The 144179-nt window shown below is 36.2% G+C and overlaps 1 protein-coding gene and 1 non-coding gene across 3 annotated transcripts; one reads left to right on the forward strand and one right to left on the reverse strand.

Annotated features, from left to right (window-relative positions):
- Nucleotides 1–7476: 7476 nt before the first annotated feature.
- On the forward strand, nucleotides 7477–83192 carry BCHE (butyrylcholinesterase). Of its 2 annotated transcripts, XM_004003192.5 has the most exons (4): nucleotides 7477–7586; nucleotides 13974–15498; nucleotides 70746–70912; nucleotides 82587–83192. In XM_004003192.5, the coding sequence occupies exons 1-4, from the start codon at nucleotides 7538–7540 to the stop codon at nucleotides 82709–82711; spliced, it is 1866 nt and encodes a 621-aa protein (XP_004003241.2). In that variant the 5' UTR covers nucleotides 7477–7537; the 3' UTR covers nucleotides 82712–83192. The 2 variants fall into 2 exon arrangements, with proteins under 2 accessions (XP_004003241.2, XP_042090855.1); XM_042234921.2 differs by lacking the exons at nucleotides 70746–70912; nucleotides 82587–83192 and adding an exon at nucleotides 15736–19795.
- TRNAS-GGA (transfer RNA serine (anticodon GGA)) lies at nucleotides 48021–48093 on the reverse strand. The gene has a single exon. It is a non-coding gene; the product is annotated as a tRNA-Ser (tRNA).
- Nucleotides 83193–144179: the final 60987 nt, after the last annotated feature.

The following is a 144179-nucleotide window of genomic DNA, read 5'->3' on the forward strand; positions in this document are numbered from 1 at the left end:
TTCAAATAGATATATTTCAAATAGTATTTATTGGAAAGTAGTATACAATTATTTGAAAGTATTATATGCAATATTGCATTTGATGCTTTTCCAAATTAGCTAAAGTAAAAGGTGTAATTACATACAAGTGGATAGTCCATTCTGAAGGAGATCAGCCCTGGGATTTCTTTGGAAGGAATGATGCTAAAGCTGAAACTCCAGTAGTCTGGCCACCTCATGCGAAGAGTTGACTCACTGGAAAAGACTGATGCTGGGAGGGATTGGGGGCAGGAGAAGAAGGGGACGACAGAGGATGAGATGGCTGGATGGCATCATTAACTCAATGGATGCGAGTCTGAGTGAACTCCGGGAGTTGGTGATGGACAGGGAGGCCTGGCGTGCTGCGATTCATGGGGTTGCAAAGAGTCGGACACAACTGAGTGACTGAACTAAACTGAACTAAACTGAGATAGAAAAAAAATAAACCATAAATATGAGACGATAACAATTTTCTAAGGAGTCAGGACCCCGGCCTCTGTCACTTGGTGTGGTCTTTGAACTTTCTGAGTCTGTCTCACATAAGAGGCTAGTTTAAAAATCTGAACCCAGGATTTTTAAAGAGCACCAAAATTGATCCAGTGACATGCTAATGTACATCTTTTTTTTTTGTCTGAGCATAGAACCAAGATTAATCAAGGGCTTGGTAAGACTAAATTTAGGCGTATACAATAAATAAGATTATAAGCCAAGAAAGGTACTGCTTCTCTCTCTTTTCATGTTAAAAAAAATTAATTTTTCCTTTCTTTGCTCAAGCCCTATGTAATTTAGTTTTAGAGCTTATTTCTTTACTTTGATCCTTTTTGTTTGCAAATTCCATGAAATTGGGCTTGGTATTTCCTCAGAAGCTGTGGCTTATTATTGATCTTAATTATCTTCTAAGAGTCTAGCCTTCTAGACTGTAATCAAATTGTTGGGAGCTTATAAGCCTCTTTCCATAACATTTTACACAAACTACCTGTATCCTGGTCTAAATAGCATAGAGCTAGTTCAGACTTCCCATTATTCACGCTCCCTTAATTCCAAGAGATCTTTGCTTTATCATGCAGGATAAAACAGGAATTGCCTGCAGGCACTTCCAATATTAGGTGTCACCAAACTCAAAGAATTATTTTGTTTGTAGGACGGGAAACTTTTAAAATCTGTCAAGAAATTTACCTTTAAATACCTCACCTTACCACATCCAGAGATGAATATCTAGTCTCCTAACTTCAGAGACTTGTTCAGATTTATTCCTATCAAGAATATTTCTCCTTTTGCCAGAATTGTTGAAAGGCTATTCTTCGTCAACAGTCTATTGAGGACCTCAGAAAATTCCAAAAACAAAATGAAACAAAAAACAAACAAACAAAATTCTAACTACATTATACTAATTATGCTCCCTTATTCCGCTTCTGGGAAAATAGATTAAGAAAATGAACAAAAGTTGCAAAAATGCCAACTGTGAGTGTTTACATTTAAAAAAATTAGATAATACTTTCATTACCTGTATGACATTTGGTAAGTTACTAAAACACTTTCTGACTAAATTTCTTTAACCAAAAAATAGGGATAATAATAGTACTTACTTAAAAGGTGGTTTTGAGTTTCGGATGACTTAATATATTCAAAGTCCTTAGAACAATGTCCGCAAGTAGTAGTGCTTGCAAATTATTTTACCATCATAAAAAAAAAAATGGTGTAAGAAACTGTAGTACAATCATTGATAATGTATCACTAAGCCATTAAAACATTTTAATAAAAATTAATAACATGAAATAAATTTTTAAAATAAGGAAAATTTTAATAACTTAATTGAGTATTGTTTTATATATGTCTGATGATAACTATGTACATAGTTTTTTTTTTAAAAGTAGAAACACTTCAGTTCAGTTCAGTCGATCAGTTGTGTCCGACTCTGCGATCCCATGAATCACAGCACGCCAGGCCTCCCTGTCCGTCACCAACTCCCGGAGTTCACTCAGACTCATGTCCATCAAGTCAGTGATGCCATCCAGCCATCTCATCCTCTGTCGTCCCCTTCTTCTCCTGCCTCCAATCCCTCCCAGCATCAGAGTCTTTTCCAATGAGTCAACTCGTCGCATGAGGTGGCCAAAGTACTGGAGTTTCAGCTTTAGCATCATTCCTTCCAAAGAAATCCCAGGGCTGATCTCCTTCAGAATGGACTGGTTGGATCTCCTTGCAGTCCAAGGGATTCTCAAGAGTCTTCTCCAACACCACAGTTCAAAAGCATCAATTCTTCGGTGCTCAGCTTTCTTCACAGTCCAGCTCTCACATCCATACATGACCACTGGAAAAATCATAGCCTTGACTAGACAGACCTTTGTTGGCAAAGTAATCTCTTTGCATTTCAATATGCTATCTAGGTTGGTCATAACTTTTCTTCCAGGGAGTAAGCTTCTTTTAATTTCATGGTAGCCATCTGCAGTGATTTTGGAGCCCCAAAAAATCAAGTCTGACATTGTTTCCATTGTTTCCCCATCTATTTCCCAAGAAGTGATGGGACCAGATGCCATAATCTTCATTTTCTGAATGTTGAGCTTTAAGCCAACTTTTTCACTCTCCACTTTCACTTTCATCAAGAGGCTTTTAGTTCCTCTTCACTTTCTGCCATAAGAGTGGTGTCATCTGCATATCTGACGTTATTGAGATTTCTCCCGGCAATCTTAATACCAGCTTGTGCTTCTTCCAGCCCAGTATTTCTCATGATGTACTCTGCATATAAGTTAAATAAGCAGGGTGACAATATACAGCCTTGACGTACTCCTTTTCCTGTTTGGAACCAGTCTGTTGTTCCCTGTCCAGTTCTAACTATTGCTTCCTGACCTGCATATAGGTTTCTCAAGAGGTAGGTTAGGTGGTCTGGTATTCTCATCTCTTGAGGAATTTTCCACAGTTTATTGTGATCCACACAGTCAAAGGCTTTGGCATAGTCAAGAAAGCAGAAATAGATGGTTTTTTTTTTTCTTGAACTCTCTTGCTTTTTCAATGATCAAGCAGATGTTGGCAATTTGATCTCTGGTTTCTCTGCCTTTTCTAAAACCAGCTACAACATCTGGAAGGTCATGGTTCATTTATTGCTGAAGCCTGGCTTGGAGAATTTCAAGCATTACTTTACTAGCATGTGAGATGAGTGCAATTGTGTGGTAGTTTGAACATTTTTTGGCATTGCCTTTCTTTGGGATTGGAATGAAAACAGACCTTTTCCAGTCCTGTGGCCACTGCTGAGTTTTCCAAATTTGCTGGCATATTCCATGCAGTACTTTCACAGCATCATCTTTCAGGATTTGAAATAGCTCAACTGGAATTCCATCACCTCCACCAGCTTTTTTTGTAGTGATGCTTCCTAAGGCCCACTTGACTTCACAATCCAGGATGTCTGGCTCTAGGTTAGTGATCACACCATCATGATTATCTTGGTCATGAAGATCTTTTTTGTACAGTTCTTCCATGTATTCTTGCCACCTCTTCTTAATATCTTCTGCTTCTGTTAGGTCCATACCATTTCTGTCCTTTATTGTGGCCGTCTTTGCATGAAATGTTCCCTTGGTATCTGTAATTTTCTTGAAGAGATCTCTAGTCTTTCTCTTTCTGTTGTTTCCCTCTATTTCTTTGCACTGATAGCTGAAGAAGGCTTTCTTATCTCTTCTTGCTATTCTTTGGAACTCTGCATTCAGATGCTTCTGTCTTTCCTTTTCTCCTTTGCTTTTTGCTTCTCTTCTTTTCACAGCTATTTGTAAGGCCTCCTCAGACAGCCATTTTTCTTTTTTCATTTATTTTCCATGGGGATGGTCTTGTTCCTAGTCTCCTGTAAAATGTCACGAACCTCATTCCATAGTTCATCAGGAACTCTGTCTATCAGATCTAGTCCCTTAAAACTATTTCTCACTTCTACTGTATAATCATAAGGGATTTGATTTAGGTCATACCTGAATGGTCTAGTGGTTTTCCCTACTTTCTTCAATTTCAGTCTGAATTTGGTAATAAGGCGTTCATGATCTCAGCCACAGTCAGGTCCTGGTCTTGTTTTTATTGACTGTATAGAGCTTTTCTATCTTTGGCTGCAAAGAATATAATCAATCTGATTTTGGTGTTGACCATCTGGTAATGTCCATGTGTAGAGTCTTTTCTTGTATTGTTGGAAGAAAAGACTCCACACATGGATATCACCCCATGGACAGTATGGAAAAAAGTAGAATGGAATACATCAAATGACTTTTTCCATCTCTGTGATACATAAACAGTTGGGTATTTTTTGGTAACCCGTATTTTTTTAGAGAAGGCATTGTTCTTTTAAAAAAGAAACTATTAATAAAAGATTAGGGCATTTTCATAGCATGAGTATATCTAATGATGGTATAATGTGGTATTACTATTTCCCACACTATGTTAAATCTCCTTCAGAGCTGCTATGTAGAAAACAAGCAGATCAGTGGTAATTAAGTAACAATAAAATCTTAAAAGTAAAAAGTCTGTGTGATAGACTAACTGAAATTGTTCAGTTAAGACCATAATGTTTGCCTTGCCAGACCTTCAGCGTACATGGTTGCAAACCCTGAGTGGTATTAGCACCATTTCAACACTCTTGTGGTATTTGAGCAGCATTACTTAGGAGGCAGTCTCAACATTTAATAGTATGATCATGAACCCTCAAGGGTTCTGTCAGGTAATAGAACAACCCTTGCCAAATAACCTTGAAACAAAATTCATTTTGTGTGACCAAGTCCTCTTGCTGTATAAGTGTGAAAAAATATTGGCATCGCAGAAGTAAAGTAGCTGCTATATGTTGAGCCACAAATGAATAAAACCTCCAATAAGACAGGAAAAAGAAATGCACTGAAATAATGCATTAAATAGGATGGCATGTCTGAGGAACGCTGAGGGTAAATGAAATAAAAAGAGAAAAAATTGCCAGATTTTGTTATCAGTTGACATTGCTAGTCAGCCAGTTTAAACACGTGTTAAAGATATAAGGATAAAAGATTTTTTTTGTTTACTTTCCTGTTTAAAGATGAAAATGAAATAGAGTAATATCTGATATATTTTCATTGTGATGTGTTAATATTACATGCAGAATGTTCTCCTTTATTTGCTAACATCAAAAATATCACTCAATAATTGCAGGAAAATAAGATCAACCACATGCTAACCCTGAACAATGGAGTGCAGCTGTGTTGGAGAGAAGAAATTTGGCATTTCAATGAAAAAAAAAAAAGGCACATATATCAAACTAATGAACTCTGTTCCACAGGGATTACTAGAATGACTATATTTTAAACAAAAATGCCATCACCGCACTATTCTCTGCGTTGTCAGTGTACTGTTTTTGAAAAAAACTTTATTCCTTTAGATAAACCATTTACTCTGTAACTTTTGTGTTACTAGATTGTCATTACATAAACTATATTCTAAATACAATATAAATCATTGTATTTATTGTGACTGTGAAATTCATTGTCTAAAAAATACCTCCTAAGGAGCAAATTTACCAGAAAAGACTATTTAAAAAGGCCAACTTGGTTAGTAATGGAAACAGTTGATATGGAATGACATCAGAAAAATCTAGGTTAAAATTCTGATGCCAATTCCTACTAGTGGTAAAAAATATATATAGCCAAGTTTCTGATATTTAAAAGCCTTAGTGTCCTCATCTGAAATGCAATTAGTAATATTTAACTTGTATATTTGTTGAAATAAAATAAAACAAGTTATGAAAGCTGTCAATTATAATGACTGATACAAGACAATATTAATAACAGATGACAGTTCTTACATTTGCATATTTGAAATCTTAAACATTATGTTTTAAAAACAAAAAGTAGGCTTATCCACAATTACATGCCTACTGGTTAGTCCATGACAAACCCCATAGCGAGATATTTAAAAGTGAAAGTGCTCTTTTGTGGGAGATAAAGAATATAACTACATTGAGAAGTCAGGCATTAAATGGTTCATAAAAAAAATTTTTTTATGTATTTTTTCATTTGCCCGAAAAGCCAAGTCAGGGAAGATAAGGTTGAAAGATGCATATACATCCTTGAGAATTCACACAGTTTCAGCTGACATGTGTGTTTTTCTATAAAGTATAGTGATGAATGTTCACTGTATTTCATTTTCCCTGTTTCAAGCAGAAAATTTGTGGCTTCTTATAACACTTGGGTGCCTGCAGGGTCCCCAATTAGGAAATTATTAAAGCTAAGATCTGTATGATTTACATGGATGTTGGGGTGTAGGGGCTGGAAGGACATACATATTGAAGGAGGAAACAGACAGACTAGGCTCCATCTTGAAAGCAGGAGTCCATCTTGGGCCGGACTGTGGACTTTGAGCTCTATGCCCAGTATCTATGGAAACGATGTACCAACTGAAACACCAGGCCCCCTGGATGGAACCCCAGGGCTCGTAGCTAGACTCTCTGTTGCCTAAAAGAATAATTATCTGTGTAACTGAATAGAATCATAAATTCTATTATGCTTATTGGGGTATGATCACAGGCCTGTTGATAATTGTCCACTGTTAACTACCTAGGCTTAAGGCATATGAATCATGGGTTAACTTTGATTGTATCTTTCTTTTCCTTTGTTCAGACTAGTTTCAGGGAATTTGAGGAGGTGGGTATGGGCACGTACACTTAGGGTATATAAAGTTCAGAAAAACTGGTCAGGGTGCTTGGCTAAGAGGAAACTCTGCTTTGGGCCCGCCGATGTAATAAACTGCACTCCACTATCTGCATTGTCCTTCTGAGTGAGTTTGTTTCCCGGAATGTGTGGCTACAACAATATCACATTCATTCACTGATAAAACTAGTCTTTTGATTTTTATAGTTTCATCTATAGAATAGTTTCCTATTTAATTTTTTACACTCCTTTATAACTTATATGTGAAGAAGGAAATGGCAACCAACCCCAGAACTCTTGCCTGGAGTATCCCATAGACAGAGGGGCTTGGCAGCCTACAGTCCATGGGGTGGCAAAAGTGAGTAGGACCCAACTGAGGGACTAAACAACAATAATAACATAGCTACGTTCTTGACACAGATTGAAGGTACAATTTCAACAACATTTCTTTAAAGCAACATATATATATTTAAATCAAAATCAGCATGAGAAAAATGTAGATTCCATAAAGGAGAATAAAACCTTAAAAGCTGTGGTAGTGTTTAAAAAAAAAATGAAAACAAACGATTAAAAAAAAAAAAAAAACCCTGTGTATTTTCTGTTCAATTTCAGCATCTGCTCTGTAGCTTTCTTTTTCTTCACTCTAGATGAGTGCCTGCAATCGTAAAGCACGACTCCGGTAATACTTTTGTAAATGAATCACTACAGCATTCATACAATTAGCCTCTGAACAGATGTCAGAAAGTAAAGATCCGCCGCTTCTAGATCAAGTTGCCGCTGCCAACTCTCGCGAGCTTTGTCAGTAACTGTTGATTGTAATGTCAGTGCAGTCCAATTTACAGGCTGGAGAAGCAGCTGCATACTGCATTTCCCTGAAGTGTTATATGATTTCCACTCCTTGCAAACTTTATCATCTTTGTTGCAGTGAGTCGGGTAAGTTGCTCTGAATTTACGTCTTCCTGTAGAGATGGAAGTTACCCTGAAGCTCATTCTGTAGGAGGAATGCGATCCCTTCACGTGTTTGTTGTGCCCCTTTGGTGCTCTGTGGGAGGCAGTCACTGGAAATGGGACAGATGAAGGGAGCAGCCACATACATCAAATCTTCTGATTATTCAGGGAACACAGACTGAGTTCATTTAACTGCTTACGGAAATAATGAATTTGTTCAACTTTGTATAAAGGACCGTAGCAGATAATAGTATCACTGTAATGTATGTTCCTAATGCACCCTCTAAGGGAAAACATTTTATGCTGTGTTTTACATTTAAATGCTCTGTTTGGTGAATGTCGCCTTAAAAGAGTAACAGAAGTGTTTCTTGACCAATCTTACTCTATTTTTCTTTTCTTTTCTCTATTTTTCTTTCTATTTTTCTGAAATGAATAGTTCTCTTATTGTCTGGTTTTACAGAGTACTTAACATTTTGCTATTTGAAACTTTAACAAAATCAGTTTGCAAAGGAAAGGTCTAAGTTTGTTTTGTATAAAAGGAAAGATCTATTTCTTGATTTGATTTACAAACTTTTGTCTAGTTTGCCCTGTTTATTCTCTTTTTTAATATGTGTATTTATAGAAAAGTCTTTTACATTTGTTATTTTTATTATTATAGAAATAATAGCAAATGCACACTTTCTGCTCATCCTACAATTTTTTAAATCTACCTTTATTTTGATATCAATTCTTATTTCACCAGAGGATTAAGCATTGAGTTTTTATAAAACCGTATGAATGATTAAAAGTGAACTGAAATGTGAACAGAATTATTTCACTATTTATGATTTCTATTTGTAATTAAAAAAAAACAAACTTGTCCCTTCCAACTTTTTATGAATATATTGCATGATAATAAACTCAGGAGTTACTGTTACTAGTCTGTATAATGCCTTCCATAATATGAGCTATCTCATAGCTATGATAAATATAATTATATGTCACTTATGTAGTTATTAAGGGTAAGCATGAGGTTTTAAAGAATGATTTTTACTTTAAATGACAACCTTTAGAATTCTCTGTGTGTTTGAAATGGAGTGGTCTTTTGGATGCAAATTATATTTCTAATTGAATTTTCAAAGTTCTGTTTTGTTCTTCTAGACATATTATTGTCCTTAGTTTTTTAATTATAAGAAAATATTTGGTGGAACTCCAAATGAAAATCTAAATATATTTATTTGAAACAAAAATTTGTAATATATAGTGGAACTATACATAACATTGTTCTGTAATTTCCAAGTCTCCTGTTAGCATATTTTCAGATTAAAAAAACAAAACAAAACAAAAAAAGAAAGCTAAAAAAAGAAAATATAGGGATCTACTCTATATTTCAGCTTTTAAAATATAAGCAAATGATATCTTATTTACAGATTTAATTTCTGCTTTGATTTATTCCTTGGTAACAATGAATAATGCATGCTTAAATTATATGTTGTCTTCATTTTAACGCTTTCTTGCCCAAATCTGCTCATTCTTATCAAAATTTAACTGTTCCAAATGAAGAATTATAAATGAATAGATGTCAACCTAAGAACAGATTGAACTTTGCAAGAAGACCCAAGATATCTAATATTAAATGTTCAAATTATTCACACAATAAAAAGTTTGTAAAATTTTTTCCTCATTGAGGAAAGTTATAGATCTGTGTTTCATACCTAATATAGTGTCTTCTATCTATACATCCTTTTAGTGTCTATTGGGTATCTGAAGGATCCCTGGAAGACAATGGCGTAGTTTATAAACAGACTTCCTCAATTTCCCGCTTCACTTAGCCTACAACAAAACAAGCTTTTTAGGTTTGATATAAAGGCTCAGTTGTTTTAATTGGACTATCTACATTTTAGTGGCCCTTGTTCTAGACCATATTATCTAGATGGCTCTTTTCTTACCATTTTAACAGTCTTTATTTTTATATAGAAGTATATATTCTACTAAAACTTTTTTAAAATGACAAGAAAACTACATTCAGTGGAAACTCTTAACAGGTTTTGCTTGACCATCCTTTAATAAGTCCTTGACTGCCCAATTATTTAGAAAATTTGGTTGATATCCAATTATGACAAATATATAGCAAATAAACAGCTTTTTGTACCAATAATTTTATTATACTCATACCTTATACCATTGCATACTTTTAAAACTAGTCAAGGAATTTTGATACTACTTTCAAAATTGAATTAAAAATACAAAAAGAAGAAAATAAAGTTTTACATTTTTAATTTTGAAAGGTTTTTTTTTGAGAATAATTTCCCAAATTGCCAGTAGATTTTGATATCCTGGAGCATTTGATAATCTTGGAACACTATAGTATTCATTATTTTCCAGGTTTGTCTCCTTCCCCACTCCCATCAATTTTCTTTTGCAATTCCAAACAAAACTTCTGCCTTTAATCAAGTATTAAGTATTGTTACAATAAATTAGTTGATCTAAACTGAGTATTTCTAAATTCATTTACTCAGGTGTCCGTGGTATGAAAATTTACCCTATTCTTTGTGATAAACATGCTATGTGTTCTCAGAATTTAAATTGTTTAATGTACCAGTAGTCAATTTGCAACAGAATTTATAGGATGAAATAAATGAAATTTTATTGAATACTTTAATTATTAACAAACACTTAGAGATACAGAGCAATAACATTTTTTAATCTCTTTTGTCTACTTTTTGATTGCTTAATCTTGTGATAATGTATATTAAACACATAAACATCTCTCAATGGTAAAACTACAGTGCAGCATTTAGGCTAGAGAATACTAGATTATGAAAAAAAAAATTATTCTTACTTAAATAAAGGACTTCAGTGGCTCAGCAGTAAAGAATCCTCCTGCAATGCAGGAGACCCAGAGTTCAATCCCTGGGTTGGGAAGATCCCCTGGAGGATGGCATGGCAACCCACTCTAGTATTCTTGCCTGGAGAACCCCATGGACTGAGGAGCCTGGCAGGCTACAATTCATAGGGTCACAAAGAGTTGGACATGACTGAAGTGACTTAGCATGCATGTAAATAAATATAAACATATTAGCCTACACTAATAATAAGTATGCAAATAGAAGCATATGTTCATGTTAAAACCTAGATTTAATAATATAGTGTTTAAAATGTACTCCAACAGGTTAACACCAAGGTGAATTAGAATTATATTGCCATTCTTGCTGCAAACACAGACTTATATGATTGAATGTTACTAATTACATTATTTACAATTACAAGGTGTAAGTACTTATATTACTAATACCAAGGTGATGACTCATAGATATCACTGTTGAAAAAGAAAGATTATTATTCATGTAAATCATATTATATAACATTAAGTTCTACTTAGCACAAAATATAAATAAAAGCATACAAGTACTTATATAAATCAATTAAGTGACCTGGAATGTTATAACAACCTTTTAGATGTTATAGCAGCCTTTCATAATACATGCAATGAAAATTATTATATTTATTAATTACATACAAAAACAAAATATGTTGGTAGTAATTTTATATTCACTATGGGATAAAATTAATAAACCACAGAATGAAAGTTTGAAAACTGTCAGAAACCAAAAATTATCCGGATTTGTTATATGGTTTATATAAACCAAACAAAAAGAATACAATCTTTATTAGACTCAGTAGAGACTGATTGAGCTAGGCCAAATGCCTACCTCCAATTTAGAAGAAATGTCTTAGGATTTATCAGAAGGGGAAAAATAAAATTGTAGTATGTGTTAGCAGTATCTCTAAAACTCCTAACTCTCTGAAATATAAAATTTTATTAGAGTCAAATTTGCTACCGCTGCTGATATTTAGTCACTAAGTTGTGTCCAACTCTTTGTGACCCAATGGACTGTAGCCTCCCAAGTTCCTCTGTCCATGGAATTTCACAGGTGAGAATATTGGAGTAGGTTGCCATTTCCTTCTACGGGGGATATTCTTGACCCAGGGATCGAACCAGGGCTCCTGAATTGGCAGGCAAATCCTTTACCACTGAGCCATCAGGGAAGCCTCAAGTGCCAAGTTTACAGGCATCTTTATATTACCATGTTGTTGCTGCTGCTGCTGCTAAGTCGCTTCAGTCATATCTGACTCTGTGTGACCCCATAGATGGAGCCCACCAGGCTTCCCCATCCCTAGGATTCTCCAGGCAAAAACACTGCAGTGGGTTGCCATTTCCTTCTCCAATGCATGAAAGTGAAAAGTGAAAGTGAAGTCACTCAGTTGTGTCCGACTCTTAGCGACCCCATGGACCGTAGCCTACCAAGCTCCTCTGTCCATGGGATTTTCCAGGCAAGAGTATATAGCATGACATTACATTTATTATTTTTATTTAAAAAATATATTTAATTTGACTATAATATCTAAATTTCATAATAGTATATATACAGTGTTAAAATATTGTATACTTTGATAGTATATTTTATTGGTAATAACACAGAGTCATTTATTTCAAAATTGAGAGCATAAAAAATCTCATGGCTTGATTTCTTAAAGCCTTACTATTATAGCAATCATTATGTATAAATATGTATATATATATGCATAAACATGCAGATATAAGTAGAATTAGAGATAAATATATATAAATATAGACATAGCCATAATCATAGACAGAGACAGAGATAGTAGTAGAAATGGATATACATCTATAAGTACTGTACACTGAACAAAATAGTGTATACAATGGATTAGTTTATTCATATATTTTGGGGGATCAAAAAATACTTGTTGGTTACTAACTGTCCTGTGAGCAGTGGTGAATGAGGCTCATTAACTATGAGGATCATAGTTCTAAGACAGTTATCTTAATAGGTAGTGCCTAAATCACTGCCTTCTAAGACATTCTAAAATTTAAGAAAAAAAATAAAAAATCTAATACAAATTCTCAGTGCTCACAGGATTAGTTTCTTGGACACATAGTTTGGATTTATTATTACACTCTCAAAACATAATGAAGAAAACATTTTGTACATGTATAGAACTTTGTTATTGTTTTATGGATGAGAATAAGTGTTTGTATTTGCCAATTTTAATCAGAAATTCTTTTTTTTCTCAGTTGTATAAAGATATTAATTCTTTCAGATGATATCTGCATTACATTTTTCTATCCTTTGTCACTTAGAGTTTCAGAATGTGATTTAAATTTTTTATTGAAAAGAAACTCAACTGTGCATTATGAATTTTTAATAAAACTTTGATTTCTCTGAATGTTCTTTTCATATTATTAAATAAATATTATTTCATGAAATGTCAAATAGTGATGATTTGGTAGGTATTAAAGATTACTGTTGCTTCCCCTGCTTTTCCCAGTAATTCCTCAATTTTAATCCTCTGATTTCACTGTCCAGTACCAAAATATAAGCAAATCTGACCATGCTAACACATTTAACCTCCCTAGTTGCATATGCTTTAATAAATTAACAGATTAAGACATGTATTGAGTCATCTCTAAGTGTAAAATTTCTTCTAAATTGATTTCTTCATCCACACAGTACATTATCAGTCAGTCTTTTCATTGACAATATAATTTAGGTTAAAAAATCCTTCATGGTTATTCGGTTCCAGAGGACTGGTATACATACAATCTTCTCTATCTAATTTTTCTGGTAGACCTTTATAGTGGTAGCAGATTTGTCTGTTTTCACAATTTGTAGGATTAATGGCAGCTATTGTATTTATTTTTTTACTTAACATTTTATGAATTGCTTGTCCAAATTATCTTCTAACCTTATACTATGCTTATAGTTGTACAGAGGAAAAAACCACTAAGGCAAAAAGGACCCCAGATGGGACTGTGGAAACAGAAAAAGACAGTAATAGAAGTCTGAAGATCCTTAGAGTTTCTTAACCTACTTCACAGCTCTGTCAAGAGCCAGTCAGCCATGATTAGAACTGTATATATTCCAGAGAATATGTGAGTTTGTATTTCTTCCTCTAACCAAGGTAGAAATTTAATCTACTATATCTGTCATAAATAGACTGCCACTAAATGCCTGGGTAAAGTCACACACACACACACACACACACACACACACACACACACACACACATGCCTTGGACAAATTTTCTCCTTAAAATACTAAATCTCTCTTTCTTACAGAGGTTTGTAAATGAATCTCTTCAAATTGAAATCATTTCTTTTTCCTTTTCCATTTCACTCATTTCTTTCTTAAATTGAAAACTGAAATATGTCCAACCATTTTCTTTTGTTTGTAGCAGCAAGAGATTAATTAGTTTTCATAATTTACAGGATTAATAAGAACTGCTAAATTTTAGTTAATTATCATCAATAAAATATAACATTAGATGCATGGAGCTGTTGAAACTTCCTGCTTACCTTTCTTGCAGAAACCAATATGCAGAGCCGGAGTACAGTCATATACCTCAGATTTGTCTTATGGTTCCTTCTGCTCTGGGTACTCTTTGAGAAGTCACACACTGAAGAAGACATCATAATTACCACCAAGAATGGAAAAGTCAGGGGGATGCGCTTGCCAGTACTTGGTGGCACAGTAACAGCCTTTCTTGGAATCCCATATGCACAGCCACCTCTTGGTAGACTACGATTCAAAAAGCCACAATCCTTGACCAAATGGCCTGATATTTGGAATGCCACAAAATATGCAAATTCTTGTTATCAGAACACAGATCAAAGTTTTCCAGGCTTCCTTGGATCAGAGATGTGGAACCCAAACACTGACCTCAGTGAAGACTGTTTATATCTGAATGTATGGATTCCAACACCTAAACCAAAAAATGCTACTGTAATGATATGGATCTATGGTGGTAGTTTTCAGACTGGAACATCATCTTTGCATGTTTATGATGGCAAGTTTCTGGCACGGGTTGAAAGAGTTATTGTGGTTTCAATGAACTATAGAGTAGGTGCCCTTGGATTCTTAGCTTTACCAGGAAATCCTGAGGCACCAGGGAATGTGGGTCTATTTGATCAACAGTTGGCTCTTCAGTGGGTCCAAAAAAACATAGCAGCCTTTGGTGGAAATCCTAAAAGTGTAACTCTCTTTGGAGAAAGTGCAGGAGCAGCTTCAGTTAGCCTTCATTTACTTTCTCCTAAAAGCCACCCGTTGTTTACCAGAGCTATTCTGCAAAGTGGATCTTCTAATGCTCCTTGGGCAGTGACATCTCTTTATGAAGCTAGGAACAGAACATTGACTTTAGCTAAATTTATTGGTTGCTCTAGAGAGAATGACACTGAGATAATCAAATGTCTTCGAAATAAAGAGCCCCAGGAGATTCTTCTTCATGAAGTGTTTGTTGTCCCCTATGGTACGCTCTTATCAGTAAATTTTGGTCCCACTGTGGATGGCGATTTTCTCACTGACATGCCAGACACACTACTACAACTTGGACAGTTCAAAAAAACCCAGATCTTGGTGGGTGTTAATAAAGATGAAGGGACAGCATTTTTAGTATATGGTGCTCCTGGTTTCAGCAAAGATAACAACAGTATTATAACTAGAAAGGAATTTCAAGAAGGTTTAAAAATATTTTTTCCAGGAGTGAGTGAGTTTGGAAGGGAATCGATCCTTTTCCACTACATGGACTGGTTAGATGATCAGAGAGCTGAAAATTACCGAGAGGCCTTGGATGATGTTGTTGGCGATTATAATATCATATGTCCTGCTTTGGAGTTCACCAAAAAGTTCTCAGATATGGGAAACAATGCATTTTTCTACTATTTTGAGCACCGATCCTCCAAACTCCCTTGGCCAGAATGGATGGGAGTGATGCATGGTTATGAGATCGAATTTGTCTTTGGTTTACCACTGGAAAGAAGAGTTAATTACACAAAAGCTGAGGAAATTTTTAGTAGATCCATTATGAAACGCTGGGCAAATTTTGCAAAATATGGGTAAGTGCCAATTTTTGTAATTGTTCTTGTTTGTTTTGTTTTGCTTAGCTTTGCATGGTCCCCTGTGTAGACTTCATTCAAGGTACAGAAACATTTTGATTATTTATTCTCTTCACACTTTAAGCTGGTTTTGTTTTTCATTATGTAGTACATTTCAGTTCCTTGCATCAGAGTGCTTAAAAGAAATAATCAAAGAACTTTTATGAAAAATATTTTCTGATTTCATTTCCATAACAGCATAAAGTGCTTTAACAACATTCGCCAAAGTTTGTATGGAACTAGATGTCCACCTTGCGAACAAGATATCCACCTTGTCAAGTATTTTTCAGCGTAAAGGTTCACAGCGTTCACATGTTTAAGAAGGAGCAGGAATATCTCTCTTTTGCTTGTGCTCTTAAGCAGTGGCACACTGTTTCCTGATGCACAAAGAAAGACATACCACCACAGGAAAATCAAAGGGCAGGATGGTGTTAGGGTTGGCCCTCACATTATTCAAAATACAGAATTTGACATTTTATCAATTTTTTTTATTCCTTAATATGTTTGTTCAGAGGTTTTAGGTAACCTTTGTTGAACAAGAGTTGCAAGGCTCATCTTGTTTAGCTAAGCGGTTTTATACTTGAGTAGTCACAAGGGTGACATTCATAATAAGAGATGCTACAAAAGAACATATTTTCCCTCATATGTTACAAATATTGTGATATTATCTCTGCAATAGTCAGATAAAATGCTCTTTTAATATCAATATATTTTCTATTTTTAAATACTTCATGTGTATAAAAAATAAGGATTCTGTAATAGTGTGTAACCTCAAATTGAATTTTATACACTGAAACAGTTTGTATCAGTGAGTTTAACCAAAGAAATAAAAATTGAGGCACCTCTTTTTTGAAACAGGCTTACAGAAACTCACAAATTGATTGATGCATTAATCCAATCTGTCATCCTATCTTTATAATCAAAAAGAATTTTGGGAGTGATTTTCTTTCTGATTTTCTTTTCCATCCTCCATTTAGAATTCATTATGTTGATCCTTCATGTTATTATTGGTATTTTTCTACAAAGTACCTGTATTTTATAATTCCTCTCAAAATGTTTTGACACTTATTCACTGTATATAAGGCTAAAACTCTTCCATCTGGCATTAAGATGCTTCTGTAACCTTGCTACAACCCGTTCTCCTCAGTAGCTGTTTCCTTGGTAGAGGAGATATCTCATGAATATCAAAGATTTCAAGTTTAACTACACCTTAGAGCCTGTTCTTGCTGTGTGCCCTGTTTAGAAAATTTACCTCTCTCCTTTGTAATGATACAAGTCCTACTATTGGGTTAAGTTTTGACCAATTACATGTTTCATGCAGAGTATCTTTAATTCTAAAAGTAGTAATTGCTTCAGACCTGTTTTACACTCTCAGAGAAACCATTGACAGTCATGTAAATTAGACTAAGAACTAACTTCTTGAAAGAGAAGTTATGGTTTTATTGTATACTTATTGAAGTACTGACATTGGTGTATGTTCCACTTAACAAATATTTAGATTCAGTAAGAACAAGTTAAACGTATTTTTTTTTAAGATATGTAAGCTATTATCTGTAGCTGTACGATATGTTACACCTTCTCAACATCAGCCTAAATTTCTGCTTAACAAGGAACATCTTATTTCTAGAGCTGCTTTAGAATTATGTATATTTCATTCTGTTCTCTCCCTCAAGGCTTTAATCCACATTGAATCACTTGAGTATGTTTTTAATTCTGTCTGACAATTCTAGAAATTATAAATATTTTAAGGGAACTATTAAGGGAATTTAAGGGAAACATCAATATTTCTTCAAATTATTGATGCCTATAATTTTTAAAAGACTTTATATCTTACATGTTTAAATCATCAAGAAATATATATTTTCTTATTTCACAATGGAGAACACTGAGAACCAGGTGAAGTAATGGTCATATCTATGGAAAATGAGTGCAACAGGTCAAAGAAGAGAATATTTGATACTTAATAGAATAAAAGATTGTATAATCCTAATTTACTTATATGATTAGCATATTTTAATAGGAAATAAATGAATGTTGACAAATTTTGATTATAATAGTAAATTCATATGAACAAGATTAAAACCATAAAGATTAAAGTGAACTTTTTAATGCAGTTCAGCTGTAGATACCACTCAGCAAGATACCATTTTAACCAGTGAGTTTCTTTATAGTCCATGCTTGCACAGTTAGACAGAGATAATAATATATCATATGTGTTGAGATTTGACTTGATGGCAAACATAATGTTAATCTCCTGGTGTGCACTATATTTTTTCAAAGTATACCTATGTAATAAATACAGCAGCTTAGAATGATTAAATAAACTCCATGATAACAAATTTGGTTTAAGTGTCAGGTTTGGAAATTCACTCACATTCATTTGCCCACAAACATGATGTTTGATGTTCTCTTCCCAGGGAGATGCTCCCCCTTGGTTTGCCTCCACTCCCAGTACCAAGGACATTTAGCAATATCTGGAATTATTTTTGAGTATCACTTCTGGAACTGGGGTGGGCTACTAGCTATATAGAGGCCAGGGATGCTGCCAAACTTCTTACAATGCTCAGGATAGTCCCCCAGCAACAAATTATTCATTCCAAATGTCGGTAATGCCTAAATTGGGAAACATCAGATTTTTACTCCCGTATAACCCCAAAATCACACATAAAGAAAGTAAAAGGTAGAAATAAGAATTGTAATTATCATTCAGGAAAGTGAATTTTCAAGTACATGGTTCATAAAATGTTTTAATGAATTTTTCTCCTTAAAGAATGTTTAGTATACATTATATTTCTTATTAGGACTAAGTTCAAAATAATTTTGAAATTTTCTTTGTGATATTTTATTTTCCCAATGGGTTGTTTAGTAGTCTTTTATTTAACTTTTAGCTATTTGGATAATTTCTAGATAGTTTGTTGTAGCTTTTTAATTTAATTCAGTTCTAGTTAGAGACTCTACTCAAGATTTTCCGGTTTGAAATATACTGAGAATTATTTTATGACACAGAATATGATTCATATGGGTGATTACTTTATGTGCTCTTGAAAAGAATGCATGTTCTTTTGGTATGATATGTTCTGTAAATTAATTAGTCCATGGTTTCTCAGGTGTTCTAATATTTTTGTCTACTTATTTTAAATACTGCGAGAAGGGTATTAACATCTTTCACTATAATTGTGATTCTGTTTATTTCTCCACTTAATTCTACTAATTTTCCTTTTACTATTTTAAATTTGTATTATTAATTCTGTGCACATTTAGGATTATGTATTCCTGATTAGTTGACTTTTATCATTTTGAAATGTCTCTGTCCTGAAATTGTCTTTGCCTAATATTAAGATAGACACATCAAGTTTCTCATAATATGTTTGCACAATATATTTTGTTCCATCCTTTTACTCTAGCTCACCTAATTAAAAAAAAAAAAAAGAGAAAGAAACCTTTCTTAGATTTAGCATGATTAACCCAATTGGCATTTAGTATAATTATCAATGTGTTTTGTTTAAATCTACCATCTTGCTATTTTTAATCCATCCTTCTTATTGCTCCTTTGCAACTCTTTCTTCTTTAATGTTTACGCTATTGTGTGTGTGTGTGTGTGTGTGTGTGTGTGTGTGTGTGTGTGTGTTTTTATGGATGTTTAGTTTGTCTTTATGGAGAAGGCAATGGCAACCCACTCCAATACTCTTGCCTGGAAAATCCCATGGACGGAGAAGTCTGATGGGCTGCGGTCCATGGGGTCACTACGAGTCGGGCACGACTGAGGTACTTCACTTTCACTTTTCACTTTCCTGCACTGGGGAAGGAAATGGCAATCCACTCCAGTGTTCCTGCCTGGAGAATCCCAGGGACAGAGGAGCCTGGTGGGCTTCCGTCTATGGGGTCGCACAGAGTCGGACATGACTGAAGCAACTTAGCAGCAGCAGCAGCAGCAGCTGTTTGTCTTTAATTTTTTCCCCAATGTTTGTTTTAACACTAAAATTGTTTCACTTATAACTATCTACTTAAAGTTAATACTGACCTACTTTGCTGACATTTCCCACTTTCTGAACAATTCATGCTTCCTATTTTCCATTTCACTCTTAACTACTTCACAACTGTAAGAAATTAACAATAAAGTTTCATGTACTCTCCTCATTTTTATATTTCCCTATGTTTATGCAATGTATAATATAAAATATCTCTTAAATTGTATTTGTTTTTTACAAGTTATATTAATGTAAATTCATAAAATAAAAAGCAGAGTCTTTTATGTTTACTTGTGTCTTTAGTGGGGTTTCCCTGGTGGCTTAGATGGTAAAGAATCTACCTGCAGTTTAGAAGACCTTTATTCCATCACTTGGTTGGGGAGATTTGAAGAATGAAATGGCAGTCCACTCCAGGATTCTTGCCTGGAAATTTCCACGGGCATATACCATTTCCAGTATCTTGATCCTTCCTATGGATTCTAATTGTCGTCTGGAATTGTTTTCCTTTGTGCTAAAAAACATCCTTTAGAATTTCTCATTGGCAGTTTGAATAGTTACAGATCCTCTCAGCAGTTTTTTTTTTTTTTAATCTGGAGATACCTTTATTTTCCTTCAATTGAATGATTTTTTTTTAAAGATAGATTTCTGGTTTAATATTTTTTTTCTTTTTCTTTCATCAGTTTAAAGATATGTTCCATTATCTTCTTGTCTCTTCAGTTCTGATATAAAGTGAACTTTTATTTGTATGATTGTCTTCTCTATACAATGTAAAAATTTTTTTCCTCTGGTTGATTTCAAAATTTCCTCTTTATCTTTGGTTTCAATTGTTTATCCATGGTATTTCCAAGAATGATTTCTTTGTCTAGGGATTTTGTCTTATTTTGTTTTTGTCTGATGTTTGCTAAGCTTTTTCTCAGTAATTTTTAATATCACATTTGAGAAAATTTGTATCAGTATTCCATCAAATATTATTTATGCCCCATTCTTACTCTCATCTCCTTCTAGAACTCCAATTATACATACACTAGATTATAAATTTTGTCCCACAGGTTACTAAGCTTCTGTTGTCTTTTCTGCACATTTCCAAACTAGACACATTTTAAAATTTTCTCTACAAGCTCAATGACTTTTTCTATTATCTCCAATCTGTGATTGAAGGTAACCAATGAATTTTTTATTTCACTTATTTTAGTTTTCAGATTTAATTTTTTCAGTAGTTTCATTATTTTGCTGAGTTCCTTCCTGTTTTCTATTTAGATATTATTCTTTAAGTTCCTGAACATATTTAAAATAGCTGCTTTAAGTTGTTCATTCAATATCTAGTTGATAGGTTCATGTACTGTTTTCCTATTTTTTTTGCATGTCTAGAAATTTTTACATTTGGACTAGACTTTGTGGATGATACAACAGAAATTCTATATTATTTTAGCCTTCTCTGAAGCATATATGCTTCCACTGAATGATGGTTGTTTGCTTTTAATTTTACCGAACAGTTCAATTAAGGGATGTGTATATACTTCAATTTGTCTGAAGCATGTGTAGACTTGGTTTTATATTTTGAGTGAATCCATGAAAGGTCCAGAATATTTTATAGACCCTTTGAGTTGACAGAACTTAAACTAATGTTTGTTTTCACTGAGGATGTTACAGTTACTTGTTTTGTGTCTATTAGAGTGGAGATAGTGCTTCCAATGTGGTGCAGTGGTAAAGAATACACCTGCCAGTGCAGGAGATGCGAGATCCGCAAGTTCAATCTCCTGGGTCAGGAAGATCCCCTGGAATAAGAAACGGCAACCCATTCCAGTCTTGTTGCCTGGAGAATCCCATAGACAGAGGAGCCTGGCCGGCTGCAGTCCATGGGGTCGCAAAGAGCCAGGCATGGCTGAGTACACACACACCCCATGGTAGAATAGACTGGGTCTCCTTACTCTGAAGTTGTGGCCTTCCACTCAGCTGGCCTGCATATTAACGAGATGAAAGCAAAGTGTTGACAACATTATACTAGTTATTCACTCTTCAGCTGTCCCGTCTCTTCTGCTCTCAGCCATGCAGTCTCTTCTCTCTATTCCCAGCCTCTCATGTTCTTGCTCTGAATCTATTCAGCCCAGGCCTCTCAGCCAAAGATGTTTAGGGAGACCTGTCCTAAAAATTCTAGCTACTTCAATACCCCAGCATTCTTATTTCTGTTTTTTCGCCTCAGTGAAGCTACTGTACTTTGCTTAGGTTCAAGCTCCCTACATCTTGGACAGCCAATTATCTTCATGTGAGTAACCACAGTAAACACGGCCTCACCTTGAAGTTCCTCTTCTCTCAAATAACATAGACTTATGTTGCCTGTTATCCAGTTCCTGAAACTCGTCATTTTATTTTTTTGCCTTTGGTCCAGTATATACTTGTTTATGGTGGGACAGTTAATCCAGTTTCAATTATTCCGTCATGGATGACAATGAAAGCCCAACCCCATTTGTATTCCAAGAGAATCTTAACCTTTATGTATTTCATTCAGGTCCATGAAATTCATTTTTCCAGTTACTTTAAAAACACTTGTCAATTTCCAAGATATAGGTTAAGAAAAACTTTTAAAATTTCATTTCTTTGCAAAATAAAGAAAATGTTATCCTGTGAAAGCACTAAATAGTATTTGAATTTGGTATCTTTAGTTGCATGGTTTGAAATTCCTTATAAAATGTATACAAACTTAAGCCTTAGCTAGTTGGAATTACTGTCTATATGCATTTTGCTTGCTTTTGCTTTTCCCTCAATCCTATCTCTAAAAATGAATTTAAATCTAGATCCAAATAGCAGGCATGTGCATCACACCCAGTATCCTATAATAGGAGACATTAAAATGTCAATATAACATATATATATCCATCAGTTATTCATCTAGTCAATACCTTGATGACCAATAGATTAGATTAACCAGCACTTAATGATGTATCTTCAGCACTACCTCAGTGATACAGGAAATTGGGGAAATCAAACTTGATTTGTCAAACAGACCAGAACAGCTAAAGGAGGAATATAAGCCAAAATACAATTAGTCGTATAACGTGAGATAGAGGATCGTTATTTCTGCTGCTGCTGCTGCTGCTAAGTCACTTCAGTCGTATTCCTGGACCCCTCCAATTGCCTCCTGCTGCTGCAGAGCATCATTTGTTTACTGTGTTCTCTCTGGGTGCTATTTTCAGAATTCCTCCAGGGCACAACCTCAAGTAGAGCTATTCACAGTGCAGTTACATAGCCTTCCCCATCATAAGTGATAGCCCTGATGTGTCCAGTGTTAATCTTACTAGGGATCCTTTGTGTATAACCTAAGTCAAGTTACTTAACATCCCTTACTGTGTTTTCCTATCTGAAAAAATGAGGTTATAAATATACGTCCCTTATTGACATGTTGAAATAAACCTTATCATTGACAGGAAACTGCATTCCTCTATTTCATTAAAAAAATTCTGTTTTTCCCCTACCAAGCATAAACTACTTCAATCTATTATCTAAGTTTAAACTTGACTTCCTCCCCTAAATGTACAATTGTTTAACTTCCTGGCTTAGCATTAGTCAAGTTTTCAAACAAATAAAGGTAAACTACAAAATTGAGGCAATTAAGTTTCTTCTGTCTCTTTGGTGAGAATTTGTTTATTCAGGATCCTCTAAATTGGTTAATGTTTCCTAATACTTTTTTTCCAGAAATAAATGGTATGACACAAATATTTTTTTTCCTATTTTGATGTCATGAAACCAAAAAGTTATTTAGCAAAGTATTTTTAGTAATCTCACAGCAGTATACTGATGTTATCCTCATGTGTCTTATTTATTTGCTATTTATTCCCTTCAACTTTTTTACATAGGAATGAAAATATATTACACATGTACTTCCATATCTTCCTTATACTAGTAGGAATATGCTTATTTTCTAATATTTATATAAAGTTGATTTAATAATATTTAGTTTTTAATAGGTGTATTTCTTTTGTGTTTGCATATATATGACACAAGAAATAAAGTAATTGAAACAACACTTCAATTCCAGTTAATTTTTAAACAAAACTGTTTTCTTTGTATGTTCTCTTTCTCATCTCCTGGAATCATTTTATATTTTTATAAAGGTAATAGGAAAACTGAAGAAAAGTTAAAAAGAAAATGTTAGTGGAGAACTGGTGCCCCTTTATTCTAATTCTCTGTATAGAGATTTAGCGTGTATCTGTTCTCATTTGATAGAGTTCATATCCTGTCACCAAGAAATTAATTTTAAAATTACACTTGAGTTTATTTTTATTATATTTTTCAACTTGAAATAAATATTCTAGACCTTAATTACAATATACCTCTTGTGAAGCGATTTCTTAAATATACTAAAAGGGTAGCAGTTGAAGATAGTTTTAAAGTGGACAGTACGATTAAACTGACAAGGTATGAAATACATTTATGCTATTATTAGAATGAAAATTTGTTGAAATGATGACATTATCTAACATTTTCTGATGAGAAGAATGTGGTCCATAGAAGAATAGTGAATTGGAGCTAATAGGTGACAGAACAAAGATTAACTGTGACTCAAGACTATTAACTTTCATTTCCTTCTATTATCCATTCACCAGGCTGCCTTCACCATGAATTATTGAAAGCAGTCATTAAACAGGCTTACAAAATGCATTTGGTTACAAAGTTATAATTTTAACATGTTAGCATGCTGATACTTGCCTGGATAATGTTACAGAGGTAAGGACAGAGAATAAACTAAAATTAAACATCATGACATGCACAGACAAGTTTAAGTTTGTGAAAGACTCATCTGGCCATCTAGTCCAATTATTATCAGGCTTGTAATTAGATTTTTTGACAGATAATAGTTCATGTGGCTTCCAGAGTGAGAGAAAAAGTCCTTGCCCTCCAGTTCTATAATTATTTGTGGTGCCTTATTGTAATTAACTTAACTGAAACATTTTGAAGACTTTACAAAGAGGTCAGGGTTCAGATCCTTTGGGATTTATTTTATTGTTATCATGAATATATCAATGTTGTATCACTTCAAATACTTTTCTCCCCCTTAGGAATTAGTTGAGGAATTAGTTGGGAATAAAACAATAAATGTTGTCTGCAATATTCCTAAAAATGCCTTAGTTTAACAAATATATTATATATGTAGGTGAAATATATATACATATATATGCATTAGGTGAAGGTCATTCAGTCATGTCTGACTCTTTGTGACCCATGGACTGTGTATTCCGTGTAATTCTCCAAGCCAGAATACTGGAGTCGGTAGCCTTTCCCTTCTCCAGGTGATCTTCCCAACCCAGGGATCAAACCCAGGTCTGCCACGTTGCAGGCAAATTCTTTACCAGCTGAGCCACAAGGGAAGCCCATTTTTGCATTAGTGTAACCTATTTGAAAAGGAAGAATTATGTCGCATGACAACTTAAAATGTACATAAGATGACGTGCAAACTGTTCAGAGTGCAGTCATATTTTGCCATCAGTGACAGTGGAATGAAAAGGAGAAACCAGAATCCCCAAAGAGCTACTACATCTACAAAAATGTTTGACTAAGTGTTTTGAAGTACTGTACTATTTTAAGGGAGCTCATTAAAACATGGAAAATCATATTTATGTTATAGGATCAATTTACTTAGAAAATAGATGAATGTGATTTGTTCTCTGAGTTTGCCCAAAATTTTTGTGTATTTGTAAAAATTATAATAACATTCAATCTGCCTGTAAATCTTAAATTCAATCTGAAATTAGAATTAATCCTTTTTTAAAAGTCAAAATCATATTTTCAGGAATGTACATATAAATGCAGTACTTCAAAGGATGTGTCAGATAGAAAATAACAACTTCAAAAAAAACAAAATGTGGCTTTAAATATTTTGTCGTTTAAAATACTGTATTTTTCTGACTGTTCCAAAATCAGAAATTATTAAAATGTGTTTGGTTAGACTGATAAGTTCCAAGAAATTATTCTTGGTGCAGTTTTTCTCCCAAGTCATTAACACTCAAGATCAGAGTTAACAAGCATAACGCCACTCTCTTAAATTTTCAGCATGTTAATAGCTCTCTTGGACACCTTCACATTGACATGATAAATACTATTAACCTGATGAGATAATCTGTAGTTTTTTTATACATGAAATGTTAATATTAACTTTTCCACAGACCTCTGTTATATAAAAGCAATTTAATCTTTATCTTATGCAAATTAAATTTAATTACTTTTGATGTATCATTCTTTATGAATTGATACATAATAATATCTGTCTTATGACTAGATTTAAAAATACTAGTTATAGATTATATTTTTATCTGATAAACCATTATAAAACAATAACACAATTATATCAAAAGTGTTAGAATTTCATATTTTTCTTAAAAACCATAATGCCAAACATGCTTTTGCTGGTTTTGTGTTTATGGAAATAGGAAAAATTACACATTTTATGAAACTCCTTATAATAAAAGTTTGCATCTTTTATAGACCTACTAATCACAAGTTAATATTGTTTGTTTAGATAGGTCATTATGTTGATTGGTTTATTCATTCTTCCACTTAGTCATTCAACAAATATTAACATATCTGAAAGCTTATATGAACCAAGTATTACTTAGGTGATACGAATATAGTAGTCATCAAAATATACCCAAGGAAAGAAAGAAAGGAAAAGCAAAACATTGGAGAGGGAAAAAAAAAAAAATCCCAGAGAAAGTTTCTACCTTCAGGGCCCATACAAATAACTTTAACTAGTTTGGAGACTTTGATAACTACCAATGCATCCAGGAAAGCCCAGGTGGTGCAGTGGTAAAGAATGCATATGCCAATGCAGGAAATGCAAGAGAAGTGGCCTGGGTCAGAAAGATTCCCTGAAGAGGGAAATGGCAACCCTGTCCAGTATTTTTGCCCAGAAAATCCACGGAGAGGGGAGCCTGATGGGTCCATGGAGTTGCGAAGAGTCAGACATAACTGAGCTCCATCCACACACTTATGTTTGATGACCCCTTTATACCTCTTTGTTATTCATAGAAATCTTTGACTCCTTATAGTTAAAATATGAATCTATTAAACACAGATCATAAAGATGAAAATGATAAAGACATGAAGCTAAAAGAAACTCCATTTTAAAAAGTCAGAATGTAAGAAGGAACTACCTAATTCTACAAATTGATTGTTGGAATCAAAGAATCCCTAAGTTCCCTGAAGGAATAATAAGAAAATAAAATTATCAAGCTTATTTAGAGATATACATTTCATTTTAGATTAAAAAAAAAAAAGCAAAAACCGTGTACCTTAATGAACTAGCAAGAATTAAACTGACCATCGTGAAAGCAGAAGAAAAATGGCTTCATTTCTCAAATCTGAACAGCTATCTCAGTCTCTCTTTTGAGTGCATCGTTGATGATTTCAAATGCACACAGAAAAAAATAATAGAAGGATAAATATATAATAAAATTTTATATTGACCAGAGTTCTGAAAAAATATTAAGCATAATTAGGGACCTAGAGCCTGACATGAATGGAATGTGATGATATTTGTAGGATTGCCATGAAAAGTCTCTCACAAAGTTATATTAGAGTGAAATGACAGAGTTAATCATGTGGATTTCCAGGAGGAAAATGTGATGTCAGTATCTTGGGAATAAATTTTCTCCAGAGAAAAAGCAGCAAGGTCATGCCCTAAGACTGAAATATTTAGGATGTTGCAATTCCCAGGTGGCTCAGTAATGCATCTACTGGTCCAGTGCAGGAGATGCCAGAGACACAGGTTCAGTCTTTGGGTTGGGAAGATTCCCTGGAGCAGGAAATGGCAACCCCTCCATATTCTTGCCTAGAAAATTTCACAGACAAAGGAGCCTGGTGGGCTACAGTCCGTGGGGTCACAAAGAGACATGGCTGAGTGACTGAACACAGACACGAGCTGACATAGAAAAAAGCTGGAAAGCAAGTCTATGTGAAGGTAAGTGGTGAAAGGCAAAGTCCTAGAAGTACAGAGGGTCAAGATATATAAGATTTGGTGCTTAGACTGATTTTCTGGAATCTACTCTGAATGAAATGATAAGCCATGGGACATTTGGGGCAATTGAGTGGCATAAGTTGACTGAAACTTTATAAGCATCTCTCTGACTGGTAGGTAAATAAGGGTGAAACAGGGAGAGGAGCTAGGGGAGTCCTATTAGAACAACCCAGGTGATGTCTTGAATTGAGTATAACTGGGAAGGACTGTCAGGACATATTTTGAAAGATCTGCTAGGATTTGCTGACTGGATGTGCACATGAGAGAACAAGTGGAGAAAAGGATGAACCAAGGTTTTCAATCTGAGTCACTAGAAGAACAGAGCTGCTGTTTTGTGAGATAGGGATGACTGTGTAGGATAGTGGTTGAGATTGTGTGATCAAAAGTGCTGATTTAAACATTTTAAATTTAAGGTGCCTATTCTGTAGACACCTGGAGCAAAAAAAAAAAAAAAAAAAAAAAAGCTAATCTGACACTGAAGTCTGAAATTCAAGGGAACAGTAGAAGTTAGAGATCTAAACTTTGTACATAATAGCATTAAAATGATATTTAGAGCTGCCAAATTGTATCATTTATGGAGGCAGATATCTGAGCTCTTCAGAGATTTGGAGGAAAAGAGTAACCATCAGAGGGAATGAGTAGCCAGTGAGTCAGACAGACAACTAGGAGAACAAGATATCTCCCAAGACCAATAAAGAAAGAATTTCAAGGAGGGTATAGATATCCGCATCAAACATAGGATAAGTATAAGGGAAACTATATGAAGCTGTATATATAGACTTGTGGGTTTGGAATTATGGAGGTTATTGGTGAGTGACAAAGATACCTGATGTTTTGATGAAAACATAGAAACTAAAATCTTAGTGGAAAGCCGAAAAACAATGAGAGGAAAATGATTAGAAATGGAAACTTGATTCATCTTTTTTAAGAACTTTACTCTTAAGGGGAACTGAATCTGGGGATATGAGAATAAGAGTGAACAGGAGGGGTTTTGATTGTTTTTGCTTTTTTTTGTGGTAAATATGGCAACATGTTTGTGTGTTGATGGAATGGTATAGTGATTAATGTGACTAATTTTGTTTTATGTCAGCATCATAACCATCTACCTAATTTTACTCTTTTATTTATTTTCTTCTGAGAAAACAATGCAGTTAAATACAATGCATACCCTTTGGATAGAAATCAGGCTGTCAGTAACTTGGATTTTGCAGAACACAAATTAAGGGACTCAAGAGATGGGAAGCAAAGTAAAAATAAAACCACAACCCAAATATTCTGAACATCCAGAAAAAAAGGCTGTCATTAAATACTTCTTTGATATTTATTCCACAGAAAAGATTGTATTTCATTCTTTAGAACCTATGGACTTATAATGTGCCCTAAATTCTGGAAGAATTATTTCTTCATCTTCTAAGATGAGAGACAAATCAAAAGCAGCAGATTTCTGAGAGCTAAGGCAGGAAGCAAGCAACTTTACAACAAAACTAAGAGGTCACAGACTAAGTCAGACCAACAGCTGTCAGGGTGGGGAGCCTATAACCTCTGGTATGTAAGTGCCTGTAACTAGTGACAAAATATTAGCCTTTAGACCAAAAAAAAAAAATGTGTAATGCTTTCATTAATGTGTCCTTTAACATTCAGGGAAGAATTATACAATATCTATTAGGAAAATTTTCTTTGTCAAAATTAATGTGGTTACAATAAAAGTAACTGAGCCCCTAAGGAATATGCCTCATATATGACCTATACATAATAATAACTTAGCCTACTGTTATAGTCTGGATATTCTTAAGAAGGTACTGACCAAGTAGTTATTTGGATTAATAAATTTAAGTATATTGTAATATTCATGTTAATAATAACATTAGTTAATTTATTAACTGCTAATGATATGGACAGAGACAAGGGATGAAGAAAGTTACTAAATAGTTAATATCACTAGGGTATTATAAATAGAAAATATATGAGACCCCTAAAATTTAATGATTACTCAAGAAAGTGGATTTGCTTAACCACAAAACCAAGCAAGCATGCTTAGCAAAAAAAGCCATTCAACAAAAGCATGAGACATGCCCCCAGACAATAAAACAAGGTGGCATGAGACCCACATTCTGCCCAGGGAGCTCAGTTCAGTTCAGTTTAGTCACTCAGTTGTGTCCGACGCTTTGAGACCCCATGGACTGCAGCACGCCAGGATTCCCTGTCCATCACCAACTCCCGGAGTTTACTTAAACTTATGTCCATTGAGTTGGTGATGCCATCCAACATCTCTGTCATGCCCTTCTCCTCCCACCTTCAATTTTTCCCAGCATCAGGGTCTTTTCAAATGAGTCAGTTCTTTGCATCAGGGCACCAAAGTATTAAGTTTCAGCTTCAGCATCAGTTCTTCCAATAAATATTCAGGATTAATTTTCTTTAGGATGGACTGGTTGGATCTCCTTGCAGTCCAAGGGACTCTCAAGAGTCTTCTCCAACACCACAGTTCAAAAGCGTCAATTCTTCAGCACTCAATTTTCTTTGAGTCCAACTCTCACATCCATACATGACCACTGGAAAAACCATAGCCTTGACTAGATGGACCTTTGTAGGCAAAGTAATGTCTCTGCTATTTAATATGCCATCTAGGTAGGTCATAACTTCTCTTCCAAGGAGCAAATGTCTTTTAATTTCATGGCTGCAGTCACTATCTGCAGTGATTTTGGAGACACCAAAAATAAAGTCTGTCACTGTTTCCATTGTTTGCCCATCTATTTGCCATGAACTGATGGGACCAGATGCCATGATCTTAGTTTTCTGAACGTTGAGTTTTAAGCAAACTTTTTCACTCTCCTCTTTCACTTTCATCAAGAGGCTTTTTAGTTCTTCTTTGCTTTCTGCCATAAGGGTGGTGTCATCTGCATATCTGTTATTGATATTTCTCCTGGCAATCTTGATTCCAGCTTGTGCTTCATCCAGTCTGGCATTTCTCATGATGTACTCTGCATATAAGTAAAATAAGCAGGGTGACAATATACAGCCTTGACATACTCCTTTCCCTATTTGGAACCAGTCTGTTGTTCTAACTCCAGTCTAAGTGTTGCTTCCTGAACTGCATACAGATTGCTCAAGAGGAAGGTCAGGTGGTCTGGTATTCTCATCTCTTGAAGAATTTTCCAGTTTGTTGTGATTCACACAGTCAAAGGCTTTGGCATAGTCATAAACCAGAAATATACGTTTTTCTGGAATGCTCTTTTTTTGTTGTTGATCTGACAGATGTTGGCAGTTTGATCTCTGGTTCCTCTGCCTTTTCTAAATCCAGCTTGAACATCTGGAAATTTCTGTTTCATATATTGCTGAAGCCTGGCTTGGAGAATTTTGAGCATTACTTTACTAGCATGTGAGATGAATGCAATTATGCAGTAGGTTTAGCATTCTTTGGCATTACCTTTCTTTGGGATTGAAATGAAAACTGGCCTTTTCCAATCCTGTGGCCACTGCTGAGTTTTCCAGATTTGCTGACAAATTGAGTGCAGCACTTTCACAGCATGATCTTTTAGATATTGAAATAGTCCAACTGCAATTCCATCACCTCCTCTAGCTTTGTTCTTAGTGATGCTTCGTAAGGCCCACTCGTATTCACCTATGCTCTAGGTGAGTGATTATATCATCATGGTTATCTCGGTCATGAAGATTTTTTGTGTACTTCTTCTGTGTTCTTGCCACCTCTTCTTGATATCTTCTTTCTGTTAGGTCCTACTGTTTCTGTCCTTTATTGTGCCTTATCTTTGCATGAAATGTTCTCTTGGTATCTCTAATTTTCTTGAAGAGATCTCTAGTCCTTCCATTCTATTGTTTTCCACTATTTCTTTGCATTGATCACTGAGGAAGGCTTTCTTATCTTTCCTTGATATTCTTTGGAACTCTACATTCAAATGGGTATATCTTTCCTTTTCTCCTTTGCCTTTTGCTTCTGTTCTTTTCTTAGCTATTTGTAAGGCCTTGTCAGGCAACCATTTTGCCTTTTTGCATTTCTCTTTCTTGGGAATGGTCTTGATCCCTCCCTCCTGTACAATGTCACGAACCTCTGTTCTTCAGGCGCTCTGTCTATCAGATATAATTCCTTGAATTTATTTCTCACTTCCACTGTATAATCATAAGGGATTCAATTTAGGTCATACCTGGATGGTCTAGTGGTTTTCCCTACTTTCTCAATTTAAGTCTGAATTTGGCAGTAAGGAGTTCATGATCTGAGGCATAGTCAGCTCACATCCTTGTTTTTGCTGACTGTGTAGTGTTTCTCCATCTTTGACTGCAAAGAATATAATCAATCTGATTTCAGTGTTGAGCATCTGGTGATGTCCATGTGTAGCATCTTATAGTGTGTTGTTGGAAGAGGGTGTTGGCTATGACCAATGTATTCTCTTGGCAAATCTCTATTAGCTTTTGTCCTGCTTGTTGTTGTACTCCAAGGGCAAATTTGCCTGTTACTCCAGGTTTCTCTTGGCTTCCTACTTTTGCATTTCAGTCCCCTATAATGAAAAGGACATCTTCTTTGGGTGTTAGTTCTAGAAGGTCTGGTAGATCTTCATAGAACTATTAAACTTCCTCTTCTTCAGCATTACTCATCAGGGTATAGACTTGGATTACTGTGTTATTGAATGGTTTGCCTTGGAAATGAACAGAGACCATTCTGTTGTTTTTGAGATTGCATCCAAGTACTGCATTTTGGACTCTTTTATTTACTATGTTGGCTACTCCATTTCTTCTAAGGGATTCTTGCCCACAATAGCAGATATAACGGTTATCTGAGTTAAATTCACCCATTCCAGTCCATTTTAGTTTGCTGATTCCTAAAATGACCTCAGTGAACTCAGTAAGTTAATAATCCACCAAAAAAAGCACAAGAAATCCATAATTTATAAACTTAGTTTGACCATGCAGAAACAGGAAAACTCTCCTGCTCATCCTGGAGAAGTAACTGATGATGGAAACATGACATCTACTTAAGAAAGACAAATAAGTTCTTCTCCCCCCACCTTTCTTTTCCTTTGATTTTTTAAAACTTTTGCCCTCTAATTTCTGTGATATGGCATTTCTTGTCCACTTACTTATAAGCTTCACAAACATCCTATTCTAATAAATCACTTCTTATCTATCACTAGGCTCTTACTGAATTCTTCTCTGCATTGAGACCTAAAGGACTATGGTGCTAGAGCTATACAGAACCCCCGAAATGACAAACTGTTTCACTGATTCCTGTCTGTTCTCTGCATGGGACTTCACTTTCAGTGGGACAGACAGCTTTCTAAGAAAGTATGATCATCATCAACAGGTGGTGACAAGGATACTGAGAGTATTTAAAGAACTTAAGCTGCTCAAAATTCCACAGGTATTAGTTAAAACCAGAGCTCTAGTTTGAGCCCTGTGGTCTGATGGAAGAACCCAGGTCTATCTTTTCCACAGTTTGCTTCTTTTGTATTTGAATTTTTATGGATCAGTGGGAAAGGGAAAGAGCAAATAACTGAATCTCTTCTGCCCTTAGTTTCCTTATCTTTGATATGGGAGTGCTGATAACTATCTCCTAGTTGTCATGGAAATCTGAGAAACTATACGTAAAAAGTCTAACATATTTCTAGATACACAGTGCAAGTAGGGAAATGGCAACCCACTCCAGTACTCTTGCCTGGAAAATCCCATGGACGGAGAAGCCTGATATGCTACAGTCCATGGGGTCGCAAAGAGTTGCACACAACTGAGTGACTTCACTTCACTTCAGTGCAAGTAGGATTAATGGATAAGAAACAGGATACTCAGTTAAGTTAGTACATATTGTTTAGGTCAGCTAAACAAGAAATTTTTTTTTAATATAAGATTTCTCATAAATCCACATGGGGCATACTTATACTAAAATAAAGTGATTACGTGTTTAACTAAAATTCACAATTAATTTGGTGTTCTGTTTTGTTTAGTTTTGTTTGTGCTGAATCTGGTAATCCTAACAAGAAGTCAGATAGCTTACAAAGAATGTGAAGTAACCCTAAGGAGCAAGGTTTGGTAAAGCTAAGAAAGGCGTCAGAAATTCAGTGAAAGTTCTGAAGCCAAATCTAGCCTCTGTGTCCTGACACCAAATTGATTCTCAGAGACAGAGTTTTGGGTCAAGCAGAAAAGAATAGCTTTATTGCTTTGTCAGGCAAAGGGGGACACAGTAGGCTTTAGCCCTCAAAACTGTGTATTCTAACCTGGAGGGGTAGTGAGACATTTTATAGTAATGGTTCAAAGAGGGTATTATCTGTTTGTGGACATTCTTCTAGTTGGTTGGTGGTGAGGCAAGTGGAGGTTAGCATCATCAACTTCCTGGTTCTGACAGGTCTGGGGACTACATCCTAGTGGGCAACATCCTTTAACTTCTCCCAGCTAGGGGGATTTCAGCATCTGCAAAACAGCTCAAGGATATTACTATGCGTATCCCTTGTAGGCGAACCAGGACCCTGCCCCAAGACTGCTATATTGTTTCTTTGACTGTTCCTATTTTGTTTCCACATCCCCTCCCTTCAGTTCAGTTCAGTTCAGTCCCGCAGTCTGTCCGACTCTTTGCGACCCCATGAATGGCAGCATGCCAGGGCTCCCTGTCCATTACCAACTCCCGGAGTTCACTCAGACTCATGTCCATTGAGTCAGTGATGCCATCCAGCCATCTCATCCTCTGTCCCCTTCTCCTCCTGCCCCCAATCCCTCCCAGCATCAGAGTCTTTTCTAATGAGTCAACTCTTCACATGAGGTGGCCAAAGTACTGGAGCTTCAGCTTTAGCATCATTCCTTCCATAGAAATCCCAGGGTTGATCTCCTTCAGAATGGACTGGTTGGATCTCCTTGCAGTCCAAGGGACTCTCAAGAGTCTTCTCCAACACCACAGTTCAAAAGTATCAATTCTTCGGAGCTCAGCCTTCTTCACAGTGCAACTCTCACATACATACATGACCACAGGAAAAACCATAGCCTTGACTAGACGGACCTTTGTTGGCAAAGTAATGTCTCTGCTTTTCAATATGCTATCTAGGTTAGTCAAAACTTTTCTTCCAAGGAGTAAGCATCTTTTAATTTCATGGCTGCAGTCACTATCTGCAGTGATTTTGGAGCCCCCAAAAATAAAGTCTGACACTGTTTCCACTGTTTCCCCATCTATTTCCCATGAAGTGATGGGACCAGATGCCATGATCTTCGTTTTCTGAATGTTGAGCTTTAAGCCAACTTTTTCACTCTCCACTTTCACTTTCATCAAGAGGCTTGTTAGTTCCTCTTCACTTTCTGCCATAAGGGTGGTGTCATCTGCATATCTGAGGTGATTGATATTTCTCCCGGCAGGCAATCTTGATTCCAGCTTGTGTTTCTTCCAGCCCAGTGTTTCTCCTTTCAATAGTTAGCAACTGTTTCAACCTGCTCATTGGAACTCAGGGAAGGCCATGGAGGAGGCTGAATGAAGTTTATTTCCTATAACCAAGAAATGGCAGGAAACAAAAAAGGCTTTTGTGCCCAGCAGCCCCACAGGGCATTTTACTTGGTATCAGGGCCACAGGTTGGTAAAAAGATGAACAGAATAAAAAACCAGATACTGAATTCTGTTGTGAAAATTCATTCTCACAACTGGATCAGACCAGCAGGATTAGGGAATTTGGGCTCTGAAGCGACTCACTTTATTTCTGTCCTGGTTGTATTTCTCAAGGTTGGCTCTGAGGTAAGAGAGGCCTCAGTCTGCATGTTTAGAGTTTACATTATAAGTGAGCTGAGGAAAGCAAAGATCAACATCATAAAGGAAAAATTTGGTCTAAATATTAACTTTATAATAGAAGCAAGACTTTTTTTTCCCCTTAACCTAAATCTCTAAAGCTCTGAATATGCATTTACTTGTGTTTATTTCATTATTTATTTTTGGAGTTTTGTTTTGTTTTCTACGTTAAGAAAAGATAAACTCTGGGAAATGAATGTTTCGTAAATATATTCATAAAGACTTTTGAATAGTATTGATGAACCCTGTAATATAGAATGAGGGGGATGGCATAAACTAGAAAATATATTATTTGTAGGTTCTTCAAACTAATTCTATTTATAACACTAGATTGCAATCTCAAATTTCATTTTTATTACCTCCAGGAATTATTTACAGTTCTCTATATACTCATAAATTTGTGTTATCAGAAAATAAACTACTCAGACCTTGTAATATAAGAGGTTTTCTTACAAAGTAGTCATTGTGGAAGTTAAAGAAACCTAATAATTATAAAATATAATTAAAATTCAAGGGTGTAGAAGTCCAAATCTTATTTCCTCCATCAACTTGGGAGTAAAGATAGTCTACTAGTTATTCAGGCTTCTACTATGTATAATGTAAGTAGATTTTTTTGATCTCTACCTAAATTATAGAGCCATACTGGATGATTTATCCCTTTCCCTTATTACATTCTTTTTCTACCATTAGTACAATGGAGATCATTATTTATATGTGCCTGCATGCTCAGTAACTCAGTTGTGTCTGACTCTTTGTGACACCATAGACAGTAGCCCACCAGGTTACTTGGTCCATGGGATTTTTCTGGGCAGGAATACTGGAGTGGGTTGCCATTTCCTCCTCCAGGGGTTCCTCCAAACCCAGAAATTGAGCCTGTGTCTCCTGCATTGGTAGGCAGATTCTTTACCACTGAGCCAACTGGGAAGCCTTATTTATATGCAATGGCTAAGCAACTTTAAAATGAGAAAAGTTGACTTCTAAATATGAAGTTGAACCTCATCTTTGCAGTTGCCCTTTCTTATGTGGAAACTTTTACAGAAATTTTGCTTAAAACCTGTTTATATTCATTTTTTGTCAAATGACAAAAATAAAACAATTACTAATGAGTTTGGTGTTCAAGGGGAAATAATATATAGACTATATGTAGATTCAAGGGAAAATAATCTATAGACTGGGGGAGTACAGTGCCTTACAAGCAGTGAAGCGTTCTTTCCAAGGGATGTTTGGACAAGAGCAAGTTTTATAGACTCTAGAAGCGGTAAGGAGGGGACAGAACATGGCTGACTGAGGTTACATATGAACTTACTTAGAAAGATCAAGGATCAAGAAAATAAATATGGAGCCCAGAACTGACTTGATGTTTAGGGATTGGCTAGCTGGATGTACAGTTGACACTTGAACAATGCTGGGCTTACTGGGACTCAACTTCCTGTGAAATTGAAAATCCAGTATAATTTATAGGTATCCTCTGTATACATGGTCTACAGCCTTGGATTCAAATAATGGAGGATCTTATAGTACTATAGTATTTATCATTAGGAAAAATTATTCCTATAAGTGGAGCTGTGCATTTCAAACCCATGTTGTTTAAAGGTCTAAGAAATCTTTGAACAAGTATATTACAGTATATTTTTGTCTCTTCAAACAGATTATTGATAAAATTGTGTATTCCAGAGTTAGTACCAAAGTGTTAAGAATGTATAAAGACTAAAAATATTTACTCATATATATTTGTTTGTTCCTGATAGAATGATGTGGTCCTTTATCTGTTCTTGAAAGTCTCTTTTCATAGAATCTTCAGGATCCACCTTGCAGATATTTTGATCTCTTGAACTGAGCTTCAATTAAAAAAAAAAAATCTCTAGAGGATGACAGGTGAGAATAAGGGAAAAGAAAGAAAGAAAAAAATAGGAAACTTAAATTTATCCAGTTTCTATCTTTGGACTAATGTGTTCACATATATTAACACATTTAATTTAATTCTCATAACAAATTAATTTAGAAGGTATTATCTCGCTTAGTTAGATGAAAAGAGAGGGTGAATTAAAGTAGGCAAAATCAAATGCTAGATATGGTATGAAGTGGGCTTCTGACAAAAATTATTTCTGAAACCAAAGCCGTTTTTTCCCACCTGGTCACATGGCCAACTTGCCACTCTATATTTTACTGTGTTTACTATTATTTTTTAATCCCTACTGCCTATAGTGTCCAGTACTTACAGTTTTGTGTTTAAGCTGAAATTCCATGCACTAGGAAGATAACAATGGTTATTCATGTATCCTACTATATTGTTGAGGGAATAAGAAATCTAAGTTATCAGATTAAATTGTCTTTATTTCAAATTTAGAAATTAAATTTTTAATACTGAAAAGAGTAACAGAATTTTTGAAGACCAAATCAAAATGATTTCTTTTGTGATTTGAGTTTTGTGTTTCTTGGCAGATGCAGATAATTTATTTAACCCCAGAAATTACCATTGTTTTTTCATTTTATTTTAAACCTCTCTTGTTTTTAAAATAATTTTATTACTTTTCAGTTTATCCTTTATTCATGAATTTCCTCTCCACATTTACACTCCTCTATTTACACACACATGGGGCATTTGTTCATGAATATATAGGTGTTGTTGCTGGCCAAAAACGTGGCTTTCTCTGCTCACTGAAATCGAATAAAAATTATGGAGACAGAGTATGGAGGAAATAGAAACGTGGCTTTAATTCTCAGTCTGCAGAGAGGGGAATATAGTAGGCTCATGCCTCAATAACTGTGCCTGCCCTCAATCTCCCATGAGGAGTCTAGGGATTTATATAAGATAAGGGCTCACAGTCAGGAGTCTATGAGGAAAAAAGGTGTTGGGATCTTGATTTCTTCCTCCTGATTGTTTCAAAGACAGTTATAGGCTGGCATCAGTAACCCAGTAATTGAGTCTGGCAGTCCAATGGCTCTGAGGCCTTCTTTCTGATATGTAAAAAGAAGAACTATAAGGGGAAGAGTGTTGTAAGGATAAACACCAGGTAAAGGATATATTTTGCATAGAGTCAAAGGAAAATAGGTGCAAAGTGTAGTTCCTATAGAGTTAGGGGGCAGAAAAAGCAAACTTAGTTACAGACCCTTTAAAAAAAAAAAAAAGAAAGCTAGGAATGTTCAGGTCTGCTCACTCTTCTGGGGGGGGCGGCGGAACAACTTTTTTTTTCTCCCTATCAATGCAACAGTGTGTCTTCACTTTTCTCTCAGACTCATGTCCTTTGATATTAAAAAAGAAGAAGAATTAGACCTCCACTGGCATGAGCAGAATAATTTTTGATGTCAGTTCTTCTGTGAGGTTTGTAACTGCCTCTTAAATGGAGAGATCTAAATCCCTCCTCTTTAGATTCTTTAGCAGTTTGAGTCTTTGAGCCAGATTGTTTCATTTCTCAGTGGTTATATTATACTAGTTAAATTCAACATTGCTGCTGTTTTCATGTTTGTGCTAAGTTGCTTCAGTCCTGTCTGGCTCTTTGCAACCCCATGGATGGTAGCCCACCAGGTGCCTCTGTCTGTGGGATTCTCCAGGCATGAATACTGACGTGAGTTGCCATTTTCTTACTCCAGGGGATCTTCCCGACACAGGGATTGAACCTGTGTCTCTTATGTCTCCTGCACTGGGAGGCGAGTTCTTTACCACTATTGCCACTTTGGAAGCTTTATTGGCCCACACTGGGCTTAAATTCAAAGTGTTTTCAAGGCTGCATCCCTTCTGGAGGCCCCAAGGAAGAATCAGTTTCTTGCCTTTTCCAGATTCCAGAAGCCACACTCATTTCTTGGCCTGTGGGCCTCAGTCTGTCTTCAAAGCCAGCAACATTGGGTTGAGTCTTTTTTAAAATGCCATCTCTGCAGTTCCCCACAGCCAGGATTTTGTTGTGGTTCAGTCACTAAGTCCCGTCTAACTCTTTGTGACCTCATGGACTGTACCCAGTTAGGCTCCTCTCTGTCCATGGAATTCTCTAGGAAACAATACTGGAGTGGGTTGCCATGCCCTCCTCCAGGGCATCTTCCCAACCCAGCGATTGAACCTGTTGCCTTCAATAGCAGGCAGGTTCTTTGCCACTAGTATCATTCATGGATGATATCAAAAATTAAACATTTATTGTATCTACTTTGGCTATCTATCAGTTGTGTTCAGTTCAGGTCACTCAGCTGTGTCCAGCTCTTTGTGGCCCCCTGGACTGCAGCACACCAGGCCTCCCTGTCCATCACTAACTCCCTGATTTTTTTCAAACTCATGTGCATTGAGTCTGTGAAGCCACGCAACTATCTCATCCTCTGTCATCCCCTTCTCCTCCCGCCTTCAATCTTTCCCAGCATCAGGGTCTTTTCAAATTAGTCAGTTCTTTGCATCAGGGTGCCGAAGTATTAGAGTTTCAGCTTCAGCATCAGTCCTCCAAATGAATATTTAGGACTGATTTCCTTTAGAATGGACTGGTTGGATCTCCTTGCAGTCCAAGGGACTCAAGAGTTTTCTCCAACACCACAGTTCAAAAGTGTCAATTCGTCAGCACTCAGTTTTCTTTATAGTCCAACTCTCACAACCATACATGACATTGAAAATCCATAATTTGATTAGAGGGCTTTTGTTGGCAAAGTAATGTCTCTGCTTTTTAATATGCTCTTTAGGTTGGTCATAAATTTTCTTCCAAGGGGCAAATGTCTTTTAATTTCATGGCTGCAGTCACCATCTGCAATGATTTTGGAGACACCAAAAATAAAGTCTGTCACAATTTCCATTGTTTTCCCATCTATTTGCCATGAAGTGATGGGAACAGATGCCATGATCTTAGTTTTCTGAATGTTGAGCTTTAAGCCACTTTTTTCACTCTCTTCTTTCACTTTCATCAAGAGGCTCTTTAGTTCTTCTTTGCTTTCTGCCATAAGGGTGATGTCATCTGCATATCTGAGGTTATTGATATTTCTCCTGGCAGTCTTGATTCCAGCTTGTGCTTCTTCCAGTCCAGTGTTTCTCATGATGTACTCTGCCTATAAATTAAATAAGCAGGGTGACAATATACAGCCTTGACTTACTTCTTTCCCTATTTGGAACCAGTCAGTTGTTCCATGTCCAGTTCTTACTGTTGCTTCCTGACCTGCATTCAGATTTCTCAAGAGACAGGTGAGGTGGTCTGGTATTTCCATCTCTTAAAGAATTTTCCATGGTTTGTTGTGATTCACACAGTTAAAAGCTTTGGCATACCCATAAAGCAGAAGTAGATATTTTTCTGGAACTCTCTTGTTTTTTTGATGATCCAGCAGATGTTGGCAGGTTGATCTTTGGTTCCTCGGCCTTTTCTAAATCCAGCTTGATCATCTGGAAATTCATGGTTCATGTACTCTTGAAGGCTGGCTTGGAGAATTTTGAGCATTACTTTATTAGCATGTGAGATGAGTACAATTGTGCAGTAGTTTGAACATTGTTTGGCATTGCCTTTCTTAGGAATTGGAATGAAAAATGACCTTTTCCAGTACTACAGCTTATTTTTATCATTGCTTTGAAATGAATTTCAGTCAATTTATCTTATAATTCTTGAGTAAAATGTAAAACAAAAAAATGCAGGTAATTCAACTGGTGTTTTAGTCAGAGGTTTAATATTAATCATGAATCAGTTGTCTGCTTGTCCAGAAGTTTCCCTCAGTCTTACGTTGATCTTGCCACAGGTTGCCCTTTGAGATGAAAGCACCACACAAGTTCTTCATTTAATGTTATACTGAAGAACAAAAAATTTGAAAGAGATAACAGCTTACATCAAAATCTGCTAAGAAAGCCAATGTCTAATAACTTGTTATTAATTTCAAGTGGAGAAACTTGATTCTCCAAATGGCCACCAAAACAGAGCTGATGAACATAATGCATTATTATTCCCAATGGCATTGTGACTAGTCCTGTTTGTCCTAGAATCACAGCCCAGCTTCTAAGCCATAAACTGGTAATAAAGTAATACCCCAAGGGCAAAGTGGGAACAAATGTTATGAAGTGATAAAGCTATGCAAATATTCAGTGAATCCCTTAAAATACAACATTAGCCCACAAACGAAGAAGTATATATCCTGGAAAACCCACACTCTTCCACGAAAAACTATAGTGTATATCAAGATATTTTGATATGATTTTTCCAGTAATCAAGTACAGATATGAGAGTTGGACCATAATGAAGGCTGAGCACTGAAGAATTGATGCTTTTGAATTGTGGGGCTGGAGAAGGCTCTTGAGAATCTCTTGGACTTCAAGGAGATCAAATCAGTCAATTCTAAAGAAAATTAACCCTGAATATTCATTGAAAGGACTGATTCTGAAGCTGAATCTTCAGTATTCTGGCCACCTGATGCAAACAGTTGACTCATTTGAAAAGACCCTGATGCTGGGAAAGATTGAGGGCAGGATTAGAAGCTAGTGATAGAGAATAAGATGGTTTGATAGCATCACCAACTCAATAGGCATGAGTTTGCACAAACTCTGGGAGATAGTGAAGGACAGGGAAGCCTGGCATACTGAAGTCTATGGGGTTGCAAAGAGTTGGATATGACTTAGTGACTGAACAAACAACAGCAAAGATATCTGGCATGGGCATAATCTTCCTAGTAGAGACAATATGGAAAAATTTCATAAACATTTTGCCTATGAATTTGAACTTGCTGCTAGAAAATCACAAATTGAACATAAAAAAATTATCTATAGCTCATATTGATTATAAGAATAAATAAAAAGCCTAATTCTTTCCTCTGAGTTTTATTGAGGAAAAATTGACATATATCACTGTATAAATTTAAGATGTACAGATTGATGGTTTTATTTATATATTTTGTGAAATTTTTACCACAATAGATTTAGTCAACTTCCATCATCTCACATAGATGCAATAAAAAGAAAAGAAAATATCTCCTTGTAATGAGAAATCTTGGGATCTATTCCCTTAACTTTCCTATGTATAATATCATACAGCAGTTGTAATGTTTTACTAATATATCTTATAACTAGAAATTTGTTCCTTTTAACGACTTTGCTCCAATTCTCCCTCCCCATTCTTTGCCTCTGATAACCACAAATCTGATCTCTTTTTATCTGAGTTCAGTATGTTTTTGTTTTTGGATTCCAAGTATAAGTGACCTCATACAGCCTTTTTCTTTCTCTAACTTATTTTGCATAATGCCTTCAAGGTCCATCCATATCATTGCGTATAGTAAGATTTTCTCTTATTTTATGACTGACTGATATCTTATTGTGTATATATATGTGTGTGTGTGTGTGTGTATGTGTGTGTGTGTGTATGTGTGTGTGTGTGTATATATATACATATACATATACATATATGTGATGGTGGTGGTTTAGTTGCTAAACCATGTTTGACTCATAACCCCATGGCAAAGTAGCCCACCAGACTCCTCTGTCAGTGAGATTTCCCAGGCAAGAATACTGGAGTGGGTTGCCATTTCCTTCTCCAGGGGATCTTCCTGACCCAGGGATCTAACCTGTGTCTCCTGCATTGCAGGCGGATTCTTCTACCTACTGAGTTGCCAGTGAAGCCCGTGTGTGTGTGTGTGTGTGTGTGTGTGTGTATGCATACACACATATGTATATATACTTCTTTATCCATATATCCATTAATGGATATATGTTTTTAAAAATTTAGTTAGCAAGAATACAGCCTACCTAAAACTCATTATTGTTGTATCCAAAATAAATCTCAATTTCTACAGTTAGTGTGAAAGTACAGAATGAATTTAAATCACCTAATACAATGTCTATCATAGAGTAAGCATGACTAATAATGGATGTTTTTAATATTACTAATAATCATAAACATTAAAAATCTTCTTAAGAATGTCCAGTACTATTGACCATTATAAAATGCCAAACAAATGGGAGTATTTCCAATAAATTATGTTAACACAATTCTTACCTAGACAACACCTTTTTTTTTTTTAAAGTTTGACGGTGAAGAAATTTAATTAAGGTCCATGCTCTACTAAACATGCTAAAGTCAGATTTTGCTGTAGTAAGTTTAATCATAAAAGCCATACCAGTTCTCTTAGGTAATTTATGTATATTTTTAATTATGTGCTTTACATTGGCAGATACTGCAAATATGAAAATATGTTACTCTTAGATTATAAAAATGCAGTTATATACATGAAATTAGTTAGAGGGTAATTTATTTAACACATAATTGTCTTAAGGTATCACTGATAGACTTATGCTAAATGTGAGCAATGGATTTAAACAGTTATGCATTTGCAATTGTATAGATATATACAAAATGACAAGTGACATATTTTAATATACCTTGAATGTCAAAAAAATGTTTAAAATCTACTCATTCATCCTCATTTCTTATTGAAGAAGTGAAAGTTTAATCACTCAGTCATGTCCAACTCTTTTCAACTCCGTGAAATGTAGCCTACCAGGCTCCTCTTGTCCATGGAATTCTCCAGGCAAGAATACTGGAGCAGGTTACCATTCCCTTCTCCAAGGTATCTTCCCAACCCAGAGGTCAAAACCAGGTCTTCTGAATTGCAGATAGACTTTTTACTGCCTGAGCCACCAGGGAAGCCCAAATTCTTATTATATAACAATAAACTAAAAGTACCATGTATCTAAGTTGTTATGTCATGCAAGAGTCCTACAAACCTTCAAATTTGATGATAGTTTGATATCTTGACATAAAAGTTGAAAAATTCTGATGAAAATTTTAATTTGAAACCACATGGTAATTGGTTAAGGAATTTTTAACCTGGGCTTCAATATTTTAATTGATTGACAATTTTATCCATCCAACCTCCAGAATAGTCCACAGAAAAATAAAGGATAAACATTTTTATAATACAGAAAAATGAAAGTTCTTAACAGATTTGTCTTCTAAAAGCTAAATACTAAATAATATTATGGACACCCGTGTATCATAATAACAAATGATTTCATATCAACTTGAGAAAACTTGTGAATTATCTATTATTTAATATTAAAGGTAAAAATAGTCTTTAACTTTCTTGGTGATGAAATAATAAATAATACATGTAAAGTCAAGAGGAATAAATAACTTTAATTCACCTCTCCATAATTGATGATAATTTTCTTTTTTTCCTACATTTTACTTTCTTAAGCACAGATAAGTTTACAGTCAAGATTTTTCTGTAGTATACATGTCAGTTTTATAGATATAAATGGTATTTTGGAAGAATATTCATAGCAGTCTAAGTGCTTTCAAAATGGCCTTCTTGAGTTGTTTGTAGCAGAAATAAACTACAATATTGTCATAGTCTTTGAAATTAATTATTTATTATGTTTATAAAATAAGAAAAAAGGATATTTGTTTAAAATAGAATATATTTCCTAATGACAATCTTGTCATAATGGATTGATTACATAGCATTTCTTCACCAAATATCACTGGTCTATTAGAAATTCAACATACCAAAAATTACTTTAAAAATTACAAATATCTTTCATTGTTTCCTTATACTGTATGTGACCAGAATAGAGAGATTAGGTATATATTTGATAGTCTAAAATTTTTCTTGAAATCGATTTTTTGTCAGCGTTTATGACTTCTTAAAGGACACCTGACATATCTATCATTCCTTTTCCAATAGTTGGTGTCAGAATACTTAATGTTGTTTAAAATAAGCCTACTATACTACTCGGTAGTCAGTTTTTCTTAATGAAATACAACTCAAAAAAAAAAAAACCCTTAAATCATAAAAATTTTTTCTGTGAGTAACATACTTTTAAAAATCTAATCAAATTTCATTTTGATAGAAGTCATTTTTAAAATGAATATCTCAGTGTCTTCTGCAGTGATAACTGGTTACTGAAAACAATTTTAGCTATTTTATGAAAATATTATAATGTTTCAGTCAGGGAGAATTTCAACTCTATTTCCTAAGGAATCTTATTGGGCAAATAAGCTTCTAAAAAATATTACTTTGCTTTAAAGGTGGCCTTTATCATGAGAAATTAGAGCAAAAATTTTTTTAAAGGTCTTATATGATGTCAGAAAAGTAGACAAACACTGTAATGCAACTATAATTTACCTTAATCCATAGGATTTTAATTCTGAATTTATTGTTAAAAAATTGCTGGAAATTTTTAATAAATTAATGTGAGAAACCTAAAGAAACATTTTAGTTTTACTGTAGTATGTACCTCAAAAAATAAGTAGAAATGAAATTTATATGCTATTTGAGTTTCTGTATCCATTCCACCAACCAAAAATATAGTAATACTTTCTTCAGGAAAATATGATAGATCATAGTTGCTTAAATTTCTGATAATATCTATTCAGAGACATAGGATCATTCTTTATTTATAGTTGTTTCCCAAAGATTATAGTATTCTATCAAGCTATCTTTTCCAACATCTGAATTTTTCAGAATCAACGAACACAACCATGGAAAGCACCCAGTTTGGTCATTAAAATAATCAGTACAATATTTCATGCACTTTGACTACTATTTAGGCAGATTAAAATAAATTACATAAGCATTATGCTAAAGATAGGATAATAGCATTATTTCAGCATCTGGTTCTGGTCCCTTTTTGTTGTATCCAATGTTATGAACGTAAGTGATGATTATAAAAAAATCAAATGCTTTATGTTAAATTTTATCTCTTTTCTCTTTTAATATGTTATACTCTCATTCATTGAACAAATATTTATTGAGCAACAGTTACAAACCAGGCAATATGCTAAATACTGTGGAGTTAGTAGGAATATAGTGTAAAAGAAATTGCAGACCTACTAGCAGGAGGTTACCACCTTCTGCTGGAAGACAGCAGCAAATAAGTAATGTACCATAAGGACTATACCATGCTTAACTACAGACTTCTCAGACCAATCCTAGAAACCTTCCTGAAGGAGACAAACAAGCCTTTGGGACAGATAGTGGGTTTTGTTTGTTTGTTTTCCCTTTAAGGCCATGCTGTATATGATATGTGGACTATCACCAACCAGGGATTGAACTTGTGCCCCTTGCATTGGGAGCACAGAGCCTTAACCACTGGGCTTCCAGGGAAGTCCCTGGGAATGTTAGTTTGTATTTGCAAAGACCCAGAGGTGATAGGGGGCTTCCCTAGTGACTCAGTGGTAAAGGATCACCTTCAATGCAGGAGACACAGGTTTGATCCTGGGTGAAGAAGATACCCTGGAGAAGGAATGGCAGCCCACTCCAGTATTCTTGTCTGGGAAATCACATAGACAGAGGAGTCTAGCGGGCTACAGAGTCCATGGGCTCGCAAACTGTCAGACGCGACTGAGCGACTATAAACAAGTGACAGAGTGAGAGAAAATAAGAAAGTGAGAGGGTAACAGGCAGGAAGGCCAGGCGTCTCCAAATGGAGGAAATAGGCTGCAAGTGTCAGGCGTTGTTTTGTCTCTCCCTTAAGGGGCAGGAGGAAACAAACTCTCTATGGAAATGTTTTTTTCTGAAGCTATGTTCATGAAACTATATATTTGCTTTGGAATTGGCCTTTCTTTGAAATGGTTCCACCTAAGACTAACTGTTTTTTTTTTTTTTTTTTTCCTTTTCTCAAACCTTGGGCTGATAATAACTCAACAAACCCGTATTCATATCAATTGTTTCATGGCTGGGGGATGACACACCTCATGCCATCCTATCTCAAAAATGCTTATTGTGGGAGAAGGGCCTGGTGAAATGCCTTCAGCCTTGAGGTGTCTCTCTTATCTGATTAATAGCTTTCTAACAGACATAAAACAGCTTGCTATAACTAGGAAAACCAGGGAGCACTCTCTGTCCCCCTTCTGATGTCTCTGTCAGAAGCATCTCTGTCACTGTTCTTACTTAAATAAGACTGCTACACAAAAGCTCTTCAGTGATCAAGCCTGGTCCCTGATTCTGAAGCTAAATCTTCTTTGGAGATCATGAATTCAACATCATTCACAGTAAGCTATCAAAAGGAGGTACAGAAAGATATGACTTTAGAGAGGTATGGAGGAACCAGGTTATACTTTTGCAAATTCCACCAGTTATGGATTATATTCTAAGATTACCATGTAGAAATATTTTGTTTGTTTAAATCAGGAAATAATGCTTATCGACTTTGAATTTTAGTAAGATCATTTTGTCTGCAGAGGAGAGAATGACCTAATAAGCCAGAAAGGTGAAAGGGAGAATAATTTGGAAACATGTCACAATCACTTGGAGCAGAGGCAGCATAATAATGGTCTCAATTAGCAGGGTTTCATTGGAAATGAAAGACTAGGTAGAAGATGTCTTTGAGGGCTTCAGTGGACATCAGTCAAATTGTCTGGTGATTACTTAGGTATGGAGAGAGAAGTAAAGTAAATCAAGGAATGTTACCTGGTTTTCTGACTTGACTAACCAGGGTCTTTTACTGAATTTGATGCATGTGGAGAACAGGGTTAGATTGATAAGTTCAGTCATTTGTATGCTGAATTAGTGCTCAGGACACATCTATGGGGATATGTTGAGTAGGTACTTGGATATAAATGATAATTTAATTAATCAAACTGGATGTGATCACTAAGATATTTTATGTAGGATGAGAAGCATTAGGTGTAGGACCTGACAATCTCCAGTGTTAGGAAGAAAAGGTAAAGTGAAGTGAAGTGAAGTGAAGTCACTCAGTCGTGTCCAACTCTTTGCGACCCCAGGGACTGTAGCCTACCAGGCTCCTCCGTCCATGGGATTCTCCAGGCAAGAGTACTGGAGTGGGTTGCCATTTCCTTCTCCAGGGGATCTTCCTGACCCAGGGATTGAACCTGGGTCTCCAGCATTCCAGGCAGATGCTTTAACCTCTCAGCCACCAGGGAAGCCCAAAAAGGTAAAGATGCCTACAATTCAGAGTAAGAAGGAATGCCTAGAAAATTAGAAGGAAAAAATAAGAAATTTGTGATGTTTATAAAGGCAATGAAAATTAGTTTTCTAAGAGAAATGTGAACAATTGTTGAGCAGGGGCTAAAAATATGATCTTTATAGTTAATAATTTAGGTCATTGAGGTCATCTGTGCTGTATCTTAGATCTTCCAGAATCATATGAAGATAGAATATCTCCCATCTGCCTATATACATATGACTGTGCAAGCATTGAGTTAAATATTCAAAACACATGACAAGCCATATTATGTCACTAAGAAATGTAACCCTGTGTTTAATAATCTCTTTGAAAATATATTTTTGTTCCTTTAGTAATCTATACTGACAAATATACTATTCATATTACTGTTTTACCCAAACCTTCAAACCCCATCAACTGTTCTTTTTGGGATTCCAAAATTCACTACCGTTTCAACTTCTTGAATGAATATTTCCTTAACTCTGGCTTTGAATGATGTCTGGCTGATTCTGAAGATTCTATTTCACATTCAGTCTGTTCAACCGATGTCAGTTTTTATTTCACTGTTCTTGTACCAAAGTTGTATTTATATCCACCTGACTAGAGGTTACCATTTTTAAAACTTTACTTCTCCCTCCTCTCTCACAATATTTCAATTTACTTGAAGCAGATTCTGTCAGACTATATTGCACTATGCTCTTCACTCCCCGTTTTTGCTTTCTCATCCTCTTAAATTCTGGTGAATTCTATTCATTCACTGGAGATTTTTAGCATCTAGCTTAATTTCCTTCTGTCCACCGTAAATCATACAGGCATATTTAATCATTTTAGTGTTCATATTAATAACCTATCCGACATTTTGACTCCTTTATCTCAATGTTTCTCATTATCAAGAATCAAAACTTTATGTCTAAATCTATAATTGTGGGCTTCTCTGGTGGCTCAGTGGTAAAGAATCTGCCTGCAATGCAGGAGACATGGGTTTGATCCCTTGGTCAGGAAGATCCCCTGGAGAAGGGAATGACAACTCACTCCAATATTCTTGACTGGGAAATATCATGTACAGAGGAGTCTTGTGGGCTACAGTTCATGGGGTCTCAAAGAGTAGAACACGACCAAGCAACTAACACTTTCACTTTCATCTCATCTCTAAACGTTAATGTTTCAAAACTCAGCTCTTGGACATGTCTTTTCTCTACATATTCATTCCATAGATGATACCACCCAGTTTCGTACCCACCATCTACATGTGGATGGCTTTAAAAGTTATATCTGCAGCCCAGGTCTTTGCCTGAACCCCTGGACATAATGTACCTATCCACTTAAATATATAGTATCACAAAATTTTTATAGCCATAGTTTTCTTTTAATATTTCCTTCCAAGGTTTTCCCATTTCAGTTAAAAAGCACAGCAATGGGAAAACCTTGCACCTCAAGGAAAAGTAGCCCTCACTCACTCCAACTAGAGAAAGCCTATATATAGCAACAAGGACCCACCACAGTCAAAAAATAAAAATAAAGAAAGAAATCTTTTTTAAAAAAGTGTAGCCAATCAGAATTCTCATCAAGAGTACACACTGCTTACAATTGCTAATGTCCACTACATATCTTTTAATCTGATATAGTCTTAGAGTCTGGCCAGTGTCTGTTGATCACTCCTCATGTCCAATTCTTTGTTACCACCTGGACTGTGGCCCACCAATCTATTCTGTCTATGGGATTTCCCAGGCCAGAATACTGGAGTGGGTTACCATTCCCTTATCCTGGAGATCTTCCCAACCCAGGGATTGAACCCAGGTCTACTTCTTTGCAGGCAGATACTCTAATGTCTGAGCTATGAGGAATAGCAGTCTGGCCATTAGGTGATTAAAAAATCATTATTAAATTTATTAGGTATGACATTGTTTTGGATAAATAGAAACAATGTCTTTCTTGAGAAGGGGAAGTGCATCTTGAATTGATTAGGTAAAGAATGTGATGCCTCTACTATAGCATAAAACAAACAAATAAATAGAAAGAGTTAGAAAATACTCATAAATTAACCAGTCTTGGCTACTTGTTCAAACCAACATCATCCCATAGCTATGAAAAGAAGGGAAGCGAAAAGCAAAGGAGAAAAGGAAAGATATACCCATTTGAATGCAGAGTTCCAAAGAATAGCAAGGAGACATAAGAAAGACTTCCTCAGCGATCAATGCAAAGAAATAGAGGAAAACAATAGAATGGGAAAGACCAGAGATCTCTTCAAGAAAATTAGAGATACCAAGGGAACATTTTCATGCAAATATGGGCTCAATAAAGGACAGAAGTTGTAGAGACCTAATAGAAGCAGAAGATATTAAGAAGAGGTGGCAAGAATACATGAAGAACTGTACAAAAAAAGAGCTTCATGATCCAGATAATCAGGATGGAGTGATCACTCACCTAGAGCAAGACATCCTGGAATGTGAAGTCAAGTGGGTCTTAAAAAGCATCACTACGAACAAAGCTAGTGGAGGTGACGGAATTCCAGTTGAGCTATTTCAAATCCTGAAAGATGACACTGTGAAAGTGCTGCACTCAATATGCTAGCAAATTTGGAAAACTCAGCAGTGGCCACAGGACTGGAAAAAGCCAGTTTTCATTACAATTCCAAAGAAAGGCAATGCCAAAGAACACTCAAAGTACCACACAATTGCACTCATCTCACATGCTAGTAAAGTAATGCTTAAAATTCTCCAAGCCAGGCTTCAGCAATATGTGAACTGTGCACTTCCAGATGTTCAAGCTGGTTTTAGAGAAGGCAGAGGAACCAAGATCAAATTGCCAACATCCGCTGGATCATGGAAAAAGCAAGAGGTCCAGAAAAATATCTATTTCTGCTTTATTGACCATGCCAAAGCCTTTGACTCTGTGGATCACAATAAACTGTGGAAAATTCTGAAAGAGATGGGAATACCAAACCACCTGACCTGCCTCTTGAAAAACCCATATGCAGGTCAGGAAGCAACATTTAGAACTGGACATGGAACAACAGACTGATTCCAAATAGGAAAAGGAGTATGTCAAGGCTGTATATTGTCACCCTGCTTATTTAACTTCTATGCAGAGTACATCATGAAAAATGCTGGGCTGGAAGAAGCACAAGCTGGAATCAAGATTGCCGGGAGAAATATCAATAACCTCAGATATGCAGATGACCACCCTTATGGAAGAAAGTGAAGAAGAACTAATGAGCCTGTTAATGAAAGTGAAAGAAGAGAGTGAAAAAGTTGGCTTAAAGCTCAACATTCAGAAAACTGAGATCATGGCATACGGTCCCATCACTTCATAGGAAATAGATGGGGAAACAGTGGACACAGTGGCTGACTTTATTTTTCTGGGCTCCAAAATCACTGCAGATGGTGACTGAAGACATGAAATTAAAAGATGCGTGCTCCTTGGAAGAAAAGTTATGACCAACCTAGCTGCTGCTGCTGCTGCCTAGTCGAGTCAGTTGTGTCCAACTCTGTGCGATCCCATAGACTGTGGCCCACCAGGCTCCCCTGTTGCTGGGATTATCCGAGACAAGAACACTGGAGTGGGTTGCCATTTCCTTTTGAATGCATGAAAGTGAAAGTGAAGTCATTCATCCGCGTCCGACCCTTCGCAACCCCATGAACTGCAGCCTACCAAGCTCCTCCGTCCTTGGGATTTTCCAGGCAAGAGTACTGGAGTGCGGTGCCATTGCCTTCTCCATGACCAACCTAGACAGCATATTAAAAAGCAGAGACATTACTTTGCCAACAATGGTCCGTCTAGTCAAGGCTATGGTTACCAGTGGTCATGTATGGATGTGAGAGTTGGACTATAAAGAAGACTGAGCGCCAAATAATTGATGCTATTGAACTGTGGTGTTGGAGAAGACTCTTGAGAGTCTCTTGGACTGCAAGAAGATCCAACCAGTCCACCCTAAAGGAGATCAGTCCTGGGTGTTCATTTGTAGGTCTGATATTGAAGCTGAAACCCCAGTCCTTTGGCCACCTGATGTGAAGAGCTGACTCATTTGAAAAGACCCTGATGCTGGGAAAGATTGAGAGCAGGAGGAGAAGGGGACGACAGAGGATGAGATGGTTGGATGGCATCACCAACTCGATGGACATGGATTTTGGTGGACTCTGGGAGTTGGTGATGGACAGGGAGGCCTGGAGTGCTGCAGTTCATGGGGTTGCAAAGAGTCAGACATGACTGAGCGACTGAAATGAACTGAACTGAACATGTATTTTTGCACTAGTCTCCTGTCTGGTATCTATTTTCTGTGTTTGTTCAACTCCTATCTGTTCTCAATGTAGCAGCCAAAAGAAGCTGTTAAGTTTGTTAGGACATGTTAAGTCTTTTGACCAAAGTCCTTCATTTATTTTCATCTTACTCAGAGTAAAATGAAGTATTTTACAATGGTTTATAGGCCCCTTGATAATCTCTTCTCCGACTTCTTCTCCCCTGCCTTTACCACCTCCATTCCACATCAGCCACACTGGTTTCCCTTCTGTTTTGAACTTCCTGGGCGAACTCCCATGCTAGCTATAGTCAGAACATTTGCATGGAGTTTCCTTTAGTGGTCTATTTGTCTCCTTCTCTAGACAAGCATGTGAATATAGCTTTCATTTTCTTCAGTTCAATCCAAAATCACCTTCTCAATAGAGACTTTGCTGGTCACCTTACCACATTTTCAACTTTCTGCATACTAAATATCTCCTTCTTGATTTCTTTTGTCCCCCTAGTTTGTCCTATTTAACTGGTTGATCTTATATACCCTCTCTTTCTTTCTCTCACCAAAATACTAGCTCCAGAAGAAAAAGGCATTTTATTTATTTTGTTCAGAACCATATAATCCAGTACCCAGAACATAACTTACACACATAATAAGCAATAAATAATTGCTCAATAAGTGAATAATTGAGTAATTAAGTGGATTCTTTTTATCTTCCCTATATTTACAGCTTTCCAGAGCTTTAACTCTCTTCCCTCTTCTTTTCCTATGTGCTTCCCTAAGTAAGATTATCTTATTTCTATGATGTTAAACATCATATATACACTCTTGTGACTTTTCTTTATATCTCTGTAAATATCTCCTATATTTACAAAAGTTACTTAAAACCAAAACCTTTGCTTACTAGGAATTCTTACATCTTCCATTCCATATCAGCAAATTCTACAAGCTCAACCTTCAAAATATATCAGAAGCTAACTCAGATAATACTGTTCTCAGTTAAAAACCCAATCTATGTCAGGAGTGTGACTGAGTTTCCTACAATAGCCAGCCTCCCTGGTTCCTCCATTGTCTCTCTGTTGTTTATTCTCCTCAGTGTGGTTGTAGTTATCTTTCTAAGATGTAAGCTAAATTTTATCACCACCTAGACAATAACTCTCCAGTGACTTCTTACTTTGTATAGAATAAGATCCAAATTTCTTATCATTGTCTAAAACAGCCTATATGACATGTTCTTTGTCTACCTTGGTTAACATTTTCTCCCTGCTCACTATACTCGTCAATGCAGTCTCCTTGATACAATTTATTGAAAATGTATGGATAACCAGTCTCTGAGAAGTTGAAGAATTCCGTATAAGTTTAACCCATTTTAGTAGTAGATTCCGGTCACAAAACATGTGGTTACAAATCAAATATGTGTCCCCTTGGATTGCAATGTGACACTGGGACCAGGTTGAGGACATCCGCTGAATTAGATAAAACAATAAGTGTGCACTTTTGTGGAGGTTAAACATAGTGTGGCCTCACTGAGTTGAAAGGAGAGGTAGAATGCTAAATATAGGTTTATACACAGGGGCTGAGATTTCATCACGAGGGTCAAGCAAAGTGCTGTGGACGAAGAATGTGGAGAGAGGCAGGTGAGTTCACTACATACAGGAACAATTAAAACTGAGAGTGGGTAAATTTGTTAAAGAAGTGAATAGAGGCAGAAAGGAAACTTAAGCTTGGGACTATGAACCTTATAAAAGGCTATACCTGGGGAACCCAGAATCTGAATGGCAATTTGATTTTTCACTTATTACAAACCTTTGAGTAGCAAGGTCTTATCTGCCTTTGGAATATTGAGTCACAATGATAGCGCTTTTAATGATAGAGAATAGGACATCCATCTTCATCAAAGTTTCTAGATAGGCACATGCAATTTTTAACAGTCCTGCAAATAGGTCTGGCATGATTCCAGATGGATGTGTCTCCTAATTACCACCATTTCCTTCTACTCTTATTTCACTTTCCATTGAGAATCGCTGATTTATGGTATAAAAAGCAGAAATACATTAAATTATTTTTCAAACTACATCAATAAGGAAAGGTTAAAAATGTAACAGAAAATGATGGTAGTAGCTAAAGAGACACAGAGTAAAAAAATAAATATATGCTTAAATTAAAAGCTATGTCATGGATAATAGTCATCATTGCACAGATAATGTAAATTAATGGTATGTGAGTGTCTAAAAGAATGTACCTTCCAAAAAAGAGTTGTGATGACAATATTTAAAAGTACAAATACATTTAAAAGATGCAGTGCTTTTATTTTAATTACTTTTCAATTCTGAACATATTGAAATAAATGATGCTGAAAATCTAAACACATACTTTAGTATGAACTTATTTAACCTTCACTAAAAATTTTTATAGAGGCCTTTTTTTTTTTTAGGCCTCTAACAAACAATGATGCATCAGAAATAGCCTGCCCTTTAGACAAACACATAGTTGAATTTTGAAAACTATGTTTACCACAGAGTTGCCAAGGTACTTAATTCTGTGTCTCTGTTTCCTGAATAAAATCTATCTCACATCTTTATTGGCAAATCTTGTCCAATAATTTGGGATCCTACCCTGAGAAGTTGCAAACAGCAGCCAGAATGACTCCGGTGGTTACGGGATAGTGTGGGTTTTGCCTTCGTCACTGCTGGCATCTTCCTCTTCATCATCATAGATTCAATTCATTAAATATTTTATTCAGATTCAAGCATTTCTGTGAAATTATGTATAAATATTTCATATTTAATTTACAGCTACTCTATGTAAGATGCATTAATATCCCTATATTACAAATCAACTAACAATTGGAGAATTTAGGCAAATTGCTCAAGATCATGGGCTTCCCAGATAGCGCTTCTAGTAAAGACTCTGCCTGCCGAAGCAGGGGACATAAGAGACCCAGGTTAGATCCCTGGGTCCTAAAGACCCCCTAGAGAAAGGAATGGTAACCCATTCCAGCATTCTTGCCTTGTCTTCCATGCACAGAGGAGCCTGGTGGGCTACAGTCCTAGGGTTGCAAAGAGTCAGACAGTGAAGTCACTTATCATTCATGCATGCTCATGAACCACACAACCAGTAACCTTTTAAACAAATACTTTTCCACCTCATTTTATGATATTAAAATTGTCTTTAAATTATGACACCTGCAATAACACTTTAATACTAGTATCAAAGCAAAAACAAAAAACACCTTTGAAACATAAGATTATATTGTTGGCAGAAATATTTATCTTCTTTAAAAATCTGCCATTTTCTATGCAGAAAATAAACATTTATCTCACCTCTCAGATTAAGGATATTTTAATAAATTTAATTTCAAAAATAATATTTATATAATATTATATATATTTCATAATTATATTTCCGGTTTCATTGTTCTATAGTCATGTAAATTGTTGACAATATGTCTCATCATAACAAGATAAAGATATCTGTAGCTCTAATCATAATACAGAATACAATTTAATAGGAAAGGTATTTTTAATCTTTCATTACCTTAATATTTTTGCATAAAATTCATGAAATAGTGTCCAAGGAAACCTGTACTAAATTAACAAATTATTACATCATATTTTCTTAGTAAAATAATTATCTTTGTAGTTTTTGTCCATCTGCCCCGGACATAAGTAGAATCTTGTGACTGACTTAACTGTAATTCTCAAGTCATTCGGAAGTCATATGCATCACTGCCACTGAGAAGAGTCCAGAAGATATTGCCTGGGCTGTATTTAGCATCCATGAGAATTGCACAATCCATTGCTTCTCATGTTTCTCTTTCTAAGTAAAAGCCAGAAAGCTATAGCCAAGAACCAGTGCTGGAAGGAAGGTTCGCTTTCATTACCCTTCCTCAGTTTGTCTCACTTCTCCTTTCCATGGCTCAGTAGCCAGTTCTTAATTATCGTATGCTCTTTAAAGTCATTTGGCCATACTGCTTATCTTTTCTTCATAGTAAATATAAGTACCTGAATTTTTATTTTATTTTAGTACCTGAATTTTTAATAATGTTACTTTACTTCTAGTCCATCTTCATTAAATTGATCAATCTCTGTGATCAGGGACTTTATCAGTCTTGTCACTGCTATATCCATTGTCCATGGAGTTCCTGTTGCACACTGGGCAAAAAAATTCAGTAAGTGAATGACAAACAACTTCCTGAAAAAAATAGGTTTGATATTTTATTGTGGATTAAGGAAAATTCAACAGAATATTGACTATCATATTACACATCTCCAGATAAGAAAACCTTATTTATTGTCTCATGAAGGAAGAGATTTTCTTTAGTCTGGAGGACAAAAAGAGGTGTTTGAGTGAGGAGATGAATGTATCTGGCTTCAAGTAAAACAAAATGTGTCAAATTGTCATAAAGAGAATTTGGATATATTCTTTGTGGACATAAACCTGGGAATCTTTGGGTAAAACTCATAGATATGTCAATTTAGCTTAACATTAAAAAAAAAAAAAAACAAACAGCAAACTACTCTTTGATAAAAAGTGAAAAATAGCTGCAGTGCCTGGAATTCTGGAAGGGCTTTAATACAAACATGTTTTATCAAGTAGAGTTAATAATGAATAAAGTTGTCAGGATTTAGAATGAACTTGTCCAAAATCTGACACACACCTCATGATGTAAAATGAACAAACAAGCAGAAGACCTTTAAGCAGATATTTTATGCAGAATGAAACACTGAATAGGAGATGAAACAACATTACCTCAAGGAAATTTCAACTTTATATTTAAATATCATAATATTTATCTCTGAGTAAAAAAGTTAAAATTATTTAACTAATAGAAAAGCTAGGAAAAGTATCCAGAAAAGAGCCAAAACAATTTAAGAATAGAAAATCTTTGATTATATAATATGTCCAACTTCATGCCAATAAAATACAAGGCTTTCAAGAGAAATAATTGAGATAAGGATAACATAAAGAGCTTTCCTCATGGCTCAGATGGCTCAGACAGTAAAGAATCTGCCTTTAATGTGGGAGACTCAGGTTCGATCCTGGGTCAGGAAGATACCCTGGAGAAAGGAATGGCTACCCTCTCCAGTATTCTTGCCTAGAGAATTCCATAGTCAGAGGAGCCTGTTGAGCTGCAGTCCATGGTGTCACAAAGAATCAGATACAACTGAAGTGACTTAGTATGCATGCTTGCATGGGACATCCTAAAAGTTTTAAATAATTTAAAATTATGAAAATGATTGTTTTAATTTACTAATTATTAGTCAATTAATATGATAGAAGAAATATTAAAATAGCATTTTTATATGGTAGATAGCAAACATATAGATTTAATATCAGTTGGATCAAAGGATTTTACCAATTAGTTAGATTATAAAAAATTGACCTTAAATATGATTATTTTATTTATATAACCATGTTAATAATTAGAAATTCAGTATGCTTTGGTGCTCAGTTTGAAAAATTCATTAATCATGATTTGAGTCTATTGTGTATATATGTGTATTGCAATAAAGCTTACTTAAAATATTTATTTCTTCATAAATAATGTCACTGCTATCACTGTAGCTTAACTTGGCATATTTTTTCCTTCATCTTGCTTTCCTTGGAATCAATGTCCTGTAAATAAAATCAAATATACATGGATATTTTAATTTTAGTTTGCAATGTATCATTCATCATATTACCTAAATTATTTTTGTGTGTTTTTGTGCTTTGTATTCAAAATTACATTGGATTTTGGTACAATCAATCTAATGGTTTACTTACTTAAGCAAGCCCTCTGGTAGGAAAAATCTTCAGCAAGCAGCTTTTATTGAGCACAGACTGTGCTAGGCTACAAGAATGAACAACAGGCATGTTTATCTACTCTCATGGAGTTTTCCAGCCTAATGGAGTTGATAATTCAAACAAAGGAAACTCAAGTAAATGGTGATACAATGAAAAATGTTTGAATTCAAGAAGAAGTATTTTATATACTCACACTCTCCCATAAATAAAAAAAAAATGCAATTAAGTTTTTATGTAATTTTCTTAGAGCGTTTGATTTCCCAAGTCCCTTCTGATGTTCAAGTGTTCCCTTAAAATCAACCTATTTTACGAATTGCATAGCTACTACAAAACTCAGTTTCCAGGACTTTTTCTTGGCATTTCCTAGGCTTATTCTTGAAACTGTGGGCTTGCTGCCATCAACTTTATGGCACAGATTAGAGCAAACCGACATGAAGAACAAAAATGGTAAAATTTGGAATACTCAAAAGAGAAGCCAATGTGTTTCAAGTTTGGGGTTATTTTCTCATCCATGATTAATACTAAGTCTGAACTCATTAAAAGAAATGCTCTGTTGACACTATGTAAAATTGCATTTGAACTTAATACAGACTATTGCCCTATAGCCCTTCTGGGGTTAATATGATTGCTTCCAAATGATAGCAGTTGCTCTGATGTCACTGAAAGACAGATATAGGTACAAACACAGTGCATTTTCACATTAGAAATTAGGCAGATTATCTGAATGCATCTGCAAAGCTAATAAAGAAAAGAAAGAAGGCAGGAGGAAAGGAGGAAGAGAAGGAGAGAGGGAAGAATGAAGGAAGGAGGGAGGGAAGGAAGGGAGAGAGGAAACAGTTCTGCTTCTCTTTAAATCAGTCTAGTATTCAGTCCAGTTCATTTTTCTAGAGAGCTGGAGGAGGCTAAACATTGGCTGGTGTTTCTCTGTAACTCTCTAGGTAATTAAGTCAACCCTTCTGTCCAAACAATGTAGAGGAAAGAAGAAAGAAGAATCCTCCAAACCATGAAAGCTTTGTTCATCCATCATATCAACCACCTAGTGAGAATCTTAGAGATCTTTTGTCTGGCAACCTTTTTCCCTTTCAACTGATAAACAACCGAAGCTGTGCTGTGCAACCAAATTGCTAAATGCAAACTGTGTTCTGGGAATCAATTTGTTTTCATGATTCTATCCAAGTACTTTCATCAAGCATTTAGGAGACTGGGTTAAGTACAAAAACCTCTCTTAAATACTAATTACAATCTAAATGTTCCTATAAAATAATAGAAAATGTGCTTTAAAATGGGCACTTGACTTTTAGTTATATATTTAGAGAGAAAAAAAAAAAAAGAAACCATGTCTCAGCAAAGGTGAAAATGAGTTGGAATATACAGATTTGGATTAAGAGTAGTAGCATGTTTATGTGTTTGTAAGATATTTTGAACTCTTTATTTTCCCCTTCAGTATGATCAAGTTCAACAACACTGATTGAAAATCTGTGGCAATTTCTTTATTCAGTTCAGTTCAGTCACTCAATTGTGTCTGACTCTTCGCAACCGCATTAATTGCAGTATGCCAGGCCTCCCTGTCCATCACCAACTCCAGGAGTTCACCCAAACTCATGTCCATAGAGTCGGTGATGCCATCCAGCCACCTCATCTTCTGTCATCCCCTTCTCCTCCTGCTCCCAATCCTTCCCAGCATCAGGGTCTTTTCCAATGAGTCAGCTCTTTGCATGAGGTGGCCAAAGTATTGAAGTTTCAGCTTTAGCATCAGTCCTTCCAAAGAATACCCAGGACTGATCTCCTTTAGAATGGACTGGTTGGATCTCCTTGCAGTCCAAGGGACTCTCAAGAGTCTTCTCCAAGACCGCAGTTCAAAAGCATCAGTTCTTCTGTGCTCAGCTTTCTTTAGAGTCCAACTCTCACATCCATACATGACCACAGGAAAAACCATAGCCTTGACTAGATAGACCTTTGTTGGCAAAGTAATGTCTCTGCTTTTGAATATGCTGTCTAGGTTGGTCATAACTTTTCTTCCAAGGAGTAAGTGTCTTTTAATGTCATGGCTGCAATCACCATCTGCAGTGATTTGGGAGCCCCCCAAAATAAAGTCTGACACTGTTTCCACTGTTTCCCCATCTATTTCTTTATTAAGTGCTAGTAAAAAATAAAAATGAAAAGATGAGACAAGGTTCTGACAGTCAAGAAGTCTTACCTTTTATGAAATGTTAAGCTTTTAGACTGAATGTTTTTTCCTTACTTCCCAGGCATTCATTTCATAGTGCCTATCTATCTATATTATATAATAATTGGCCTCTGCTTATTGCTAGAGCTGAAACCTCATCCCATATTCTGAATGCCTCCAGTTACTACAGTTACTAATTATTTTTAAAGTTAGAAGATGATGTGCAGCTAAATATATCTCATCTTCCTAATGGCATTTATTTAACTGAAATGTAATTTGCTCCTTTTTATTAGTGCTGACTGAAAATAAATCTTCCTCTTTTATTCCTTCCCCAGAAAATTTAGATCATTGGTGTGTTTTGCCTTTTGATCAAATTAGGTAGCAGGATTATTTAATTTATATATTTCTATGGAACTCTTCTCTTTAGTTCCTTCTTTTATCTTGCCTTCTCTTTTCTCTTCTCTTTCTCTCATAAAAATTTTGAATTCTTATTTCTCTGTGAAGTTGAGAATATATCCCAATCCACTAGTTAAGAATAATGAGATAATAAAAATTTAAGAACCAACTTGACCATGGATCCTGTTTACATAGTATATTTAGATGGAAGAAATAATTTTTGGAGAATTTCTGAATTATTGCAAACTTTTACAGTGTACTAGTACAATTCTGCCACCCTGGGTACCCATATTCCTGCCTTGAAAAACAAACCTGTCGAAGTAAGGAGGAAACTTAAATTCATGAAGCTAGGGAGTGGTTCTTCAGTAATAACTTCTTTCATTTCCACATTTTTCATTGAAAATGTCAGGAGATGGGGGAAACGAGTACCAAAAGTGAACTAGATTAAGACATTTGTGTTAAAATATAATCTAAATTGCAAGTGATCCACTTATAAAAAATTCTGTTTGCCCAAGTAAATTGTTATAAACTCTATATCGCTTTAGTAACATTTTTTTTCCCCTTATTACCTCCAGGGAGAGAACAGTACAGTCATAACAATCTTTCTGATAATGTACAAGGCATCTGGATGGAAGAAATAAGACTTGAAAAAGAGTTGAGATTCAGTCTGTGAACAGGCTTAAGAGTAACTCATACACATTGTGACCTTCCATTAGCTCATGTAGGACTTTGAATTGAAATGTATTATTGCTTTAGGCACTTGAAGAATCAATGTATGTTTTCAGGTTTTTATTCTTAAAAAAGTAATGTTTACCATACATTTTTATTCATCTTAACCCAAGAGAATAAAGTGAATTTCTCTTTTCATATAGTACTGTGAAAAATATTTAATAGCTCATATTGAATTAATTCAAAATATATCCAAAGTAATGAAGGTTATTCACTTAGTTCTCATTTCAATAAGCATTTATTGAGCATATACTTTTTGCTCAGAATTATTTCAGGTACTGAGCATACAAAAATAAATAAGATATGATTTATTTCAGAGCTCAATATATCGTTATTATATAATTTGGCAGTGTTACAGTGAATTGCAATAATATGCTACTATATATATTTTAATCTTGATGTAAATGATATTTGCTCAGTTGTTTTTGGCTTCCTTAATATTTGGGCTTTTCAAGTGGCTCAGCAGTAAAGAATCTGCCTGCAGGACAGGAGACCTGGGTTCCATCCATGGGTCAGGAAGATCCCCTGGAGAAGAACATGGCAACTTGCCTGGAGAATCCCACGGACAGAGGAGCCTGATGGGCTACAGTCCATAGGGTTGCAAAGAGTCAGACACGACTGAAGAGACTTCGCATACATACACGTACATCCTAAATATTTAAGTTGTGTAACACACACACACACACACACACACGTATGCTGCTGCTGCTGCTAAGTCGCTTCAGTCGTGTCCGACTCTGTGCGACCCCATAGACGGCAGCCCACTAGGCTCCTCTGTCCCTGGGATTCTCCAGACAAGAACACTGCAGTGGGCTGCCATTGCCATCTCCAATATATATATATATATATATATACATATATATGTGTATATATGTATATATATATGTATATATACATGTTATATACAGTAATCAGGAGCCAGATTAACCAGAATGTGTATATTTGCATGTATATTTTTGAAGAAAACTTGTTTACATTATTTCATTCATCATTGAAGCTTCATCACGGAAGCTTGTAGAAAATCACGAGATTCAGGATAAGAAGTTTTATAAAACTAATTAACTTAGGCTCTAACCTTATAAATTAAAATGCAATCAGTATCCTTGAATTACTGGAATGCATTTATGAATTAATAGTTGTTTTAATAGAATTCAGTGGTTATTAGACTAATTTTATTTGGTTATATAAATGTTATAATTTATTTAATTTAAGAAAGCCACCTTTGGGTGAGTTTTAAAATTGTTCAGATTTTCAAACATCTAATTAAACACAATTCTTACTGCAATCTGATCAATTTTACAAATACTACAGTCACAGAAATTCTTCTGGAAGGAATAAAAAAACTACTTCAAAATATATTTGATGCCTATTTTTATCCTAAGAAGTTTACCATATGCAAAATGATATGGAGAATATGACCTTGCAATAAACAAGATGGTATTTACCCTTTTCTGTTTATTATCCTTTTTTGTTTTACCCGTGTCTCCATATTTACTTAAAATAATAGATTTTGTTAGGAATACACATTTCTTTTTATATGCTTAAATATGAAGAGTAAATTTGTTTACTATATGAAAATTGCTTTGTCTGTTCTTTATATAAATCTGTCAGTATAATAGAAGCAACACGTGAAATGTTTCAAGTACTGCTCCCACTACTAATCATGATACTCACAGAATGTCTCCTTTTTTGAGCTCAATTTTGCTCAATTGCTTCCTGATTTTTTTTCTAAGGGTACTAAATCTGAACATCTCACTTTTAAAATATGGATCCTTTAGGCACAGGCTATATGCTATATTATCAATTGTTTTTATTAAATGCTGAATTGCTATGGTAAAAAAAAAAAGAATAATGTACATGAAAGGGACATGTAAAAACTGTTGTATGGTGTCTTACAGCCATAGTGAAAATTTATTTGATGCAGAGTTTCACATTATTTAGCTTAGCATGTAGGACACTCAGCTGGTGTCAAAGACTTGCTTATTGTTGTGAAAGGGTGGGGCAGTCTTGTAGGACTGAGTCCTTTTCTGTTGGATCTGATGCTCTGTCCAGGTAGTGTCAGAACTGAATTAAATTGTAGAACACTCAGCTGGTGTCAGATTAGCTTATTGTATTGAAAAAAGTGTTCACACAGTTAATGTCTAAAAGGATCAGTGGTGAAGTGTTCTATGTGATAGAAAAGGAGACTAACAGGAAAGAAATATACAGTAAGGAAAAGCTGTGTTTTTCCCCCTGCATAGGAAGGGAAAAATCTGACAGTCTTCCTAAAGACCTGGGAAGAGTTGAACTCATGTTATTTTCCTCCAAGTATGCTCTTCTGGATGAATTATAAGCTGGAATTAAGATAGGCATGAGAAACATCAACTATCTCAGATATGCAGATGATATCACTCTAATGGCAGAAAGCGAAGAGGTACCAAAGACCCTCTTGATAAGGGCGAAGGAGGAGAGTGAAAGGGCCGGCAAAAGACTAAATATTAAAAAACGAAGATCATGGAATCCCAGCCCCATTACTGCATGGCAAATAAAAGGGGGAAAAGGTGGAAGTAGTGACAGATTTCTTCTTGGGCTCCAAAATCACTGTGGATGGTGATTGCAGCCATGAAATCAAAAGACAATTCCTTCTTGGCAAGAAAGCGATGACAAACCTGTTTGAAAGCAGAGACGTTACTCTTCTGACAAAGGTCTATATAGTCAAGGCTATGGTCTTCCCAGTGGTCATGTACGGTTGTGAGAGGTGGACTGTAAAGAAGGCAAAATGCCAAAGAATTGATGCCTTTAGACTGTGGTGCTAGAAAAGACTCTTAAAAGTTCCTTGATCAGCAAGGAGATCAAACCAGTCTATCTTAACGGAGACCAACCCTGAATATTCCCTGGAAGGACTGATGCTGATGCTGAAGCTGAAGCTTAAGCTCAAGTACTTCTGGTCAGCTTATGTGAACAGGCGACTCATTGGTAAAGTCCCTGATGCTGGGAAAGACTGAGAGCAGAAGGAGAAGAGGGTGTCAGAGGATGAGATGGCTGGATGGCATCACCAATGCAATGAACATGAACTTGGGAAAGCTTCAGGAGTTGGTGAGGGGCAGGGAGGCCTGGTGTGCTACAGTCCAAGGGGTCAAAAACAGTCTGACACAATCTGGTGACTGAACATCAATAGCAACAACATGCTTTTCTTATAGGATTTCCTATTTGAATGATGGCAGCTCTGTTAATCCTCCCAATTTCTCAGGCCAGAATTCTTGGAGTCATCTTTGACTGTTCTCATTTCTCTCCACTTCTAATTCATGGCCAGTTATAAGGACTCACCCTTCAAAATATTTGCAAGCTCTGAGCACTTCTCTCAATTTCTGCTACTACTTCTGTGGTTCACACAGCCATCATCTCTCACATAAATTATTCCTGTGGTCTCCTAACCGATCTCCCCGCTTTTACCTGTGGATTCTCTGCAGTCAGTTTTCAGAGATAATCTTTTCTTGTCCTTTATTTGTGCAAACCTTCCAATTGCTTCTTCTCTCTCTCAGAGCAGAGGTAAAAAGTTTATAAGGTCCTACAGGTAAATAAATAATATCACCTTCTACTCCTTCCTCCCTGACTGGCTTCACTTCAGTCACACCCTCCTATATAGGTTCTTGGAAAACTCCAGGCACACACCTGTCTCACTGGCCTTTGCTTTCTGCTTTTGTTAAAATACTCTTCACTCAAATCAATTTCATGGCTCACTCTTCAGTTCAGTTCAGTTCACTTCAGTTCAGCTCATTTCAGTCGCTCAGTCGTGTCCGACTCTTTGTGACCCCATGAATCGCAGCATGCCAGGCCTCCCTGTCCATCACCAACTCCCAGAGTTCACTCAAACTCAGGTCCATCAAGTCGGTGATGTCATCCAGCCATCTCATCCTCTGTCATCCCCTTCCCCTCCTGCCCCCAATCCCTCCAAGCATCAGAGTCTTTTCCAATGAGTCAACTCTTCGCATGAGGTGGCCAAAGTACTGGAGTTTCAGCTTTAGCATCATTCCTTCCAAAGAAATCCCGGGGTTGATCTCCTTCAGAATGGACTGGTTGGATCTCCTTACAGTCTAAGGGACTCTCAATAGTCTTATCCAACACCACAGTTCAAAAGCATCAGTTCTTCGGTGCTCACATTTCTTCACAGTCCAACTCTCACATCCATACATGACCACTAGAAAAACCATAGCCTTGACTAGATGGACCTTTGTTGGCAAAGTAATGTCTCTTATCCTCTGTCAACTCTTCACTTAAGTTTCTTTTCAAATATTGCAGAGTTTCCCTACCCAGAAACTTCCAAAGTCAAGGTTAAGGCACAGCCCTTCAGACTGTCAACTTGTCCCAAGATTTAGATCTAACTTGAGAGTTCAAAGTCCACATGCATTCCCTCAGATTTGGTAATTCACTAAAATGACTCACTGGCCTTAGAAAAATGCCAAAGATCACAATTTTCAGTTTTAATTTAGCAAAGGTCTTCCCTGGTGGCTCAGACGATAAAGAAAATCTGCCTGCAATGTGGAATACCTGGGTTATGAAGATCCCCTATAGAAGGATATGGCAGCTCACTCTAGTATTCTTTTCTGGAGAATTCCATGGACAAAGGAGACTGGTGAGCTACAATCCATGGAGTCAGAGTTAGACACAACTGAGTGACTAACACACACACAATATAGCAAGAACACAGCTCAGAACCAAAGGAAAAGATACAGAGAGCAAGATCTACAACTAACAAGCTTCCAAACAGAAATCTTCAACATCCTCAGAGACGCTTCATCTTCATGGCATCAACTGTGGTAACGCGCACATGGAGAACTGCCAACCCAGAAAGCTCACCTGACCTTGAAGTTTAGTTTTATTTGGGTTGCATTAGAAAGTCATGGCACAGTCAATTATTGGCCAAGTGGTTCGACTCAATATTTAGGCCCCTCCTCTTCCTGGAGCTCAAGGTTGATATCAGTTGGCTCAAAGTCCCAACCCTCTAATCACTGAAATGGCAACCCACTCCAGGATTCTTGCCTGGAGAATCCCAGGGACAGAAGAGCCTAGTGGGCTGCCATCGATGGCATCGCACAGAGTCAGACATGACTTAAGGGACTTAGTAGCAGCAGCAGCAGCAGCAGTTTTTCAGGGGTGGTCAGTTCCTTCCCTAAGATTATCAGTGTGTGCAGCCCCACCCTGAGTCATTGCATTAGCAAAAGCCATCATGTACACAACATGAATCACCCTGTTAGTATAAACTATCAGGTATGGTGCAAAATTCCAAGACTTAGAGGTTATCTCACAAGGAAATTTGGACAGTATCTTTCAAATTCATTATTATATACTCCCTATTCTCTGCCCTCCACACATACAAACATACTTAACATACTCATGATTTCCTATCACCCCTACTTTCCATTTCTAGGAGCTATTACTATTCAACATACTATATATTTCTCTATTATTGTTATCATTATTGTCTATCTTTCTCAAGAATGAAAACTGTATGAGGTAGGAATTTTTTTCTGTTTTTGTTGTTGTTGAATCTTCTGTGATTCAAACAAGTTTGACAAAGTATGCTCTCAATTGATAATTATTTAATGAAAGAATAGGTTTAATCTCTAAATTCAGGTTCTTTTATAACCCTTCTATTCTTTAAATTAAAATATAGTTTTATTTAAGCATGACATGACAGAATATAAACCCATGAATGTTTGCATATAAGAAATTATCCACTATATACTATATCCTTGTGGCCTGCTTATGATTGTGGACTATTTCAGGTGGCCTTTCAGTTTACAACTAGTAATAATGACTTCATTTTACTAGATTACAAAAAACACTAAAATATATTCATTTTAAGATAACTGTATAGCACAGGGAACTCTGCTCAGTGTTGTGTGGCAGCCTGGATGGATTTGATGGAGAATGAATACATGAATATGTATGGCTGAGTCCATTCAGTGTTCACCTGAAACTATCACAACATTGTTAATTGGTTACGCTTCAATATAAAACAAAATGCTTAAAAAGGAACTATATATCTTAGTTAGAAATAACCATCTCTGAATTCTTAAAGGAATCTCAATTCCTGTGTTAGCACTGGGTAAGCAATATTGGAATTTGTATTCCTAAGAAAATTTGATACATGAAGTTGAGTATATCCTCGTTCTTCATACCAGGCACCCTGAGTCAATTAATTTATTTTTAAAGATTCTATTCATAAAATGAATAGAAAATGTTCAAATACCAATGACAAGCAAGCAGTTTTCTGTAATACAATTGTTCAAGCGTATTCTGCATTTTTGGTTAAATAAACCATGTCTTAAAATTTTTCAATCTTACATTAGAGGAAAGGTGCAATGAATGATCTTTAGACTACTTTTGTATAACACAAATTAGAAAAAAAAAACCAACCTGATAACATAAAGAGAAGAGATTTCTTTATATGATGGAGAGTGTTGCATATTTTCACTTTGAGGTCTTTAGTTTGTAATAGGAATATAAAATATTTTTTTAAAAATGGCAAAGTCAGATGTTTAAATTTATTTTATAATTTTGAAATTAAAATTAGCTAGTGTTTCAGAGGGTTTCCCAGGTGGCTCAGTGGTAAAAACATCTGCCTGCCAATGCAGGAGATGCAAGAAATATGAATTCAGTCCCTGGGTTGGAAAGATGGAGGAGGAAATGGCAACCCACTTCATTATTCTTGCTGGGAAAATTCCTTGGACAGAGGAGTCTGGTGTGCTACAGGTCATGGGTAGCAAAGTAGCTGAGGGACTGAACATGCACAACACAGTGTTTCAGAATTTTGTGTCTGGAAAATATATTGCATTTTAAAAAGTTTTTAATTTATACAAATAAGAAGAGAATTGTTTATCTCATTAAGTTTTAGTCTTTGGAGGTTTTTTTCAAATTATAAAATAAAATGTTTCATCACTTCAATAGCTATTTCAATCACTTTTTGAAAACAATATCTGCATCCATAGGCAAAGGAATTTTATTATCTCTGAACTACAATTTGGAATGTCATGAGGTATTTCATAGGACAAAGTTTGTTAAATTAACACTGGCAGTGCCATTAGTGCTTCGCTCTTGAACTCAAGTAAAAGTCAGCTCTGTTTAAGTCACCATTTGCAGAAGCCAGAAATGAATGTGCAGTTAAAACGGTGCCATAAGTTAATTAGAATAGAATTAGAAGGAAAGTAGGCTATTTAGGAACATAAGAATTGCTGTACCGAATCAGACCAGTGGTTCTCCTGGTTTAATATCCAGCCTCCAGCAGCTGTACTTGTTAGTTTCTAAAGCTTTAAAATAAAAGAAAAAAACTACATAATTCACCTAGACAAGTGTGCCATCTGTGATCTGGAGAAATTTTCTTCCTGACCTCTTTCAAATAATACCCTAAAGCAAGAGGGTTCAATCCTGTTATGATATTGGTTTAGCTTGAATAGCTCTGGTTTTTAATAATTCTTATTAAATCATCCAGTTCCTACATAAAATCAACCAGTTCATCACGAAACTATTTATTTCTATAGCTCTTGACTCATGGTTGAATATGTCTGCATCTGTGATAAAATAGGAACTTATGGTACTTATTCAACACAAGTTCCTGATGGCAAAATCTGCCTCTGATAACCATGCTGATGAATCCCTGCTTTCCTTTCCAAATTCTAGGGGTTCACAGGCTTTTGGCAAGAAAAAAAATGTATGTTCTATCAGTACTCCCAAGTTTCTGTCAATAATATATAGAAGGTATGTTGTTAATGATGAAGAATTTTGTGTGGTATACTTTCAGAAAAGTTCAGCTGGAGATTTTCTTATATGGTTGTGCTTAAGTTAGAAAGCGATGAATTGCATTTGACTGTCACTTTAATCTTTTTTTTTTTTATACAAATCTCAGTGACTACTTTCTAGGTTTCTTGGTTATTTTAGATACCACCTCTAGGTTAGTAATTCTAAACTATTATGTTTACAGTAAACCATCTGGCCAAGAATCCTTCAAGAATTGTAAATGCCTACAAACTAAAGTCTAAACCATTTTCCTAGATTGTCAAATCTTATTGCTATAACACTAATATCCTAAAGCTATAATTCTAATAGAATCTCCTCTTAGAGTCCAAGAAAACAACTTTTTTTTTTCATTGCTATTTGAACTAGGAGGAACACAATTTTTTACCTATTTTATTTCAGCTCCCTTTCTTTAGTTTTCCAAAATTTTCTTCCTGGTTTACTTTCTTATTTTTTTTCTCCTTACTTCATGTAAAATTGCATTTCTTCAGGTAATTCCCTCTTCTGACAAGTCATGTTTATGCTTGATTTAGGCTACCATATATTGTTGGTTCTTTGTTTTCATATGGATACATACGTTTTCCATATGTATTTGTATTTCTAAAGCCTAGAGCAGTGTCAGACTCATAAAAGTAGCATACAAATATATTAAAGGGAAATCTTTAGAATTACCAGTAACTATCCAGAGAGTCACTTCCAGAATGTTTATTATTTACTTTTCTGTTTGTGTGACCTAGGCAATAATATATTATTGAATCCTACAAGGTGTAAATGAATCAAAAATTATAAATTTCTGAAAAATTGAGTCAAGCACTATTGATTTAAAAATCACGATTGAAAATATGGGAAGCATCAGCATGAAAACAGTATCTGAAGGTTCTGAATTGGTTTTGACACCTGATATTAGGAAATGAAGCAATTCCAGGCAAAAGTAATAGCTAGGCAAAGACAGGAGGTGAAATAGAGAAAGAAATCACTAAGAAAGGGTCCCTAACTTGTGTTGGCTGGCCTGCAGAGAGAATACCTGAAAGTAAGCTTGGAAATGTGGGTGGCATGTTCACTAATATTTATCTGATCTCACAGGGGGATTATTGAAGGATTTTTAAGCAGTGAACAAATTTATATGAATGAAAGAACAACTTAAAAGTTAGACCTAGAGTAATACGGTTATTACATACTTAGGAAATAAGCAATCAGTCCCAAACTTAGATATACATGTTCAAGTGTAAAAAAAGTATTAACATTTTAAAATAGAATATATTTTTCTTCCTATATGTTAAGCAGAAATATGTGTAAAAGTTTCTTCTTTAAATTTTAATTCCTACAATTTTAACTAACATAGTGCTTCAAGGTACTGAAAACATTCAACTAGTTCTTTAATGCTTGACATTATCAAGCAAATTCACATTTTCTGACTTTTTAGAAGCTCTTATTGATTTCTGAGAACATTATGTATGTGTGTGTATACACACACACACACACACACATACACACATATATATTAATCTATCAGTGACTTCAATAGAACTATCTCTATTTTTTTTAGAAATCCGAATGGGACCCAGAACAATAGTACAAGATGGCCTGTCTTCAAAAGCAATGAACAAAAGTATTTCACCTTAAATACGGAGTCACCAAAAGTAAATACCAAACTACGTGCTCAACAATGCCGATTCTGGACACTATTTTTTCCCAAAGTTTTGGAAATTACAGGTATGTGTTACTTTTTTGGTTCTGTTAGTATTTGGTTAAATAATTAGTTGTGGGCTATGTAAAAGAGGAAAAAGTTACACAATCTAGGGCAGAGTGATAATGTTCATCTGCAACTTTACATTAATTGATTCCACTGTGTACATTATTTAAAGAAAGTAAAACCAGACATTTCTCTAGAAGAAAATGAAACCTAATACTGGAATTAAGGGTGATCTTGTTATTCAGCAAATTTTTGTGGAATTATTTAATAGAAATTGATAAAAGTAAATATATAAAATAAACAACTTATAAAGCTGAAAAATTGAACTGATATAAAACTAAATACAATTGATAATCCAAAAAAGGCAAAAACAAATTTAGTGATACATTGACTGATTTTTAAGGGGGGAAAATCTCGAGCATTTATATATTTAAAAACATTATCCAAATATTTCTAAATATTCTGAGCTTGGAAATATTTAAGACCAGAGACATACATTATATAACATAATAAACAAGTAGTAATTTAGTTAGCTATGCTTCAGAAAGTGATTACTTAGATTTATATAAGGAAACATTAGGAAAATGGTTCAGATAATCTAATTATTTCAAAATTCACTAGTAAAATATTTAACTAAGCTCAAACCATCAACTTGAGTGATTGCATATGCTCTGAGAAAAATGACATACATATGCAATTCATTGCCTTTTTTGTTTGTTTGTTTGTTTTGTGTTTTTAATGCCCAGTTCTTTATAACTGATGTGGCTCCTCAAGTCTATTTTCTATATTTTTCAAATAAAAGTAATTTACTTTCGACAACTGGACATACTGCTAACCAGTTCCTTTAGACTTTACCCTTCTGTTTCTCATAATATTCCATAATTTTCAGGCTATATATTAGATATCACTATATAGTAGTTGTTTTAGTTTCTTCTTTAGAGAGGTTAAGGGTTAGTTTCTGGCAAATAGGGACATTTCAGAGTTGTATTTGATTGTTTAATATGCTTTTTTATTTTCTCAGACATTACTCACCAAAATTATAATTACAGACTCCACCTGTTTGGGAAGCACTACTTATAGACCAGTGCTCTGTGTACTCCCAAATGTTCTGTGACACAATATACATCAGAGATAGGCTTCTGCATCCCTTGGCAGAGCTACAGTGCTGCCCTTGTGTCCTCTGGGTGTGAATAGCAATGAGGTAACATGCATAATCTGCCAGGAGACTAGAAGAGGTACCATTTAACATATCACAGATTATATATTCTCAATCTTTACTTAAAATATCAGTATTTTGAAATGGTAGGATCATAATTTGAAGCAAAATAAGCTGAGAGTAAGGGAAATTTTTAAACGACTAATTTATTATAAAATCAACTTAGTCGTTCAGGTTCAAGCACATGTGGTCTATTGCAGTGTGCGTGAGTGTGTGCTAAGTCGTTTCAGTTGTGTCCAACTCTTTGCGACCCTATGGACTGTAGCCTGCCAAGTTCCTCTGTCCGTGGGATTCTCCAGGCAAGAATACTGGAGTGGGTTGCCATGTCCTCCTTCAGGGGATCTTCCCAACCTACGTATCAGACCTGTGTCTCTTAAATCTCCAGCTTCCATTGGCTGGTGGGCTCTTTACCACTAGTGCCACCTGGAAAACCCCTACTGTAGTGTATTTGTGGATAAATTAAAATTTTAATATCAGTAAACTTTGAAGATGTACTTCAAAATCTCTATCTCTAAATACCCAACTTCTATAAAGCAGTTGAATAAACCAATTCCTATGTTTTTGGCTAAATGCTGCTCTTTCCTACACAGGGCTGAATGACTTCCTAATGTAAAGAACACTGAGCTGTATGGAAATACATATCTCACTCTGGGATACTTCCAATATGTCTTGAAAACAGATTTTATATTTATTTATTTTTTTCATATAATCACCCAAAAGGAGTTTTATGAAATATATTTAATAAATTTTAAAGTAAATGTATGACATAATTGTTATAATGTCAACAATGTAGTAATAATAATATTTATACTTAAATGAACATAATTAGTTTAAAATGTCATGTCTTGAAAAGCTTTAACAAAAATAAATAAATAAATAAAATGTCATGCCTTTGGGTTTCATAAGCAAATAATGTAGAGGGATTTAAATATTAAGAAGATATGTTCTTATTATACTTTATATTTTTCTAGTCATAAAACTTTAAACATTTTACTTTTCAGTATTCTGAAAATTGGGTTCTTCAGATGACCTGGGCTGAAGATTTTATGGAAATACTCCTTTTGGTTTTTTAAAAGCAAGTAAACTTCACAAGCAAGGGAAAATTTCAAAAAAAAAAAAAAAAAACACTGAACAAGACTTCTTTTTTTTAAAATTTATTTATTTATTTATTTATTTATTTTTTAAATTTTAAAATCTTTAATTCTTACATGTGTTCCCAAACATGAACCCCCTCCCACCTCCCTCCCCACAACATCTCTCTGGGTCATCCCCATGCACCAGCCCCAAGCATGCTGAACCCTGCGTCAGACATGGACTGGCGATTCAATTCTTACATGATAGTATACATGTTAGAATTCCCATTCTCCCAAATCATCCCATCCTCTCCCTCTCCCTCTGAGTCCAAAAGTCCGTTATACACAGCTGTGTCTTTTCTCCTGTCTTGCATACAGGGTCGTCATTGCCATCTTCCTAAATTCCATATATATGTGTTAGTATACTGTATTGGTGTTTTTCTTTCTGGCTTACTTCACTCTGTATAATTGGCTCCAGTTTCATCCATCTCATCAGAACTGATTCAAATGAATTCTTTTTAACGGCTGAGTAATACTCCATTGTGTATATGTACCACTGCTTTCTTATCCATTCATCTGCTGATGGACATCTAGGTTGTTTCCATGTCCTGGCTATTATAAACAGTGCTGCGATGAACATTGGGGTACATGTGTCTCTTTCAGTTCTGGTTTCCTCTGTGTGTATGCCCAGCAGTGGGATTGCTTGGTCATAAGGTAGTTCTATTTGCAATTTTTTAAGGAATCTCCAGACTGTTCTCCATAGTGGCTGTACTAGTTTGCATTCCCACCAACAGTGTAGGAGGGTTCCCTTTTCTCCACACCCTCTCCAGCATTTATTGCTTGCAGATTTTTGAGTCGCAGCCATTCTGACTGGTGTGAAGTGGTACCTCATTGTGGTTTTGATTTGCATTTCTCTAATAATGAGTGATGTTGAGCATCTTTTCATGAACAAGACTTCTTAAAAGGAGAAATGTTTATTTCACTCACAATGGAAGTACAATAATCATAAGTACCTTCTGAGCAGGTATTTACATCTGAGTAGTAAATATGCTCGGAAAACGATCCTTAGGATTTGTTCAACACACAAATTCTAACACTTAACTTCAGACTATATTTCAGCACACACCTATGCTCTTATTGCAAGTACCTGCAAGAAATAAAATACACTATTTGTTTCAACTGTTAACAAATTCAGATTATTTTGCTAAGAATATAACTACAATATACCATAATCAGAAGAAACGGAAGTAGGGAAATGACCCATTCAATGTTGATGAAATATCAATATTATTCATTAAAATTGAGGAAACAAATTCATATATAGAGAAAAAATTGACCTTCGCATCTTCTCAGATTAAAAAAAAATCAGATTCATTTATTCCTCCTTTTGCCTTTGAATAAATCATGAAATACTGTTTGATACAACTAAAAAAAATTCTGATTGGTAACACTGGAATCTCATATTCTGCTACTGGCTAATTAGTTAGCAAGAATGCAAACAAAAATGATATAGTGAAAAGGTAGTTTGAAGGAAAAATATCAAGCATTTTTTCATATTTGACTGTTCCATGCCTTGTTAAAAGCAAAACAAAGTAAGTTCAGTTCAGTCCAGTCTCTCAGTTGTGTCTAACTCTTTTTGACCCTGAGAACCACATCATGCCAGGCCTCCCTGTCCATCACCAACTCCTAGAGTCTACCCAAACCCATGCCCATCAAGTTGGTGATGCCATCCAACCAGCTCATCTTCTGTCGTCCCCTTCTGCTCCTGCCCTCAATCTTTGCCAGCATCAGGGTCTTTTCAAATGAGTCAGCTCTTCACATCAGATGGCCAAAGGTTTCGAGTTTCAGCCTCAGCATCAGTCCTTCCAATGAACACCCAGGACTCATCTCCTTTAGGATGGACTGGTTGGATCTCCTTGCAGTCCAAGGGACTCTCAAGAGTCTTCTCCAACACCACAGTTCAAAAGCATCAATTCTTCAGCACTCAGCTTTCTTCACAGTCCAACTCTCACACCCATACACGACCACTGAAAAAAACATAGCCTTGACTAAATGCACCTTTGCTGGCAAAACAACACCTCTGCTTTTTAATATGCTGTCTAGGTTGGTCAAAACTTCCCTTCCAAGGAGTAAGCGTCTTTTAATTTCATGGCTGCAATCACCATCTGCAGTGATTTTGGAGCCCAGAAAAATAAAGTCAGCCACTGGTTTCCACTGTTTCCCCATCTATTTGCCATGAAGTGATGGGACCAGATGCCATGATCTTAGTTTTCTGAATGCTCAGCTTTAAGCCAACTTTTTCACTCTCCTCTTTCACTTTCATCAACAGGCTCTTTAGTTCCTCTTCGCTTTCTGCCATAAGGATGGTGTTATCTACATATCTGAGGTTATTGTTATTTCTCCCGGCAATCTTGATTCCAGTATGTGCTTCCTCCAGCCCAGCATTTCTCATGATGTACTCTGCATATAAGTTAAATAAGCAGGGTGACAATATACAGCCTTGACATACTCCTTTTCCTAATTGGAACTACTCTGTTGTTTCATGTCCAGTTCTAAATGTTGCTTCCTGACCTGCACATAGGTTTCTCAAGAGGTAGGTCAGGTGGTCTGGTATTCCCATCTCTTTCAGAATTTTCCACAGTTTACTGTGATCCACACAGTCAAAAGGCTTTGCATTTTCAATAAAGCAGAAATAGATGTTTTCCTGGAACGCTCTTGCTTTTTTGATGATTCAGCGGATGTTGGCAATTTAATCTCTGGTTTCTCTGCCTTATCTAAAACCAGCTTGAATGTCTGGAAGTTCACAGTTCACGTATTGCTGAAGCCTGGCTTGGAAAATTTTGAGCATTACTTTAGTAGTGTGTGAGATGAGTGAAATTGAACAGTAGTTTGAGCATTCTTTGGCATTGCCTTTCTTTGGGATTGGAATGAAAACTGCCTTTTTCCAGTCCTGTGGCCACTGCTGAGTTTTCCAAATTTGCTGGCATATTGAGTGCCGCACTTTCACAGCGTCATCTTTCAGGATTTAAAATAACTCAACTGGAATTCCATCACCTCCACTAGCTTTGTTCGTAGTGATACTTTCCAAGATCCACTTGACTTCACATTCTAGGATGTCTGATTCTAGATTAGTGATCACACCATAATGATTATCTGGGTCATGAAGATCTTTTTTGTACAGTTCTCTGTGTATTCTTGCCACCTCTTCTTAATATCTTCTGCTTCTGTTAGGTCTCTACCATTTCTGTCCTTTATTGAGCCCATCTTTGCATGAATTGTTCCTTTGGTATCTCTAATTTTCTTGAAGAGATCTCTAGTCTTTCCCATTATATTGTTTTCCTCTATTTCTTTGCATTGTTTGCTGAGGAAGTCTTTCTTATCTCTCCGTGCTATTCTTTGGAACTCTGCATTCAGATGGGTATATCTTTCCTTTTCTCTTTTGCTTTTCACATCTTTTCTTTTCACAGCTATTTGTAAGGCCTCCTCAGACAGTCATTTTGCTTTTTTTGCATTTCTTTTTCTTAAGGATGATCTTGATTCCTGTCTCCTGTATAATTTTACGTACCTCCATCCACAGTTCATCAGGCACTCTGTCTCTCAGATCTAGACCCTTAAATCTACTTCTCACTTCCACTGTGTAATCATAAGGGATTTGATTCATGTCATACCTGAATGGTCTAGTGGGTTTCTTCACTTTCTTCAATTTCACTCTTGAATATGGCAATAAGGAGTTCATGATCCAAGCCACAGTCAACTCCTGGTCTTGTTTTTGCTGTCTGTATAGAGCTTCTCCATCTTTCTGCAAAGAATATAATCAATCTGATTTCTGTGTTGACCATCTGGTGATGTCCATGTGTAGAGTCTCCTCTTAAGACTTCGAGTTATTTGATGATCAAAGTAACTTTCTATTTATTTCACTGTAAAAGCATAAGAAGTCTTCACACAACCCAGCCTGAGTCATCATGAAACTGAAAATTGCTCAATGTGTCCGACACTTAGCGACTCCATAAACTATAAAATCCACATGGAATTCTCCAGGCCAGAATAGCCTTTCCAACCCATGGAATGAACCCCAGTCTCCCCCATTGCAGATAGATTCTTTACCAGCTGAGCCACCAGGGTGTCCAAGAATACCAAGAGTGGGTACCTATCCCTTCTCCAGTAGATCTTCCTGACGAGTTTATTGTAGTTCACTCTATCTCACCACACACCTCAAACTATAACAGGGAAATTAGTAAGTTTATGATTTACTCCATAAAGAATTATGAATTCTTTTGCAATTTTAATAACTGATTGAAAAACTGAAAGATAAGCAAGTAAAGGGAACAGAAAGATATTTTTATGATCTCTTAAAGCACAGGAAATATGTTATTTTTTATTGTAATGTTCAGTATCAATATAATTAATGTCTTCTACCTTCATCTGGGTTAAAAATAACAGTAACTTCTCTTATGTTCTGTCCTAACTCCTCAGACTTGGCTAGTTAGACTTAGCTCACCCTTCTTTAACTGACAAGACAAAAAATAGTTTAATTATTATCCTTGTTTCTATAGGGAAGACTGCTGACCTTCCCCCAAATGAAACATAATGTGGGCAAAACAAAAATCATAAAAATCCTGAAAAAGTTGTATAAGTGTGTTTTTAAATTACTGGTATTAATCTAGTTCTACACTGATTCAATAAAGAGCAAAGTTAGGAATGAATTTTTGTAACAAAGGCAGTAAGTTCATTTCCAGAGCTCCCCAAAGATGCATATAGTTTAATTTCAAAATGTACACACCATCTCAATTATCCCTCATGGCAACACTGCAAAATAGGGATTACCAACTCCATTTACAGTTGGAAAATTAATTTGAAAAGTTAATTTATTTTATACTAATATCATAATTGGTCAAGTTGGAATTTCAACACATGTCACTCCAAAGCCTATATTGATGTTCTTTTTGTTATTTCACAGTGCAGTACCCTGGTAACTACAAAACAGATAGAACTACATCACAATGATGATGATAAATCTATAGCCACTTAAGTACAAACATTCCAGTTTTGGAGGAAAAATAAGGAGGGGAGGAGAAAAAAGTTCTAATTTTCATTACAATTTATAACATAGGACTAAGGTGTGTGTGTGTGTGTTTTTTTTTTTTATTGTCTTTTCATTAGAGTGTATTCGGTTCCTTTAAATTCTGTTAGAAAATAATTAAATGTTTTGTACTGTATTGTCTCAATCAATATTCAGTAATTCTAAAGGGAAAATGTAATCAGATTTATAGAGCATTTTAACATTAGAAAGTAAACTTTTAGTAAGTAAATTGTATAGATATTTGATTATGACACAAGAAGAAATAAATTTATGTTTATATGAATCAATGGATTTTATATAATTCCCTGAAGAAAATCAGATATAAGACCTTTTCTATAAATATTAAAATTCATCATCTAAATGCTAAATTACCAGTCATTTATTTGTTATACCAAAAGTTTTGTCATTTCTAAACCAGTCATTTATTTGTTATAGAAAAAGTTTTGTCGTTTCTAACCTTATTTTGTGTAAATAATTTTAAAACAGCATTTAATTATCATAAAAAAGAACAGAAGAGTGAATCATTTGGTAGGATATTTAATATCTTTCTTCCACATTTACTGTTTTTTGATTCTTTAGAAAAGTTCTTTTATTCACGAAAAATTATAGCCATTGACCTTTTCAAAGGCATTTTACATAAAAATAGGATATTTTTGTCCTATAAACTCAAATATAAACTCACAAATATTTGTACAATGTCCAAGCACTGTGAACATTTCAAACCTAAATATATCTTAAATTACAGGGGATCTCATAATGGCATTAAATATTTTGATTTTCATTTAACAAAAAGCAAATCACTGAATGTGCTCCATTGTTAATAATATGAAGACATTTTTATGTATACATTATAATATAGTATGAAATCACATGAACATTCTTCTCCTAATTAACACCTTACAAAGTTATAATTCATTTCAAAAAATTCCTAACTCAAAAATAGATAATAAAAATTGTCAGTTTTTATTTTCACAATAGGTGAAATAACTTAAAACTTTGTTTTTAATTTAATGACTATAGCTCATCATCCTAAAGACTTAAAAAGTGACAGAACTACACAGATATAAAATACCTATAGATTTAAATAAACCATCTTCTAGCTTTATTCAGTTCAGTTCAGTCGCTCAGTCATGTCCGACTCTTTGTGACCCCATGGACTGCAGTACGCCAGGTTTCTCTGTCCATCACCAACAGCTAGAGCTTGCTCAAACTCATGTCCATCGAGTCAGTGATGCCATCCAACCATCTCATCCTCTGTCATCCCCTTCTCCTCCTGCCTTCAGTCTTTCCAAGTATCAGTGTCTTTTCCAATGAGTCAGTTCTTCATTTCAGGTGCCCAAAGTATTGGAGTTTCAGCTTCAGCATCAGTCCTTCCAATGAACATTCAGGACTGATTTCCTTTAGGATGGACTGGTTGGATATCTTTGCAGTTCAAGGGACTCTCAAGGGTCTTCTAAAACACCACAGTTCAAAAACATCAATTCTTTTGCACTCAGCTTTCTGTATAGTCCAGTTCTCGCATCCATACATGACTATTGGAAAACCATAGCTTTGACTGGATGGACCTATGACAGCAAAATAATATTTTCTGTTTTTAATATGCTGTCTGGGTTGGTCACAGCTTTTTTCCTAAGGAGTAAGCATCTTTTCTTCATGGCTACAGTCACCATCTGCAGTGATTTTGGAGCCCAAGAAAATAAAGTCTGTAACTCTTTGCATTGTTTCTCCATCTATTTGCCATAGATCCAGATGCCATGATCTTAGTTTTTTGAATGTTGAGTTTTAAGCCAACTTCTTTGTTCCCCTCTTTCACTTTCATCAAGAGGCTCTTTAGTCACTCTTCACTTCTGCTATAAGGGTAGTGTCATCTGCATATCTGAGGTTATTGATATTTCTCCTGGTAGTCTTGATTGCAGCTAGTGCTTCTTCCAGCCAGGCATTTCTCATGATATGCATATAAATTAAATAAGCAGGTTGACAATATTCAGTCTTGACGTACTCCTTTCCCTATTTGGAACCAGTCTGTTGTTCCATGTCCAGTTCTAACTGTTGCCTCTTGATTTGCATACAGATTTCTCAGGAGGCAAATCAGGTGGGCTGGTATTCCCATCTCTTTAAGAATTTTCCGCAGTTTGCTGTGATCCACACAGTCAAAGGCTTTAGTATAGTCAATAAAGCAGAAGCTGATGTTTTTCTGGAATTCTCTTGCTTTTTCAATGATTCAACAGATGTGGGCAATTTGATATTGGTTCCTCTGCCTTTTCTAAATCCAGCTTGAACATCTGGAATATCACAGTTCACATACAGTTGAAGCCTGACTTGGAGAATTTTGAGCATTACTTTGGTAGCGTGTGAGAAGAGTGCAATTGTGCGATAGTTTGAACATTCTTTGGCATTGCCTTTCTTTGGGATTGGAATGAAACCTGACCTTTTCTAGTCCTGTGACTACTGCTGAGCTTTCCAATTTGCTGGCATATTTAGTGCAGCCATTTCATAGCATCATCTTTTAGGATTTGAAATAGCTCAACTGGAATTCCATCACCTTCACTAGCTTTGCTTGTAATGATGCTTCTTCCTAAAGCCCACTTGACTTCACATTCCAGGATGTCTGGCTCTAGGTGAGTGACCACACCATCGTGGTTATCTGGGTCATGAAGATATTTTTTATATAGTTCTGTGTATTCTTGCAATCTTTCTTAATATGTTCTGCTTCTGTTAGGTCCATACTATTTCTGTCTTTTTTATGTGCCTATCTTTGCATGAGATGTTCTATTGGTATCTCTTATTGTCTTCAAAAGATTTCTAGTCTTTCTCATTCTTTTGTTTTCCTCTATTTCTTTGCATTGATCACTGAGGAAGGCTTTCTTGTCTCTCCTTGCTATTCTTTGGAACTCTGCATTCAAATGGGTGTACCTAACCTTTTCTCTTTTGCTTTTCACTTCTCTTCTTTTCTCACCTATTTATAAGCCCTCCTTAGACAAATATTTTGCCTTTTGCATTTCTTTTTCTTGGGGATGGTCTTGATCACTGCCTCCTATACAATGTCATGAACCTCTGTCCATAGTTCTTCAGGCACTCTGTCTATCAGATCTAATCCCTTGGATCTTTTTGTCACTTCCACTGCATAATCATAAGGTATTTGATTTAAGTCATACTTGAATGGCTTAGTGGTTTCCCCTACTTTCTTCAATTTAAGTCTTAATTTGGTAATAAGAAGTTCATAGTCTAAGCCCCAGTCAGCTCACAGTCTTGTTTTTGTAGATTATATGGAGCTTCTCCATTTATGGCTACAAAGAAAATAATCAGTCTGATTTTGGTATTGACTGTCTGGTAATGTCCATTTGTAGAATGTTCTCTTGTGTTATTGGAAGAGATTGTTTGCTATGACCAGTGCTATCTCCTGACAAAACCTCCTAAAAGCTTAAGACATGAGAGTACTACCAATATATTAAATACTCATAGATTTGAATAAACTATCTTCTGGCTTTATTACATCTATTTATATTAGGAACTTAAATACTTGATTTTAAAAGCTTGTAATTTAAGAGCTTATATTGTTTACAGTCTTTATTCTTTAATATAATACACTTTTCAAATGATTCAAGATTTCAAGTTTTTTGTATTACATAAATCCTTTTTGGTTCATTGTCTCATATTATTTCTGGTAGAAACACTCCTCTCCCCTGACAAATACATACACTTTGCAAACTACTGGAAAACAGAGATTTTCTTGGTCATCTTTCTAATTTTCAAAGCAGTAAATAAACTTCCATATTACACTATTTTTAATAAACTCTTCAATGATTAGGCTTTGTGTGTAATGAAAATATATTGATACAGAAAGAATGTAAAATCTATGTAGAATACCAACTACAAAATTCCCCTAAAGCATTAATAATAAATATTTATATATAAATATTTTCATCAGAAATAATAATCTGCTATATAATTATATATGTAAAATAGATGCATTAAGTGAGATTTTTGCTATGCTTAGGGGAGTCTAGAAAATAAAATTTATGTATCTTCTCAGAAACTAAAGAAAAAATATGTAACGTAATTTGACATAATATACAAACTCATGTGTGTTGCATGTTATGTTGAATACATCTTGTAAGTATATATTATTTTCATTTTCACATAGTACATTTACAATTTTATTACAGTTTTTTCATGTAGTGAAGGAAGTTGATAATAAATAATGAATTAAAAGATCACTGTGCAGTGTACTAGGAGAAAATGGTATCTGCAATCAAAATTATTTTTTAATTAACATAAACAGAAATTGAAATGTAGATTAACACAACTCACTTCATGTTTTACAGGAAATATTGATGAAGTAGAACGAGAATGGAAAGCAGGATTCCATCGCTGGAACAATTACATGATGGATTGGAAAAATCAATTTAACGATTACACTAGCAAGAAAGAAAGCTGTGCAGGTCTCTAATCAATAGATTTACCTTTTACAGAACGTTCGTTTTCCTGTAGATCAAGGCAAAACTATCATTGGCTCTCTTACACTCCTGGTAAGAAAGCTATTATGTATAAAACAAAAATGTCAAAAGGATAAAATTGATTCCTCTCTTCTTTCACTTAGTATTGTACCTAGCATTTCAAAACCCAAATGGCTAGAACAAGTTTAATTAAAGTTCACATTATAAAGTATGACAATTAATTATATGCATATTAAAACAATTTGCAGCTTCAAACTCTTTCTTTCCTGAATAACTTTAAGAAATTATTTCCTTAAAACGTATCTCAGTTCTGTTTCCTATCTCCAATTTATTTTTATTACCACTGATAAAAGATATTTTTAAAAAGTGGGTGGGAGGTCTTGAAACATTACATACTGTGATTTACAATATTATTTCCTTTTAACTAATTTATGTGTTTAATGTTAATATGGTATATTAAAACAAACAAAGTAATTGGCTTCTTTGGTTTTTCTTTTATATGAAGGCAAGAGAATTTATTTAAGAGAATCTTAAAATAAGAAGCATGGTCAGTTGGAATCACCTAATGATAGAAACAAAATGTCACAACCAAAAGACAAAATGTAAAAAAATATAATTACGTATATTTCGAATTTTTTAAAGATGTATATGCTTATAGTCCTCAAATTATACTCCTGTTCTTTCAACTTTTTTCTTTCTCACATCCTCACTCCTCAACTCTCCCAAACATGTCCACATGTAAATTCCTGTAATTCAAAAATTATGTACTATCTGAAATATCCCTTGACTGGACCCAGATATATCAGGATTTTAGTAAAGAAATTGTTCAATTTCAAAAAAGAAATGATTATATATTTCAGATAAATCATATTGTTTTAATAATTTTCAAAATTACAAATTTGCACTTACTAACTTTCATGACAAGGGAACACATCTCATGAATAAATTCATGGTCTTTCATTAAAGGGAAGATGTCAGGGGATTTCAAATCCCAGGAAAGAGCAGCCCTGTTTTTGTTTTGTTTTGCTGTTTTTGTCTTAAATGGCCATTATCTCTTTTTTTCTTTTTTCTTATCTCTTTTTTTCTTTTTTCTTTACAATTTTATTTTTTTTTTCAGGCTGTTCTGGGTCTTCGTTGTTGTGCAGGCTTTCCTCTAGTTGTGGCATATGGGGGCTACTCTTCTTTGCAGTGCACAGGCCTCTCATTGTCATGGCTTCTCCTGTGGAACACAGGCTCTAGGGCACATGCACTTCAATAGTTGTGGCACATGGGCTCAGTAGTTGTGGTTCCCAGGCTCTGGAGCACAGGCTCAGTAGTCGTGGTACACAGGCTTAGTTGCTCTTAGGCATGTGAGTTATTCCTGGATCAGGCCCGTATCTGCTGGATTGACAGGTGGATTCTTTACCACTGAACTACCAAGGAAGCCCAGGGCAGTATTGTTGATTATGCTAATTAAGAAGTGAAAACTAGTACTCAGTATAAAGTGAGTCTATCAGTCTGTAGACTGTCAGCAGAAGCAAATCTCATTATTCATTGGTCATAAGTATCTCTAGTTAGATCCAATGAATATAGATCTGCAGTCCTGACTCAGTGTGTCACTCAAAGATCATGGTATTTATCAACTTCAGCTGATCAAAAAGAGTTGTTATACATGCCAAGTTAATTCGTTTCAGTGGTGATATAAATGGACATTTTATTTTATATTTCTTCCCTCATCTTGAGATGAATAAAAAAGTCACACATAAGATAGCCAAATATCCTGGTTTTCCATTATATAACCACCATCTTGGTTTCAGGTGCTATTCTCCTAGGATCTATTATGTTTTTCTGAATCAGTTGAGTGTCATTTTGATGTAGAACCCTCTTATTTATGAAATAACTAAATGATGCCTGTTCAACAGCATTGAGGACCTTTAAAAGTTCTCTTGATGAGAGTAATAATGAATAAAACATAACTGATGTTTATAGAATACCTGTAAATTTTCTTATATGACTAGTCACAGTCATAAGAAAAGATACCATGGTCCACTTTGTCCTACCTTGGACAACCAACTGCTTCATTCTTGAATTTTAGCTAGAATATCACTTGACTTATTCAGAAACTCTTATCCATGAGTTTAGTTTGCCTTGCTCTGTCTTTTACCTGATGCAAAATCTCATCATTAGAGTCACCAACTGATGAGATAATAAAGCAGTAGGAGTGAAAGAATGATTTGAGAAGTGAATGTTAACACAAATAACCACGCACACACCACATAAAACTCCGCCCACAAAAGACTGGCTTATTTTCCAGACATAACCCATTTTCTTAGCCTAGTTTAATTCTTTATGGTTACCCTGAAAGGTGAAAAAAATCCAAGTTTCTATGGCAATTAACTGCCAGTGCCTTGATGTTATCAGATCCATCTCTAGATTCCCAGCTGGGAACTGTTTGCCAAGTACCATCACTGGGTGGATGCTTGCTGACTGAGTGAATGGATGGAAGGATGAGACACAGCTGAGCTTAGTTCCATTGTGTAGCAGGAAAATTACATTGTGAGTCCTCTGAGACCCAGGAAGAAACATGACAAAAGTAGAAGAAAAAGATTGAGGGAGGTTTGTGTAGGAGGAAACCCTTCACTGAATTTATCCAAATAAACTATCCTATGTATGCAGGTCAAGAAGCATCAGTTAGAACTGGACATGGAACAACAGACAGGTTCCGAATAGGAAAAGGAGTACGTCAAGGCTGTATATTGTCATCCTGCTTATTTAACTTATATGCAGAGTACATCGTGAGAAACGTTGGGCTGGAGGAAGCACAAGCTGAAATCAAGATTGCTGGGAGAAATATCAATAACCTCAGAGATGCGGATGACACCACCCTTATGGCAGAAAATGAAGAGGAACTAAAGAGCCTCTTGATGAAAGTGAAAGAGGAGAGTGAAAAAGTTGGCTTAAAGCTCAACATTCAGAAAACGAAGATCATGGTGTCTGGTCCCATCACTTCATGGGAAATAGATCGGGAAACAGTGGAAACAGTGGCTGACTATTTTTCTGGGCTCTAAAATCACTGCAGATGGTGATTGCAGCCATGAAATTAAAAGACGCTTACTCCTTGGAAGAAAAGTTATGACCAACCTAGACAGCATATTAAAAAGCAGAGACACTACTTTGTCAACAAAAGTCCGTCTAGTCAAAGCTATGCTTTATCCAGTGGTCATGTATGGATGTGAGAGTTGGACTGTGAAGAAAGCTGATTGCCGAAGAATTGATGCTTTTGAACTGTGGTGTTGGAGAAGACTCTTGAGAGTCCCTTGGACTGCAAGGAGATCCAACCAGTCCATCCTAAAGGAGATCAGTCCTGGGTGTTCATTGGAAGGACTGATGCTGAGGCTGAAACTCGAATCCTTTGGCCACCTGATGTGAAGAGCTGACTCATTTGAAAAGAGCCTGATGCTGGGAAAGATTGAGGGCAGGAGAAGGGGACGACAGAGGATGAGATAGTTGGTTGGCATCACTGACTCAATGGACATGGGTTTGGGTGGACTCCAGGAGTTGGTGATGGACAGAGAGGCCTGGCGTGCTGTGTGGTTCATGGGGTCGCAAGGAGTCAGACACGACTGAGTGACTGAACAGGACTGATGTACTTGAGTTTTAGCACAGAAGAGGTGATGAGATAGAATTGTGGATATGTATAGTAGGTAATTTCACATTGATATTTGGATATTTAATTAAATGATTCTCAAATTTCAACCTTGACTACATTTGAGACTCTTGGAGTGGAATCTCCTCATCAGTATTTTTAAGTTTCTCAGGTGATTCTGATTTCAGCAAGTTGGGGGGGTGGGGCGCGGCAATATTCATACTGTTTTAGTACTCACAAGCAGATAACTATAAAACTTGCAATTTAACATGAGAAAGAAATGTATTTATTATTGATATCTGAGGACCTAATTGTTTTCCTCTGAACAAGGAACTATAGCAGATATTACTGAATGCATAAAATAAATTTGGCACACACAGTTTTTTCAATGGCCTCCACACCAGAAAGGTATCCTTTCAAGATGTCTATTTTTATTATAAATATATACTCTGAGAGGATGTCTGAAAAATAAGAAAGAGTACATGAGATACATAGAATATTTTACAGTTCGTTAACTGCAGTTATTACTGAAGATCATCCTTTTGTTTGAGCTAACCCAAAATTTGCTTCCATTTCCCTGGTGGCTCAAATGGGTGAAGAATCTGCCTGCAATGCAGGAGACCCAGGTTCAGTTCCTGGGTTGGGAAGATCCCCTGGAGAAGGGAATGGGGACCCATTCTAGTATTCTTACCTGAAGAATTCCATAGATAGAGGAGTTTGGCAGGATACAGTCTGTGTCATCGCAAAGTCTGACATGACTGAGTGACTAACACGATACACACAATTTGTTACTTGACACTAAGTAATAATAACAATTCAGATGCAAGATGACTAATCAGACTTTTAATTTCTGTTTCCCATCGTACTTTACATTTTAAAAGTATTGACTGTTTTGCGAACTCTCAAAAATATGGACAAGTAGTCATTCTTGCCAGGTTCAGAAAGAGATGCTACTAGGATTAATTACATAATGATTATTAAACTAAGTAGGTGAATATAAAGACTTGCTTTTCTCCTTAGAAGCATTTGTAGAAGTCTTTTGCTTGAGGCAATTACTATATTACCTTGCTTTTCTGAGTTAGACATTCTAGTTAGTTTTGATTTCCTTCAATGTTTAGGGAGAAAAAGCAGGAGCAGAGGGGATTTATCAAAGAAGTCTCTGGATAATAAACTATAAAAATGTATTTAACAGTGTTAAACACCTTTCTAAAATACTTGAAATAAATATATCAAGAGAATAATCTAAAAATAAGAGAGAGAGAATGATCTATCAATCTATCTATTATCTATCTATCATCTATTAAGGATAACCGCTCCCAATTTTAGTCAAAGAGGGATAAAAGCCAGACGAATGTTACTAGTATACCTAATACAACCTGGAATATAAATTCAAAATCATTGCCTTGACCAAGGATAGCCTTACTGTTCCCCTCAGCTTGACAAAGTTTTAGACAAATTTCCTCCTGGCTGTGGGCCTCTGACTTCCAGTTTCTTAGAGAATTTGCTTCAGAAATCTTGCATTGTAAATTCTTTCTCTCTACCTTTGAAATGTATATGAATCTCTCAGCCTCTTGTCAGTTTTACTACCCATGAAATCTCTTTCTCAAGGACCTGGGAACTATTACTTTGAAACTAAACATTAAGAGAGATAGTGCCTCCATCACTCAGTCTCAATGGGAAGACAGGAGCCTAACTTCTTTGGGAGCCAATTACCAAACACTGATGGCTTAATCCCAGAAGAAAACATTGCAAACTCAAGAATAACTCTATGCGCTCAACATATCCCTTTGGTCAATCCTCCCCCAAAGTCTTCCAGTACTTTTCTACTAGCTCACCTCAACATGAAAAAACCTTCACATCTTTTATTTCAGAGAAGTTGAGTTCAGTCTCTTTCCCCATTTGCAACTATTGTTATTGATGTTCAATTGCTCAGTCAAGTCTGAGTCTTTGCAACACCATGGACTGCAGCAGGCCAGTCTTCCCTGTGCATCACCATATCCCGAAGTTTGCTCAACTCATATCCATTGAGTGGATGATACCATCCAACCATTTCATCCTCTGTTGCCCCCTTTTCCTACCTTCAATCATTCCCAGCATCAGGGTCTTTCCAATGGTTCATCTTTTTGCATCAGGTAGCCAAAGTGTTGATGCTTCAGCTTCAGCATCAGTCCTTCCAATGAACATTCAGGACTGATTTCCTTTAGGATGGACTGGTTGGATCTCCTTGCAGTTCAAGGGACTCTCAAGAGTCTTCTCCAACACCACAGTTTAAAAGCATCAGTTCTTCAGTGCTCAGCTTCCTGTATAGTCTGACTCTCACATCTATACATGAATACTGGAAAAACCATTACTTTGCCTATACATACCTTTGCTGACAAAATGATGCCTCTGCTTTTTAATATGCCGTCTAGGTTAGTCATAACTTTTCTTCCAAGGAACAATTGTCTTTTAATTTCAAGGCAGCAGTCATTGTCCACAGTGATTTTGAAGCTCAAGAAAATTAAATCTGTCACTGTATCCATTCTTTCCTCATCTGTTTGTCATGAAGTGATGGGACAAGATATTGGTGAACTTTATTTTGTGAATGTTGAGTTTTAGGCTAGCTTTTCCACTCTCCTCTTTGACCTTCATCAAGAAGCTCTTTAGTTCCTCTTTGCTTTCTGCCATAATGGTGGTGTTATCTACATATCTGAGGTTATTGATATTTCTCCCAGCAATCTTAATTCCCCAATGGCAAAAACCTTGAATGAAGTTTTTATTGACTGTTAAACTTTGTTCAGTGCAGTATTTACTTTCACAGCCTGAACCAAAATTCAACACTTCTTTAAGTGCCTAGGGCACATTCATATCTATATTAATATTCTACTACCAGATTAGAAAATACAAGTATTTTCTTGCAGCAGATATTCTTCAGAAAGGGTGATTCCGTAATGAAGAGGGGAGTAAAATTTGAATTTATGAGGTTTTGACTATCTACTTTTTAGTAAATTTTTTCTGATATCTTTTAGACTTTAGTCACATATGATAATTTTCGTTCTCATGTTAATCTTGATATTTTGGCATTTTTTGTTTTTAGCATTTCTCAATGTTTCATGATAGATCATTTTTTCTCCTTGACATCAAATTTAAGTTTTCTTGTTTATATTCATCTCCTCATAGAATGGCTGAGGGCAAATGGATTCACTCGTTTTGCATGTGGGCTTTCTTTTATCTTCTTTCCTCTCATCTTATTTGTCTCTTCCATGAATGCAGAAAACAGATACAGATTCTTGTGTTGTGGTCTAGGAATCACAGGTGACATAAAGGACGGTGTATATATTTTTAATGCAAATTTTCATTATACTGTTAGGCCTTTGGGATGAAAAGTAATATTTTCCAAGAAAAAAAATATCATGAAGAATAACAAACTTCAAGAATCATACTTGCAAGGACCCCTTTGAAGACATGGTGTGTAATTTTATTTTTGCTAAAGACAGTTTCCAGGAATACAGGAGTTTCAGGAAGAGCAAAACTTAGTTTAGTTTCAGTTTTTCACTGCATCAATGGAAATGAGTCTTTAGTCTATAGCCTCAGGCACAAAACAACATTTTTAGTCCAAGAGGACTCTGCCTCCCTCCACTGCCTTTAAAGACATTCCACCAATTTTCTTTAGTTGAAATGTGCTATCATTGTTTTACAACATTGTAATATGCTAATTTTGAAGTTACTATCTTTGTGCAAGGTAATAAGTGAGTAAAAACTCAAATGCTAACATCTGCTCTGGCATTTCAATTTTAAACCAAATGTGTGTATAATATTCTCTTTGGTAAGTGAATTAACATTTTCACATAACCATGAAAGATAAAATTTTAATAATCTCCCTTGGAGTTTTCTCTTTGAAGTCATGTGCAAAATATTAAGTGAGAAGAAGAACAGAACACTAGTTCTTTCTTATAAGATTATTGAAGTTTTCAAAGACAGAGAGTGAATACCATGTCCTTCCTCTCAGCTCACCTGGAGTTACAGTCAGTTGTGAGAGGCAGCAATTTACTTAGAGTAGATTGAAGTCTACAAAAAAATGCCTTGAATTCCAGAGCATCCATGGTTCTTGATCAATGGTTGACACTGCTGTACAGAATTCTACATATGAACGCATATTTTTCAATGCCTGAAAAAAACTCTTTCTAGGATGTCTTTCAATCATCTTTTCAATCTCTTTTTGACCATCACTATCCCTCAGAAGAACAAATATTTCAACTATTATATGCTAATGTCTTAATAAAAAATATTTTATTTATCATATTACATTATCACTCCAAGACATGTCAATTTCAGTAAAGTAAGTCTGTCTTGGATCCCATTTAAAGAAATGGAGTAATAGAATATTTGAGGACATCATCCCATTGAAGTTCAGGCAGAGGGAACAAATGAGAAGGTCCTATGGAGATCTCCTCACGTACTGTGTTTAGGGAACAGGTAAGAGGTCTAAACTACTGAAAGAAATAAGGGAGGGTGATAGGAAATGAGGTGGGAACTGGTGAGAAAGGCAGATGACAAGTCATCAGAGGGCATTGAGCAGACTGAGTAACACAATCATGATCATGCTTTTTTTTTTTAGAAGGAGCACTCTCATTCTTTGCAGGCTAAACTATAAAAAGGCAAGAGTGGGCATAAAGGAAGCTGTTTATCCAGATAAGAGAAAAGAATGGCTTGTAGTTAGTTAGTAGCTACTGAGAAGTAAAAGGTATTATATTTATAATATTTGTAAGCAGTAGCCAACAAGATTCACCAAAAGACAGAGAGGAGTAAACAATAAATATAAGATTTTCTGTTTAAGTAACTGGTATGGTGAATCTATCATATTCTGAGACTGGGAAAGTTGTAGGTCCTACAGGTCTAAATAGAGAAACAACAGTTCATTTCAGGGCATGCTGGCTTTCAGATGCTTATGAGGTATCTAAGAAAGAAAAAGAGAAAACACTTTGTTGAAGGAGAGTAGAAGGGAGATGTCTAAGTTAGAGATATGAGTAAAGTTGTTTCTAGCATAAAGATGGTATATAAAGCCATGGAACTCAAGATTACCTAGAAATTGAGTGCAAATATGAACTGAGTCAAGTCAGCACTCCAGCACTGAGACTTAACTTGATGTTCAAATCTGTCAGTTTTATAAAGTTCTCTGCTTATTACCAGACCTTTCCCTATCCTTAAGTTTCTAACCTTGATTCGTCTCCCATTCACCTGTTGTTCAACAAATTTTTTTCTTCAGGAGAAGTAAACCAAGACTTTTTATAGATGAGAAAATCTCTTGGTGTCCTCAAAAATAAATGAATATTTGGTTGAATTTATAATATCACCATTTAAATATATTTTCCTCAACTCCATAGAGTTCTCTACAAAATGAAAATCTACGAGCAACTAGATTCTTATTTTAATGCTTATAATCTGTATCTTCTGTTTGTGTATTTTGCAAGACTTGCATGTGCATGCAAACATACATCTAATTCATAAGCTAAATAATGGACCCCACACATGACAGCCGCTTTCTAATTCCTGGAATTCGTAAAGGTGGCCTTATATTTCATAAAATAATTTTGTAGAAGTGATCAAGTTGAAGGCCTTGAGAGAGGCAGATAACGTTGTATTAGCTAGGTGATCAATAAATGCAATCACATGTATTCTTACAAGACAGACGCAGAGGGAGACTTGACACACAGAAGAGAAGGCGATGTAACCACAGAGGCAGAGTTCTGAGGGACACAGTCGCAAGCCACAGGATGCCAGCAGCCGCCAGAAGTAGAAGAGACAAAGAACAGATTCTTCCTTGGCACCTATGGAGGGAAGTGTGGCTCTGCCTACTACTTGGTTTTGACACAATGAAACCAATATCAAATTTCTAACCTCCAGAACTTGGAAAAAATTACTTTCCATAGTTTAAACCATCAAGTTTGTGTTAGTGTATTATGGCAGCCATAAGAAACTAATACATGAGATTAAATTTCACCAAGATGAACCTAAATATTGTTTATCTAACATAACTTTCCCTAGATTTTCAAAGATATTTTCAAGCTGCAAGGTAATATGTATCTTAATTTGGTGAAAGTTCTTATGTGTATCTCTTTGTTATTTCTGGTCTGGCTGCTTCGTTCTCACCACCTGTAGTCCTACTATATACAAGTGATATTACCTGAATCTGTCTCACCTTAGCCTCATTTTAATTTTACTTATTCTTTTCCTTAGAAATACTATAATTTGGGAAAACTTCCAAGTGTTTGCTCCTCCTCCAAGATTTGTCTTCTATAACTGATCCATTATTTTTATTACCACAATTATTATTATTAAATGTTACAATTTTTTTGCATCTCATATATTTTTACTTATGTAAACTTTTTCTCTCATCATCCATTGTTATGATTTCATAAGTGTAAAAATTCCTTTAATCTTTCAAAAATAATTTTTATATATTCAAAAATTTTCTAAAAATTTCATTTAGTTTTGCACTAGCAGAATTTCAAAAGCAGTATAGATTTAGATATAGTTATTCCTTTCAAATGAGTCATCTTTTCATAGGTCTAATATAGTACCATGTGATATAAATAATATTGAAATAAATTTTGACAGAAGTAGGTGGGGATTCCTGGTCTAGTCCTACAGATACAGGCAAAGGAAAAGGAGGCTTTATATTTAATATTATTTTTATTTATCGGTAAGGAAATCCAATATCTGGCACCATCTAAGAGGTAATTCTAGTGGAGGGCCGTGCCACAGAAGGGATATTTCTTGGGTTCTACTCCAAGATAAGTGTGATAGTAACTTAGCAGTGTCCTATTTTTTTCACTTTTCTTGTTGGCTTTATTTCATATTTGTTTCAGCTTTGCTTGGTAATGGGAAATACCAGAATTCACCTTCAGAGGTCCTTTTAGTCTTTGTCTGGCTCAGTTGTCAGTAATAGAAATATGATTAATTAAAATGTTAAGAGCCTAAATTCTGCTGATCTGTATTTTTAAAGTTTTCAAGATCCTAAAAGTTTAAAGGTGTATAGTGTGTATTAGTCACGCTCAGTCATGTCCAACTCTTTGTGACCACATGAACTGTAGCTTGCCAGGCTCCTCTATGCATGGGATTCTCCAGCCAAGAATACTGGAGAGGGCAGCTATTCGCTTCTCCAGGGGATCTTCCCAAAGCAGGGAATGAATCTAGATCTCCCAAATTGCTGGCAGAGATTCTTTACCATTTGAGCCATCAGGAAAGCCCATAAAAGGGTATAGGCTGGAATTATGAGTGACATCTGTGCAGAAATTCATATGGTAGAAAAAGAAGAAGAAGAAGAAAAAAAACTTTATCCTTAAAATCTGTCGGTAAATCAGTATGTCAGAAATCTTTCATTAGAAACTCAAAGAGATATATTACCCAAGAACAAGTAACTGCTATAGTGATATCAACTGATAATCACAATATTGGGTATTAATTGTTCTGTACAAAAGACAACTGAAAATGTATCAAATAATAGTCATAAGAACTATAAAATTATTTTTACTGGATCAGAGTACTACAGTTTTCTTTTTGAGTAGCACTTCCACCAATAATTTTATTTGCTTGTAATAGAAGCTCAAAAACTGTCAGATATACCTTCTATAATATGCAGCAGCATTTGAAGACTCCTTTCACTTTTCACTGAGATATTTTCAATTAAGAGTCAAGAGGCATTGTGCTGCTAACTCGGAGTTGGAATAAATCAACTCAGGACTCAGGTATAGTAAATTCACCAAATGCTTCTTCCTTTTCTTGCTTTAATGTAGCACTCAAGATGAGCAAGTAGGGACCACTAAGCTAAGAGATTTTAGGTGGCATAATTGTATTTTAAATATAATAATATTTGTCAATAATGAATGAAGGAAATAATGACCTAATTCGGCAAAAAAAAAAAATTCATGGAACAGATAATAATTGTAAGCAAATATATTACCATTAAATTTAAAAAAACAAGTAATTATAGAATCAATAATTCAAAGCACAGATAAAAGAATTCAGGAAAGAAATGGTAGGTAACAGAGATACAATACAGGAGTTAGCAAAGGACAAAACAGAAGGAGGAAAAAAATAAACTCTCAGGTATGCTGCTTACACTAAGAACATCATAAAAGAGAATGATACTGTTTGAGAAGACACTGATGATATGACACGATTGAAAAATAAATAAAATAAAAGCAGGAGTAAAAGAATAGACGAGATTCCAAAAGGATATACAACACAATCAGCTTGCTAACAGTAAAAACTGAAATAGGAGATCAAAACAGAATTGATGATGTAACTCAGAATGTTAAATACAAGTTTTCATCTGTAAATTGAAAAAAGGCAATATTTCTCAGGGTAGAACATATGTTAGAGTAGTACAAAATCTTTTATCCAAGACTTTAAAAAAATTCTTTGTTAGAATGATACATAAATGTCCACTAATAGGGAGGTGTTAAAGCTAATTTGGTTTATTCAGAAGATACAATACCATGTAGCCATTGGATGAGGTAACTAACTCCTTATGAGTTGATATAGAAAGATCGCCATGATTTTTTTTCACCAAATTTGAAAGAAAATAATGTGAATAATATTAAAGATGAGTTATGATTTCTATTTAAAAATATTATGTTTTGTACCTGTGCTTTAATGTATGTAGATGCTCTCTGAAAACACGTTTTAAAACTATAGCAGTGAATACCTCTGGGGAAGGAACTAGATGGCCTGTGATAGAAACGTCAGACTAAGAGTTATTGCTCATGTTCTGTCTTTAAGTGCCTTTTATACTCTGTAGCATGGGCATATATTACCTAATCAAAACAAATAATAACATGTAATTGTAAAAAGGCAGGGAAACCTGTTTAATTATTGGCAAAGAAAAATTATACAATAAGAACAATAAGAACTGAATACCCATACTATTGTTTTCGACAGGCATTGTTCTACAATACAATAGATGATGCTAAATAATTCCATCCAATGTGAATACTTTCGACTAAGTAGAATGGTATTTTGCTGCCAGTTCATCCTGGAAGATCCGTGAAAGCAGTGCTATTCAAAATTATATGTTTGGCAAAGAGATTTACTAATGTCCTCCAATGTCTATGGATAACTGAGAACATCTGCCCTCAACATTTCCAGGCCAAAATGGCTCTCCCATCATCCGTGGTATGGAACTCTGGGATCTCAACCAAAGCATTGATTCTTTTACAGGAAAAAAAAAAAAAAGTCAATAGAACTCTTTAAGTGAAAATACAATTTACAGTTCTTAATTTCCACAATTAACTGTTAAAATGAGTACTTACTGTATGCTTCAATCAGTATCAAATGTATCTATTAATATAGCCTGGGTTTTTTGAACAGATGAAATGGATATGAGGACTTGCCCCAAACCCAGGCCATTTTGTCTTCTTATACGATAAAGGAGAATAAGTCCTTAGATTTGAGTATCAACCACACCCACATAAAATTTCCTTGGATCTTCATATTACCCATACACATTCCCTTTGTCTCTTTGTCTGTTGATAAGATACAAGAGGAGGTTAACAAAGGCATAAAGTCATAATTCCATGCCCAGGTAGGTTCTTTGTCATATATCATGTCTGTTTTCTGATCAAGATAAAGGCGATTTTCCTTAGACTGCTCACCATACTGGTTTCTGTAGTTTCTGAAAAAAGCAATTATGACACTTACATATAAAATACTATAGTTGACAATTTTTTGCTACATAGCAAAAGTTTCTCAAGTAAAGAAAGCAGTGCATTAATTTACATTCTGTTGCAAGTTCCTTATGTATATTTCCAACTACTCAGAAGGTCTTATTTGAGAACGGTGATAGCATATGCCTGGGATATGGTCACAAATGGTTCCCCAAGTCCATGTTGTAAATCTGAGATGAAAATGACAAGAATGAGAACATTACATAGATGTCTGAGGAAGAGCATTCTATATTAGTGCAAAGACCCCAAGGTGAAAATAAGCTTTGTGTGTTTGAGGAAAAGACTAGAATTTAGAAAGAATAGCATGAGCCATAGGAGATAAAGTTAAATTATAAGAGCTCTAGGATTTTTCATTTTATTATAAATTCAATACAGAGTTATTAGAAGGTTAATAAGTGAAGGAATGACATGATCCAATTTAGAAACTGAAAGGTGATGAGGATAAAGACCAGTAAGGAAGGTATTAAAATAGTGCAGATAAAGGCTTGAAAGGTTTGAATTTGGAATATGGAGGAGGTGGAATATGCTTTGAAAGTGAAATCATCAGAGCTTTTTAATGGATTGAGTATTGGGTATGAAGGAAAGAAAGACTTGAGTGTGACTCCAAAATTTTTGTTTTGATTAACTCAGTGTGTTGTGGTGCAGTGAGGTGGGGCAGCTGAGATCAGGAAACTCAGAAAGAGGAACAAGTTCATTAGTTGAAGGTGTAAATCAAATGTTCCCTCAAATAAGACACACAATTCACATTGCCTATGCTTAGTAAATCCCATACTCCTTAGGAAAAGTCATTAGATCTTCATTTAAAAATTTTTTTCTTTTCATTTTTTAAATTAGGGGAAGGTATGATAACATATTTACAGAAGACTTAAAAAAAAGAACAAAGTTACATATAGTTCCATTATATATTACAAATATTTTAAAGTATATAAGTTAAGATTTTTCATTGGAGTTTCAATATCAAACTCTCAAAAATTAATAACATAAATAGAAAAGTAGAAGGATATAGTAGAAAAGCACTATGAACCAATTCAACATAATTAAGCTTCATACAATTTTCACACAACAGTAGAATATAAATTCCATTTAAGTTCCCATAGACTGTAAACTAGGAGACTCTGAAACATATCCAGGAATTACATTAGAAATCAATATCGAAAGATATTTGAAAATAACCCACATATTTTCAAACTCAATGTGACATTTACCAAGAGAGATCCTTGATTTAGCTTTTTAAAGCCTCAATAAAGTTAAAAGACTGAAAAAACACAGAGTGTGATTGCAGAGAAGAAAGCATTTAAATGAAAAATTAATATCAAAATGAGAGATCAACATCAAACATATTTTAAAAACCCCATGTATTTGGAAATTAAATGTCCACTTTTAAATGAGGGGTGGATATAAGAAGCCATAACAAGGAAAATGAGAAAATACTTGTAGCAGAGCTTCATTTTTGATCCAAGACAATCTCTCCAGCCACATCTGTAGTTGATCCTAACAAACATAGGTAAATTCCACTTTCCAAAACAAACCTACTGTTTCATATTTCTTTGTCCAAACTACCTACATCCAGATACTTTCCTAATGAAGTACTCCACATCCTATAAATCTCAAGTATATATCAATTTCTTTCTATTGTTTTCCTTGATCCTCATCAGGCACACTGCCTCCCCCCGAGTACTATCACTTCATTTTATTTGGACCTTTTAGGAGAAGGGATCACATTGACATTTCCATCAACTCTACTATGAGTTACTCAATGATGAATCTATCTCTAATTCATTTTAAGATTCCTGGAAACTTGCCCAGTACATAAATTCTCACTCCAGACAAATTTTCTTACACACTTAATGCTGAAAAATAGCTCACAATATTTCAGACCCACCCACATATCTAACTCTAGTATTCTTGGACTTCCGTGGTGGCTTAGACGGTAAAGCATCTGCCTTCAATGTGGGAGAACTGAATTAATCCCTGGGTTGGGAAGATCCCCTGGAGGAGGGCATGGCAACCCACTCCAGTATTCTTGCCTGGAGAATCCCCATGGACAGAGGGACCTGGTGGGCTACTGTTCATGATATCTCAAATAGTCAGACACGACTGAGTAACTAAGCACAGCACATATCTAAATAGCAATCCCTCTCTCTGCATACCTCTTCAAGTATGTATGTATCTTTGGAACATCAAAGGTTTATTTTAAAAACTAATAGCAGATATAAGATCTCTTTTTTTATTAAAGAAAACCTCATCTTAAACAGTTTTATTATTATTGCAGAAACATTCTATTCTGTACTAGGAAGAAAAATATTATTTTCAAGTTTCTCAATTCCTACTCCTTTGTTGGTAGTAAATATTACATGAAGGAACGCATTATTTTCATATTAAATTTGTGCATTTGTAATTAAACCAAAATGGTTTTCTTGCAAGTCACAGATTTGGGTCAAGAATCTGACAGTGATTCAGGGGCTGAGAGGCAATGAAAGCAGTGAGTCTGGCTCAACTTTGGGCCCCAGTGCAGAAAAGGATGAGTGCCAGCTGAATGGGTATGTGCTTTCCCTCTGCTTCTTTTCACAACTGTGGGGCACAGCCAAAAATCTGTAGATTGCTGGCAGGCAAGCAGAGCCAATCCAAGCACCTGTGTTGCAAAAATCAGCAATTGCGTGATTGCCATTACCAATCCATCTGTGAGGATGGTTATTTGCCACATTTCAGTTGACTCATATGAGGTGAGTTGGAAAGGAACTTCCATTAGATATGGAGGACAGCAAAATTAATAGATCATTTATTCTTCTTGATTGAAAATATATAATGAACATTGATTGAAAGTGAGAATTATACAAATGATTGGAAGAGATTAGTAATGGCTATTTCGTGGCAAATGGAAAAACTTCAATTTGAAAGGCAAACATATTGTATCATTTGAGGAACAAAGCTTTTACTTTATGTATTATGTACCTCATATCACACACCTGGTGGCTCAGATAGTAAAGAATCAGCCTGCAATGCAGGAGACCCGTGTTCAATCCCTGGGTCAGGAAGATCCCCTGGAGAAGGGAATGGCAGCCCACTCCAGTATTCTTGCCTGGAGAGTTCCATGGACAGAGGAGCCTGGCAGGCCCCAGTCCATGGGGTCACAAGAGAGTGGAATACGACTGAGCGACTAATACAGACACACAAATGAGGACTTCTCCGGTAGCTCCGTGGCAAAGAATCATCCTGCCAGTGCAGGAGATGGGTGTTCCATCCCTTGATCAGGAAGATCTCCGAGGGGAGGAAATGACAAGTCACTCCAGTATTCTTGCCTGGGAATTCTCGTGGACAGAGGAGCCTGGCACGCTATAGTCCATGGGGTCTTAAAAGAGCAGGACATGACTTAGTGACTAAACAACAACAACAAAAACACACAGATGAAGTATCAGAGTCATAGTCCAGTATAGAGATAAAAGAATGATGTCTTCCCAAAGAATCTAATACATTTAGTGAAGTTCATTATCTTAGATTCTTAAATAACAAAATCTCAATGGCTGAGACTCAAAAAATTCAGACTTTGTGATAGTAGATCTTGTCTAAGCTGAAGTTGTGCTGCATTATGGGAACAGTCTTACTAAAAATATCAATAATGGAAAAATATTGAAACCTCTTTTAAGTACAGACATGTTTAGCATATTTTGGTCTGTGAATATGTGAATAATATGCAAATTTAAAGTTACATACTAATATCAGTTCATACTTATATACACTGTGCATATGACGTGCACTGGATGAAGTGCTACAAGAATCTTATTTTGCTTCTCTTGAAGCTGTTAAAGTTCTATAACTGGGGCTCAGAGTAGTTACCTGTCTTAACCATTCAACAAAATAACCTGTTTAATATTCTCTAAAATAGTTTTACTTCCTTCGTATTATTTTGTGGCACAATTCATAGTGGTGCCTATTACACAGTACTTGATAAACATCTCAGTCCTTAATCTATTGAGACAGTACAATCCGATAATACTGTATTATAAAGTACATGTAGAAGACTGTACTAGCTGAGAAAATCAATAGAACATAAAATATCCATGGGATAGGTCAATGAGAAATCCGAAGGATAAAAACAATATTTGTCATGATAAGATTCAGGTGGGAAATGATAAATTCGAATTTTAAGAAGCAGGGTTTCTGGCCAAATCTGTTAGATGACAAAGATAATACGTGCTTCCCATCTATTTGCTTTACTCACTCTCACTTTTAAAAGGGCATTTATTAAAGCAAATTCTAAAGAACACACACCAAGTATCTCTGAGTAGTAAGAATATAGATAATTTATATTTTCAGATTTTGTTCTTTTGTATTTAAAAATGGATAGCTATTCATTATGAAATTGAAAACTTCAAGGAAATGTTTGAGGTGACCAATTGTAATCAGTGATCAAGGTGCACACTGAACTTAGAAGTTGAAAGGTGAATGAATTTAAAGCAATGTAAAATACTATCTGAAGTACACTAGGAATAGAGATTCTTCTAGACTCTCAAGTGCATAGAAATACTAACTGAGAATGCATGCTTAATGTGAGAAAGTTCTGTTTGATTTGGTTTTTATTTTTTCCCAATATTTCATTGGGATAATTTCTAAGACCAAAATAAGTTGAAAGAATTTTTCTGTTAAAATGCATATATGTACTATATCAGTGCAGAAATTAATATTTCACTCTATTTGTTTTATCACATATCTGTTTGTCTATATCCATCTACATATCCCTCTAACCATTGATTCATGTATACTATTTTTTGATGCATTTCAAGCAAAGTTACAGACACAGTATAGCCTTACAAAAACTTTAACATGCACATTATTAATCAGAGTTCAATATTTATTTACAATGCTTTTTTGTTATTGTTGTTGAAGTATATATTTATATACAGTTGAATTCATAAACCCTCATATTCTTTCAATTTTGACAAATGTATCTAGTTATTAATTTTAAAAGGGTGTGGGCTCATATTAAAATCTTCTCCTTCTTGTTATTTTCTCAATATCTTCCCAGATTGGTGGGTTGAGGGTAATAAATGAAAATCGTTGTTTTTATGGATGAGGGAGTTTTTTAGATAAATGGTATTTTGTCAACTTGGCCCTATTACATTTTCTGGTTTGACTAGTGAATATTTGTCATATTGGAACAGTGAAATCACTTCCTCTGGACACAGTAGCAGGACCCATTGTGGTTAGACTAGGAGAAGTACTTACTGACACCAGCTAACAACAAACAGCTCTTTAAGGCATCCAAACGTTTAATCTTTATGACAGCATCTATCACAAGGATTCTAAAACGAAAGCTAATAGTAGCCTTTTTCAGCCTGAGAAGAGGTTGTTTCAGCAGCAAGACTGAACCAGGAAACAGTCCAAGTGACTAATGACAAAAAAGCTCTAATGACAGTCATTTTGGTGGTTCCAGTTCTTTTTCTAAGGTTTGGACACATGAGGCCCTTGTGACCTGTAAGTTACCCTTATGTTCTATTCTGCTAATATTTTTTTTTCTTTTTGACTGAACAATTCCCAACAAGCTTGTTATTTGCCAGTAAGAGTTATAATTATCATATTAACTCTAGGTAGACAATTTTGATCAGGAAACTCCTTTACACCCACATTGCAGTTATATGACTATTAAATGTGGAACTCAATATTTCTAACTATAACCTTACATGTAATTCATACTGAATTTATTGCCTCCTTAATAAATGACATGATAGAATGACGAGTTTCTTTTAAAACAAGGAATTCCTTCTTGTACCCTTAGAAGTAGCTGAGAGAGCAAAAGGATTGAGAAGTATTAAAGAACCATCTCATCTTCATTTAAATTACTATCCGTTTTATCTTCTCCACCCCATTTCTATAAAACATTAATAAGGCTGTATGTCTGAGCTCTTATGTCATTGTAACTAAGTGTAGCTTTTGGACACTCCAAGAGATTGACTCCAAATATGGTATTTTCTTGCTGCAAGTAATGTGCATATGAGAGGCGATAACTCATCTCTGTAAGCTCTAATTTCATAATAATTTATTCCAAGGCCTTGGCAGCTAATGTTTCAGTCACTATTAATAGAAAACTGTGCAAGTAGTGTAGGTGGTACTTTCAGTTTAGTGGTGCTGTAGTTAATTTCTTTAATTTATAAAGTATTTATAAATCTCATTTTTGCAAAGCTGCTGAAACTGTGTAGGCAGAAACCAGTTATCTCCTTATCTCACAGCCTTCCAAACTGTATCTTCTGTAGCCTACATAATCACTTGCACTCCTCTCACTAAATCTGTGTGACCCCCATCTGTTACTTTGTATCTTGTGAAGTAGCTAATTATTTGCATGGCTTATGACTAAGAATTGTTTTGTCATTTCAATTACTCTACAGCAGGATTTTTTTTTTTTTTTTTTTTTTTTACAGAGGGTATGGTACAATTTCAGATTTGTTGTTGTCGTTGTTGATGTTTAGTCGCTAAATCACGTACAACTCTTTGTGACCTCAAGGACTGTAGCCTTCCAGGCTTCTCTGTCCATGGGATTTTCCAGGCAAGATACTGGAGCAGGTTGCCATCCCCTTCTCCAGGGGGATCTTCCCAACCCAGAGATCGAACAGCATTGGCAGGCAAATTCCTTACAGCTGAGCCATCAGGGAAGACAATTCAGATTCCTGAGCTCTATATCAGCCCAGTTAAAAATTTCTATTTCATCTTCATGAATTTGCCTCAGTTATATTTGGAAATCCCTGTACCCTCAAAGCCTCCTTTACATGACACTAGTATCATATCAGTTTTATCACCCTCAGTGTTTGTATGGTATGTCTTTTCTCATCTTTTTACCTTTCCATGTTATAATAAAACTTCATTTCTGCTTTCTAACATTTGAATTTCATATCATTGTTTCACTTATATTTTCTTCTTTTGATCCAGTTACAATGGAAAACCCATTCCTAGCTTGAGGGCCATACAAAAATAAGCAGTGTGCCAAATTTAGCATCACCTGGCATTCCTTGCTCTACAATACAGAATAAACTTAATCCTGTCTACAATGCTGGATTAAATATTCAGAGTTCATTTCTATTTGCTCATTTGGTATTTATTGATTTCCCAATTCAAATTGGGGAAAGTGCTGCAAAGTTGCAAAGATAAATAAATAACACAAGTGAAAGTGAAAGCTCAGTTGTGTGGAACTGTTTGTGACCCCATGGACTATATAGCCTGCCAGGCTTCTCTGTCCATGGAATTCTCCAGGGCAGAATACAGGATTGGGTAGCTGTTCCCTTCTCCAGGGTATCTTCCCAATCCAGTAATCAAACCAGGGTCTCCTGCATTGCAGGCAGATTCTTCACCAGTTTAGCTATGAGGGAAGCCCCCAAAATAACTCAAGCAGGACTCTATATATGTATTATTTCCAAAAGGAGAAATAATGCATTTAAATGTGTAGAACATCCAATATTAAATCTGGTAAGTGAAAAAGGGGTATTATGGAAAATACTGGGAACTGATTTGAGTTTTTTTGACAAAGAATTTGCATGAAGTAAAAACCACAGGTGTATAGTTTGAGAAGTCTGACAAATGTGTACTCCTGTGAAACCACCATCCTAGTCAAGAAAAAAGGTATCTTATTACCCTGAGAAAATATAATTTGCCCCTTTACAATCAAACATTCACCAAGATCAACCATTACTGAGATTTGCCTCAAATTAAATTAGTGTTTTGCATATGTAAATAAAATTCTAATGTATGTCCAATAATAATGATGGATTTGTCTAGTTCTCTCTTTAGCTCCAACAGTTATTACTTATGATTTGTTGAGCTCTGTTATTAGGTACAAGCAATTTAATATTTTAGATCCTTTTGTTAAATTGATTCTCTTATAATTATAAATATTCATTATATGTGGAAATACCCTGTGTCCTGACATCTACTTTATCTGATAAAATATGATCATGTCAGTTTTATTTTACTGTGCTTACATAGTATATCTTTTCTGATGTTTTCGCTTTCAACTTTCCTATGTTAAAAATTCATCTCATGTATACTGCATATGAAGTCTTCCCAGGTGGCTCAGTGGTAAAGAATCTGCCTGCCAATGCAGGAGACCTGCTTTCAATCCTTGGTTTGGGAACATCCCCTGAAGCAGAAAATGGCAATCCACTCCAGTATTCTTGCCTGGAAAATTCCATAGACAGAAGAAACTGGCAGGCTACAGTTACTAGGGTCATAAACAGTTAGACATGACTGAGAACGCAGACACACATACTGTATATAGACAGAATTTTCCTTATTTATCCAATTTGACAATCGTTGACTCTTAATAAGAGCACTAAGTACAGTTTTATTTAGTATAATTAGTAATATTTGGGGGTTCAATTGTACCTTTTTATTATTTGTCCTATTTTTTGTCATCTGTCCTTTGTCCACTGTTTAGCCATCACTGCCTTTTTTGTTTGTTTTGGTTTTTAGGATCCCTTTAGTTTGCTGCTTTTCATTTCACTTTTTTTTCATTTTGAAGGGTCATTGAAGTATCATTTACTAAATTCTGTGAGGAAAGTTGCCTCTGGATGGTTGTGCCTAGGAATCACTGAGAAACAACAATCCCATGTAGAGTAAACAGAGTGGCTGAGCCAGGCAGACTTCACAGGCCGACGTGTCTTCTTTCTTTCCCCCAACCCAATCCAACCTAAGAGAAGACTGAGTCGCCAGAAGGTTTGGAAGGAACCAGTTTAACCCACGATAAAGCAACTGACTGGGGCCTGGGAGGTAGAAGATACAGAGCACAGGCTCCCCCAGACCAGGATTCAGGTAGGTGATCCCCAGGGGAGTCCACTCTAAGGACTGAAGCTGGCCCTCAGTACCTATTTGTAGATGGTTAGTGGGTCTCAGTTGTTCCAAATACTGAAAAGTGATGTGTGAACAATGACCTTGGGTGTTCTCTTCAGCTGTCTTCTAGACTGGGACCTTGTACTCCCTTCCAGTTTCACAAAGAACTTGTAGAATGTGGAAGGAAAGAGAGAGAGTCCCAATCACAGCAGCTCTCACCCCTTAAGGAAAAATCTAGTGAGGGCCTGCTGAAGCTGAAGCTCCAAAACTTTGGCCACCTGATGTGAAGAGCCAATTCACTGGAAAAGACCCTGATGCTGGGAAAGATTGAGGGCAAAAGGAGAAGGCGGTGACAGAGGATGAGAGGGTTGGATACCATCAATGAACTCAATGAACTTGAGTTTGAGCAAACTCCAGGAGATAGTGAAGGACAGGAATGTCTGGTGTGTTGCAATCCACAGTGTTGCAAAGAGTCAGACACGGCTTAGCAGCTGAACAACAACAACAAGGGCCTGGATGAACACTTTTTTTTGAAAAATCTTCAGTGAGGTAAGTTGCAGTTCCTATTGCTGTGGATTATCCAGACTCTTATCTGAGAAACCAGAGGTGAATAATGATTTTGGGAAGCCAGCCAGGTCCAATAAGAAGACACTTTTGGTGAAATTTAGCACACCAAGGTAGTTTCTCCAGACCTGGGATCAGAATGCATATCGAAGGGAAAGACCATTCTGCTGGTGCCGGTTCTCTAGCAGAGGTTGTTGGTTTGGATTTCCTCCCATCCCCATGGTTACCAAGATCCGGACGGGCTGTTCACGATGTGGTGAATAGAGAACTGATTCACCTTCTAGGAGAACTGAGTGCCGGCTAGTTGCGGTCAGTGGTCACTTGGTGGATCTTCTGCCAGCAGTCCATGCTGAGGTCTACATCTCACAAACAGGGTGCAGGATCAAAAAACAAAGACTGCATGCAGTCTTGTGCTTAATACTACCCCTGTGATCAGAGTGGTCTCAGTTTCATAGCCTCATCTAGCTGCCACTCAGGAGGATATTCCATTTTAAAAAGTGTTTTTACACTTTTGTCCAAGGCTTGGATTGTTTTACGTGTCCTGTCCTTTCCTTCTCATCTCACATCCCCCTTTCTGTTATTGATGTACCATGTCCAAACATAAACATCTGTTACATTTATCGTATGGCCGATGAAGAGGGAAGGTAGAGGCATATTTCTTCTTTCTACCTCTAAAAGGATAGGAAGTTTCTCCCAAACCCATGTATACTGTGATTGAAAATATGCAATTGGGGGATAAAGTCTACGGGTGAGGTTATTCTTTTGCTCCATTCTTGACAAGTCTTTTCTTCTCTTGTCTCGCCTCGGAGATGGAGGGCATCATGTGTTTCAGGACACAGAATGTTCTCCTGGCTGACTGGGGATACCACTGTCAGGACTCATGGGATGACTGACCCTGTGGAGAGCCTGGCCTGGACTGGGGCGCATGAGCATAAGAGGAAACCTCAGGTTTAGCCACTGAATGACCCTGTCAGCTCCCTTCTCTTTCCATGGGGAAAAGGATCATTAGGACAAGAACTCTCACATGTGTCCTCAGGCACAGACTTGGTGTGGCCTGTGATTCTCAGATCTGGAATATCTCATTCCTACTTGAAATATTCCTACTCTGGAATATCTCTTCCTACTTGTCATGGTTATGTCTCCAAAGAGAGAAACAGTCTTATAATCATGATTTTCCACACATCCCAGAAAACATCTCTTCTTCTAGCTATCAGGAAAGATCTGGCCTCCTAACAGAAAACATGAGGTTTTTATTTGCAAACTCTCCAGATCTGCTACACGTTTTTTGTCTTAACTTTTCTTCATTAGTAGTATACAAAGAATTCCGTGTGTTCCTTGGGGCTGCAGCTTCTATCAATAGAGGACACATTCACATCTCATTTAGAATTTCATTAAAAATACCCCTTTTCTTCAGGAGTTTCATTTCTGCAATGTAGCTCATACAATCAATTAAATCTTGGATTAGGGCCTCACCCAGGTGACTTGAATATTCTGTTTGTATAAGAATTACCTATCTTTGTATGCCACCAAGCCATTTCCTGGAAACACATAATCGTATCTTTTTAACCACATCATTTTATCAAAAGTCAACCCACCTATTACTCAGATTTTGATCTTCTGCCTTAATTTGTATAGAATGCCATTTATTTCTTTCATAGTTTCCTGGCAAGAGGCCAGCAAGTTCAAGGAGGCAGAAGATCGGGCCAGGAACCCTCAAGCCCCTAGCTTCCATCTCTCCTTCCTTACTTTCTGTTAAATTAATGAAAATATAGTAATAGGTTGTTTTTACTATTCCACTCTACCTCCTATGTAGAATTTTGTTTTTCACTGTTTCAGTTAGTTTTCTACTGGTTAATTTAGAGATGACAATATGCTCCCTTAACTTTTCATCTCCCTGGAATTGATATCTAATTAATTCACACAAGGCAAGAATTATTTTTAGTCTCATTTTCTTCTGTTGGATCCACTTCCTGTGATGACCCTTGCAACTCTGCTCTGTTAGTCCCTGATCCTCTTAAGTTTTGTTTTCCTGAAAGTTTCTTCATTTTACCTTCTTTTTTGAAGAATATCTTCACTGTATATAGCATTCCAGGCAAATGTACTTTATTTTTTTAAGCACTTTAAAGATACCATTTCATCACTATCTCTCTTCCACTAGCTGTCCTGTTCATCTTCTACTGTATACATTGTTTGTTCTCTTTCTCTCCCTTTTTTCTTTTTTTCTACCTCCCTTCTTCCTTTCTTACTGGATGATTTTGAGATATTTGCTTTATATGTCATTAGTAGTATTTTCACCTGGCTGAGACCTGGTGTAGTTTTTATTGTATTTATCCTTCTTGGGATTTCTTTCTTCTTGGCTCTGTGGACTGATGTCTTTAAAAGCTTAAACATTTTATTTGGGGTTAATATTTTTCCTTTCCCATTTTTGCTTCTCCTACTGGGACACCAATTACATGAATAGTAGGTTCCCTGCATACAAACAGTTCTGTTCCAAGAGGACGTTCATAAGTCCAATTTGTTGGTTAAGTCCAACAAAATTAGTCTAGGTACCCCACTATTGGCTATAGCATTGCACTGTAATAGGGTTTGTAATACTTTTCACACAAATAATACACAAAAATAAACATAAAAAATAAAGAAAGCATTTTTAATCTTACGCTATGGTACCTTGAAAAGCATAGAAGTATATTACAAGAGCTGGCATCCAGTGAATAGGCAAGAAGAGCTACTGACTGGAAGAGGGAGAGGTGGTGTGCTAACGTAGAGCTGAAGGATTCTCAGCAATAAGAAATGGAGGACAATCTGCAGTTTCACTTATGCCTGACACTGATGGCACAGGTTCCGGTTCCTTGCTGGAAAAAGATGCATGCTCACAACTTCAAGAAGGTTCATATGTTGAGGTTTGTATCTAGACTGTTTGTTATTATCACCACCTAAGTCTCTATGGCTCTATTTTTTTAAGCTTTCCTTTTTATATCTGTGCTTCAGATTAGATTAGTTTCTATTTACTGCTCTTCAAGTACATATTCTTTCTCTATATTGTCATTATTCCCCTCCAATAATTTTATTTCAAATATTGTATCTTTTTAGTTCTAAGATTTATATTTGGTACTTTTAAGAGAGATTTCAATCAGTTCTGAAACTCCTTATCTCTTTAACATTCTATTCATCTTTGGCTATAAATTATTTAACATATCTCCAACAGTAATTTTGATGTATTTGGCTGCTAATTCAAACAAATGTACCATCTGAGTCTTTTCTATCCACTTGCTTTCTACTTTGATTATAAATTTAATTTTCTTGCCTCTTCATATGTCAAAAAAGTTTTAACTCTGTGTAAAACACTATTGACATAGTGAAGAAAATCTTGATTTTGTTACCTTCATCAGAGGAGTACTGAATTTTCTCTACCTGGCAGTTACATTATTGGTGAATCTCTTTATCTTGTGAAGGCTCTTGTTTTAGGCTTTATTAGGATGAATCTATGGGCTTCCCAGGTAGTACTAGTGGTAAAGAACCCACCAGCCAATGCAATAGACATAAGAGACACAGCTTGATCCCTGGGTCTGGAAGATCCCCTGGAAGAGGGCATGACAACTTACTCCAGAATTCTTGACTGGAGAATCCCATGAAGAGAGGAACCTTGCAGGCTACAGTCCACAGGGTTGCAAAGAATTGGATGTGAAAAGTGACATAGCATGCACACATGCAGGGTGAATCTACATTTACTCAGTTTTTCCTATACAAATGTAGCTCCATATTTTGAGAGAGACTTTTACTCCTAAAACATTGGCCCATCTCTATTTCACTAGAATTCTTAAATTGTTTGTTATATGAGCTGTTCAAACACTTTAAAAAGTTTGATATACATTCATCTTTTTTTAAATTTATTTTTTATTTTTTTTGTGCATAGAAATACATTTATTAATATATACAAGTAGCTTCCTTTTTTTAAACTTTATTATTAATTTGAATATAAATTCCTTATTAGTATAATTACATACAAATTTGATTTATAGTGTGTATATATAGGTAAACTGCTTATGATAATAGCAGTGGTTAAGAAATTAGAAAAGCATAATAAACAAAGCTAAACCAAATTATTACAGATTGTGACTACTGTAACAGGGTATAGGAAACTGGTTTCTAAAATGTTTTGAAATTTATACTTTACCTATTTAAATTTGAAAAGTTAAATTCAATGTCTACTTTGTCAAAATGTCACAAGTTACTTATCAGAATTAGAAATACTAGGACCTAGTAGTCAATGGCTTATATTACTCAAGTGGCTTATACTACTTTGATGTGACTGCCACCTTGTCCATGCTCTAAGTACAGTTCTAATGATGATTTTTAACAATGTTTCTTCTTCCTTAAATTCCTAAATCATCTAAACACTTTTTTATTTAGGCAGGTTTCCTTAATGAAACAATTTTCTTTTTTCTTTTTTTTTTTTAGTTAATAGATTTTACTTCATTTAATAGATTCAAAATATTATCATTTCAACATATAATCAATATTTTAAAGTATCAATATGATACTTTAAACCATTCAGTCTTAAAGTTGTATTTTTTAGACAGCTTATCTAATTTCACACTAGCCACACTTTAAGAACTCAATAACCACACCTGGCTATTGGCTATGATATCAGACAGGATGACTGTATAACATCGGATATCTTTAGTTTTTTTCTTTTTTTTTGTCTTTTCATTTTACTTTCTAGTGTAACAAGAATTTCCAGGCTCATCTCTTCCTTTCCCTGTACCACAGCTATAATCAGTCAATGGGAAATTGGAATTCAGCCATAAGGATCTTTGTTTCATTTCAGTTACTAATAGTATTTTAAAACAAAGATCTGGATATACATTTATTTATGCATCGTTCTTTCTGGGCCCTTTTCAGGGAAAGAAATAGGAAAAAATAATTCATGAATTTGAGGGCATTTCTACTTCTGGCCATAGAGCACTGCTCTTAGAATGACTCTGCTGCTATAAACAACTAAACGACCGTATATACCTCAACAGGTTCCAGACATTAGGAAACAGTTGGAATAGGACTGTGATTCTTGAGAGAAGGAACACAAGTAAGTCAGACTTATGCTTGATATACATTACTTTCTCAAGTTAGTTTTCTGGGTTATGGTGCAGGGAAAGAGAAATCAAACAAAGCTGAGTAACCTCAACCAGCTGAAGAGCCAGAGTCAGGTGGAAGAAGGTAGAGAAGGATCAATGTGTTGGAAAAAAGACTGGGGAGAAGACAGTGCAGACACAGGTTCAGATAACTATAATGAGGTCTTCTTGAATATTTACCTTATTATTTACCTGTACATGAATAGGGAAGCATTCCATGAAGTGCTTGGGGTAACACCAGTCTAAACAAATCCTAGAGCTCAAAAATACCAAAAGCAGAAATACCAAGTCAAATACTTTACGAGGCCTTAGAGATAGTTCACAACTTTAGAAGTTGAGCCAAATCAACCATAGACTAAAGATTTCTCTGAACTTGCCTTCACAAGTCTTAATAGCCATCCCCAAAGGATCAAATTTCTTTTAAGTAGCTTACCTACATGCTAGAGAAACCTCCAAGCTTATTAAAGAAATAAAATATATTCACCCAACATAAATATCATAATTTGTAAAATTCAATACAAAATTACTACATATGCAAACAAGCAGGAAAAATAAGATCTATAACCAGCAGGAAAATGAATCAAAAGAAAGAGATGCAGAAAAGGCAAAGATGACATTGTATTAAAATGGCTAATGTATATGTCCTGAATGCTCAGAACAAAACAAAACTATGAACATGAGGAGGAGAGAACTAGAAGATAGCAAAAAAAGAGCAAAACTTTTAAAAACAAGATGGTAAAATTTTAGAGTTGCTAAACAATATTTGAAATAAACAGTACACTGGATGATATGAACAGCAGATTAGATGCCACAGAAGAAAGATCAGTGCACTTGAAAACACAGTAATAGAATGGAGCACAAAGGGAATCAGACCTGAAGGTGGAAGAAAAAATATTTGAAGAAATAATAATCAAGAAATATTCTAATTTGAATTCTAACTGTGAATTTAAAGATAGAAAGAGTTAAATAAACTCTATCAGCATAAATATAAAGCAAAGCACATCAGAGTCATATTTTGAAAACCACTGAAAATTTGTTTTAAATTTTAAAATTCAGTATTAATAAGGATTTAGTGAAAACTTTAAGTGTGAATGAACTATGTTGAATCTTTACTAGATCAGTTTGCTTGCCAGAAAATAAAATAAGGGTCCAGAGTGTAGACAGTAATTACCAGACCAAAAGATAAGAAGTAAGTGCTAAAATAAAGAAATGATGATGTAACAGTTAATAAGGAGTTACTGACCAATATTTGTCTTCCCTAAGGCAATATCTGTTTTCTTCACTCTATTTTTTAAATTAATGGATCTTTAATGCTTTCATATTTTCTTTGTTAGTTTAGATTTGTGAGGAGCTAGAAATGAGAAAATTCCATGAACATCTATGATTTAATGAAGTACTATTTTAACATGTCATTTAGCAAGTCATTTAGCCTTCCACAGTGGTAAAGGCAAAGAAATAGAGGAAAAAAATAGAAAGGGAAAGACCACAGATCTCTTCAAGAAAATTATAGATACCAAGGGAAATTTTCATGCAAACATGGTCACAATAAAGAACAGAAATGGTATGGTCCTATGAGAAACAGAAGATATTAAGAAGACGTGGCAACAATACACAGAAGAACTATACAAAAAGATCTCCATGACCCAGATAATACGATGGTGTGATCACTCACCTAGAGCCAGACATCCTGAAATGCAAAGCCAAGTGAGCCTTAGAAAGCATCACTATGAACAAAGCTAGTGGAGGCGATGGAATACCAGTTGAGCTATTTCAAATCCTAAAAGATGATGTTGTCAAAGTGTTGTACTCAATATGCCAGCAAATTTGGAAAATTCAGCAGTGGCCACAGGATTAGAAAATGGCAGTTTTCATTCCAATCCCAAAGAAAGGCAAAGCCAAAGAATGTTCACACTACCACACAATTGCAAACATCTCAAATGCTAGTTAAGTAATGCTCAAAATTCTCCAACTAGGGCTTCAACAGCACGTGGACTGTGAACTTCCAGACATTCAGCTGGATTTAGAAAAGGTAGAGGAGCCAGAGATCAAATTGCCAACATCCAATGGATCATCAAAAGAGCAAGAGTTCCAGAAAAACATCTACATCTGCTTTATTAACTATGCCAAAGCCTTTGAGTGTATGAATCACAAAAAAACTGTGGAAAATTCTTAAAGAGATGGGAATACCATCTGGAAGAAACACAAGCTGAAATCAAGATTGCTGGGAGAAATATCAATAACGTCAGATATGCAGATGACACCACCCTTATGGCAGAAAGTGAAGAGGAGCTAAAAAGCCCCGATGAAAGTGAAAGAGGAGAGCAAAAAAGTTGGCTTAAAGCTCAACATTCAGAAAACGAAGATCATGGCATCTGGTCCCATTACTCCATGACAGATAGATGGGGAAACAGTGGAAAAAGTGTCAGACCTTATTTTTCTGGGCTCCAGAATCACTGCAGATGGTGACTGCAGCCATGAAATTAAAAGGCGCTTACTCCTTGGAAGAAAAGTTATGACCAAGCTGGATAGCGTATTCAAAAGCAGAGACATTAGTTTGCCGACTAAGGTCCGTCTAGTCAAGGCTATGGTTTTTCCTGTGGTCATGTATGGATGTGAGAGTTGGACTGTGAAGAGGGCTGAGTGCCGAAGAATTGATGCTTTTGAACTGTGGTGTTGGAGAAGACTCTTGAGAGTCCCTTGGACTGCAAGGAGATCCAACCAGTCCATTCTGAAGGAGATCAACCCTGGGATTTCTTTGGAGGGAATGATGCTAAAGCTGAAACTCCAGTACTTTGGCCACCTCATGTGAAGAGTTGACTCATTGGAAAAGACTCTGATGCTGGGAGGGATTGGGGGCAGGAGGAGAAGGGGACGACACAGGATGAGATGGCTGTATGGCATCACTGACTCGATGGACCTCAGTCTGAGTGAACTCCGGGAGATGGTGATGGACAGGGATGCCTGGCATGCTGTGATTCATGAGGTTGCAAAGAGTCAGACATGACTGAGCGACTGAACTGAACTGAACTGAACTGACCTGCCTCCTGAGAAATCTGTATGCAGGTCAAGAAGCAACAGTTAGAACTGGACATGGAACAACAGACTGGTTCCAAATAGGGAAAGGAGTACGTCAAGGCTGAATATTGTCACCATGCTTATTTAACTCATATGCAGAGTACATCATGTGAAATGCCAGGCTGGATGAAGCAGAAGCTGTAATCAAGATTGGTGGGAGAAATCAATAACCTCAGATATGCAGATGACACCACCTTTATGGTAGAAAGTGAAGAAGAAATAAAGAGCCTCTTGATGAACGTGAAAGAGGAGAGTGAAAAAGTTGGCTTAAAACTCAACATACACAAAATTAAGATCACGGCTCTGGTCCCGTCACTTCATGGCAAATAGATGCGGAAACAATGGAAACAGTGACAGACTTTATTTTGGGGCCTCCAAAATCACTGCACATGGTTACTGTATCCATGAAATTAAGACGCTTGCTCCTTGAAAGAAAATTTCTGGCCAACCTAGACAGCATGTTAAATAGCAGAAACATTACTTTACCACCTAAGTCCATCTAGTCAAAGCTATAGTTTTTCCAGTAGTCATGTATCAATATGAGAGTTGGACTATAAAGAAAGCTGAGTGCCAGAGAATTGATGCTTTTGAACTGTGATGTTGGAAAAGAGTCTTGAGAGTCCCTGGGACTGCAAGGAGATCCAACCAGTCCATCCTAAAGAAAATCAATTTTGAATATTCATTGGGAGGACTGATGCTGAAGCTGAAACTCCAGTATTTTGGCCACCTAATGTGAAGAACTGACTCATTTGAAAATACCCTGATGCTGAGAATGATTGAAGGCAGGAGGAGAATGGGATGCCAGAGGATGAGATGGTTGGGTGACATCACTGATTCAACGGATATGAGTTTGAATAAGCTCTGGGAGTTCGTGATGGACAGGGAAGCCTGGTGTGCTGCAGTCTACGGGGTCACAAATGGTCGGGCATGACAGAGCGACTGAACTGAACTGAACTATTTTTAGCATCTCCTGGAGTTGCTGCAAAATTAACAATGCCACATATATGAAATAGAGTCTTGCTCTTTGAATTTTCTCCTTGAGCAATATTGATTTTAAAAATTATATCAATTACACAGTGGCATTTAATGAGTTGAGACTTTTCCAATGATATTAACCCTCTAAAATCACGTATACAAAAGACGAGTTTTCTAAATACATTTTAAGTTTTCTTTACAGCACAATACTTTTTAAAAAAAAATCTGAATAAGTATGCCCTCCACTACCTATTCTCCTACCCATCCATTGATCTATTTACATTTTTTTGAGAAAGCTACATTGATTATAATACCTATTTACTGTGCAATAGTGGAAAATATTCCAAATTAACTAAGACCACATAAACATGAATATTTCACTTAACAGTAGTCTAATAGTAATCAAAAATCTCATTTATATTATGTTTTATGAACGTATTTATTCATATCATCTCATTAGAATTTCACAACCGTGTCAGGGGGAGAAAACTGACATGACTCCCATTTTCAGTATGGCAAATATAATTTACAAGGAAAAGAGATTTCCCTAAGGCTCAAGTGGCCAGTACTGGACTTGAAATCAGCTATTTTGCTTGGTCTTCCAGTGTTTTTTTTTTTTTTTTAATATGACAGAAATGTCTTTGGAAATAGCTGCAAACTTGAATACTGACTATATATTGATTATACAGTCACTAAAAGTACAAATAGTATTATATTTATATAATTAAATTAAATATACAATTAAATTTAAGTACATGTATTGGTTTCTCTATGTGAGTAAATCTCTTAACATTGAAGTGTTGTCACAAGAACTAAGGAACCACAATAGTAATGAACACTGATTTAGATAGTAAATTAGATTTCTATTGGTACATAATCAGTTGAAAATATAGCAGCTTATAATTACATTCTTTTATTATCTCCCAGTTTTGTAGGTCAAAAATCTGGCAAGACATAGGTGAAATCTCAGTTCAATGTATTACAAGCCAAGATCAATGTTTCAACAGGATTACAATTCAGTCTAGGGCTTGGGGTCCTTTTTCATGATTACTAACTATTGGCAGAATTTATTCCTTCTCATGTTTACCATGTGTTTCCTCCCATCTTCAAGGCAACAATAGTAGGTTGAACTTTTCACCTTCTTCAAATCTCTCTGATTTATCTTTATCCACATCCCTCTGACTTCCTTTTCTGCTTTTAAGAGCTCATGTGATTGCTTTCTGCCTACCTGGATAATCCCAGATAATCTTTCTATCTTAAAGTCAACTGTAACCTTAATTATAGCTCCAATGTCTTTTCTCCATGTGATGTAACATGTTCATTGACATAACACCAGGGGCAAAGGTCATGGGGACAAAATTCTGCCTAACATAGAGATACTTCCTGAGAAGAAAGAGCTATCAAATAAATTTCTGTTTGTGAATATACGGCTTTATCTACTCAAATTTAAGCCTTAAATGTTAAAAAGCTAACTGAGATCAAAATTCATTCAAAAAGTATTTATTTGGTGCTTAATAGCACAGTCAAGAAATATATATTTAACACTTGGTATTGAACAGTACTGGGGCTCTTCAGTAGCATATTGGGCACCTAATGACCTGGGGAGTCCCTCTCTCGGTATCCTATCATTTTGCCTTTTCATACTGTTCATGGGGTTCTCAAGGCAAGAATACTGAAGTGTCTTGCCATTCCCTTCTCCAGTGCATCACATTCTGTCAGACCTCTCCACCATGACCCGCCCATCTTGGGTTGCTCCGCAGGCATGACTTGGTTTCATTGAGTTAGACAAGGCTGTGGTCCTAGTGTGATTAGACTGACTAGTTTTCTGTGGTTATGGTTTCAGTGCATTTGCCTTCTGATGCCCTCATGCAACACCTACCATCTTCCTTGGGTTTCTCTTACCTTGGGTGTGGGGTATCTTTTCACAGCTGCTCCAGCAAAGCACAGCCACTGCTCCTTACCTTGGATGAGGGGTATCTCCTTACTGCCGCCATTCCTGACCTTCAACGTGGGATAGCTCATCTAGGCCCTTCTGTGCCTGCACAGCAAGAGAAACTCCCCAGGTCATTAGGTGCCCAATATGCTACTGGAGATCACTGGAGAAATAACTCCAGAAAGAATGAAGGGATGGAGCCAAAGCAAAAACAATACCCAGATGTGGATGTCACTGGTGATAGAAGCAAGATCTGATGCTGTAAAGAGCAATATTGCATAGGAACCTGGAATGTCAGGTCCATGAATCAAGGCAAATTGGAAGTGCTCAAACAAGAGATGGCAAGGGTGAACATCGAATTGTAGGAATCAGCAAACTAAAATGGACTGGAATGCGTGAATTTAACTCAGATGACCATTATATCTACTACTGCGGGCAGGAATCCCACAGAAGAAATGGAGTAGGCATCATGGTCAACAAAAGAGTCTGAAATGCAGTACTTGGATGCAGTCTCAAAGACGACAGAATGATCTCTGCTCATCTCCAAGGCAAACCATTCAATATTACAGTTATCCAAGTCTATGCCCCAAGCAGTAACGCTGAAGAAACTGAAGTTGAACAGTTTTATGAAGACCTACAAGACCTTTTAGAACTAACACTCAAAAAAGATGCCCTTTTCATTATAGGGGACTGGAATGCAAATGTAGAAAATCAAGAAACACCTGGAGCAACAGGCAAATTTGGCCTTGGAATGTGGAATGAAGCAGGGCAAAACTAATAGAGTTTTGCCAAGAAAATGCACTGGTCATAGCAAACACCCTCTTCCAACAACACAAGAGAAGACCCTACACATGGACATCACCAGATGGTCAATATCAAAATCAAATTTATTATATTCTTTGCAGCCAAAAATGGAGAAGCTCTATACAGTCAACCAAAACAAGACCAGGAGCTGACTGTGGCTCAGATCATGAACTCCTTATTGCCAAATTCAGACTTAAATGAAAGAAAGTAGGGAAAACTGCTAGACCATTCAGGTATGACCTAAATCAAATCCCTTATGATTATACAGTGGAAGTGAGAAATAGATTTAAGGGTCTAGATCTGATAGATAGAGTGCCTGATGAACTATGGAATGAGGTTCATGACATTGTACAGGAGACAGGGATCAAGATCATCCCCATGGAAAAGAAATGCAAAAAAGCAAAATGGCTGTCTGGGGAGGCCTTACAAATAGCTGTGAAAAGAAGAGAGGAGAAAAGCAAAGGAGAAAAGGAAAGATATAAGCATCTGAATGCAGAGTTCCAGAGAATAGCAAGAAGAGATAAGAAAGCCTTCTTCAGCGATCAATGCAAAGAAATAGAGGCAAACAACAGAATGGGAAAGACTAGAGATCTGACAAGTGGACTCCAGGCCCGACGGAGCTGTGTAGATGCCTCGCATTTGAGAAACTGTCTGGTTATAGTTGATGAACCACTCTGCGTGGATCTGTACATCTGGAGAGTACGGGATCAGGTTCTCCTCTCTGCTCTGCTCCGTCGTGGCCTACGGCCTAGACATTTACCAGACCCGCATCTACCCATCCAAGCAGTTCGACGTCCTGAAAGACGACTATGACTACGTGCTCATCAGCAGCGTCCTCTCTGGCCTGGTCTTCTTCGCCACCATGATCACGAAGAGGCTGGCGCAGGTCAAACTCCTGAACCATGCCTGGTGGTAAAGGCCTGAGACCCCCTGCCGGAGAGCAGAGAGCCGAGGGGAGCGAGGGTCGGGCGCCAAGCTCCAGCGGCAGTGTGCCGGGTTTGGGGGGAACACGCGTCAGGTGCTCATCTTAGTTAAGCGCCGTGGGGTGGAGGATGGACTCTCGTGGAGACTGCTCTGGGGATACGTCTGCGGAGGAGTCAGCAGAGGCGGACGCAGGCTGGACTCTGTCCGCCGAGATCGCAGAGCATCCTGATGGACTTTCCCCTGGAGTCCCAAGGCTGTCGTCATCCCCTTCTGTGCCTGTCCACGAACGTCGCTGTTTTATAAGACCTCCAGCAGACTTCTCTCTTTCGGGAGGCCTGCTTAAATTGATGTCGGTTTGCCTGCTGTCTCCCAGGTGTATCTGGAAAGCCTTCTCCTTGCTTCCAAAGTCAGAGGGAACACTTACGATAACTCTACCCTATAGATGTGTTTGCTGTCTTATACTGGGGAGAAAGAAGAGCCACCCTTAGCTGAGGTTTGAGAACCGATCCAGCCTCTCGTGGCTTCTTTCCAAAGTGACTGTGGGTCGCGGAATCTATATTTGTGTCACAATTTCTCTAAGTAAGCCTCTCGTTTCATCCTCCCATTCGTGAGTGGGCCAGCCGGCCTCAGGTTCAGTTTATCAAAAACCACGAGCGCAGTAGGGTTTCCATTTGTTAGCCATCGTCCAGGCTTCTCTCCTAACATGTGTCAGAGCTGAGGCCTTCTCAGTACTACGGAATTGTCCCTTGAAGGGATTTCAAGGGCGGAAGGCAGATCTGCCTGTTTTACAGTCTCTCTTAACCTCTCCTTTCACCTTCAGGCTGACCTGGTAATAACCCAGTTGGAAACAGTTGTCCTTGTTTAAGAATCCTCATTGTTTGTTTGGTTATGCGTTAATGCGTGGGTTACTATACTTTTAAAATCAGCAGATTTTAAATCTTAGCTCTAAATGAGGGAAGTAAAGGGTAGGGTGGGACATGGGCGTCTTGTGGATGTAGCCTTGTTGACTGGCTGGGCTGCTGTTTCTGCTACAAACTGAAGACGGCCTGAAAATTTTCCCTGTGGGTGGATTTGGGGAATAATGGAGTTTTTCTCTACTGTGAAGAATGAAATGTACAGAGAGCCCTGTCGGGAGAGAGGTATGTTTAAGTGTCTGAATAAAGTGAGTGACGAATGACCAAAAAAAAAAAAAAAAAAGACTAGAGATCTCTTCAAGAAAATTAGAGATACCAAGGGAACATTTCATGCAAAGATGGGCTCAATAAAGGATAGGAATGATATGGACCTAACAGAAGCAGAAGATATTAAGAAGAGATGGCAAGAATACACAGAAGAACTGTACAAAAAGATCTTCACGACCCAGATAATCATGATGATGTGATCACTAGTCTAGAGCCAGACATCTTGGAATGTGAAGTCAAGTGGGCCTTAGAAAGCATCACTACGAACAAAGTGAGTGGAGGTGATGAAATTCCAGTTGAGCTCTTTCAAATCCTGAAAGATGATGCTGTGAAAGTGCTGCACTCAATATGCTAGCAAATTTGGAAAACTCAGCAGTGGCCACAGGACTGGAAAAGATCCGTTTTCACTCCAATTCCAAAGAAAGGCAATGCCAAAGAATGCTCAAGCTACCACACAATTGCACTCATCTCACATGCTAGTAAAGTAATGCTCAAAATTCCCCAAGCCAGGCTTCAGCAATACATGAACCGTGAACTCCCTGATGTTCAAGCTGGTTTTAGAAAAGGCAGAGGAACCAGAGATCAAATTGCTAACATCCGCTGGATCATGGAAAAGCAAGAGAGTTCCGGAAAAACATCTATTTCTGCTTTATTGACTATGCCAAAGCCTTTGACTGTGTGGATCACAATAAACTGTGGAAAATTCTGAAAGAGATGGGAATACCAGAGCACCTAACCTGCTTCTTGAGAAATCTGTATGCAGGCCAGGAAGCAACAGTTAGAACTGGACATGGAACAACAGACTGGTTCCAAATAGGAAAGGAGTACGTCAAGGCTGTATATTGTCACCCTGCTTATTTAATTTATATGCAGAGTACATCATGAGAAATACTGGGCTGGAAGAAGCTCAAGCTGGAATCAAGATTGCCAGGAGAAATATCAATAACCTCAGATATGCAGATGACACCACCCTTATGGCAGAAAGTGAAGAGGAGCTAAAAAGACTCTTGATGAAAGTGAAAGAGGAGAGCGAAAAAGTTGGCTTAAAGCTCAACATTCAGAAAACGAAGATCATGGCAAATAGATGGGGAAACAGTGGAAACAGTGTCAGACTTTATTTTTTTGGGCTCCAAAATCACTGCAGATGGTGACTGCAGCCATGAAATTAAAAGACGCTTACTCCTTGGAAGAAAAGTTATGACCAACCTAGATAGCATATTCAAAAGCAGAGACATTACTTTGCTGACTAAAGTCCATCTAGTCAAGGCTATCTTTTTTCCAGTGGTCATGTATGGATGTGAGAGTTGGACTGTGAAGAAGACTGAGTGCCGAAGAATTGATGCTTTTGAACTGTGGTGTTGGAGAAGACTCTTGAGATTCCCTCGGACTGCAAGGAGATCCAACCAGTCCATTCTAAAGGAGATCAACCCTGGGATTTCTTTGGAAGGAATGATGCTAAAGCTAAAGCTCCAGTACTTTGGCCACCTCATGCAACGAGTTGACTCATTGGAAAAGACTCTGATGCTGGTAGGGATTGGGGGCAGGAGGAGAAGGGGACGACCGAGGATGAGATGGCTGGATGGCATCAAGGACTCGATGGACATGAGTCTGAGTGAACTCTGGGAGATGATGATGGACATGGAGGCCTGGGGTGCTGTGATTCATGGGGTCACAAAGAGTCGGACATGACTGAGCAACTGAACTGAACTGAACTGGGACTCTCCACGTGGTGCAGTGGTAAAGAATCTGCCTCTCAGTGCAGAAGACATGGAGAAGTGGGTTTGATCCCTGGGTCAGGAAGATCCTCTGGAGTAGGAAATGGCAACCTACTCCAGTATTCTTGCCTGGAAATTTACAAGGATGGAGGAGTCTGGGGGTCTACAGTCCATGGAGTGGCAAAAGTGCTGGACACATCATAGCAACTGAGCACACACACAAAGAACAGTACAACTAGACAAAGTTCTATCTTCATATCATTCTTTCCATGGTGGGTAACAATATCTGAAAAGTAAATATGCTGAATATACATCTCATAAATAATCATAGAGTAAAAGTTACTCTCTCTCATCCCAAAGAACTCTCCATATATAAAGAGTAATTTCCATACAAATTCCCATGAAAGCAAAAAATATTGTATTGCTGTAGCAAGAGATCATGGTGTATAAAGATAAAACAGTGAAAGACAATCCTAGAAAAGTAAGCAAGAATCAGATCTTTGAAAGAAAGCTTTGAAAAACTAATTCTAAAACAAGACCTTGATCAAACTATTTAAAGGTTTTTTTTATGGTCATTTTCTCTTTGTGTAAATTCAAAACAAGCATTAAATCTCCTAAGTCATATTAGGGTCGGGAGATTGGAAGAATAAGGAAATATCATTGATATATGTACTCTGTCGAATGATGCTGTTATAGTTTAGTTGACTCTTTGTGTCCCCATGGACTGTAGCCTACCAGGCCCCTCTGTTCATTCTACAGGCAGGAATTCTACAGGCAGGAATATTGGATTAGGTTGCCGTTTCCTTCTCCCTGGGATCTTCATGACCCAGAAATCAAACACATGTCCCCTAACTTGGCAAGTGGATTCTTTACCTCTGAGCCACCAGGTAATGTTAAATAAAGTTAAGTACTTTTGGTAAGTTTCTATTTGTCTATGAAATTGTGTAGTATAGGTAATCACCTGTTTTGTCAATATGCAACTTAAATCTCATTGTCCTTTATCAGATTCATTATCATGAACAAGTATACATTATTTCTGTGACCCATGATCAGACCCCAAGAAGATTCTTTTAAACTGCAAAATTGGTGAAATTAGTATAATTGAAACTATCACTACAGATGGTGTATTCAACCATGAAATTAAAAGACGTTTACTCCTTAGGAGAAAAGTTATGACCAACTTAGACAGCATATTAAAAAGCAGAGACATTACTTTGCCAACAAATATCCATCTAGTCAAAGCTATGGTTTTTTCCAGTGGTCATGTATGGATTTGAGAGTTGGACTATAAAGAAAGCTGAGTGGTGAAGAATTGATGCTTTTGAAATATGGTGTTGGAGAAGACTCTTGAGAGTCCCTTGGTCTGCAAGGAGATCCAAGCAGTCAACCCTAAAGGAAATCAGTCCTGAATATTCATTGGAAGGACTGACATTGAAGCTGAAACTCCAATACTTTGGCCACCTGATGTGAAGAGCTGACTCATTTGAAAAGACCCTGATGCTGGGAAAGATTGAAGGTGGGAGGAGAAGGGGACGACAGGGGATGAGATGGTTGGATGGCATCACTGACCCAATAGACATGAGTTTGGGTAAACTCCGGGAGTTGGTGATGGACAGGGAATCCTGGTGTGCTGCAGTCCATGGGTCGCAAAGAGTCAGACATGACTGAGAAACTGAACTGAACTGAACTGATTTCATAATTAGATACATCTAAGCAGTTCTTTTTACTTTTTGAAACACTCTCATGCCATCTTATTGTACTTAATGACAACTTTCTCAAAAGCTCAGAAGGTTTTGTATTTTATACTCTGCCTACTTCTCCAAACTTTTCTCATATCAGTTATCCATCCTGCCTGTCTTTGCTACATTAACACTGTCCTTTTTCTTTTTTTTTTTAAGTATATAGTGATACATGATTATTTTCACCTCAGAGACTTTTAAGATTTTAATCTTCCGCACATACTTCAGCCCAATTAACTCATAATAATCATTCCAATTGCAAAACAGTGTTTTCCTTTATTTTCTTTCTTCTTTTTAAAAATCATTATTAGGTCTAGTGATTTTCTTTCATATAAAAAAGTTGTTTAAAATGCCTCTTTATTTTTCTGTGTTGTGGACCATTTTAAATAGCATAGTCATGTTCTTATTTTAAAAGTTTGATAAAATTCTCTTTTCTGGTTCCAAGGATTTGGGGAGAGTAGCAGCAGTATTCTTGCATTATTTATTAAATGATGACTTTGCTTCTGCTTTTTTATGTTCCTCCTTTCTGAAAATCTTAGTAGATTGATATTGGATATCAAACATCCTGGGTCAATGCTTTAATTTTTCTGACATCCTACTTTCCATCTCTTTTTTGTTGCTTTTCTACTTTACAGAAACTTTGTTCAAATTATTTTCTCAGTCTATTGAATTTTACATTTGTGCCATAATATTTTAAACCCTGAAGGTCTTTCTTGTTCTCTAAATGCTTTGATTTATTACTTTTTATTTATTTGCTGTCATTTATTGTGATGCTATAACCTTTTTTCTTATGCGATATTTGCTCTTCTTTAGAATGCAAAGTATTAAAATAAAAATTCAATAATTATCTGCTTTCTCAATATCTCTCTTTTTCTATTCCTCCCTTTCTCCCTTTCTCTTTCTTATTGTATGTTTCTTTCAATTGGAGTATTTCCTTCAAGTATATTTTAAGGTTTTAAGAGTGAAAGTGAATGCAAAATTAAAATTTCCACATGTGTGTACCTATGGCTGATTCATGTTGATGTATGGCAGAAACCACCACAAAATTGTAAAGCAATTATCCTTCAATTAAAAATAGAAAAACTGTGCTGCAATGAACATTGGGGTATACGTGTCTCTTTCAATCCTGTTTTCCTTGGTGTGTATGCCCATCAGCAGATGAAAGGATAAGAAAGCTGTGGTACATATACACAATGGAGTATTACTCAGCCATTAAAAAAGAATACATTTGAATCAATTCTAATGAGGTGGATGAAACTGGAGCCGACTATACAGAGTGAAGTAAGCCAGAAAGAAAAACACCAATAGAGTATACTAACACATATATATGAAATTTAGAAAGATGGTAATGATAACCCTGTATGCGAGACAGCAAAAGAGACACAGATGTATAGAACAGACTTTTGGATTCTGTGGGAGAGGGAGAGGGTGGGATGATTGGGAGAATGGCATTGAAACATGTATAATATCATGTAGGAAACGAGTTGCCAGTCTAGGTTCGATACAGGATACAGGATGCTTGGGGCTGGTGCACTGGGATGACCCAGAAAAATGGTATAGGGAGGGAGGTGGGAGGGGGGCTCAGGATGGGGAGCAAGTGTACACCCGTGGTGGATTCATGTTGATGTATGGCAAAACCAATACAGTATTGTAAAGTAAAATAAAGTAAAAATAAAAATTTAAAATTAAAAAAAATAAATAATAAAAATAAAAAAATAAAAATAGAAAAAATAAACTTGTGGGAAGAAAATGTTCAGGTCTAATGACCAAATCTAGTCAAACCAAAACCAAATGTAGGATTTTTTAATCCTCTAAAGTAGTTAATATCTCTTAATTTTATTTCTATATTTTGTCATTTTACTTTCTAGAGTAGTTTCTAAATATTGGAAAGAAATGCATTTACAGCACAATTTTCTAAATTGTATGTCTGATCTTTGTACATTCCACAGGTGATCAGTTTTCAATCAGCTTCTTGATTAGCAAAGAAACGAAAAAAGAGGCATATCAATGCTCATGTTACATTTTTGACTCTGTTGAAGTGCAATGAATAAATGCCCCAAATCTTCACCCTTGCCATGGCCACATAGTGAGCATGGTGTTCTTCTCTTCTTTTCTGACTTCACGACATGATTTTTATACATGTGATTATTCTGGCTAATGGAATACAGGTAAAAGTATCAGTGAGTCAATTGTGAGCTTAGACTTAAGAAAATTCTTGTTTCCTTCAGAAGAGATCCCTTGGATATATATTAGTCAGGGATCTCAGAGAAACAGAATCAATAAGATGTATGTATATTATTTATATGTATATTTAATTTACATTGTATATAACATTATTATATATAGTATTTATAATTCCTTAATATATAATATAGTAGTAGTACTAGTCACTCAGTCATGTCCAATTCTTTGCTATCCCATGGATTGTAGTCCACTAGGCTCCTTGGTCCATGGGATTCTATAGGCAAGAATACTGGAGTGGATTGCCTTTCCCTTCTCCAGAGGAACTTCCCAACCCAGGGATCAAACTTGGGTCTTCTGTGTTTGATATATAATATATATATAGGGAAACTAGCTCATATGATTATGAAGGCTGATAATTCCTAAGAGCTGCAATATACAAGCCAATAGTTTCAAGATCCACAAAGAATCTATGTTTCAGTTGGAGTCCAAAGGCAGGAAAAGACCCATGCCCCAGCTCATCATAGTCCTGGTGAAGAAAGAGCTCCTGCTCACCTTCCAGTGAGCCTTTCTGCTCTACTCAGAACTCCAGCTGTGGAGAAGGAAATGGCAACCCACTCAGGTACTCTTGCCTGGGAAATCCCATGGATGGAGGAGCCTGGTAGGCTATAGGCTAGGGGGTCGCAAGAGTCAGACATGACTGAGCAACTTCACTTTCACTTTTCACTTTCATGTATTGGAGAAGGAAATGGCAACCCACTCCAGTGTTCTTGCCTGGAGAACCCCAGGGACAGAGAAGCCTGATGGGCTGCCGTCTATGGGGTCACACAGAGTCGGAAACGACTAAAGTGACTTAGTGGCAGCAGCAGAACTCCAATTGCTTGAATGAAGATCATTTACATTGGAGAAAGGAATCTGCTTATCCAGTCTATTGATTCAAATGTTAATTTCATGTGAAAATTTCCTCACAGACACACTCAGAATTGACCAAATATCTGGCAACACTAAACCCAGTCCACTTGACACCTAAAATTAACAAACATAGTTGGGTCACTAGGACTTCCACAGCCTGAACCCCAATGAACATTATTAAAATAGAGCTGTCCAAAAAAGGCCTAACCAGGAGGAGAATCTGAAGCAAAGGATAGCCTATATCATCAAATTCTGGAAATCCACAGAATTGTGAGAATAAGTTTTTTGTATACTTTTTGTAGATGTGTTAAGCCATTGAGTTGTTAGATCAGTTCAGTTCAGTCACTCACTTGTGTCCGACTGTTTGCGCCCCCATGAATCACAGCACGCCAGGCCTCCCTGTCCATCACCAGCTCCTGGAGCTTACTCAAACTCCTGTCCATTGAGTTGGTGATGCCATCCAGCCATCTCATCCTCTGTCGTCCCCTTCTCCTCCTGCCCCTATTCCCTTCCAGCATCAGGGTCTTTTCCCATGAGTCAACTTTTTGCATCAGGTGGCCACAGTATTGGAGTTTCAGCTTCAGCATCAGTCCTTCCAATGAACACCTAGGACTGATCTCCTTTAGGATGAGCTGGTTGGATCTTCTTGGAGTCCAAGAGAGTCTCAAGAGTCTTCTCCAACACCACAGTTCAAAAGCATCAATTCTTCAGTGCTCACCTTTCTTCACAGTCCAACTCTCACATCCATACATGACCACTGGAAAAAAAGATAGCCTTTGTTGGCAAAGTAATATCTCTACTTTTTAATATGCTGTCTAGGTTGGTCATAACTTTCCTTCCAAGGAGTAAGCATCTTTTAATTTCATGGCTGCAATCACCATCTGCAGTGATTTGGGAGCCCCCCAAAATAAAGTCTGACACTGTTTCTGCTGTTTCCCCATGTATTTGCCATGAAGTGATGGGACCAGATGCCATGATCTTCATTTTCTGAGTGTTGAGCTTTAAGCCAACTTTTTAATCTCCTCTTTCACTTTCATCAACAGGCTCTTTAGCTATTCTTCACTTTCTGCCATAAGGGTGGTGCCATCTGCATATCTGAGGTTACTGATACTTCTCCCAGCAATCTTGATTCCAGCTTGTGAATCTTCCAGCCCAGCGTTTCTCATGATGTACTCTGTATATAACTTAAATAAGCAGGGTGACAATATATAGCCTTGACGTACTCCTTTTCCATTTTGGAACCAGTCTGTTGTTCCATGTCCAGTTCTAACTGTTGCTTCCTGACCTGCATATAGATTTCTCAGGAGGCAGGTCAGGTGGTCTGGTATTCCCATCTCTTTCAGAATTTTCCACAGTCTATTTTGATCCACACAGTCAAAGGCTTTGGCATAGTCAAGAAAGAAGAAATAGATGTTTTTCTGGAACTCTCTTGCTTTTTCCATGATCCAGTGGATGTTGACAATTTGATCTCTAGTTCCTCTGCCTTTTCTAAAACCAGCTAGAACATCTAGAAGTTCACGGTTCACATATTGCTGAAGCCTGGCTTGGAGTATTTTGAGCATTAATTTACTAGCATTTGAGATGAGTGCAATTGTTCAGTAGTTTGAACATTCTTTGGCATTGCCTTTCTTTGGGATTGGAATGAAAACTGACCTTTTCCAGTCCTGTGGCCACTGCTGAGTTTTCCAAATTTGTTGGCATATTGACTGCCATGCTTTCACAGCATCATCTTTCAGGATTTGAAATAGCTCAGCTGGAATTCCATCACCTCCACTAGCTTTGTTCATAGTGATGCTTTCTAAGGCCCACTTGACTTCACATACCAGGATATCTGGCTCTAGGTGAGTGATCACACCATCGTGATCATCAGTGTGGTGAAGAAATTTTTGGACATCTCTGTGTATTCTTGCCACCTCTTTTTAATATCTTTGCTTCTGTTAGGTCCATACAATTTGTGGCCTTTATTGAGCCCATCTTTGCATGAAATATTCCCCTGGTCTCTCTAATTTTCTTGAAGAGCTCTGTAGTCTTTCTCATTCTGTTGTTTTCCTCTATTTCTTTGCATTGATCACTGAGGAAGGCTGTCTTATCTCTCCTTGCTATTCTTTGGAATTCTGCATTCAGATGCTTATGTCTTTCCTTTCCTCCTTTGCTTTAGTTTCTCTTCTTTTCACGTATATTTGTAAGGCCTCCCCAGACAGTCGTTTTGCTTTTTTGCATTTGTTTTCCATGGAGATGGTCTTGATCCCTGTCTCTCCTGTACAGTGTCATGAACCTCTGTCCATGGTTCATCAGGCACTCTATCAGGTCTAGTCCCTTAAATCTATTTCTCACTTCCACTATATAATCATAAGGGATTTGATTTAGGTCATACCTGAATGGTCTAGTGGTTTTCCCTACTTTCTTCCATTTAATTCTGAATTTGGCAATAAGGAGTTCATGATCTGAATCACAGTCAGCTCCTGGTCTTATTTTTGCTGACTGTATAGAGCTTCTCCATCGTTGGCTGCAGAGAATATAATCAATCTGATTTTGGTGTTGTCCATCTGGTGATGTCCATGTGTAGAGTCTTCTCTTGTGTTGTTGGAAGAAGGTGTTTGCTATAACCAGTGCGTTCCCTTGACAAAACTCTATTAGCCTTTGCTCTGCTTCATTCTGTACTCCAAGGCCAAATTTGCCTGTTACTCTAGGTGTTTCTTTTACATTCCAATCCCCTATAATGAAAAGGATATCTTTTTGGCTGTTAGTTCTAAAAGCTCTTGTAGGTTTTCCTAGAACTGTTCAGCTTTTTCAGCATTCCTGGTTGGGGCATAGGCTTGGATTACCATGATATTGAATAATTTTCCTTGGAAATGAACAGAGTTCATTCTGTCATTTTGAGATTGCATCCAAGTACTGCATTTCAGACTCTTTTGTTTACCATGGTGGCTACTCCATTTCTTCTGAGGGATTCCTGCCCACAGTAGTAGATATAATGGTCATCTGAGTTAAATTCACCCATTCCAGTCCATTTTAGTTCACTGATTCTTACAATGTTGATATTTACTCTGCAATCTCCTGTTTGACCACTTTCAATTTGCCCTGATTCATGGACCTAACATTCCAGGTTCCTATGCAATATTGCTCTGTACTGCATCAGACCTTGCTTATATCTCCAGTCACATCCACAACAGAGTATTGTTTTTGCTTTGGCTCTGTCCCTTCAGTGTTTCTGGAGTTATTTCTCCACTGATCTCCAGTAGCATATTGGGCACCTACTGACCTGGCAAGTTACTCTTTCAGTATCCTATCATTTTGCCTTTTGATACTGTTCTTGGGGTTCTCAAGGCAAGAATACTGAAGTGGTTTGCCATTCCCTTCTCCAGTGGATGACATTCTGTCAGATCTCTCCACCATGACCCACCCATCTTGGGTGGCCCCACATGGCATGGCTTAGTTTCATTGAGTTAGACAAGGCTGTGGTCTGTGTGATCAGATTGGCTAGTTTTCTGTGATTGTGGTTTCAGTGTGTCTACCCTCTGATGCCTTCTCGCAACACCTACGATCTTACTTGCATTTCTCTTACCTTGGACGTGGAGTATCTGTTACCTTGGATGTAGGGTATCTCTTCCCTTGGACGTGGGGTATCTCTTCATGGCTGCTCCAGCAAAGCACAGCTGCTGCTCTTTACCTTGGACGAGATTGCCCCTCCTGACCTTGAACGTGAAGTAGCTCCTCTCGGCCCTCCTGCACCCATGCTGCTGCCGCTCTTTCAACGTGGGGTAGCTCCTCTAGGTCGCCTCCCCGACCTAGTTGTTAGATACATAGTGATAATTAATGTATACATCTAACATTTCCCTATTATATAACTGGAAAGCCAAACATATCGGTGAGAAGGCCAAGGACAATGTCACACTAGTTAGTGCATTTAATTTGAAGATAACTGCTGATATCTGTATGCACTTCTTTATTTTGAGCATTTACCACATTTGCTGTGTTGGAAAGCACACATGTGTAGTTTTATGTAGGAGATAGTACACGTATAACTGTCAGTGTATGTCCCACATGTGATTGAAAGTAGTGTTTTAAAATGATGAAATAAGCTATTGAAGCACTACTGAAACAATTTTATTTTTTGTTTTAAATGCAGCATTTCTTTGTAAGCATTTATTTTCTGTTCCTGGTTTTCAAATGCAGTTTCTCCCATAATTTATGTTAAGCCAACCAATTTTCTGTTCCTATACTTGTCATCGCTTAATGGTTTTTTGATGAGTGTGTTATGACAACCATTATCTAGTCTTCAGCAATCTGATCTGTCACAAGTGCATTGCTAAAAATATTATTTGCAATGTCCCTTATTTCTGCTGCACTTATTACAAAGTCTATGGATGTGTATGCCATGTGTTTCCAACACAGAGTGTTTAATTTCCCTGAAGAACATTTGATACCTGAAGGCGTGCTACAATTCATGGGGTCGTGGAGTCAGACACGACTGAGCGACTGAACTGATCACTATTGGAAGATATTTCTTAAGATGAAATAAACCTTCTTTTGTGTCAATTTCACCTAACCTCAGGTACTCATAAGTCATATTCTCTTTAAAATAAAGACAAGTCTAGTAAGAATCATATCAAATATTGAAAGCAGATAGACAACTGGGTTTAAATGCTGTGTTCACTACTCTGTAGTCATGTGATAGCAGACAATGCTTTATATCTCCAGCCATTTGTTTCTGCAGCTTAATGACTTGCTTAAAGGTAGCTTATGATGATTAAATGAGATAACAAGTAGCAGATTATTTAAAAGTGGTAAGTTTTTCCATAATGGCATTTATTCTTTCTATTTTTACTTACAGAGAACTCTTTTCATATAGAGAGGTTCTTAATGCTATCTTATTTGTGACCTTGCTTTAGAAAAACTTTTGCTACTGAAAACGTCCAGTGGCACCTAACTAGTCAGTCAGTTCAGCAGCTCAGTCATGTCCAACTCTTTGTAACCCTGTGGTCTGCAGGATGCCAAGCTTCCCTGTCCATCATCAACTTCCAAAGCTTGCACAAACTCATGTCCATTGAGTTGGTGATGCCATCCCCTAATTTCATCCTTTGTGTCCCATTCTCCTCCTGACTTCAGTCTTCCCCAGCGTCAGAGTCTTTTCCATTGAGTCAATTATTCACATCAGGTGGCCAAAGTATTGGAGCTTCAGCTTCAGCATCAGTCTTTCCAAAGAATAGTCAGGACTGATTTCCTTTAGAATTGACTGGTTTGACCTCCTTGCAGTCCAAGGGACTCTCAAGAGTCTTCTCCAACATCACAGTTCAAAAGCATCAATTCTTCAGCTCTCAGCTTTCTTTATGGTCCAACTCTTACTTTCATACATGACTACTAGAAAAACCATAGCTTTGACTAGATGGACCTTAGTCAGCAAAGTAATGTCTCCTCTTTTAATATGCTGTCTAGGTAGGTCACAGCTTTTCTTCTAAAGAGTAAGTGTCTTTTAATTTCATGATTACAGGCATCATATGCAGTGATTTTGGAGCCCTCAACAATAAAGTCTGTCACTGTTTCTATTGTTTCCTCATTTATTTGCCATGAAGTGATGGGACTGGATGTCATGCTTTTAGTTTTTTGAATGTTGAGTTTTAAGCCAGCTTTTTAAGTCTCCTCTTTCGCTTCCATCAACAGGCTCTTTAGTTGCTCTTCATTTTCTGCCATAAGGGTGGTGTCATCTGCATATTTTAGGTTATTGATATTTCTCCTAGCAGTGTTGATTCCAGCTTGTGCTTCATCCAGACCAACATTTCACATGACATACTCTGCGCAGAAGTTACATAAGTAGGGTGACCATATACAGTCTTGATGTACTCCTTTCCGAATTTGGAACCAGTCCATTTTTTCATGTCTGGTTCAAACTGTTGCTTCTTGACCTGCATAAGATTTCTCAGGAGGCAGGTAAGGTGATTTGGTATTTCCATCTCTTCAAGAATTTTCCAAGGTTGTGATCCACACCGTCAAAGACTTTTGCATAGTCAATAAAGCAGAAGTAGATATTTTTCTGGAAATCTCTTGCATTTTCTATGAATTAACAGATGTTGGAAATTTGATCCCTGGTTCCTCTGGCTTTTCTAAATCCAGCTTGAACATCTGGAGTTTCTTGGTTCACTGAGGAATAAAGTCTTCCTCAGTGATCAATGTAAAGAAATAGAGGAAAACATTAGAATGGAAAAGACTACATATCTCTTCAAGAAAATTAGAGATGCCAAGGGAATATTTCATGTAAAGATGTGCACAATAAAGGATAAAATGGTATGGACCTAACAAAAGCAGAAGATATTAAGAAGAGATAGCAAGAATACACAGAAGAACTATACAAAAAGCATCTTCATGACCCAGATAACCATGATGGTGTGATCATTCACCTAGAGCCAGACATCCTGGAATGCAAAATCAAGTGGACCTTAGAAAGCATCATAATGAACAAAGCTAGTGGAAGTAATGGAATTCCAGTTGAGCTATTTCAAATTGTAAATGATGATGCTGTGAAAATGCTGCACTCAGTATGCCAGCAAATTTGGAAAACTCAGCAGTAGCTACAGGACTGTAAAAGGTCAGTTTTCATTCCAATCCCAAAGAAAGGCAATGCCAAAGAATGTCCAAACTACCACACAATTACACTCATCTCACACGTTAGTAATGTTCAAAATTCTCCAAGTGAAGCTTCAATAGTATGTGAGCTTACCTTGTTCTAGTTATAATACCAATAGAAGAAAATTGCAGAATTATGACCCAGTGAGTACATATAAAAATATATTAAATAAATACCTCTAACAGGTAGATAACCATTTTGTTATTCATAGACATTAGAATTTCTATCTAAGAAAGAAACTGGCTTCAGAGGTGGCTCAATGGTGAATAATCTGCCTGCCAGTGCAGGAGCCACAGGAGACACAAGTATGATCCCTATCCCAGGAAGACCCCCTGGAGGAGGAAATGGCAACCCACTCCTGTATTTTTGTTGGAAAATCCCATGAATAGTGGAGCCTGGCAGGCTACAGTCCATTGTGTTGCAAACAGTCAAACATTACTGAGCAACTTAGCACACATGCACGCTAATTAAGAAACTGATATTATGTTGTTATCAAGGTTAGTAGTACTACTGTCTTATCCTTTGGGGAAAGATTTACAAAAGAAATATGCATTAAAATTTGTTGTTTTATCCCATTCTGCAAAATACAAGTGTAAACATTTTTTGAACTGAAGATATAGCATAAATATGGAGAAAAATAAATCTGTACCTTATATATAAGAAAAGTAACATCTATGGAGAATTGACTGTGCTCTAAGTATTTGTTATACTTTTGCATATTAAACAATTTAAAACTCACAACAAGCCTATGAAACAGCTATTTTTGTTATCCCATTTTATAGGTAGGAAATGTAAGTGTCAAGAATTTCCGTCACTAATCTGAAGTCATACAACTGGAAAAGAGCCAGTGTAAAATAGCCAATACAATTCACCTACATCCATGTCCAGCCACTTTAACCTTGACATTACCCTAACATCTTCCACTCTGCACATTTAAATCTAGTATTCCACTTTCAGACCAAAGTTTCCTAATATTTAGTTGTCTTGACAATTTATCTTTCTTTTAAAATTGCAAATATCTGCTATTAGATCAGAAAATAGAAAAAGCCTTATACCTCTCTATTTGTTGCTGTATATAGTAAGTCCATGATTCCCAAGTGAAATGTTTATCAATATCCTTCAATTCATCCCCAGTAAAATTCCACATGGTGCTAAAACAATAGGCATTTCAAATCCTCTGATCTAAGTAATTACCACTCTCTTATTACCTCTTACTTGAGTACTACCACCATCTCACCACACGAACCAGAAATACTTGATAATTCAGAGAAAATCGATTTTTCTTCTCTACACATCTCAAAAGTAACGCCTTAACCTCTCCCAGCAAACTCACTCTCTTTATGTGTTACTTAACTCTGAATACTATTAGCATATGTTTTCTTCCTCCAGATAGACTACTAGAAGTCATTGTTTGCACTTCATATCCTCTCATCTTCCATTTCCATCAGGAATCCTTGTGATCTTACCTCTTACAGATCTCTAGAATTCATCTCCTGTTCTCCACACTCTTCTCCCTAGAACAAGCTACTGCAATCTCCTACCCGAGGTATCACAATGCAATCCTATGAATATGTCCCTCTGCCTCAACTCTTGCCCATTGTTACTAAGGCAAACAGTTCACAAAACAAGTCTAATCAACTCAAGATCCTTGCTCAAAATGCTACAAATTTCTAACAAAAAACTTAATAGAACTTGGCATGATATTATGTTAGTCTTAGTTTCTATGTCTTACACAGTGGTGTTTCATGTGATGAACTGAACCGCAGACTTCACCGCTGGGCCTTTTACATGTTTCTTCCTCTGTTTTAAATGCACTTTCCCCTTCTCTATGTGTTCATTTCCTGTTATTTCCTGATATCACAATTTAATTTCCTCTCCCCTAGTCCCCAGTGATAGGTCTTTCCCCTACTCCATGGCACTGTGTGATTTATCTTCACAGATCTTATTCTATTGTAACTGTAATGTTACATGTCTGTGATCATTTTATTAATATCTGCCTCATCAACTAAAGAATTGCAAACTCCACAAGAACAGAGATAGTGTCATATATTGAGTCTTGAAATATAAAGTCCTTAATAAATATTTTTTATTTAATGGATTGATCTATATCAGGTGGTTGGTAGAAGTGTTCTTTATTGTAAGCATTTTGAACTTCTGAACTTCAGGATGGAAAGATAATGAATTTGTATTGTTTCAAGCCACCAAGTCTGTGGGAATTTGTTACAGCAACAGTAGAAAATTAATATACTGGTGTACCATTTTTAACTGTATAACTTATTTATAGCACAGAATTATAATTTTCTGCTTGTTATGTCTCCCACCAGATCTTACCTCCCAGAAGAGAGGAACACTTCTTGAATAAATTGCCTGAGTAAACTGCACAATGCTGAGCATGTAAATTGACAGAATGAAAGAATAAATTCTCTTCTAACAGTCTATTAAATAGGAATGACCTTGTACACATAGTGGCAACATTTTTATTACTCTTTCATTTGGAGTAATTTTTGTGATCACTGAGATGTTGCTGGTGTGTTTCTGAAGAAAAAACAAACAAACAATAAAAGTTACTTCTCTTGGTATTCCTTTTTCTCCTTCCTAGTAATAAATGTTTACTTCAAGCAGCCTTTAACATTTTTTTTTTGCATTCTAATGACAATAAAAATTAATCAGTAAGAAGAATAAGAAAACATTATAATATTCATGTTTTTCTATAACAATGACATTTTAAGCCATAGGTTTTTTTTTTTCTGATTTTAAGAAACTTTCTTTTCTCAAAAAAAAAAAAAAATTTAAATTTTCCAGTGGTCAGTTCATTTAGAAACACCTAATAGGTGAGGGATAACTAACAAAATGCAATCATACATTAAGCAATGTGCTACAAATTAAAATAGATGCAGAGTTAAGTGTATTTCTTTGCTGCAGGCCCAGAACTAGAATTTAATGACTTACAATACCCACATGTGTGGGTGCTAAGTCGCTTCAGTCATGTCTGACTCTTAGCAATACCATAGAATGTAGCCTGCAGCCCATGGAATGGGTTGCCATGTCCTCCTCCAGAGAATCTTCCTGACCTGGAGATGGAACCCGTGTCTCTTGCAGCTCCTGCACTGCAGATGGATTCTTACCTCTGAACTCTGGGGGAAGCCCCCATAATATGCACATCCGCATGCAGTTTTATTGCAGATATTTGAAGTAGAATAAGAATTTAATGAGAAATATGAGTAAAAATCCTTATAGCAGATACAAATTTAAATGTCTACCATATCTTGTGGCCATGTCCATCTATATCTAAAATGACAGCAGTATATTAGTCAGTTCAGTTCAGTTCAGTCACTCAGTCTTGTCCGACTCTTTGCGACCCTGTGAATCGCAGCACACCAGGCCTCCCTGTCCATCACCAACTCCCAGAATTCACTCAAATTCATGTCCATTGAGTCGGTGATGCTATCCAGCCATCTCATCCTCTGTTGTCACCTTCTCCTCCTGCCCTCAATCCCTCTCAGCATCAGGGTCTTTTCCAGTGAGTCAACTCTTTGCATCAGGTGGCCAAAGTATTGGAATTTCAGCTTCATCATCAGTCCTTCCAATGAAGACCCAGGATTGATCTCATTTAGGACAGGCTGGTTGGACCTCCTCGCAGTCCAAGGAACTCTCTAGAGTCTTCTCCAACACCACAGTTCAAAAGCATCAATTCTTCGGCACTCAGCTTTCTTCACAGTCCAGCTCTTACATCCATACATAACTACTGGAAAAACCATAGCCTTGACTAGTTGGACCTTGGTTGGCAAAGTAATGTCTCTGCTATCTAGATTGGTCATAACTTTCCTTCCAAGAAGTAAGCGTCTTTTAATTTCATGGCTGCAATCACCATCTGCAGTGATTTTGGAGCCCCCCCCCCCAAATAAAGTCTGACACTGTTTCGACTGTTTCCCCATCTATTTGCCATAAAGTGGTGGGACCAGATGCCATAGACTCACCTTAATCCTTTCCAAAACATTCAAATAAGCTTTTAGACCAGTGCCTTTTTATCTTGTAGTGCTTCAACTGTTTATGTAATATTATATTAATAATAAAATTATAATACAAATGTAAGTGATAGAGCAATTTTGAGAATAAATGCAGCACGTAGTAAGTACACACTCCAGCTTACAGGAGGAGAGGGCATAGAATCCACGAGATAGCAGGCTCTAACCCCAAGTCTGCATTGGGGCCCCATGAAATGAAGATCCACAGAGGAGCAGTTAACCAAACTAATTAAGTGGAGATTGCTTACTAGAGCCACTGTTCAGAATGTCCTTCTTAATGTTACTCTGTTTTCTATCTGGAAATTTCTTACTTCTCTTTTATAATTCAGTGTACTTTTTCCCTTCTCTGGGAGGGTGTCTCCAATGTTACCAGATAGAATTAACAGAGACAGTATTTTGATGTTATCTCAGAGTACTTATGCTTTCTGTAGTACTTATAATTGGTAATGGTCAGTCTATTATTTGCCTTCTTTGGTGAAGTTTCTATGATCTACGAAGAACGGTGACTGTATTCTATACATTTTGCATCCCACTGACACCAGCATAGGCCTGCTTTTAAGCTAACAGAGGAATAATAATTTTTTGTAGTGAGTGAATGACATTTTAGATATAAATGCATGTTAGATAAAGATTGGGTTCATACATTGGGGGGAAAATTGTTAAACTAAACATAAAAGAAAGGCATTGTAATGGATATTTGAGTGAAAGTTTTAGGTTAAAAAATTATTTAAAGAAAAAAAAAAACATTTGAAGCAAAGAAGAATTGAATTCTAAGCTTTCATTTATACACACATTGTTGCATATTAAGCAGAATCAGTACTAGGAAAGTCATTATAAAACTGTTCAGAGATATGGGAAATGGGGATAAAATAGAATGAATCAATGGGATTTGGGAAGCTGAAATATCCCTACATTTAGCAAATATTTATTGACCTGATTCTTACTGGTTTTAATGAGGCTTTGAGTTATCTGAAAGTAAGGAGGCTTTGATTATAATGTATTGGGTTGACAAAAAATAATGAACTTGGAAGGCATTACGAAAGCAAAATAAGCCAGAGAGAGAAAGACAAACTTTGTATCATATCACTCATACATGGAATCTAAAAAATACAATAAACTAGTAAATATATCTAAAATAAGACTCACAGATATAGAGAACAAATTAGCAGTTACCAGTGGTAACTGGGGAGGGTCAATGTAGGGGTGGAGGTGAGGAAGTACAAACTATTATGAATAAGACAGGCTCAAAAATGTACAACACAAGAACGTCACCAATATTTTGCAATAACTGTACATGGAAGGTAACCTCTAAATTTTATACAGATTTTTAAAAAGGCCATTGGAAGTTTAATAGAGAAAAAATAAGTTAAAGAAATGATAATATAGAGGTATGGAATTAACAGATTCAAGCTTCTGTATATAAAATAGATATAGGAGATTAAGAGACATGGAGTATTATGATAAAATAAATAAGCTAAAATGATATATTGTACAATACAGGGAATGTAACAATACTTTATAATAACTATAAGTGGAATTTTCCTTTAAAAATTTGAATCGCTCTGCTGCACACCTGAAACGTAATATTGTACATCAACAATACCTCAGTTAGAAAAAAGAAATGGTGATATTGCCTGAGTCTTTAATCATAAAGGGTGAACAAACATATAAGAAAATTTTTAATCAAATATATAAAAGAAAATAGTGACTTTCCTGGAAGTCTAGTAGTTAAGACTTTTCCTTCCAATGCAGGGGACAAGGTTCAATTCCTGGTGGGAGAGCTAAAACTCTACACATTTTGGGACTAAAAAAAACAGAAAGAACATAAAACAGAAGCAATATTTTAACAAATTCAATAAAGTCTTTAAAAATGGTCCACATCAAAAAAAAAAAATCTTAAGAAAATATATGCAAGAGAAAACAAAGAAATGCACAAGTTAACGTTCTCCAATTAAATGCAAATGCATAACATTAGGTATGATATTTAAAAATTTTAATGAGCAGAGAGCATGAACACTGACAGAATAGACATAAACCAGTTTGTCCAATGGGAGCTAATCCACTCTTTAGTATACCTGGATATGGTATTTCCCTCCTCAGTTCAGTTCAGTTCAGTCGCTCAGTTGTGTCTAACTCTTCATGACCCCATGAACTGCAGCACGCCAGACCTCCCTGTCCATCACCAACTCCCGGAGTTCACTCAAACTCATGTCCATTGAGTCGGTAATGCCATCCAGCCATCTCATCCTCTGTCATCCCCTTCTACTCCTGCCCCTAATCCCTTCCAGCATCAGAGTCTTCCAATGAGTCAACCCTTCGCATGAGGTGGCCAAAGTCCTGGAGTTTCAGCTTTTAGCATCATTCCTTCCGATGAACACTCAGGGCTGATCTCCTTTATTTATTTATTTATTTATTTATTTTAGTTTTTATTTTTTAATTTTAATATCTTTAATTCTTACATGTGTTCCCAAACACGAACCCCCTCCCACCTCCCTCCCCATAACATCTCTCTGGGTCATCCCCATGCACCAGCCCCAAGCATGCTGCATCCTGCGTCAGACATAGACTGGCGATTCAATTCTTACATGATAGTATACATGTTAGAATGTCATTCTCCCAAATCATCCCACCCTCTCCCTCTCCCTCTGAGTCCAAAGGTCCGTTATACACATCTGTGTCTCTTTCCCTGTCTTGCATACAGGGTCGTCATTGCCATCTTTCTAAATTCCATATATATGTGTTAGTATACTGTATTGGTGTTTTTCTTTCTGGCTTACTTCACTCTGTATAATCGGCTCCAGTTTCATCCATCTCATCAGAACTGATTCAAGTGAATTCTTTTTAACGGCTGAGTAATACTCCATTGTGTATATGTACCACTGCTTTCTTATCCATTCATCTGCTGATGGACATCTAGGTTGTTTCCATGTCCTGGCTATTATAAACAGTGCTGCGATGAACATTGGGGTACATGTGTCTCTTTCAATTCTGGTTTCCTCGGTGTATGCCCAGCAGTGGGATTGCTGGGTCATAAGGTAGTTCTATTTGCAATTTTTAAGGAATCTCCAGACTGTTCTCCATAGTGGCTGTACTAGTTTGCATTCCCACCAACAGTGTAGGAGGGTTCCTTTTCTCCACACCCTCTCCAGCATTTATTGCTTGCAGATTTTTGGATTGCAGCCATTCTGACTGGTGTGAAGTGGTACCTCATTGTGGTTTTGATTTGCATTTCTCTAATAATGAGTGATGTTGAGCATCTTTTCATGTGTTTGTTAGCCATCCGTATGTCTTCTTTGGAGAAATGTCTATTTAGTTCTTTGGCCCATTTTTTGATTGGGTCGTTTATTTTTCTGGAATTGAGCTGCAGAAGTTGCTTGTATATTTTTGAGATTAGTTGTTTGTCAGTTGCTTCATTTGCTATTATTTTCTCCCATTCTGAAGGCTGTCTTTTCACCTTGCTTATAGTTTCCTTTGTTGTGCAGAAGCTTTTAATTTTAATTAGATCCCATTTGTTTATTTTTGCTTTTATTTCCAGAATTCTGGGAGGTGGATCATAGAGGATCCTGCTGTGATTTATGTCTGAGAGTGTTTTGCCTATGTTCTCCTCTAGGAATTTTATAGTTTCTGATCTTACATTTAGATCTTTAATCCATTTTGAGTTTATTTTTGTGTGTGGTGTTAGAAAGTGATCTAGTTTCATTCTTTTACAAGTGGTTGACCAGTTTTCCCAGCACCACTTGTTAAAGAGATTGTCTTTACTCCATTGTATATTCTTGCCTCCTTTGTCAAAGATAAGGTGTCCATATGTGTGGATTTATCTCTGGGCTTTCTATTTTGTTCCATTGATCTATATGTCTGTCTTTGTGCCAGTACCATACTGTCTTGATGACTGTGGCTTTGTAGTAGAGCCTGAAGTCAGGCAAGTTGATTCCTCCAGTTCCATTCTTCTTTCTCAAGATTGCTTTGATCTCCTTTAGAATGGACTGGTTGGATCTCCTGCAGTCCAAGGGACTCTCAAGAGTCTTCTCCAACACCACAGTTCAAAAGCATCAATTCTTCGGTGCTCAGCTTTCTTCACAGTCCAACTCTCACACCCATACATGACTATTGGAAAAACCATAGCCTTGACTAGACGGACCTTTGTTGGCAAAGAAATGTCTTTGCTTTTGAATATGCTGTAGACATCAATTTATTTTTACTTCTCTGAAAATGTTTGGGATAATTTCAGTCTCTACTTTCAAGAATTAAATTCTTAACACTCAGTGTCTTCTTTATTTAGCTTACTACTCTATTCTTCTAGGCCAGGTGTTAAGTCACCTACTTAGATTTTGAACTTTCAACAGTTTCTAATAATGCTGACTTTTCAGAGTTTTTCACTGTAATTTAAATTACAGTTTTCATCAATATTTATTTTCTGTATTATAATGTGCTTAGTGATATTAGGAAACATAATTACTCTTTGGCTGAAAAATGCATGGTCTAGTAAATATGAAGAAAATTTTATTCTTCTTTGTCAAAAATAGCTTTCAAAATAGAGCTACAAACATAGATTTTTTTCAAAATACTTTTATGCTTCATGAAATGATGTCTATGTGTATTTTCTCTTTATTAACAAAATCATCTGTTGACATGTTTTCAATATGACTATTTTGTGAAAGTTTGTGTTTCTTTAATAAAAGAGAAATCATATTATTTAGAAAAGAGTAAATTAATAAGCTGTAACTTTAAGCAATGAAAAAATAATTTGTTGACCAATTTAACAGTTTTCAATATTGGTAACACTGAATTAATTACTTCTATTAAAATGATTGCTATTAAAGACAATATATATATAAATATTTCAAATTAAATTCTATACTTTTTCTTAATAATAAAATAATAGATTAAAAGTTTAATTAAAATATTTAATGAGCATATGATTTTCTTTTCAATCTGTCTGCAACCCCATTCACCCATCCAGTTCCAAAATAAAATCAACATATAATGAATAAAATCATAGGTATATTGAAGTTGAAGAAGTGAAGTTGCTCAGTCGTCCGACTCTTTGTGACCCCATCGACCAGGCTCCTCCCATGGGATTTTCCAAGCAAGAGTACTGGAGTGGGTTGCCATTTCCTTCTACAGAGGATCTTCCTGATCCAGGGATTGAACCCAGGTCTCCCACATTATAGGCAGACACTTTACCATCTGAGCCATCAGGAACTTCTTATATGTATATTAAGTCACTGTAAAGAATCAGAATGACTATGGAGCTAGCTGACTTTTTAGTGTTAAATTGCTTTAAAATATAAACCTGTTAAATGGACTATGCCAGTTAAAAATGAGAGGGTCAGATGTAGGATCATAGAAAAAGCATTTAGAATTTCAGAGTAAAAAGTAAACAATGTCCACTCCAGAGATTCTTAGAAAAAGGAGAATTTGTTCTCTTATTTAAGCTGTTTAGATCATGAACAAGTCCCACACAATCGTAGTGATGGTTTTAGCAACCTATTTTAACCTCACTTAAATAATGAGAGAGTCTGACCAGTACTTTGGCCACCTCATGTGAAGAGTTGACTCACTGGAAAATACTCTGATGTTGGGAGGGATTGGGGGCAGGAGGAGAAGGGGATGACAGAGGATGAGATGGCTGGATGGCATCATTGACTCGATGGACGTGAGTCTGAGTGAACTCTGGGAGTTGGTGATGGACAGGGAGGCCTGGCGGACTGCGATTCATGGGGTCGCAAAGAGTCGGACATGACTGAGCAACTGAACTGAACGGACCAGGACAAGTTCATCACAACTCGCCAAATCTTTGCGTGCATTCCAACATTTCTCAGTCCTCTTCCAACTAGGCAATGTGACTTCTTCTGGGCCAGTTGTTTGTGAGCAGACTGATGTGTGTCACTTTCAACTGTATTTTTTAACATTGGATGTATATTCCTCCACCTCTCCTAGAAAGAAATGAACCCTAGTTAAATTAACCACTGAGGTTTTAGGGGTTTTATGTGACAGGTATCCCAGATTTTCTAAATTTTGTTCTAGGCCACTTTGCTTTTGCAAAAGACCTACATTAGTACCTATTTTCACTATCCTAAAGCAATCTGAAGAGAATTTTGGCTTTTACAGAAAAAGTAAAAATAGCATTTTTCATGTGTTCTGTAGACAGTCTTTGAAGATGGAGTACGCACCCTGAGCTGTGAGAGTGGCGCCACCCAGCCCCTTCTTGGGGAACTGCACTCAACATCTCAGCATCAAGGTGCCTTGCTATTGAGCTGAGTCTGTGACCATCTGTGATTTATCAGGATTTTTTTTGTGTGTGCAATGGTTAGATGTGTCCTACGGTGATTGCTTCTTTGTTTTATGTCACTGCAGATTTGAAGCGTTTTATATAGTAGGAGAAACCTATACTATAGTATATACTGGCCTGTCTGCCTAGTGTGCTAATTTATATTATTATAATTTCATTTTCACCAAATAAAAAATATAATTTTGCTCCACACATAATTATTTAAGTAATTAATTTAATAATAATTATTATCTCAAAATAATGTGTTGATCAGGCCATGAGGATTCTCGTAAATGTGACAGGTACATGACTTGCTGTCAGTTCAATATGCTGGTAGTAGATTTTTATGCATCAGTTTTCTTATTTTGATTAGTTTTAGTCTTTCAAAAAGACAAGCATTTCTCCTATATATAAAATATAAAGTTTTAGAGCCTAAAATACTGGGTCCCTTTATCAATAATACCCAACCTTGTATACACAGAGACTTACCTCCATCCTGGTAAAATCTTTTTATATGCTTTCACTCTCCCATTGCTGCATGCATTTTTCATTTAATAGCTTTTCTATATACATTTAGAAAAGCATTTGTTAAAGTCATAGAAGGATGTATAAAGATAAAAATAAATAAAATTTTCTTTTTATCCAAGTAGAACTAAATATAATTCAACTGCGCTTAGGAGTTTAGTTTCTTGTCCTCAAAATGCTATAAAAGCACCAACCTCAGAAATGATTCCAGTGTATAGCATCACAGTTCATCTTTATGTTTAACCTTTTTTCTTGGTACACTTTAAGTACATTTTTACATGTTCTGTTTTTGGTCCAAATAGAATTTTCAGTAACTCAATGCTCAGGATTCTCTTTTCTAAGCCAACCACCTCTTTTAGCCTTCTTTATATATCTTATTTTCCAGATCATTTAGTATTACCATCACTCATGGCTGAGCTCTGGATTCTTTCCAGAGTTTTCTTTTCTTTAAAATTTATACCATCAAATTCTCAGAATAATTTAAACTTGATTCACACACAAAAATATCTATGTCTACTGACACACTTACCACTCAATGGCCCAACACTATTTTTCCAAGTAGAAATAAGGCCTTATAAATATTATCATTTCACAAATAAGATGCCTTGCTTTCAAAAAGTAGTTCCTATAACAAGGTGCTGCAATCACTGTATTACAGTGCATTTAAATATCTTAATGTTTTCCCACTGACATCAAAGTGAATTCAAAGTATTGAAATCTGTTTGGTGATTTTGCCCATTTTT

This window comes from Ovis aries, chromosome 1 (genome assembly GCF_016772045.2).
Source record: "Ovis aries strain OAR_USU_Benz2616 breed Rambouillet chromosome 1, ARS-UI_Ramb_v3.0, whole genome shotgun sequence".
Classification (NCBI taxonomy): domain Eukaryota; kingdom Metazoa; phylum Chordata; class Mammalia; order Artiodactyla; family Bovidae; genus Ovis; species Ovis aries.

What these genes read in the sequence shown, in the direction of transcription:
- BCHE (XM_004003192.5), top strand. Translation starts at nt 7,538, where the DNA reads ATGATTTCCACTCCTTGCAAACTTTATCATCTTTGTTGCAGTGAGTCG. An exon ending in TCTTTGTTGCAGTGAGTCGG is followed by an intron (nt 7,587 to 13,973) that starts GTAAGTTGCTCT and finishes CCTTTCTTGCAG; the next exon opens with AAACCAATATGCAGAGCCGG. An exon ending in CAAAGTTTTGGAAATTACAG is followed by an intron (nt 70,913 to 82,586) that starts GTATGTGTTACT and finishes CATGTTTTACAG; the next exon opens with GAAATATTGATGAAGTAGAA.